Source organism: Drosophila elegans, unplaced genomic scaffold, assembly GCF_018152505.1.
Source record: "Drosophila elegans isolate 14027-0461.03 unplaced genomic scaffold, ASM1815250v1 contig_721, whole genome shotgun sequence".
Taxonomy (NCBI): domain Eukaryota; kingdom Metazoa; phylum Arthropoda; class Insecta; order Diptera; family Drosophilidae; genus Drosophila; species Drosophila elegans.
The window spans coordinates 224,417-368,595 of record NW_024546078.1 but is presented as its reverse complement, the minus strand read 5'-3'; the positions used below and the strand labels follow the sequence as shown (position 1 = coordinate 368,595).

The 144,179-nt window shown below is 40.4% G+C and overlaps 3 protein-coding genes across 7 annotated transcripts; 2 read left to right on the top strand and 1 right to left on the bottom strand.

Annotated features, from left to right (window-relative positions):
• Positions 1 to 32,443: 32,443 nt before the first annotated feature.
• On the top strand, positions 32,444 to 33,715 carry LOC108137853. The gene has a single exon (XM_017259785.2). It carries the CDS (start codon positions 32,589 to 32,591, stop codon positions 33,345 to 33,347), a length of 759 nt encoding a protein of 252 aa, XP_017115274.2. The 5' UTR covers positions 32,444 to 32,588; the 3' UTR covers positions 33,348 to 33,715.
• A 22,342-nt stretch (positions 33,716 to 56,057) lies between these two features.
• On the bottom strand, positions 56,058 to 57,396 carry LOC108141554 (odorant receptor 42b). Its single transcript, XM_017264993.2, has 3 exons — positions 56,630 to 57,396; positions 56,214 to 56,571; positions 56,058 to 56,149 (listed from the first exon to the last, which is right to left on the bottom strand). The coding sequence occupies exons 1-3, from the start codon at positions 57,394 to 57,396 to the stop codon at positions 56,075 to 56,077; spliced, it is 1,200 nt and encodes a 399-aa protein (XP_017120482.1). The 3' UTR covers positions 56,058 to 56,074.
• Positions 57,397 to 62,561: 5,165 nt separating this feature from the next.
• Positions 62,562 to 134,817, top strand: LOC108141555 (zwei Ig domain protein zig-8). Of its 5 annotated transcripts, none has more exons than XM_017264995.2 (10): positions 62,562 to 63,301; positions 98,472 to 98,510; positions 116,723 to 117,702; positions 124,464 to 124,588; positions 125,248 to 125,334; positions 127,166 to 127,333; positions 128,863 to 128,997; positions 129,063 to 129,276; positions 132,417 to 132,528; positions 132,594 to 134,817. In XM_017264995.2, exons 3-10 carry the CDS (start codon positions 117,585 to 117,587, stop codon positions 132,610 to 132,612), a joined length of 978 nt encoding a protein of 325 aa, XP_017120484.1. In that variant the 5' UTR covers positions 62,562 to 63,301; positions 98,472 to 98,510; positions 116,723 to 117,584; the 3' UTR covers positions 132,613 to 134,817. The 5 variants fall into 5 exon arrangements, with proteins under 5 accessions (XP_017120484.1, XP_017120486.1, XP_017120485.1 ...); XM_017264997.2 differs by having other exon boundaries at positions 125,245 to 125,319; XM_017264996.2 differs by having other exon boundaries at positions 125,245 to 125,325.
• Positions 134,818 to 144,179: the final 9,362 nt, after the last annotated feature.

Genomic DNA, 144,179 nt, shown 5'->3' with positions numbered 1-144,179 from the left:
TTTCTACTTGCCACATCATCCAGTAATTACCCAAAAATTAAGGGTAGTTTTTGACGGATCATTTAAGGATACTAACGGAAATTCCTTGAACGACGCGCTACACATTGGTCCCAGTATCCTGCGAAACTTATTCTCAATTTGTATCCGATTTAGAATGTTTAAATTCGTCTTCTCCGCAGATATCGTCAAAATGTACAGACAAATCTTGGTGGCTGCCAAGCATTGTAGCTACCAGCGAATGGTATGGAGAGATGATGACTGTTCGCCTATCAAACACTATGAGTTTTGAACTGTACACGGTAACACACGGCACGTCTAGCGCACCATTTTTGGCAGTAAGAGTTTTGGATCAGTTAGCTCACGACCATCAACACGAATTTCCCACTGCTGCGAAAGCCGTAAAGGAGGAGTTTTATGTGGACGAGCATACACAGAGGAAGAGCTCGTTCGCAATCAAAATGAGTTAATCAAACTTATGAAATGTGCAGGCATGAAGCTTGGAAAATGGGTCTCAAACTCGCCACGCATTTTTGAAGCAACGCTCACTTCTGAAGGAAAAGGATTCCATTCAACAGCGAAGGTTCTGGGCATCCATTGGGATCCAAAGCAAGATACGCTCTCATTCAAAGTTTGCCTTTCATTAAATTCGAAGAACTCTAAGCGACAAGTGCTGTCTGACGTGGCACGCATCTTTGACCCGCTGTGTGTCCTATCGCCAGTGGTGGTACAATTCAAAATTTTGTTTCAAAAATTGTGGCTTCTTGATCTCGGCTGGGATACGGAACTTCCTCCAAAAATCGCTGAATGGTGGAACAAATGCCGTAACGACTTGAATGTACTACAAGAGCTACGTATGCCAAGATTTATTGACAACAAGGAAAATCCCATCGAACTGCACGGATTTTCGGATGCTTCCATCAAGGCGTATTCGGCAGTTGTCTCCAGCAGATTAGTAAAGTAAAGTTGAGCTGCCAAAAGTTCTGTTCTTCTATTTCAGAAAACCATGGTAAAGAAGAGGTGAAGACCACCGCACTGACTACTCAGGAGGTCATCTTATTGTCACCGATCGAAGCACTGGCTCAACGGGTCTCATCCTGGACAAAACTGGTTCACATTGTAGCTTACTCCCTACGCTTCATCCAAAGAATCAAGTCCATTAAGTCAGGCACGCTGACAATTTGCAAGGGGCTCACCTTTGAGGAGATGCAGGCTGCTCGCATTCTTTGCCTTCAAGAGGCTCAGAAATGCTTCAAGATCGACTACAATCTACTGATGGAGAACAAGGCACTTCAGAGTCGCTCCCAGCTCATCAAGCTTTCACCGATCATTAGCAAGGATGGCCTTCTTCGAGTCGGTGGACGACTGGATAATTCACAATTACCAGCTGATGTCAAACACCCAATTTTTCATTATCCGCCAAAAATATTGGGTCTTTGGCGCACGCAACCTCATGTTTTCGCCAACGAAATCAAACATCACAACAATTCATGGCCGATTTACCGGGGATTCGCATTACAGAAGCACTTCCCTTCCAGCACTAAGGCTGCGATTACGCTGGACCATTTATTCTCAAGGAAAGAAGAGGGCGAAATCCACCGAAAACTAAGGGCTACATATGGCTGTTTGTCTGCCTCGTAACATCAGCCATTCACTTGGAACTGGCCACCGATCTCAGCACAGACACCTTCATAGCATGTCTTCGTCGTTTCATGTTCCTGCGTGGGAAATGTTCTCAAAATTTTAGCGACAACGGGACGAATTTTGTTTGTGCCAAGCGGGCTTTAAATGAAATGCAGCATCTTTTATCTTCACAGGAGCATCGTCATACAGTAGCGCAAACTTTGGCCACCGATGGCAGAAAATGGAATTTCATACCTCCACACTCTCCACACTGCGGCGGAAAATGGGAGTCAGCGGTACGTTCTGTGAAATTGCACCTTCGACGCGTCGTGGGAAAGACGATCTTGAGTTTTGAGCAAATGCAAACTCTAATCGCCCAGATAAGCGCGGTTGTGAACTCAAGGCCCTTGTGCTATACACCTGACACTGACATCACATACTTGTCGCCAGCCCACTTTCTTATTGGACGCCCATTTACAACTGTTCCAGAGGGTGATCTAACTCATTTGCCAATCAATCGCAATGACTATTGGCAACATTTGCAATCCATGTATCAAGGATTTTGGAAAATCTGGCACCTGGAATACTTAACATTGCTACAGCAACGTCACAAGTGGAACAGCAAGGAACGAAACATTTCAGTGGACAACGTCGTGCTTGTAAATGGCTCAAATCTTCCACCAGCAGCTTGGCAACTAGCCCGTGTGTTAGAAGCTCATCCTGGAACAAATGGGCTTATACGCGCCGTGAAACTATAGACATCCACCGGAGAGATGACTAGACCTATCACCAAGCTAGCAGTATTGCCTAATTCTGAAACCGTGTTTCAGGGCCTGCCCGGGAACGCTTTGCAGCCGTTATTTTAAATTCATATATTTGTATTTAACTTAAGTTTTTGTATTATTTAGTGTCGTATACCATTTTTGCTGCGCCACACTCTTGAGATTTTTTAGTGATAAGACTACAGCCAAACATGTCGGACACGCAGAAACCTTCTGGTTAAAATAAAAAAAATACAGTCCACTCAAACTCGGGAATTAAACGTTTTAATTCATCACCAAGGGGGAATACTTAGTTTAAAGTTTATTGGGTGAGTAACGGGTATCTAATAGTCCAGAATCTTCTATTCGATTCCACTCCATTCGTGAAATTCAAAAATGGTGATTATGACGTGGAAGGCAAGGATCGGCCGGGTCCCGTGAAAAAGTTTGAAGATGCAGCTTTGGAGACTCTGTTGGATGAAGATTCTTGTCAGACACAACAAGAATCCATCACAGGAGCTCTCTACCGGACCCAGCTGATGCGCATGAGCCGAGCGCTGAAGGAATAAAGGCAACAAAATATGGAAAGGCACGATAAAGTGATAATCCCACACGACAACGCCCGGCCTCATGTTTCCAAGGTCGTAAAAACTTACCTGGAAACACAGAAATGGGACACCCTACCCCACCCGCCCTACTCTCCAGACATCGCTCCTTCCGATTTTCACTTGTTTCGATCGATGACTCATGGTCTAGCTGAGCAGCACTTCCAGTCTTTCGAGGAGGTCAAAAATTGGCTGGATACATGGAATTCACATGCTGGCAGAAAGATGGGAGAAAGTTGTAGCCAGCGATGGAAAATATTTTGAATAATTAGTTTGTAGCTATTTTTACGCAATAAAGCCTCAAACTATGAAAAAAACGGCGGTTTTCTACTTGTACACCCAATAATAAAGTCATTTTAACTTCACTTAGTTTTCTTCAGAACTCGATCGCTGTTTCCTTTATTTTGTATTGGCACCTTTTTCTAGAGGTACTCAGAAAAAATTTTATTAAAAAAATTTATCAATTGTCAATAAATCAAAAAATACGTGATTAAAATCACTTACCTTTGAGCGAAACTCCGCCTTTGTGCCGATTCTTGGAATCGAGTCATGGATGTTCGCCGCAGACAAAACTAGAGCGCCCCAAAATTAACTCCGTTTCCTGTAAAATTATTGTAATTAAGTAAAATAATAAATTATTGAAAAGATTATACTTAACTTCGGTCATCAGTAGGTTCCAACCTTGATACAAATAAAACGAAATAAAAAGATAAGAATAAACACAAAAAAAAAGAAAATTCCTAGAAAATCAAGAAACAAAGATAACAAGAAAGGAAGCAAACTTCGGCAAGCCGAAGTTCATATACCCTTGCAGCTATTGCAAGAATTAAATATTTTTGAAAACATTAAAATTAAGATTTACTTGCGTATATGTTTAAAAACATTGAAGCTATGATGATTTGCAGCTCAATTATTAGATAGTTATTTTATATATTTATATTATTTCTATGGGAGCTATATAATATAGTCGTCCGATTTTGATGAAATTTAAACCGTAGTTCTGAAATATTTAACCTTTACTATATGTCGAAGAACTAATAAAAAAATTTAACAAAATACATAAGTTATAATTTTTTTTCATTTATTTTTTTCGATTGTTCCTATGGGAGTTATATGCTATGGTCGTCCGATCCGGCTCGTTCCGACTTATATACTACCAGCAATAGAAAGACAACTTTTGGGAAAGTTTCATGCAGATAGCTTTAAAACTGAGAGACTAGTTTGCGTAGAAACGGACGGACAGACGGACATGGCTAGATCGACTCTGCTAGTGATCCTGATCAAGAATATATATACTTTATAGGGTCGGAGATGTCTCCTTCATTGCGTTGCAAACTTCTGACTGAAATTATAATACCCTCTGCAAGGGTATACAAATGCAAAAACACACATGTGTTAGTTTTACAATATTATCAATAAAATAATAATTAACAAGAAAGAAAGCAAACTTCGGCAAGCCGAAGTTCATATACCCTTGCAGCTATTGCAAGAATTAAACATTTTTGAAAACATTAAAATTATAATTTACTTGCGTATATGTTTAAAAACATTGAAGCTATGATGATTTGCAGCTCAATTATTTGATAGGTCTTTTATATATTTTTATTGTTCCTATGGGAGCTATATGCTATAGTCGTCCGACTTTGATGAAACTTAAACCGTAAATTGGAAATATTTAACCATTACTAAATGTCGAAGAACTAAACAAAAAATTAAAAAACAGAAAAATTATAATTTTTTTTCATTAATTTCTCCGATTGTTCCTATTGAAGCTATATGATATAGTCGTCCGACTTTGATGAAATTTAAACCGTTAATCGAAAATATTTAACTATTACTAAATGTCGAAGAACTAAACAAAAAACTAAAAAACAGAAAAGTTATAATTTTTTTTCATTTATTTTTCCGATTGTTCCTATGGGAGCTATATGCTATAGTCGTCCGATTTTGATAAAATTTAAACCGTAAATCGGAAATATTTAACCATTACTAAATGTCGAAGAACTAAACAAAAAATTAAAAAACAGCAAAGTTATAATTTATTTTCATTTATTTTTCCGATTATTCCTATGGGAGCTATATGCTATAGTCGTCCGATTTTGATGAAATTTAAACCATAATTCTGAATTATTTAACCATTGCTATATGTCGAAGAACTAAACAAAAAATTAAAAAACAGCAAAGTTATAATTTTTTTCATTTATTTTTCCGATTGTTCCTATGGGAGCTATATGCTATAGTCGTCCGATCCGGCTCGTTCCGACTTATATACTACCAGCAATAGAAAGACAACTTTTGGGAAAGTTTCATGCAGATAGCTTTAAAACTGAGAGACTAGTTTGCATATAAACGGACGGACAGACGGACAGACGGACGGACAGACAACCATGGCTAGATCGACTCTACTAGTGATGCTGATCAAGAATAGGGTCGGAGATGTCTCCTTCACTGCGTTGCAAACTTCTGACTGAAATTATAATACCCTCTGCAAGGGTATAATTAACATTATAATAAAGAGTTATTCACCTTTCATCACAACCCTAATCCACTTTCACAGAAAAACACTTCTTTTATTTTAATTTATGTCCGCGTTGCTCAACGTTGCTTAAAGTGATATTCTTCGCGACAGCGCGGCGTGTAAGATTATTCACATGCTTTGCAAGCGAAAAAGAATGTAAGAAGCTATAAAGAAGCATTGTTTATGCATTCTCAAGAGTTTTTGTGAAATCGTCCCTTCGACTATAATGCATAAAAAAACCTTCTTTTGCAATGTAAACAAAAAGCTGAAACCCGAACGCTGCCGATCGTCCGATATTTTTGAGATCGTGTTTTTCACCGAAAACCTCGTTTACGAAAGAACCCAAAAATAAGTCTTGTTTCGGAATGTACAAAAAAATGGGAAACCAATTTAATCTATTTTTCTTAATGAACAGTAGCGGCGTAAATATATTCACTTTTTTTCTTTAAAAACAATATCTGAACGCATTATTATGCTGGTGGTAAATGACTTGTTAAACTTTTCCTTAAATTAATTCTGTAAAAATATTAATATTTAATTTTATAAATAATAATATTTAATATATTTTATATTATATTACAAAATTATTAATTTAAACAGATTTTTATATATTTTAATTTTGGGTAATAATATATACACGATTACATGGTTTTTTTTTACAAAGCTTGATTTTGTGTAGAATTATTATTTTCCATTTGCGTGCGCTTTACTTTCCGCCGTCACTGTAATCACAAGAAGTAACCGAACAAAACGGTACTCTTAAAAGCAAACGACAAGAACAAAGAAAAAAAAAGTAATTTATATATATTTCTTAAATTTAAATTTTGTGTTTTGTGAACTCGTTTCGCTTTTTTGTGTGCTCACTTTTTTCTCTCTATCCTTTCGATCGGCCTTGGGTGGACATACATCTACATCTTTATTTTTATACCCTTGCAGAGGGTATTATAATTTCCGACCCTATAAAGTATATATATGCTTGATCAGCATGACTAGCAGAGTCGATCTAGTCATGTCCGTCTGTCCGTCCGTCTGTCCGTTTTGTCCGTCCGTTTCTACGCAAACTTGTCTCTCAGTTTTAAAGCTATCTGCATGAAACTTTCCCAAAAGTTGTCTTTCTATTGCAGGTAGTAATATATATAAGTCGGAACGAGCCGGATCGGACGACTATAGCTCCCATAGGAACAATCGGAAAAATAAATAAAAAAAATTATAACTTTTCTGTTTTTCAATTTTTTTTTAGTTCTTCGACACATAGTATTAGGTAATTTTTTACGGTTTAAATTTCATCAAAATCGGACGACTATATCACATAGCTCTCAAAGAAATAATAAAAATATATAAAATAACTATCTAATAATTGAGCTGCAAATCATCATAGCTTCAATGTTTTTCAACATATACGCAAGTAAATCATAATTTTAATGTTTTCAAAAGTATTTAATTCTTGCAATAGCTGCAAGGGTATATGAACTTCGGCTTGCCGAAGTTTGCTTTCTTTCTTGTTCAGATTGCAATATTCAAAACTCTTTTGGAGGACAATTTGACAAGAAATTTTAATAAGGTATTATGTCCCAATTTAATAAAGAAGCTAAGCTACGGCGGTACTAGGGACAAGGAAGGTTTTGCGTCCTACATTCATTTAAATGTGACATTATTCGGTATGGGTTTTACAAACTTACAATCATATTTTAATAAAATTACATATTTCCTTCTTTTGCCCAATTTTTTAATATCTTAGTGCTTTACACTTTTTGAGTAAAAACAAAAATGTCATTTATTTATACAGTGACGAACTTAATTATTGGCACAGTTGGCATGTCTGACTTTAACATAGCTTTTCTCCTCTAAAAACTAAGATATAAATTTAAAACAAATTTTATTCATGTATATCGATAAATTGACAACAAAACCAAATTTACTTCATTCATATCACATTTCTGGTAATTATAAAAATTACAATTAATTAAAAAAAGACCTGATTTTTTTTAACAAAATTATTGGCACACTTAGGTAATAGTGAACTATTTTGTCGAAATTCCATCGATATGGCTACATTGTTCTTCAAAAGCCCCGTTAACTTAATTATCGGAATTGCGTGGCTATACATTTACAAGCTAAAAACCATGCAGTGCCTTATTCTTAAACAAAATTGATCAAATTTTATCAAAATGAGCGGCAAACAAAAGGAAACCACTGAATCTCAACGGAAAATTATTTAATATTTGCATAATCAAGGTAAATCATATGCTGAGATTGGGGAAATGATGGATAGAAGCCGTTTTACCATTCGAAGCATTGTCCAGCGTTTTAAAGGAGACTCATCGTTGGAGAGTGTTAAGCACACTGGTCGATCCAAAGCTTTGACTGACCGGGAACGGGCCAGGATCATCAGGAAGGTGAAGGTGAACCCAAAAATATCATCAACAAGGATTGCAGCTGAAGTTAAAATGAATTTGGAAAAGATATATACCCTATTACGGTTCGGAGGACACTGCACGAAGCTAGCTACAAAAACCGCGTTGCTAGAAGAAAAGCACTTATGTATTTCCAAAGTCAACCAGCAGAATTGTTTAGCCTTTGCAAAAGAACATTTAAGTAGGCCAACAGACTTTTGGAACAATGTCATCTTTTCCGATGAAAGTAAATTCAACATTTTTCAATCTGATGGCCGGCAAACCGTTTGGAGAAAGCCCAATACGGAACTCCGTAAAGAAAACCTTGCTATGTCTGTGAAAAATGGTGTTGGAGGCATCATTGTGTGAAGCCGCATGTCCGCCGCTGGTGTCGGCGAACTTGTATTTATAGAAGGAATCTTCAACACGACAATGACCCAAAGCGTACGGCTTATGCTGTCCGTATGTGTCGCATATCATGTAAAACATACTTTGCCGCATCCGCCCCAAACTCCAGATCTAAACCCTATCGAACATTTGTGGGAAGAATTAGATCGACGTGTTAAAAAACGAGCTATATCAAAAAAGGCCCAGTTGAAGGTGGCACTGGTGGAGGAGTGGCACAATATTGGTTCAGAAACTACCCAAAACGTAGTTTCTTCGATGCCCAGGCACTTGGAGGCAGTCATTAAGAATATGGGATTAGCCACAAAATACTAATTTTTATTTTAAAACGATTCTTTATGTTTATTTTTATCATTTTTTGTTAAGTGTGCCAATAATATTGTTCAAAGAATATCAGGTGTTTTTTCATAATTTTAGTTTTTATAATTACTATAAATGTTATATAAGAATGAAGTATAGTTGGTTTTGTTGTAAATTTATCGACTTATATGAATAAAATTTGTTTTGATTAAATATCTTAGTTTTTAGTGGAGAAAAGCTGTGTTAAAGTCAGACAAGTCAACTGTCAATAATTAAGTTTGTCACTGTACATAGTGTAATAAATGACAAGCATTATAATTTTGTATTTTTTTTATTTTCATAGTCACAAAGGAGGTACGGCTTCCGCTTCACCGACCACAACAAAGAGCTTCGACTGGCCTTCTCTAGGGATAAGAATAAAACTTATAAGGCTAAAAATATGGCCAAAAAGATGGGAGAGGAAGTAAACGACCCGGAGTAGAACAAATTTAAACGCAACTGTTTATAAAAAAAAAATTAAATTAATTACAAATAAAAGGGAAAGCCGAGCGTTTCCGAAGTTGAAACTACCTCCCAATGGAACGTATTAAGATTCGTTCTTAGATCGGTTCTAAAAGAAGGCTTGCTTCTTGTTCCGTCTCGAACAAAAAAGAAAGTGAGCTTTCAGGGATCTGGAATGCGTTTTTCGCATGCAAAGGAAGCGTAAAAGAACACATCCTGGAAGCGTGTTCTTTCCGACTGGGATATGTTCCTGTACAAATGAATATAAAAAAAAGCGTAAAGGCATAAATGATTATCTCTCCTCTTCGTCTGCGTTAACGAATTCAAAAGTTGATTTTGTTCAGCATTCGTAAATATTGCTGCAGTTTAACAATTACATATAAAAAAGAACACACGCATATTTTGTGAACGCACGTAAATACATGTTTATTATGTGTATACATGTGTCAACTTTTAACATTTACCGTATTCATAATAAATATGTTAATGTTTCAAATAAATTTAAAAGTTTAAATCAAATATGAAATAACCTTAGTTAAACTATGTTAATTAGATGCCACTTTTCATAGTAAAAACTACGATGTCAAACTTAATCTAAATCCCTCTTTGCACATTTTTATTTTCTTTTAAAGATTTAAACATTTTTCATATTTAAAACAAATGGCTTCATGTTTCGGATCAATTTCTAAAATGTTTAAATCAAATGTAAAACAACATTCATCATACTATACAAAAATGCAGATTATTAAAATAGTAAAAATAATGATGGAAAAACTTTATTTTAATATGAGGAATATCTTTTTAAATATTATGCTATTTGATTTAATTATGTTAATAATTGACTGAAGGCTTAAATATGTTTTCTATTGAAAACAATGATATTTATAATTGATTCGAATACGAAAATATTATGTTAAATCAATTATAAAAATGATTTCACTATGCGTTTTTTTTACCAGTGTTTTTTTTTTTTTTAAGTTGAAAACTTACCTTATTATAGGCAAAAAAATTAAAAAAAAACAACTATCACGTAATTTCATTAAAAATAAGAAAGGAGGCAAACTTCGGCAAGCCAAAGCTCATATACCCTTGCAGCCATTGCAAAAATCAAATATTCTTGAAAAAATTAAAGATTGACTGGCGTTTATTTATTAAAACATTGAAACTATGATGTTTTGCAGCTCAATTATTTGTGTTCCTATGGCGGCTATATGATATCGTTTTCCGATTTTAATAAAATTTAAAGCGTAATTCTGAATTGTAAAATTATTAAATAGTCAAAAAGAATTTCTTAAAAAAAAATTAAGAAACAAAAAAAGTTACTTTTCTTTGTTTTTTTGTTCCCATGGCAGCTTTATGTTATAGTCGTCCGATTTTAATGAAATCAAAACCGTAATTCCGATATATTTAACCATTAATTTATGTCGAAGAACTAAAAAAGAATTAAAAAAATACATAGTTATAATTTTGTTTCATTTATTTTTCCGATTGTTCCTATGGGAGCTATATGCTATAGTCGTCCGATCCGGCTCGTTCCGACTTATATACTAACAGCAATAGAAAGACAACTTTTGGGAAAGTTTCATGCAGATAGCTTTAAAACTGAGAGACTAGTTTGCGTAGAAACGGACGGACAGACGGACATGGCTTGATCGACTCTGCTAGTGATCCTGATCAAGAATATATATACTTTATAGGGTCGGAGATGTCTCCTTCATTGCGTTGCAAACTTCTGACTGAAATTATAATACCCTCTGCAAGGGTATACAAATGCAAAAACACACATGTGTTAGTTTTACAATATTATCAATAAAATAATAATTAATTAACATTATAATAAAGAGTTATTCACCTTTTCATCACAACCCTAATCCACTTTCACAGAAAAACACTTCTTTTATTTTAATTTATGTCCGCGTTGCTCAACGTTGCTTAAAGTGATATTCTTCGCGACAGCGCGGCGTGTAAGATTATTCACATGCTTTGCAAGCGAAAAAGAATGTAAGAAGCTATAAAGAAGCATTGTTTATGCATTCTCAAGAGTTTTTGTGAAATCGTCCCTTCGACTATAATGCATAAAAAAACCTTCTTTTGCAATGTAAACAAAAAGCTGAAACCCGAACGCTGCCGATCGTCCGATATTTTTGAGATCGTGTTTTTCACCGAAAACCTCGTTTACGAAACAACCCAAAAATAAGTCTTGTTTCGGAATGTACAAAAAAATGGGAAACCAATTTAATCTATTTTTCTTAATGAACAGTAGCGGCGTAAATATATTCACTTTTTTTCTTTAAAAACAATATCTGAACGCATTATTATGCTGGTGGTAAATGACTTGTTAAACTTTTCCTTAAATTAATTCTGTAAAAATATTAATATTTAATTTTATAAATAATAATATTTAATATATTTTATATTATATTACAAAATTATTAATTTGAATAGTTTTTTATATATTTTAATTTTAGGTAATAATATATAAACGATTACATGGTTTTTTTTTACAAAGCTTGATTTTGTGTAGAATTATTATTTTCCATTTGCGTGCGCTTTACTTTCCGCCGTCACTGTAATCACAAGAAGTAACCGAACAAAACGGTACTCTTAAAAGCAAACGACAAGAAAAAAAGTAATTTATATATATTTCTTAAATTTAAATTTTGTGTTTTGTGAACTCGTTTCGCTTTTTTGTGTGCTCACTTTTTTCTCTCTATCCTTTCGATCGGCCTTGGGTGGACATACATCTACATCTTTATTTTTATACCCTTGCAGAGGGTATTATAATTTCCGACCCTATAAAGTATATATATGCTTGATCAGCATGACTAGCAGAGTCGATCTAGCCATGTCCGTCTGTCCGTTTTGTCCGTCCGTTTCTACGCAAACTTGTCTCTCAGTTTAAAAGCTATCTGCATGAAACTTTCCCAAAAGTTGTCTTTCTATTGCAGGTAGTAACATATATAAGTCGGAACGAGCCGGATCGGACGACTATAGCTCCCATAGGAACAATCGGAAAAATAAATAAAAAAAATTATAACTTTTCTGTTTTTCAATTTTTTTTTAGTTCTTCGACACATAGTATTAGGTAATTTTTTACGGTTTAAATTTCATCAAAATCGGACGACTATATCACATAGCTCTCAAAGAAATAATAAAAATATATAAAATAACTATCTAATAATTGAGCTGCAAATCATCATAGCTTCAATGTTTTTCAACATATACGCAAGTAAATCATAATTTTAATGTTTTCAAAAGTATTTAATTCTTGCAATAGCTGCAAGGGTATATGAACTTCGGCTTGCCGAAGTTTGCTTTCTTTCTTGTTCAGATTGCAATATTCAAAACTCTTTTGGAGGACAATTTGACAAGAAATTTTTATAAGGTATTATGTCCCAATTTAATAAAGAAGCTTAGCTACGGCGGTACTAGGGACAAGGAAGGTTTTGCGACCTACATTCATTTAAATGTGACATTATTCGGTAAGGGTTTTACAAACTTACAATCATATTGTAATAAAAATACATAATTCCTTCTTTTGCCCAATTTTTTAATATCTTAGTGCTTTACACTTTTTGAGTAAAAACAAAAATGTCATTTATTTATACAGTGACGAACTTAATTATTGGCACAGTTGGCATGTCTGACTTTAACATAGCTTTTCTCCTCTAAAAACTAAGATATAAATTTAAAACAAATTTTATTCATGTATATCGATAAATTGACAACAAAACCAAATTTACTTCATTCATATCACATTTCTGGTAATTATAAAAATTACAATTAATTAAAAAAAGACCTGATTTTTTTAACAAAATTATTGGCACACTTAGGTAATAGTGAACTATTTTGTCGAAATTCCATCGATATGGCTACATTGTTCTTCAAAAGCCCCGTTAACTTAATTATCGGAATTGCGTGGCTATACATTTACAAGCTAAAAACCATGCAGTGCCTTATTCTTAAACAAAATTGATCAAATTTTATCAAAATGAGCGGCAAACAAAAGGAAACCACTGAATCTCAACGGAAAATTATTTAATATTTGCATAATCAAGGTAAATCATATGCTGAGATTGGGGAAATGATGGATAGAAGCCGTTTTACCATTCGAAGCATTGTCCAGCGTTTTAAAGGAGACTCATCGTTGGAGAGTGTTAAGCACACTGGTCGATCCAAAGCTTTGACTGACCGGGAACGGGCCAGGATCATCAGGAAGGTGAAGGTGAACCCAAAAATATCATCAACAAGGATTGCAGCTGAAGTTAAAATGAATTTGGAAAAGATATATACCCTATTACGGTTCGGAGGACACTGCACGAAGCTAGCTACAAAAACCGCGTTGCTAGAAGAAAAGCACTTATGTATTTCCAAAGTCAACCAGCAGAATTGTTTAGCCTTTGCAAAAGAACATTTAAGTAGGCCAACAGACTTTTGGAACAATGTCATCTTTTCCGATGAAAGTAAATTCAACATTTTTCAATCTGATGGCCGGCAAACCGTTTGGAGAAAGCCCAATACGGAACTCCGTAAAGAAAACCTTGCTATGTCTGTGAAAAATGGTGTTGGAGGCATCATTGTGTGAAGCCGCATGTCCGCCGCTGGTGTCGGCGAACTTGTATTTATAGAAGGAATCTTCAACACGACAATGACCCAAAGCGTACGGCTTATGCTGTCCGTATGTGTCGCATATCATGTAAAACATACTTTGCCGCATCCGCCCCAAACTCCAGATCTAAACCCTATCGAACATTTGTGGGAAGAATTAGATCGACGTGTTAAAAAACGAGATATATCAAAAAAGGCCCAGTTGAAGGTGGCACTGGTGGAGGAGTGGCACAATATTGGTTCAGAAACTACCCAAAACGTAGTTTCTTCGATGCCCAGGCACTTGGAGGCAGTCATTAAGAATATGGGATTAGCCACAAAATACTAATTTTTATTTTAAAACGATTCTTTATGTTTATTTTTATCATTTTTTGTTAAGTGTGCCAATAATATTGTTCAAAGAATATCAGGTGTTTTTTCATAATTTTAGTTTTTATAATTACTATAAATGTTATATAAGAATGAAGTATAGTTGGTTTTGTTGTAAATTTATCGACTTATATGAATAAAATTTGTTTTGATTAAATATCTTAGTTTTTAGTGGAGAAAAGCTGTGTTAAAGTCAGACAAGTCAACTGTCAATAATTAAGTTTGTCACTGTACATAGTGTAATAAATGACAAGCATTATAATTTTGTAATTTTTTTATTTTCATAGTCACAAAGGAGGTACGGCTTCCGCTTCACCGACCACAACAAAGAGCTTCGACTGGCCTTCTCTAGGGATAAGAATAAAACTTATAAGGCTAAAAATATGGCCAAAAAGATGGGAAAGGAAGTAAACGACCCGGAGTAGAACAAATTTAAACGCAACTGTTTATAAAAAAAAATTAAATTAATTACAAATAAAAGGGAAAGCCGAGCGTTTCCGAAGTTGAAACTACCTCCCAATGGAACGTATTAAGATTCGTTCTTAGATCGGTTCTAAAAGAAGGCTTGCTTCTTGTTCCGTATCGAACAAAAAAGAAAGTGAGCTTTCAGGGATCTGGAATGCGTTTTTCGCATGCAAAGGAAGCGTAAAAGAACACATCCTGGAAGCGTGTTCTTTCCGACTGGGATATGTTCCTGTACAAATGAATATAAAAAAAAGCGTAAAGGCATAAATGATTATCTCTCCTCTTCGTCTGCGTTAACGAATTCAAAAGTTGATTTTGTTCAGCATTCGTAAATATTGCTGCAGTTTAACAATTACATATAAAAAAGAACACACGCATATTTTGTGAACGCACGTAAATACATGTTTATTATGTGTATACATGTGTCAACTTTTAACATTTACCGTATTCATAATAAATATGTTAATGTTTCAAATAAATTTAAAAGTTTAAATCAAATATGAAATAACCTTAGTTAAACTATGTTAATTAGATGCCACTTTTCATAGTAAAAACTACGATGTCAAACTTAATCTAAATCCCTCTTTGCACATTTTTATTTTCTTTTAAAGATTTAAACATTTTTCATATTTAAAACAAATGGCTTCATGTTTCGGATCAATTTCTAAAATGTTTAAATCAAATGTAAAACAACATTCATCATACTATACAAAAATGCAGATTATTAAAATAGTAAAAATAATGATGGTAAACCGAGGAATATCTTTTTAAATATTATGCTATTTGATTTAATTATGTTAATAATTGACTGAAGGCTTAAATATGTTTTCTATTGAAAACAATGATATTTATAATTGATTCGAATACGAAAATATTATGTTAAATCAGTTATAAAAATGATTTCACTATGCGTTTTTTACCAGTGTTTTTTTTTTGAAAAAGTTGAAAACTTACCTTATTATAGGCAAAAAAATTAAAAAAAAAAACTATCACGTAATTTCTTTAAAAATAAGAAAGGAAGCAAACTTCGGCAAGCCAAAGCTCATATACCCTTGCAGCTATTGCAAAAATCAAATATTCTTGAAAAATTTAAAATTATGATTGACTGGCGTTTATTTATTAAAACATTGAAGCTATGATGTTTTGCAGCTCAATTATTTGTGTTCCTATGGCGGCTATATGATATCGTTTTCCGATTTTAATAAAATTTAAAGCGTAATTCTGAATTGTCAAATTATTAAATAGTCAAAAAGAATTTCTTAAAAAAAAATTAAGAAACAAAAAAAATTACTTTTCTTTGATTTTTTGTTCCCATGGCAGCTTTATGTTATAGTCGTCCGATTTTAATGAAATCAAAACCGTAATTGCGATATATTTAACCATTAATTTATGTCGAAGAACTAAAAAAGAATTAAAAAAAACAAGAAAGAAAGCAAACTTCGGCAAGCCGAAGTTCATATACCCTTGCAGCTATTGCATTGCAAATACTTTTGAAAACATTTAAATTATGATTTACTTGAGTATATGCTGAAAAACATTGAAACTATGATGATTTGCAGCTCAATTATTAGATAGTTATTTTATATATTTTTATTATTTCTATGGGAGCTATATGCTATAGACGTCCGATTTTGATAAAATTTAAACCATAATTCTGAAATAATTAAACATTGCTATATGTCGAAGAACTAAACAAAAAATTAAAAAACAGCAAAGTTATAATTTTTTTTCATTTATTTTTCCGATTGTTCCTATGGGAGCTATATGCTATAGTCGACCGATTTTGATGAAATTTAAACCGTAAATCGAAAATATTTAACCATTACTATATGTCGAAGAACTAAACAAAAAATTAAAAAACAGCAAAGTTATAATTTTTTTTCATTTATTTTTCCGATTGTTCCTATGGGAGCTATATGCTATAGTCGTCCGATTCGGCTCGTTCCGACTTATATACTACTTGCAATAGAAAGACAACTTTTGGGAAAGTTTCATGCAGATAGCTTTAAAACTGAGAGACTAGTTTGCATATAAACGGACGGACAGACGGACAGACGGACGGACAGACGGACATGGCTAGATCGACTCTACTAGTGATGCTGATCAAGAATATATATACTTTATAGGGTCGGAAACGTCTCCTTCACTGCGTTGCAAACTTCTGACTGAAATTATAATACCCTCTGCAAGGGTATAAACATAGTTATAATTTTGTTTCATTTATTTTTCCGATTGTTCCTATGGGAGCTATATGCTATAGTCGTCCGATTCGGCTCGTTCCGATCTATATACTACCTGCAATAGAAAAACTACTTTTGAGAAAGTTTCATGCAGATATCTTTATACCCTTGCAGAGGGTATTATAATTTCAGTCAGAAGTTTGCAACGCAGTGAAGGAGACATCTCCGACCCTATAAAGTATATATATTCTTGATCAGCATCACTAGTAGAGTCGATCTAGCCATGTCCGTCTGTCCGTCCGTCTGTCCGTCTGTCCGTCTGTCAGTCTGTCCGTCTGTCCGTCCGTTTATATGCAAACTAGTCTCTCAGTTTTAAAGCTAGCTGCATGAAACTTTCCCAAAAGTTGTCTTTCTATTGCAGGTAGTATATAAGTCGGAACGAGCCGGATCGGACGACTATAGCATATAGCTCCCATAGGAACAATCGGAAAATAAATGAAAAAAAATTATAACTTTGCTGTTTTTTAATTTTTTGTTTAGTCCTTCGACACTTAGTAATGGTTAAATATTTTCGATTAACGGTTTAAATTATATCAAAATCGGACGACTATAGCATATAGCTCCCATAGGAACAATCGGAAAAATAAATGAAAAAAATTATAACTTTTCTGTTTTTTAATTTTTTGTTCAGTTCTTCGACATATAGCAATGGTTAAATTTTTCAAAATTATGGTTTAGATTTTATCAAAATCGGACGTCTATATCATATAGCTCCCATAGAAATAATAAAAATATATAAATAATCTCCATTTAAACTAGTTCGGCCAAGCAAACGCATCTCCTCCTACTTTTTCCTTTACGTAAACATCTATTCAGATGCATCGCCCGCTTAAAGATCTCGTATTTTGGCTTGGTTTGGGTTTTATTTTCTCTTTGGTATGCCCCGATCGCACGTAGCAATAATTGAAACCACTTTAATAATAATATTTGAAACCAAAAACTTGTATAATATTGCGCTCCCGTTTGGAGTACCCAATATCAAGTGCACATTGATCGTATTGAGTCGGTACAAAAAAAATTTCTTCTTTTTGCCCGTTGTGGTTTGAATTGGGATCAGCAAGAGTAAGGTTGTATTCTTACTCAAGTAGATTACTATTGCACAATCATGTGGAAGGTGATATTGACTCCATAGAATTGGTAAGCCGCTTAACTTTTAATGTGCCTTTTGGACCAACCCGCAACTACCATATTCTTAACTTGCCAACATGTACCTTAAATTTTGGCCTGCATGAGCCTTTTCGTGTTCTTTGTAACAATTATAAAAATCTATATAATCAAATTTGCATTTCAACCACTATCCCTGCACCGTACTTAGTTTTAGTTTTAATACCCTTGCAGAGGGTATAATAAATTCAGTCTGAAGTTTGCAACGCAGTGAAGGAGACATCTCCGACCCTATAAAGTATATATATTCTTGATCAGCATCACTAGCAGAGTCGATCTAGCCATGTCCGTCTGTCCGTCCGTCCGTCCGTCTGTCCGTCTGTCCGTCTGTCCGTCTGTCCGTCCGTCCGTCTGTCCGTCAGTCTGTCCGTCCGTTTCTACGCAAACTAGTCTCTCAGTTTTAAAGCTATCTGCATGAAACTTTCCCAAAAGTTGTCTTTCTTTTTTATTGCAGGTAGTATATAAGTCGGAACGAGCCGGATCGGACGACTATAGCATATAGCTCCCATAGGAACAATCGGAAAAATAAATGAAAAAATTATAACTTTGCTTTCTTTTAAGTTTTTGTTTAGTTCTTCGACATTTAGTAATGGTTAAATATTTCAGAATTACGGTTTAAATTTCATCAAAATCGGACGACTATAGCATATAGCTCCCATAGGAACAATCGGAAAAATAAATGAAAAAAATTATAACTTTGATGTTTTTTAATTTTTTGTTTAGTCCTTCGACACTTAGTAATGGTTAAATATTTTCGATTAACGGTTTAAATTATATCAAAATCGGACGACTTTAGCATATAGCTCCCATAGGAACAATCGGAAAAATAAATGAAAAAAATTATAACTTTTCTGTTTTTTAATTTTTTGTTCAGTTCTTCGACATATAGCAATGGTTAAATTTTTTAAAATTATGGTTTAGATTTTATCAAAATCGGACGTCTATATCATATAGCTCCCAAAGAAATAATAAAAATATATAAAATAACTATCAAATAATTGAGCTGCTAATCATCATAGCTTCAATGTTTTTAAACATATACGCAGTAAATCATAATTTCAATGTTTTCAAAAATGTTAAATTCTTGCAATAGCTGCAAGGGTATATGAACTACGGCTTGCCGAAGTTTGCTTTCTTTCTTGTTAAAACTTAAAAACAAGTTTGCGTATAAACGGACAGACAGACGGACATGGCTAGATCTCCTCGTGATGCTGATCAAGAATATATATACTTTATTTGGTGGGAATAGTCTCCTTCTGAGTGAAATTATAGTACCCTCTGCAAGGGTATAAAAATAAGAGAAGTTACGTTTTATTTCATTTATTTTTATACCCTTGCAGAGGGTATTATAATTTCAGTCAGAAGTTTGCAACGCAGTGAAGGAGACATCTCCGACCCTATAAAGTATATATATTCTTGATCAGCATGACTAGGCGAGTCGATCTAGCCATGTCCGTCCGTCCGTCCGTCTGTCCGTCTGTCCGTCCGTTTATATGCAAACTAGTCTCTCAGTTTTAAAGCTATCTGCATGAAACTTTCCCAAAAGTTGTCTTTCTATTGCAGGTAGTATATAAGTCGGAACGAGCCGGATCGGACGACTATAGCATATAGCTCCCATAGGAACAATCGGAAAAATAAATGAAAAAAAATTATAACTTTGCTGTTTTTTAATTTTTTGTTTAGTTCTTCGACATATAGCAATGGTTAAATATTTCAGAATTATGGTTTAAATTTCATCAAAATATATAGCTCCCATAGGAACAATCGGAAAAATAATTGAAAAAAAATTATAACTTTGCTGTTTTTAAATTTTTTGTTTTGTTCTTCGACATAAAGCAATGGTTAAATATTTCAGAATTATGGTAAAAATTTCATCAAAATCGGACGACTATAGCATATAGCTCCCATAGGAACAATCGGAAAAATAAATGAAAAAAATTATAACTTTTCTGTTTTTTAATTTTTTGTTTAGTTCTTCGACATTTAGTAATGGTTAAATATTTTCGATTTACGGTTTAAATTTCATCAAAGTCGGACGACTATATCATATAGCTCCCATAGGAACAATCGGAGAAATAAATGAAAAAAAATTATAACTTTTCTGTTTTTTAATTTTTTGTTTAGTTCTTTGACATTTAGTAATGGTTAAATATTTCCAATTTACGGTTTAAGTTTCATCAAAGTCGGACGACTATATCATATAGCTCCCATAGGAACAATAAAAATATATAAAATAACTATCAAATAATTGAGCTGCAAATCATCATAGCTTCAATGTTTTTAAACTTATACGCAAGTAAATTATAATTTTAATGTTTTCAAAAATGTTTAATTCTTGCAATAGCTGCAAGGGTATATGAACTTCGGCTTGCCGAAGTTTGCTTTCTTTCTTGTTTTAATATTGTATTATTCCCATTATTCCCCTTGCTATAGTCGTCCGATTTTGATTATCATTAAACCTTAATTCCAAAATAATAAACCAGCACTAAATGTCTAAAAACTATAAAAACAAGAAAGGAAGCAAACTTCGGCAAACCGAAGTTTATACATCCTTGCAGCTATTGCAAAAATTAAATTATCTTAAAACAAGAAAGAAAGCAAACTTCGGCAAGCCGAAGTTCATATACCCTTGCAGCTATTGCATGAATTAAATACTTTTGAAAACATTTAAATTACTATTTACTTGAGTATATGCTGAAAAACATTGAAACTATGATGATTTGCAGCTCAATTATTAGATAGTTATTTTATATATTTTTATTATTTCTATGGGAGCTATATGCTATAGACGTCCGATTTTGATAAAATTTAAACCATAATTCTGAAATAATTAAACATTGCTATATGTCGAAGAACTAAACAAAAAATTAAAAAACAGAAAAGTTATAATTTTTTTTCAATTATTTTTCCGATTGTTCCTATGGGAGCTATATGCTATAGTCGTCCGATCCGGCTCGTTCCGACTTATATACTACCTGCAATAGAAAGACAACTTTTGGGAAAGTTTCATGCAGATAGCTTTAAAACTGAGAGACTAGTTTGCATATAAACGGACGGACAGACGGGCGGACAGACGGACGGACAGACGGACATGGCTAGATCGACTCTACTAGTGATGCTGATCAAGAATATATATACTTTATAGGGTCGGAAATGTCTCCTTCACTGCGTTGCAAACTTCTGACTGAAATTATAATACCCTCTGCAAGGGTATAAACATTAAAATTAGGATTTACTTGCGTATTTGTTTAAAAACATTGAAACTATGATGATATGCAGCTCAATTATTCGATAGTTCCTATGTCAGCTATATGATATCGTTTGTCGATTTTAATAAAATTCAAAGCGTAGTTTTAAACTGTCAAATTAATAATAAGACAAAAAGAATTTTAAAAAAATTTTCAAAATTGAAAAATTACATTTAAAAAAAATTTTTATTGTTTCCATGGGAGCTATATGATACTTTCGTCCGATTTTAATGAAATTTAAACCGTAATTCTGAAATATTTAGTCATTACTATATGTCGAAGAACTACAAAATTAAGAAACAGCAAAGTTATAATTTTTTTTTATTTATTTTTCCGATTGTTTCAATGGGAGCTATATGATATAGTAGTCCGATTTTGATTAAATTTAAACCGTAATATAAACTATATAATTATTACTATATGTCGAAGAACTAAAAAAAAAATTAAATAACAACAAAGTTATAATTTTGTTTTATTTATTTTTACGATTGTTCCAATGGGAGGTATATTCTATAGTCGTTCGATCCGGCTCGTTCCGACTAATTGAAAGACAACTTGTGAGGAGTTGAATAACTCCCCACAAGTTAAGAAGCAAGCAGAGTAAGCGCATGCAAGCAGTGGCCTACCAGTTACCAGTTACGCGGCGAATTCGCCCGTAGTAACGGTAGTGCGGCGAGAGAGTGTGGTGCACTGAGCACCTGACAAGGACAAGGAGAGTCCGAGAGGGACATCAATAGAAGAGAGCGGCGAAGGGCCGTGGGCAGAAGGAAGTAACGGGACGGCACCGGACTTTGGACCCTGATATTGGTGCCGTGCGCAGAGGGCGAAAGGTCGAACGGTAAAACCGTGGGCTTTGGACCAGGAGGTAAGGAGACGCCGATAACTAGTGGTAAATGGAGGCCTATATAAACCGGCCGAGCGCCGGAAGCTGGATCAGTCGATTGCTACCAAGTCAACAAGTAACAGTCATCAAGTGAACCAGTGAAACAACGTGAAGGAGCAAGTAAAGCGGAGTCATCAAGGAAACAAGATCGCTACGTCGAGACGTTCGGGACTTAGAGCTAAAGTCTCCGAATTGAGATACAGGTAGCTGAGGTCCTTACGGCTAAGTCCAGGCGTTTTGTCACAACTTCACCCACCTGGCGTGTCCGACAAAGTGAACAAATAGAGTCCTTCGACGAAGAACCGTGGACTCAGAAGGAAAGTTGTCTAGAACTAGCTGCCTGCCTACAAGGACTGCATTGGGGAACTCCGGCGTACGCCTGATCGTCCGGCAGGAACTGTACAAGGTCCTGGGTGCGACTAGCCCGGAAGGACGCGCGTTGGTTCAGCTGGTGTCTCGAAAGGCGTATGCGTTGAGAGCACAGCGGTCCACGCTAGAGTCCAAGAACGGCAGCTTACCGAGTCGCCAACAAGGAGCGGAGCGGACGACGAACAACGAGCGTCGTGCGAGCAGCATATACTTCGAATTCTTAAGCCTGCGGCAGAGAGGGTAGGGTGGAAGCGTTCGTCTAGAACCTGGCATTTGACACAGGGACTGCGTTGGCGGCTTCCGGCGTACGCCTGAACCGACAGGTAGAAACTGAGCCGACGTCCGGTGCGACCGGCCGGGACAGAGCAAGGGACAGGAGGCTGCGGCTGCGAAAGTCGTACGCCTTGAGAGGACAGTGCCTGTTCTCCCTAGTCTGGGAACGGTGACGCATCCCTAATCCCTGTAACCCCGCCGAGCCAAGGGCAGCAGAAGACATCGCAAGCGAAACCGGCGAGGGAGACACCACTTCGCAGCCAGTACGATTGTTTTTTTCCAATTTCCCCACCTGGGTCTACCCGCCCATAGGTGGAGCCAGCAATGTATCTGCTTTCTGAATCTCACGCGATGCATGCTTGCCAGGATCGTAGCGGGACTCCAATTTCCTATTTGTAAATCGACAAGAGTGAGAGGAAGAAAGCTGGAAGAGACAAAAATAATTCAGTTAGTAAGGCAAATATGGTCTGATTGGGGTGAGGGCTTAGGGGGTATCTCAGAGTTTAGATTAAGATGCATTTGCCTATCAAATATCCGCTCTGAAGCAATTTGAGTTGGAGGAACAAAGTTGAGACAGCAACTTAAAATTGGTAACGTTTTTACGATTCAAAGTATAGTCCATCGCTAGCCACTACTTTTCTCCAACTTTCTGGCAAATCACGGATTCCGCGTCGAAAGAAGTCTAGGCATAATTCTAATTCTTTGACTTTGACTTCATCAAACTCAGCCTTTTTCTTCATATTGTAGTGATGAAGTAAAACTCGCCGCAAAAACACATTTTTTGAAGCAATAGCTGTCATTTTTGGAGCACATACAAACAATGTTGCTTAATTTTCCTCGACAGGTACTGAAAAAAGCCTATAGGCTTACTATAGTAATGACACTCCAAAATTCCAGTGTTACCAGATCAAATACCGGCCTACTAAACAAGTAGCGTCTGGAATCGAAACCTTACACCTAATATAACTTTAGTCAAATTATATTAAACACTTAGCAAATAAGTTGCTTTAGTTCCTTCAGTACATTTCGTCCTATGTATATATCAGTCATATCAATAAAATATAGGAAAGTAATTAAAACTCTTTTTATACCCTTGAAGAGAGTATTCCAATTTCAGCCAGAAGTTTGCAACTCAGTGAATTATATATATTCGTGATCAGCATCACCAGGAGAGTTGATCTAGCCATGTCCGTCCGTTTGTCCGTCCGTCTGTACGTCCGTTCCTACGCGAACTAGTCTCTCAGTTTTAAAACTATTTGCATGAAGCTTTTCCAAGTTATTTTTCTATTGCAGGTAGTATATAAGTCGGAACGAGCCGGATCGGACGACTATATAATATAGCCCATAGGAACAATCGAAAAAATAAACAAAAAATAATTATAACTTTGCTGTTTTTTAATTTTTTTGTTAGTTCTTCGAGAGATAGTAATGGTTAAATATTTCAGAATTACGGTTTAAATTTCATCAAAATCGGACGACTATAGCATATAGCTCCCATAGGAACAATCGGAAAAATAATTGAAAAAAAATTATAACTTTGCTGTTTTTAAATTTTTTGTTTTGTTCTTCGACATAAAGCAATGGGTCAATATTTCAGAATTATGGTAAAAATTTCATCAAAATCGGACGACTATAGCATATAGCTCCCATAGGAACAATCGGAAAAATAAATGAAAAAAATTATAACTTTGCTGTTTTTTAATTTTTTGTTTAGTTCTTCGACATTTAGTAATGGTTAAATATTTTCGATTTACGGTTTAAATTTCATTAAAGTCGGACGACTATATCATATAGCTCCTATAGGAACAATCGGAAAAATAAATGAAAAAAAATTATAACTTTTCTGTTTTTTAATTTTTTGTTTAGTTCTTATAGCAATGGTAAAATTTTCAGAATTATGGTTTAAATTTTATCAAAATCGGACGTCTATATCATATAGCTCCCATAGAAATAATAAAATTATATAAAATAACTATCAAACAAGAAAGAAAGCAAACTTCGGCAAGCCGAAGTTCATATACCCTTGCAGCTATTGCATGAATTAAATACTTTTGAAAACATTTAAATTATGATTTACTTGAGTATATGCTGAAAAACAATGAAACTATGATGATTTGCAGCTCAATTATTAGATAGTTATTTTATATATTTTTATTATTTCTATGGGAGCTATATGCTATAGACGTCCGATTTTGATAAAATTTAAACCATAATTCTGAAATAATTAAACATTGCTATATGACGAAGAACTAAACAAAAAATTAAAAAACAGAAAAGTTATAATTTTTTTTCATTTATTTTTCCGATTGTTCCTATGGGAGCTATATGCTATAGTCGTCTGATTTTGATGAAATTTAAAACATAATTCTGAAATATTTAACCATTACTATATCTCGAAGAACTAAACAAAAAATTAAAAAACAGCAAAGTTATAATTTTTTTTCATTTATTTTTCCGATTGTTCCTATGGGAGCTATATGCTATAGCCGACCGATTTTGATGAAATTTAATCCGTAAATCAGAAATATTTAACCATTAATATATGTCGAAGAACTAAACAAAAAATTAAAAAACATCAAAGTTATAATTTTTTTTCATTTATTTTTCCGATTGTTCCTATGGGAGCTATATGCTATAGTCGTCCGATCCGGCTCGTTCCGACTTATATACTACCTGCAATAGAAAGACAACTTTTGGGAAAGTTTCATGCAGATAGCTTTAAAACTGAGAGACTAGTTTGCATATAAACGGACGGACAGACGGACAGACGGTCGGACAGACGGACGGACAGACGGACATGGCTAGATCGACTCTACTAGTGATGCTGATCAAGAATATATATACTTTATAGGGTCGGAAACGTCTCCTTCACTGCGTTGCAAACTTCTGACTGAAATTATAATACCCTCTGCAAGGGTATAATAATTGAGCTGCAAATCATCATAGCTTTAATGTTTTTAAACATATACGAAAGTAAATCATAATTTTAATGTTTTCAAATGTTTAATTCTTGCAATAGCTGCAAGGGTATATGAACTTCGGCTTGCCGAAGTTTGCTTTCTTTCTTGTTTTCCGATTGTTCCTATGGGAGCTTTATGATATAGTCGCCCGATTTTGATAAAATCTAAACCATAATTCTGAAAATTTTAACATTGCTATATGTCGAATAACTAAACAAAAAATTAAAAAACAGAAAAGTTATAATTTTTTTTTCATTTATTTTTCCGATTGTTCCTATAGGAGCTATATGATATAGTCGTCCGACTTTGATGAATATATATACTTTATAGGGTCGGAGATGTCTCCTTCACTGCGTTGCAAACTTCTGACTGAAATTATAATACCCTCTGCAAGGGTATAAAAACAGCACTTCTGGCCCACTTTAAGACCAGCGACCACTCACCAAATTTTGACACAGCAACCATTTTGGAACAAGAACAACATTACTGAAAACGATGTACCATAGAAATGCTACATATTATAAACACTCGCACAAACATAAGACCTTACTACTTGAAAGTTGCTTTTATATTTAAAGACATCTGCTACAACATATTAGTTTTAATAATAATAATAATAAAAAAATGTTTCTTAAAAAATTGTAGTTACTGATTTAATCATAAAGAATTAAAAGTTAGCAGCAAGAGAAAATAAGCATACGCACTGTTGGTATATCTTAAAGAGTATTTAGCTTTTAATTATTATTGTTTACAACTCTTAAGCATAAATTAATTTCCTGTGATTGAACTTGTTTGAAACTTTGTACTCTATCAACATTATTGTACACATTACTTCTAAGCAACATGTATCTCACACTGTGCTATTCTTCAGCTTAACTGAACTTAGCACGATCAATCAAAAATTACTTGAAACCAGACCAGCAACTGTAGTACACGCGTTATTGGTTTCACCCTAGATTCGCTAGGGAACGTACAAAGAGGTTAATAAATTTTTAAGAAAAATTTTATTATTCCAATGAAATGTAAACCAGCAAATAATTATTGCTATTAACTCCAGTCTTACATCGGTTATAATTTAGACAGACTACCCCAATGAAATGAAATGAAATAGATTATTACAACAAATTAGCGTTATCCGTAACTCTTTAATAGGCAATTAGATCTTGTATTTGTTTTGGATCCGTCTGAGGTTGTTGTAACTTGAACTGACTCTCTAGTTGTCCCAGAGGACCGATACCATCCCACAATGTAATTGACAATTTCCCTGCCATGATACATATTCCCATTCAGTTTGTGAAACTAAAACGAAATGCTTCCGTAAATGCGACTTTAATAAGCTAAACTATTGCAAGGATATGGAAAGTGCTACTGAAATATTCTATAACGTTTTAAACACGTTTTTTAATGAATGCGTTCCTGACATTCTTTTTCCAAGACATATCAGACCTCCGTGGTTTACACAACAGTTTCAAAGACTAAAAGATCTAAAAACAAACACAATAAGTACAAAACGACAGACAAGCCATCTTACTTATCGAAATATTTGGTTGAGCGATCGGTTTTTAATGTTCTTAACAATCAATGCTATTATATGTTTTTGAATCGGTGTAAAACGGAATTTTCAAATAATCCGAAGCAATTTCATACATAGCTTTGTAAATGTCAAGCGAAAAAGCTCCGAGGCGCCTACTGACTCTGAAATTGCTGAATTATTTGCCACGTTCCCCCAAACTATCTATAGTGCGGATTGTTGTCTAAATTCAGTTTACCCTTACAATTTAAACAGGTCAAATTGTACTTCTTCTCCAGTAAAAACAGAAAGTTCTCTTCTAAGGGATTTGGATACCAAAACGCCAATATACTCTCCGGGACCTGATGAGCTTCCTGGGTGTGTGCCAAAATTAAATTTCGTGACCCAAAATTAAAAATTCGACTGTCACATAAAATATACTGTTAAAAAGGTGTGTTCTTGGATTTATTAAGCGCTGGTCAATAGAATTTGACGATCCTTATACAACTAAATTATTATTTACTTCCCTTGTCCTAATTTAGAATATTGCGCTCCCGTTTGTAGTCCCCAATATCAAGGTTAAAAAAAGGTTATTTTCGCCCTTCGTGGTTTGAATTGGGATCAAAGAGGTTGCCTTCTTACTCTAGTAGATTACTATTGCTTAATTTATCTACTCTTGTAAATCGTAGAATCATGGACGGACAGACGAAAATGGCTAGATCGACTCTCCTAGTGATGCTGGTTAAGAATCTATATACTTTATAGGGTCGGAAACGTCTCCTTCACTGCAAGGGTATAAAAACATAAAAAAAAAAAATTTTATATTTTGTAATTTTTTATACCCTTGCAGAGGGTATTATAATTTCAGTCAGAAGTTTGCAACGCAGTGAAGGAGACGTTTCCGACCCTATAAAGTATATATATTCTTGATCAGCATCACTAGTAGAGTCGATCTAGCCATGTCCGTCTGTCCGTCCGTCTGTCCGTCTGTCCGTCCGTCTGTCCGTCTGTCCGTCCGTTTATATGCAAACTAGTCTCTCAGTTTTAAAGCTATCTGCATGAAACTTTCCCAAAAGTTGTCTTTCTATTGCAGGTAGTATATAAGTCGGAACGAGCCGGATCGGACGACTATAGCATATAGCTCCCATAGGAACAATCGGAAAAATAAATGAAAAAAAATTATAACTTTGCTGTTTTTTAATTTTTTGTTTAGTTCTTCGACATATAGTAATGGTTAAATATTTCCGATTTACGGTTTAAATTTCATCAAAATCGGTCGACTATAGCATATAGCTCCCATAGGAACAATCGGAAAAATAAATGAAAAAAAATTATAACTTTGCTGTTTTTTAATTTTTTGTTTCGTTCTTCGAGATATAGTAATGGTTAAATATTTCAGAATTATGTTTTAAATTTCATCAAAATCGAACGACTATAGCATATAGCTCCCATAGAAATAATAAAAATATATAAAATAACTATCTAATAATTGAGCTGCAAATCATCATAGTTTCAATGTTTTTCAGCATATACTCAAGTAAATCATAATTTAAATGTTTTCAAAAGTATTTAATTCATGCAATAGCTGCAAGGGTATATGAACTTCGGCTTGCCGAAGTTTGCTTTCTTTCTTGTTTTAAATTCTTTTTGACAAGGGTATATGAACCTCGGATTGCCGAAGTTTGCTTTCTTTCTTGTTATGCACAATATTGACTCAATCGAATTGGTAAGCCGTATAACTTGTAATGTGCCTTTTAGACAAACCCGCAACTACCAGCCTCTTAACTTGCCAAGATGAACCTAAAATTTTTACCTGCATTAACCCTGTCGTGTTCTTTGTAATAATTATAATAATATAGTTATTCTTATCTAATTATAATCCGTTCCGGTCTCAGATTCAGCTGCTTTTAAACGTATAAACCAGAACCGCCAACTCCTCTAAAAATCTCCTGCCTACATTCGGTCATCCTACACCTAAACGTTTGTCCCGGACGACAGCAAGTCCTCATTTGACTCAGCATATCTCCATAGTTTTATGTTGTCAGCGCTTGTTGAAGTATAAATTCCATTCGTCAAAATCCGTAGAATTTTTTTACGTCAAAGCGATCGCAACGCTTAGTCTTGATCGATTTGTAATGTACAAAAAACTTCGATTGTTTCGTAGCGAGAAGGCATTTCCGACCCTATAAAGAATTAATATTATTGATCAATATCACTAGGAGAGTCGATCTAGTCATGTCTGTCTGTTTCTACGCAAACTAGTCTCTCAGTCTTAAAGATAGCCATAGTTACAGAAAACGTTGTATTTTTATTGCAGGTAGTACGTAAGTCGGATCGGACGACTATAGCATATAGCTCCCATTGGATAAATCGGGAATATATACACATATATATATTTTTGCTGTTTTTTATAATTTTTTTCCAGATATAGTATTGATTTCTTGCTTTAGAATTGCAATTTATATTTAAAATTAAATAAAATGTAATTTCTGTAATTTAATATAAATTTTTTTTAAACATTGTAATGATATAAAATTTTGAGAAATACTCTTTTAATTTGAATAAAAATCGGAAAAGGATTTCATATAGCTGTTATTCTTATACATCGCGGTAAAAAATATATATAATCACTTTTGAGAAATGGGCTTTTTTGCCAAAAATTGTGATCATTGGCCCTAGTGTGCAGTGGACTGCAGCTTACGTTAAGTGGGCTTGCTAGCAAGAAGAGCGGAACTAACTTGCTCTAAATCAGCAATATTAGCGAGTGCTGATTAGTGATTGTGTACCGAATTTTTCTCCACGGCAAGCGCGAATTAATACAAAATTTTTTCAGCAAATTAAATCAAATTGGCTCTACTGGGTTTTCCGTCGAAAAGCCAAAACCCCCAATGGACGTCGGTGCGTAAACAGTGCTAAGTCACTGGAGTGAAATTGTATGCCACAAGATAATGTACGCCAAAGCAAAATTTTTTTTTCAACAGCTGAGCGCTTAGGAGAGTGACAACGTCGTGAGTCTTCAACTTCAAAGCGATTCATGACATAAATACGTCAAGGAAGTGGAGAATTTCAGATTCCCACAAGGCTCGTCTTACCGAGGCTATATTGTGGAGAATTTCAGATACCCTCAAGGCTCGTTTTGTATATATATATATTTATATGTTTTAGTCGAGTATATATATATGTATATGTTTTAGTCGATTTTTAAGGCATAATAGGAAATATAATCCACTTCTTTTCAAATGGATACAAAAAAATCCTGCTAGCTAATAATTTTCATTTAAATATTATCGGATTTGATATATATCATTGTTATATGATATATTCGTCAATGGCAACATAGAATAGGCGAAACTTCCGCTTACAGAAATAGCGATGTTTATCAGCTGTCAATTTCGGTCCTTGCGTGCATAAGTACATGAGCAATCAGCACACGGTTGACGCAAGCCGTTTCACAAATATTTGATTTCATGGGTCTGTTTTTATTGCGGTTTTGTTCCCGTCTCCCAATAGAAGCCCCACCGCAACAGGTGCGAATTTCGTTTTCGAGGAAGCAAACTCATTTGCACTTGAGGCCATGGTAACCAGTCTGACTGGCAAAAGCAGCCTGAGATGACAATGGCGCCAGCTAGCCAAATGTTGATACCTACACCCAAAACAAATCTCTAAGCTTTAATTTAACAAGAAAAATTAAACTTTGGCAAACCGATGTGTATATACCCTTTTCGCTAAAATTAAATATTGTACGTATTTCTTTTAAAACATCGAAGCTATGATGATTTTAAGCTCAATTTTTCGATCGTTCTTACTGCAAATATATGATATGGTTTTCCGATTTAAATAAAATTAAAAGTGTCATTTTGATTTATTTGGTTCAATAATAAAATTAATCATATCCAAAAACAAGAAAGGAAGCTAGCTTCGGCAAGCCGAAGTTCATATACCCTTGCAGCTATTGCAAAAACTAAATATTCTTGAAAACATTAAAATTATGATTAACTTAAGTATATGTTTAAGAACATTGATTTACTATAGTCATCCGATCTGGCTCGTACCGACTTATATACTACCTTGGGGATATATAAAAATGTTTAATATAGTATAATATAGTTCCAATTAATTTCGGTGTATATGTGTGAGTATTTTAATTAAAATTTAAAACATGGTTTTCAAAAAAAAAAATGTTTTTAAGAACGGGGGCCAACCTAAATTTTGACACGAGCTTCCTAAATATATTTTTTAGAAATTATTTGAGATTTGAGAAACGGTTTTTTTTTTTCAAAAAATTTTATATTCCTTATTCCTTTGTTTAATTAAATTTTTTTCGAGTTTTTAAGTGTGTACCAACCTTTTTACAGCCGTTTAACAGCCCAACATTTTCTAAAAGCTGTGTTTATCGAGCTGTTGCAGACAATGTTAAAGATTTATCTGTTGTTTGTATAAAATAAAATTAAACTTAAAAAGACAACTGCCAAAAACTTAAAAAAATCTTAAAAAAATAATGTCCCAAGGAAAATTTTTTCAGTGGGATACACGTAATCCAGAAGTCGTACTCTGCCAGAAATTTGTCTTTAGGCTTGGGGGTATTTTTTTTCATTTTGTAAGATATTGTACTTAATATTTAAATACAGTTAAAAGATACCATAATATATAATATCAATTTAAAAGTTTTTGATAATAAGTTTTGGAAAATTCGTTTTTTTATTGGCTTTCTAACTGTATATTGAAGGACGGACATAAGAAGAACAGACGGACGCACAGACGGACGTAAAAAAAACGACCTATCTTGTAAGACTTAATGCAAGGTACTCATATTTACGAAAAACAATGAAAATAAAATTTGTAACCCAGGTTCGAACACTGAAGCGATCCAAAGCCAAATTTTAATGAGTTTACAGTTCTGATTATAAGCAAAGCAAAACGTCTCCTTAAGAGGTTAAATGTTTTGACTATCGGTTAAGCATTCGACTAAATAAATACACTTTTTAAAATTTTGTTTTTCGTCCCGCTTTAACGCTTTTGTAATCCAATTTCGGAGTGGTTCATAGCCCTGATTATGTTTTAAATCTTAAGCCAAAGTTCAATATACCCTTCAATGACCCTATGAATATGACAAGAGTAATGGAAAGCTGTCACTCAAAATTGCGTTTGATGATACTCTTATTAGATAATTTTCACCTTTTAATAGGGTCACATTGACATATAAATACGGGCATATTGTAATGATTTGTTTTTCGGTGTACCTACCAGAGCCAGGTCACGCCGAAATCAACAGCAGGGCCGGGAGGGAAACTTCAGAGCGACAGAAGCCTTAACCCACTTCACTTCAAAGCAAATAAACAGGGATTCGAATTTTCCGCTGTTCGCCGCTTTTGTCCACTGGAGCCTACGTCTGCGAGATGGCTTATCCGTGCCGCTGGTGTCGCGTGTCGCACGACTGCGTGCTGCAGATTAACGTGGTGCTGGTCGTGGTGGGGATGATCTTTCTGATGGACGTATTCAGTCACCTCTATCTGAAGTCGATCATGTTTCCCGGTCTGCGCCTCTACCCGGTGGCCTTGCGCCCCTGGCTCTTCTGGGTGCGCGGCCTGACGTTGGTGGTCTACGTTCTGAACGCGATCCTCGGAATCCGCATGGCCCGGCGGCCGAGCATCTTTAAGTTTGCGGGATATATGCTGGTTGGCAGCGTAGTATTGCTGTATACATCCAGCATCGCGGTGACGCGCTTCATGTACCGCCGCAGGTTTGAGTTTTTCGTCCAGATGCTAGTCCTCCAGATGTGGATAAGGGACAGCCTTGGCAAGGTCGAGGACGAGTTTGGATGCTGCGGAAAGACCAGCGTGGTCGACTATCAAACAGCCTCGTCGAACCGCACATGGGCCAGTGGCTCCTGCTGCGGGAAGCGGAGCTGTCCTGGGTGCATTTCGAAGCTCACCGAATACCTGTGGACTGTCGAGATGGACGTGGCGCGGGACAACATCATCGTGTCCTTGTTTTTGTTCGTTGGGCTGATCGTCGTGGTGGCGCACTTCAAGGATTTGCACTTCCTCGAGGACCCCTACGACTCCGACGACTCTGAGGAGGCTTCAGATCAGCGCGACGACGACCCGAGCACGAAGAAAACAGACCCATCCGCATCTGGCCGTGACAGCGACTAGAGGCTAATTGAATTACCCCTATTCGCTCTGGTCTATTGAACTTGAATTCAAAAGTGATAGCCAACGCCCATGGCCGGCCCAGTCGTCAGCCAGCTTTTTGCGGCTCGTTATGTTCAAATTCACACATCAAACACCGCCTTTGTTAATGCCGCATTTAAAAACCCGCGAAACAAATGCGAAAAAACATTTTAATACTAATCGATTAAGGTTTTAGGATTTATTAAGTTTCATTTATCGCCTGTCGCATCGCGGCAGAGGCCATGATTTATGTAAAAGTTTAACAAACCTCGGACGGCTTCAAGCATTTGAATATAAATTTAAAAGTTTTCAAGCGTTTAATAAAAATTGGAGTTGGGGCCAGCAACAGCGACTAGCCTGGAAGAATCCTTTATGATAAAATCAAATCTTTATGGACAGCAATTTTCTTTAAGGCAAGCATCATTCGCTTTATGTATGGGTCTTGGCGAATGCAACGGGGAAATAGTAAGTGGAAAATGCCTTCAGTCGGGAGGGAAGAAACGGTATGGAAAAGAGCACGGCGATGCTTCCGTTGCGGGTTGTCTGGAGGAAGCGCCGCCGAAAAATAAACAGTCCAAAAGGATGCGAAAAGTAACGGAAGTGCGCGAAATTTTTGCACATTTTTACGTTTTCTGCACTGCCTGGTGGGTGGATGCGTGGCTTGATGTTAAAATGCTGAATGGTAGGGCGAATTGATAACTGGAGGTTAGAGTGCATTTGTAGCTTTATGATATTTTAATGATGTCGACGTTTATGACATGGCTAAACAATTTCGAAATAGTTTGACAGTTAGCCTTTTGAAAACGAGAGTGCGGTTTCGCTCTTGGAAAGGCGGAAGAGGTCAAAAGACAGTCAGCCAACTATTAGTTAGTGCTTTATCCGTTCGAAACTGTCAAAAATTAAGCCCAAACAATGAACGCTCTTTAATATAAATATTTTCGCAACACCTAAAGGTGCACATTATATGTACATTCAAATTTTAAATTAAGTATAGACTAACGTAAAGTAAAACATTTGCGTTGAGACCTGTGCAAATAAAAATAAGGGCGTATCAAATTTTAATCAAGCCTTAAAGCCACGATACACACTTAACTGGGTCACCCCAATTTGTTTATTTTAGAATTATGTAGAAACAGCTTGAATTGCTTACATATGCAGATAAATACAAAATAAAACAAATTCGACTTTTTGATCCCATTACGGGGGTTAAATCTTGCAACCTGGATTATAGCCATACAGATTTTATATTTCTTTAGCCGTTTGTAAAGGTGACATGGTCACCGTTTCGTTAATTTCCAATAAATAGCACCAAGTAAACGCCACCTATATGAAAATAAAATATTGGATCAAAGGTAACAGTACGTATGAGTGATAAACTTTAACGACAATGCGCAGACCCTAAATCGTTTTTTATCAACTTTTTCGTTTTTGCACGCGAACATTTTATCTTATGAAAATAATGGAAATCGTATGACGGTCATTGTGACATATATGCACAGCGAAAAATGTTTGATGAGGACTGGGAAACAAATTTCTTTTTATACCCTAGCAGAGGGTATTATAATTTCAGTCAGAAGTTTGCAACGCAGTGAAGGAGACATCTCCGACCCTATAATGTGTATATATTCTTGATCAGCATCACTAGGAGAGTCGATCTAGCCATTTCCGTCTGTCCGTCTGTCTGTCCGTCCGTTTCTACGCAAACTAGTCGTTCAGTTTTAAAGCTATCTGCATGAAACTTTTCCAGTTGTCTTTCTATTGCAGGTAGTATATAAGTCGGAACGAGCCCGATCGTACGACTGTAGCATAAGCTCCCATAGGAACAATCGGAAAAATAAATGAAAAAAAATTATAACTTTTCTGTCCGATTTTGCTGAAATTTATACCGTAATTCTGAAATAATTAACCATTACTATATGTCGAAGAACTAATAAAAACAAGAAAGAAAGCAAACTTCGGCAAGCCGAAGTTCATATACCCTTGCAGCTATTGCAAGAATTAAATACTTTTGAAAACATTGAAATTATGATTTAATTGCGTATATGTTGAAAAACATTGAAGCTATGATGATTTGCAGTTCAAATGTTAGATAGTTAATATACCCTTGCAGAGGGTTTTATAATTTCCGTCAGAAGTTTGCAACGCAGTGAAGGAGACATCTCCGACCCTATAAAGTATATATATTCTTGATCACCATCACTAGGCGAGTCGATCTAGCCATGTCCGTCCGTCTGTCCGTCCGTTTATATGCAAACTAGTCTCTCAGTTTTACAGCTATCTGCATGAAACTTTCCCAAAAGTTGTCCTTCTATTGCAGGTAGTATATAAGTCGGAACGAGCCGGGTCGGACGACTATAACATAAGCTCCTATAGGAACAATCGAAAAAATAAATAAAAACAAGAAAGAAAGCAAACTTCGGCAAGCCGAAGTTCATATACCCTTGCAGCTATCGCAAGAATTAAATATTTTTGAAAACATTAAAATTATGATTTACTTGCGAATATGTTTAAAAACTTTGAAGCTATGACGACTTGCAGCTTAATTATTTGATTGTTCTTTTATATATTTTTATTATTTGTATGGGAGCTATATGATATAGTCGTCCGATTTTGATGAAATTTAAACCATAATTCTGAAATATTTAACCATTGCTATATGTCGAAGAACTAAACAAAAAATTAAAAAACAGCAAAGTTATAATTTTTTCAAAATTATTTTTCCGATTGTTCCTATGGGAGCTATATGCTATAGTCGTCCCATTCGGCTCGTTCCGAATTATATACTACCTGCAATAGAAAGACAACTTTTGGGAAAGTTTCATGCAGATAGCTTTAAAACTGAGAGACTAGTTTGCATATAAACGGACGGACAGACGGACAGACGGACGGACGGACGGACATGGCTAGATCGACTCGCCTAGTCATGCTGATCAAGAATATATATACTTTATAGGGTCGGAGATGTCTCCTTCACTGCGTTGCAAACTTCTGACTGAAATTATAATACTCTCTGCAAGGGTATAAAAATTTAAAGCGTGGCTCTGCTACAAAAAATATTTATTTAAATTTAACAAGAGTTGTAAAATATCAATTTACTGCAAGTCACGCTGCTACAGTCCATGTATGTACATACATATGTGTTTTTTGTTTCCTTTGATTCTTATTCTTTAACGTCTTGCAAATGCTCGCATACTTTCTCGTATGTATGTATGTATGCCTGTTACTATACTAAAAACCACGCGGCAAACAAAATGAAACCACTGAATCTCAACGGAAAATAATTTTATATTTTCATAATCAAGGCAAATCATATGCTGAGAGTGGGGAAACGATGGATAGAAGCCGTTTTATCATTCGAAGCATTGTCCAGCGTTTTAAAGGAGACTCATCGTTGGAGAGTGTTAAGCACACTGGTCGATCCAAAGCTTTGACTGACCGGGAAAGGGACAGGATCATAAGGAAGGTGAAGGTGAACCCAAATATCTCCTCAACATAGATTGCAGCTGAAGTTAAAAATGAATTTGGAAAAGATATTCACCCTATTACGGTTCGGAGGACACTGCACGAAGCTAACTACAAACGCCGCGTTTCAAGAAGAAAAATACTTATTTTCAAAGTCAACCAGCAGAAGCATTTAGCCTTTGCAAAATAACATTTGAGTAGCCAACAAGTAAGTAAAGTAATCCAACTTGATATCAAGCCAGCAGAACCCAGGGTTTGTTTTGAAAAAAATTTTAAAACACGAGCGGCAAATTTTATTCTTTCACGAATAATTTACGGATAATTAACTGCAAATTCCTGCAAAAGAAATTTTTCAAAAAGTTAAGGTGTGATTTTGGATAACTTTTAAAAAAATTGAGCGGCAAATTTTATTCTTTCACGAATAATTTACGGATAATTAACGGCAAATAATGGTAAAAAAAAGGTTTGATTTTGAAAGTTGTACCGCTAACTTTATGCACATGTAAATTCAACATTTTTCAATCTGATGGCCGCCAAACTGTTTGTAGAAAGCCCAATATGGAACTCCATAAAGAGAACCTTCCATTGTCTGTACAATATGGTGGTGGAGGCGTCATGGTGTGGGGCTGCATGTTCGCCACTGGTGTCGGCGAACTTGAATTTGTTGAAGGAATCATGAACAAGAAGTATTATTTAGATATCCTTAACAGAAATCTAAAAGAAAGTGCCGAAAAGTTGAACTGACCAGCCACATTCACTTTTCAACACGACAGTGACGGCTTATGATGTCCGTAAGTGGCTCCCACATCATATAAAACATACTTTGCCGCATCCGCCCCAATCTTCAGATCTAAACCCTATCGAACATTTGTGGGAAGAATTGGATCGAAGGCTAAATAAGCGAGCTAAATCCACAAAGGCCCAGCTGAAGGTGGTACTGGTGGAGGAGTGGCACAATATTGGTTAAGAAACTACCCAAAACTAAGTTTCTTTGATGCCCAGGCGCTTGGAGGCAGTCATTAAGCATATGGGCTTAGCCACAAAATATTAATTGTTATTTTTAAACGATTTTTTATGTTTATTTTTATCATTTTTGGTTAAGTGTGGCAATAATTTTGTTCAAAGAACAAAATTTATAATTTTAATTTTTATAATTACTAGAAATGTGATACAAGAATTAAGTAAAGTTTGTTTTGTTGTAAGTTTATCGATATATGAATAAAATTAGTTTTGATTAAATATCTTAGTTTTTAGTCTGCTATTTTTTATTCTTTTAATTCTTCGACATGGTTCAATATTTCAATTACGGTTTGAATTTCATTTCAAAATCGGACGACTATAACATAAAACTCCCATGGAAACTATAAAAATTAAAAAAAACAAGAAAGAAACAAACTTCGGCAAGCCGAAGTTCATATACCCTTGCAGCTATTGCATGAATTAAATACTTTTGAAAACATTTAAATTATGATTTACTTGAGTATATGCTGAAAAACATTGAAACTATGATGATTTGCAGCTCAATTATTAGATAGTTATTTTATATATTTTTATTATTTCTATGGGAGCTATATGCTATAGACGTCCGATTTTGATAAAATTTAAAACATAATTCTGAAATAATTAAACATTGCTATATGTCGAAGAACGAAACAAAAAATTAAAAAACAGCAAAGTTATAATTTTTTTTCATTTATTTTTCCGATTGTTCCTATGGGAGCTATATGCTATAGTCGACCGATTTTGATGAAATTTAAATCGTAAATCGGAAATATTTAACCATTACTATATGTCGAAGAACTAAACAAAAAATTAAAAAACAGCAAAGTTATAATTTTTTTTCATTTATTTTTCCGATTGTTCCTATGGGAGCTATATGCTATAGTCTTCCGATCCGGCTCGTTCCGACTTATATACTACCTGCAATAGAAAGACAACTTTTGGGAAAGTTTCATGCAGATAGCTTTAAAACTGAGAGACTAGTTTGCATATAAACGGACGGACAGACGGACAGACGGACGGACAGACGGACGGACAGACGGACGGACAGACGGACATGGCTAGATCGACTCTACTAGTGATGCTGATCAAGAATATATATACTTTATAGGGTCGGAAACGTCTCCTTCACTGCGTTGCAAACTTCTGACTGAAATTATAATACCCTCTGCAAGGGTATAAAAAAAATTATTTTAAATGTAACTTTTTTATTTTGTAATTTTTTTTAGAAATTCTTTTTGACTAATTAATAATTTGACAGTTCAGAATTACGCTTTCAATTTTAATAAAATTGGAAAACAATATCATATAGCTGCCATAGGAAATATCAAATAATTGAGCTGCAAATCATCATAGCTTCAATGTAAACATACACGCAAGTCAATCATAAATTTAATGTTTTCAAGAATATTTAATTTTTGCAATAGCTGGGTATGTAAACTTCGACTTGCCGAAGTTTGCTTCCTTTCTTGTTTGTTAACATTTACATTTTTATTTATTGAATCTTCTCCTTATTGTTAGTCATAAGTGTATTAAATCTTAAATTCAAAAGCTACAGTCAAGATGACTGACGCAATATTAATGGTCTCTAATAGCTATTGCTGAGCTGGAAGGTCATTGCGTTGTAGGCGGGTTTGGTTGAGAACCAATGTGGATGAAAGGTTCGCATGGTGTGATAGGTCGAATTTTGTTTGGATATTGTTTTACGGGTAGAATACTCGGGTCTCAGCGCTGGATAATGTCGATGTTGCTACTGCTCGCGCAGGCTGGGTTAAGTGTAAAGTTGTAAATTTTATAGTCCAGGCAAATGGGAGAACGGTGGAGGCCGAGATACGTTACATCGTCGGCATGTGAGAGACGCGTAATGTTCAAGCATAGTAGAGGACACGTTTGTCTGTTGAGTGGGAACGTTATATGTTTGCACTTTTCCTCATTTATTTTTATACGCCAGTCTAACAAACACTATTTTTCGAATAGTTTTGAGAGGCAAGAACGTAAACTAATTGGTGTGTACGATGGAACGGTAGTGCAATCGAATTAGTTGCAAAGTTTGGTTGGAATACTTTACAAAGATGTAAGGCAAATGTACAGGCTCTGTCTTTTTCGATGCTGGGACAACTGCCCTCAGACTTTCTTATAGGAGCCACTGTATCGGACGGGGCGCTTAGGTTTAAGTGAGCTTTCCACAAGGGATGCTTTGTACTGGTGGACGATAATTTTTCAATGTACCGGCGTTTTGCTTTTTCTTCTTCATGCTAAGAGCCCTGGTAAGATTGCAGTTGCCAAGTTGTAACTTTTTCGATGTAGCTTTTTGTGGAAACCTTTGGTGAAAATGTTGTTTGATGCGGTCTCTTATTAAGATGCCGGTTCCACCGTGGGCTTTGCCATCTGGATGATCGGTTTAAAAGTTATATTTGCTTGTAAGGTGCGCTTCTGATACCACAGGGATATTCGTAGGCAAGACATGGTTTATTTGGACTGCTGAGATGCAAGCAATAAATTCTGGTTTTGCATAGTGGTTTTCATTAATAACATAAAGTTCATCATACTTTGTTGCAAAGGGATCATCTTAGTTTCGATTTTGCTCTGTGGCTGTCCCAAGGCCTGCTGGACGTTTAGTTAGCTTAGTGCCTCGAATTATTCGGTGGTACGGTTCTGTGTTTGTTTGAAGTTTAGTTTCACTTATAATTCCTTTGGTAAGGGACATATCATGAAAGTTAACTTTCCCGACCAGCTCAACTATTTTGTTAACTAGGGCATTCGAATTCTTTACCCAAATAAATATTGGCTTTGATTCCGTTTTCCGATTGGTTTGTTTCAGACTCGGTAGTGCCTCGGTTTCTTTTAGGTTTATTGACCTCCATTTTTTCCTAAATATAGAAATTTTCGCCCTTAACTGAAATCGACCTAAAATAAAAAAAAAATTGTATATATTTTAGTACAATTGGGACTTGTTTATAGTTAATATTTTCTTAACAATGGGAAGGCTTACCCCGAAAAAGTAACTAAATAAGGACTTTCTTTTTTCTCAGCCTAACCCTAAAATTCCTTTCCCATAAAAAAAATTTTTACTTAAATCTAGAAATAGTTTTCTTAACCCTAAAAAATAGAAAAATTCCACGCTCTACAAGTTCGTAGCCTAGGCGTTAACGCAAGTTTAAAACCTACTGCCGTCAGAAATTATTTGTATTTTTTTTTACATTGCTATTTTTTGCTTTTAAAGCTTAATTTTGGACAGTAAAAATATTTGACTTAAAGTTTACTTTTGCACAGTATCATCATTATCAGGGCTTGAAACCTTTTAGAAAGCATTTTTTGACGTTAAACTCTTCTATGAAAGCTACGAACAATATTGAATTAGACAATTTCTTTTTGGGTGTATGGGCATTTCCAGGAAAAAATAACCAAGTCCCAAAAACTAAAAGATGAGAAAAATGCAATTTGTTAAAACAAATATTAAAGAAACACTCAAATTTTGATAAGCGATTACATCATTTTACATTATATTTTTTACTGTTCCACTATACTTACTGTTTGTCTGAGCAACATTTTATTAAATTTTCGTTTAATTGTTTTGGCTTCCGTAAATTTGTTTTGGATCAAACAAAATATCATGTTTCCAAGTTTTAGCCAAAGGTTTTCAGATAAAAACGTAAACAACTTAATTAATAATGTATTTATTGCCCATTTTCAACTTTACATTCGTTTTACTACCACAATAGTTAGGCCTTAGTTAAGGGTAATTTAAAAATGTAAAATGTTGTTAAAAAAGTATAAATGTTTTTTTTCTATTTTTAAAGTCTGTCGCGTACAAAATCAGTACTTATTTTAAATATAAATAGCCAATTTTAGGCTTAATATTGGGTTCATACAAAAAATCGAGGGGTTTAATTTTCATTATTATTTAAGTCATTTCTCTGATATTCACTGTATATTTTTCCGTCGAACTAAAAGCTTTTCTTGTTGTTCTTGTATTAAATCTTTCAAAATGAAAATTAACTTAGAAAGAAACCTCGAAAATTTAAAACGATTAAGAGCTAAGTTATCGTTAAGATTTAATCTGGTCAAAAAATATAAAGCCAAAGTTCGAGAACGAAAAAATATAATCAGACTGTTAACTTAAAAAAGTGGCAAAATATATCTCATCAAATGTATTTATGAAAGACTTAGTGCCTAGTTTATTGATGACAATATGTCGGAGAATTAAAGTCATCCCCTTGTAAGTCGTCATTGCTGGTTACTTGATCGTTTGGTTGTTGATTGCCTGAACTTAATTCTGGCAAATGCAGCGAGTATTGGATGCCTTTGTTGCTCATAATTCTCTCTTAAGGATCAAGCACATATCTCACGCCACGATACAAACCAGAAGAATAAAAAGAGAGACCAGACCTAGCAACGCATACGAAGCCCCACTCGGCCTCAGCTCGCAAACTGAGTCCCCATTCTACCAAAACTAGTATCTAGTATATCTAGTATACGCACAACCCATGGTCATACCTGTCGAGATGCTGCATTACATACTCTCCGAAAAATATTAAGTTGTCAAAAAAGTCTTGCGGTATTTTCGCTAGTTGGCGCTGAAAGCGCGTAGTTCTTGTTTTACTATACTATACCTTTTTGGAAAGCTCATTTCACGCGTTAACACGTGTTTAATTTATTGTCTTTTCTTTTAAGTCGTTCGTGAGTTATAGCGTCGCAATCATGGAGCAAAATAAAGAGAAAAAACGGCATATTCTGCAGTACTACTACGATAAAGGCAAAAATGCTTCTCAAGCCGCCAATAAAATTTGTGCAGTTTATGGAACCGATACAGTTTCCATTTCCACCGCACAACGATGGTTTCAAAGTTTTCGTTCTGGTGTAGAGGTGGTCGAAGATGCGCCACGCTCCGGAAGGCCTTTCGTCGAAAAGTGCGATAAAATCGTTAAATTGGCCGAAAAAGACCGGCATAGTAGCAGCCGTTGCATCGGTCAAGAGCAAGATTTGAAGAAGCTTGGAGTCACTAAGAAGCTCGATGTATTGGTGCCACACGAATTGACGCAAAAAACATCTTTGACCGTATCGACGCATACGAATCGCTTCTAAATCGCAGCAAAATCGACCCGTTTTTGAAGCGTATGGTAACTGGCGATGAAAAGTGGGTAACTTACGATAACGTAAGGCGTAAACGGTCGTGGTCGAAAAGCGGTGAAGCGGCCCAGACGGTGGCCAAGCCTGGATTGACGGCCAGGTAGGTTCTTCTGTGTGTTTGGTAATCCCACCCAGGGAATAATCCCCTATGGCCAAACGCTCAATTCGGACCTATACTGCCAACAATTGCACCTCTTGAAGGCAGCACTCATGCAGAAGAGGCCATCTTTGATCAACAGAGGCCGAATTGTCTTCCATCAGGACAACGCCAGGCCACACACATCTTTAGTGACGCGCCAGAAGCTCCGGGAACTCGGATGGGAGGTTCTTTTGCATTCACCGTATAGTCCGGATCTCGCCACCAAGTGATTACCACCTGTTTCTGTCCATGGCAAACGCGCTTGGTAGTCTGAATCTGGCAGCAAGAGAGTCCTGTGTAAATTGGCTCTCCGAGTTTTTTGCCAATAGGGAAGCGAGTTTCTATGATAGGGGCATTATGAAGTTGGCATCTCGTTGATAACGCGTCATAGAACAAAACGGCGCATATTTGACTTGAATCGTATTATTGTAACCAATTTTATAAACAATTGAAAATTCAATAAAACAAAAACGGAAGCAAACTTCGACAAGCCGAAGTTCATATACCCTTGCAGCTATTGCAAAAACTAAATATTTTTTAAAACATTAAAATTATGATTTACTTGCGTATATGTTTAAAAACATTGAAGCTATGATGATTTGCAGTTTAATTAATCGATAATTCCTATGGCAGCTATATAATATCATTTTCCGATTTTAATAAAATTAAAAGCGTTATTCTAGACTATCAAATTATTACAAAGTCTTAGAATTAAAAAAATAAAAATTACAAATTAGAAAAGTTTCATTTTTAAACAATATATTTTATATATTATTGTTTCTATGGGAGCTCTATGATATAGTCGTCCGCTTTTGATGAAATTTAAACCGTAATTCTGAAATATTGAATCATTACTATATGTCGAAGAACTAAAAATAAATTATAAAACAGCAAAGTTATAATTTTTTGTATTTATTTTTCCGATTGTTCCTATGGGAGCTATATGCTATAGTTGTCCGATCCTGCTCGTTCCGACTTATATACTACCTGCAATAGACAGACAACTTTTGGGAAAGTTTCATGCAGATAGCTTTAAAACTGAGAGACTAGTTTGCGTATAAACGGACGCACAGACGGACATGGCTAGATCGACTCTCCTAGTGATACTGATCAAGAATATATATACTTTATAGGGTCGGAAATGTCTTCTTGACTGCGTTGCACACTTCTGACTGCAATTATAATACCCTCTGCAAGGGTATAAATACCGCAAGACTTTTTTGACAACCTAATATATATAGTTGTTTAAAACAAGTGTAGTAGGTTACACAATATGCGGCGGATCTCTTTCTTAGCTTCGTACAACTGAGTTGGCCTTGAGATAATGGCGTCTTGATGCTCAAGTGAAGATTGCTGACTCCTTGTACTCCACTGGATCTTCGATTGACCCCCGACGTACCGACTATTATACATGAACTTGATACCTCGACGACTTGAACTCCGACTTGACAACTTGAACTCCGACTTAATCACTTAAACTCATTGACACGATTTTACGACTTGCTCTCGTTTCTGCTACTCACGCTTCTCCGTTTTTTTATCTCTCTCGTTGCTTTCTTATTCTCCGTATGGACTGGCAAAACTTCCGCAGCATCCAACAGCTGTCCTAGCCCGAGACAACTATCGATAACCTGAACAGTACGTTACATACATATATATATGCATCTGTAAGGGTTGCGGTCTCAACATGCATTGCGGCGACTTTGTCTGGGCCCCGAATCATTTGCTGCTGCACCTTCTTGACCTGGAGACCGAAAACAACCGCTAAGGAAATGCCAAATATGCGTCGTAGGTATTCTTAGAAGCAAAGAAAGAGACGAAGAAATATGTACTTTTGTGAAAAGACAGAAAAAAAGGACGCTTCGAATTATTCGATTCCATTGGCGCATTAAAACGCAATTAGCCTAATGCGCATTTATTTACACAGGGAAACCAAGGCTAAATGCCGCATTTAAAATAAAAGTGATACAAAATCATTCTGCTTGAACATTTTTAGAAAAAATACCGGAAAATACCGATGTTTAACAATATTTTGTTCGTGCCACCACTACTACAGCTGTTTTCTATATGCAATGTATGCGCAATTTTTGATGTCTTTTGAGTATAAAATCTATATTGTATTTTGTATTTTGCGTTATTAACAATGTTTACTTTAATTATTATAAGGGTAAACCGGCAAAGGAGTTAGAAAAAATGTTTAAATGTTTAAAATGTTTACAACATTATTAATCGGTCAGAAAAGGAAAATCGGCTTCATCTGAACAATTCTGGAGGCAGACCAAAAAAGCTCACCAGATGTGATCAGTCAAAAATTTTGAAAAAGATTGGCGAAAATCCGTAAACTACACTCAGGCAGTTGGCATTCGAGTAAAGAAATGATTGCAATGTAACAGTGAGCCACGAGACTGTAAGAAAAGCACTCAATACTCACAGGTGATCATCACACGTAACGAGAAAGAAGCCAATGCTCTTTGCGCTAAACATCGAATGGCGGCTCAACTTTTCTATTGCCAATGCTAACCAGGCGGCGGAGTACTGGAATGACGTTATCTTTTGTGATGAAACTAAGATAATGTTATATTATCATGATGGGCCAAGCAGAGTTTGTAGAAAGCCGAAAACAGCCTTTAAACAAAAGAATATAATACCAACAGTGAAGTTTGGCAAACTATCTGTAATGGTTTGAGGATGTATTTCATCTAAAGGTGTTGGAGAGCTTCGAATTTTTGATGACATAATGACCAAAGAGTTTTATTGGGACACTTTAAAAAAAAATGAACTTACAAACAGCGTGAAGGCGTTTGAGTTCATGAACTCTCAAAACCGAATTCAATACAAACTGTATCAGGACAACGTCCCCAAACATAAATCATTTCTTTGCAAGTCCTGACTGCTGTATAACTGCAGCAAAGTGATTGACACTCCAGCTCAGAGTTCTGACCTTAACCCCATCGAAAATTAATTGTTAAAGAAGAAGGTGACTAAACGGGGACCAACCAATAAAAAAGCTTTAATACAAGCAATCCAAGGAGAATGGAAGAAATTACCTGAGTACTATGACCTAAATGTCCTTATACAATCCAATTCTCGTCGCCTAAATGCAGCATTAGATGGCCAAGGACACCACACGAAATATTATAACATACATTGTAAATTGTTTAAGTTTTTGTTACGAATTTAACCAATGTTTGCCTTTTGCAAAGAATTATTATTATTTGACAACTGAAATTTTGCTATTTTTTTGTTTTTAATATTTTTTTCTGTGGTTGATGCTGAAATATATATAGTTAAGAGTCACCCTTATAATATTATAAATGAAAAACTAAAATAATTCATATTTTTGTTAATAAATATTGAAATATCTTGAAAATTTGTATTATTGACTTTATTCATTTTGCAAAGAATTAGTTGACAAATTGTACATATATGTATTCATATATTTAATCAGTGCACTGGTCTTCGTTTTTTAATAAAAAGCGATCGTGTAATAGAAAATTGGCTCCATCCAACTTTCCTTTGTACTTTGAAATTAAAGTTCTTAAAGACACTCTTATGCGGTTCATTGCTTCTTGAGATGAGCTATTTGGATCAAAATGTAACTTTTTAAAATATACTCAAAGAGTGGTTCGATATCATTTTTCGAATCATTCATTTTTTGCAAAATTTCTACTTTTGTGAAGGTCTCCATGCTTACAACAGTAATAAACGCTCTTTTCGGATTTAAAAAGTTCGATTTCACCACACCGTCACCAGTTGGTTTGCTTGCAGAAAGCATTCAGCACGCTGCAGCGCATGTAAATTCCTGCACAAATGTGTATACGCAAGCTTGCAAAATATGTGCAAGCGCGCTAGGTTTTTATAACCTTGCAGAGGGTATTATAATTTCAGTCAGAAGTTTGCAACGCAGTGAAGGAGACATCTCCGACCCTATAAAGTATATATATTCATCAAAGTCGGACGACTATATCATATAGCTCCTATAGGAACAATCGGAAAAATAAATGAAACAAAATTATAACTTTTCTGTTTTTATACCCTTGCAGAGGGTATTATAATTTCAGTCAGAAGTTTGCAACGCAGTGAAGGAGACATCTCCGACCCTATAAAGTATATATATTCTTGATCAGCATCACTAGGCGAGTCGATCTAGCCATGTCCGTCTGTCCGTCTGTCCGTCCGTCTGTCCGTCTGTCCGTCTGTCCGTCTGTCCGTCCGTTTATATGCAAACTAGTCTCTCAGTTTTAAAGCTATCTGCATGAAACTTTCCCAAAAGTTGTCTTTCTATTGCAGGTAGTATATAAGTCGGAACGAGCCGGATCGGACGACTATAGCATATAGCTCCCATAGGAACAATCGGAAAAATAAAGGAAAAAAATTATAACTTTGCTGTTTTTTAATTTTTTGTTTAGTTCTTCGACATTTAGTAATGGTTAAATATTTCCGATTTACGGTTTAAATTTCATCAAAATCGGACGACTATAGCATATAGCTCCCATAGGAACAATCGGAAAAATAAATGAAAAAAATTATAACTTTTCTGTTTTTTAATGTTTTGTTAAGTTCTTCGACATTTAGTAATGGTTAAATATTTTCGATTTACGGTTTAAATTTCATCAAAGTCGGACGACTATATCATATAGCTCCCATAGGAACAATCGGAGAAATAAATGAAAAAAAATTATAACTTTTCTGTTTTTTAATTTTTTGTTTAGTTCTTCGACATATGGCAATGTTTAATTATTTCAGAATTATGGTTTAAATTTTATCAAAATCGGACGTCTATATCATATAGCTCCCATAGAACTAATAAAAATATATAAAATAACTATCTAATAATTGAGCTGCAAATCATCATAGCTTCACTGTTTTTCAGTATATACTGAAGTAAATCATAATTTAAATGTTTTCAAAAGTATTTAATTCATGCAATAGATGCAAGGGTATATGAACTTCGGCTTGCCGAAGTTTGCTTTCTTTCTTGTTTAATTTTTTGTTTAGTTCTTGTAGCAATGGTAAAATTTTCAGAATTATGGTTTAAATTTCGTCAAAATCGGACGACTATATCATATAGCCCCCAAAGAAATAATAAAAGTATATAAAATAAATATCTAATAATTGAGCTGCAAATCATCATAGCTTCAATGTTTTTGAACATATACGCCAGTAAATCATAATTTTAATATTTTCAAAAATGTTTTATTTTTGCAATAGCTGCAAGGGTATATGAACTTTGCTTTCTTTCTTGTGTATTTATTTCTTTCTTAAAACAAAAAACGCGCAAAAAGGCGTAACTTTTTCAAAAACAGCACATTTCAAGGAATAATTCCGAGTAATTCACATTTTGATATCTAGGGGAACGAAGGGGAACGCCTATTTGGAAGTGTCGCAAACATTGAAAATCGTATAACTTTGTATTGAAAATAATAATAAAAATATTTTTTCGACTTTTTTGAAGGAAAAAAACTATTATTTTTTGGATTTCCGTAACAATATTTGTTGTAAAAAAATAATAAATAGTTTTGTATCACATAGAAATAAAAATTTATTTGTATTTAAGGCAAGGTACATTTATCTGAGTTTCAAGCAATATTTTCTATATAAATTCCTTGTAAAAATTGTAATTTGTAACCAAATGCTTTGAAACTTTGACAAATTCTAGTTCAATATATCCGTTTTTAATACAGCTAACTACTTTTTTGAAATTCCGAAATCGGTTTTTTGCCATTTTTTGGATTTTCTGGCCCACTGTGCAGTGTATGGACGTATGGTGTATTGGACAATAAGCCAAATAAAACTATTGGCATTCTTCATTTGCAAGCAGGGCTGACGATTCCGCTTATTTCCCGTCAAACCTGTTTGTTTTTAAAGCTTAGCTGTGGGAAAAATTGGTTAATTGCGGTAATTCTAGATTTTTCAAAAAATTGCCTGAGGAATACAAGCAAAATGGCACGAAAAATCCAAAATCAAAAACATAAATACATAAGTATATATATGTACATACATACAAATGCAAACGCAGTGACACCATTAACGGCCAGCTTGGGATTCAACCGATGCACAGCATGTTTTAATTCTGAACTAATATTATGTGTAAAGACCACGATCTCCCACTGAATGAAAACACTTTATATCAACTGATAATTATATTCTTTATTGACCGTCCGCTCTGGTCGGTGACTCTGGAACTAATAATAAAGGCGTTGCCAACGGATTGGCCAAGTACCAGCCAAACCTACTGTGGAGATAGGGAGAGAACATTACTCTTCTCCTTAGCGTCGCTCTCTGCTGATACAGGTCGCCACACCCCTTCCTTTTTCTTTAGACGGAGTCTCAGGTCCTCGTTTGGTATATGCTGCTTACTAGACATCGAATCCTCCTGTCCCGTTAAAGCATAGAATTTCGAGACATCCTGTGGGCTTAAAGTCTCTGGTGTTGGCTGTAAAGATATCGAAGTTGAAGGAAAGGAGTCGGCGTCGACGTCCACCGGATTTTTCGACATAGACGATTTAGTCTCTACTATCTTTTTTAAATGACCAACGTTTCTGGTGTACGTCTTACCACCCCCGAGTATCTGGACAACATTTCCTTCTCGCTTAGTAACCTCATAAGTGGTCGTATCAAATGTAGGTGTCAATTTGTGTGGGAATACTACGTTCTTTAAAAGTACTTTGTCGCCAATTCGAATATCCAAGTTTCCCGCGCTCCTGGATTTGTCTGCATACTGTTTCCCTTTTTCTTTTTCCAGCAGATCCCTGTCTTTTTCCTCTGAGTCTGCCATCACGCCAACAAGATCCTGGATGCTAGGAATTTTATCCCTTATCACCCTGTTGAACATTAGTTCCGTCGGTGGAGCGCCTGTGGTACCGTGTGGAGTAACATTGTACATCAATACGAATTTCTGGATTTCTTTTTTGTAGCTGTCGTTATTCGCGTGAGCTATCTTCAAACGTTTCACAAGAGATCGGTTCATGTTCTCTACTTCGCCGTTCGCCTGGGGCCAGTAGGGAGGTGTAGGCATTAACCTAATTCCGTTTGTGTGGCAAAAACTTTTGAACTCAGCGCTTACAAATTGCCTACCATTATCAGTCGTTAGCGTCTCTGGAAATCCTAGCCGTGAAAATATCTCCTCCATCTCATCAATAATTATTTTGGATGATATAGATCTGATTATTTTGAATTCTATATACCTTGAGTAATAATCTATGAGGACTAATATATTCTCACTGTTAGGTAATGGTCCCAAAAGATCAGTCGCTAGACATTTCCAGGGTCCATCCGGAAACGGGTGTCGTTGCATCGGAGCAGGCCTTGATGGCATTGACACTATAAGACAATCTCGGCACGCCTTAACGCATTGTTCAGCATCTTTGTCCAAACATGGCCACCAAACCTTTGAACGCAATCTTCGTTTCATGGCACTTATTCCGGGATGCCCTTCGTGAGCAAGGTTAAGGATTACACCTCGTAGTTTTCGTGGAATTACTAACCGGGTGCCTCGAAGTAGGATATCACCGACTATAGACAGTTCCAACCGAAACGGGTAATACGGGCTTGACAAATTCGCTTTCCATGAGTCTTGATTAAGACACGTCATTGCATCCACCATCTCCTCATCTAAGACACTCATTTTGCTGACTTCAGATATGGAGATGGATTTAGGTATGGATGTTGATAGTACGCGAAAAATATGCTCCTCTCCAGTCCAGTCGTAAGGTTCTGCATCAGTATGTTGGCACAGTCTTGACAGCGAGTCAGCAATATTTTCTTTTCCCGTTTTATAAATAACATGAAAACGGTAAGATTGTAGTCTCAGCAACCACCTTTCAATTCTAGCCGGGGGTCGCGATGTTGGTTTAAAGATCGTCTCTAACGGCTTGTGATCAGTTATTAAGTCAAATTTTAAACCAGCCAAATAAAAATAAAATTTTTCCACACCCCACACTAACGCCAGGCTTTCCTTTTCGGTTTGCGAATATCTCTTTTCTACCGGTGAAAGACTCTTGCTGGCAAATGATATTATTCGTGGGCTATTAGATTTGTCAAACTGTACTAAAACAGCACCAAGAGCCACCGGACTAGCATCCGCAATTAAACAGGTTTTGTCTTTAGGGTTAAAGTATGAGAGTTTTGGTACTGCCGCAATTTTTTCTTTTAATATTTTAAATGCTTCATCCTGCTCTTTACCCCAAGCAAATGGTTCATGACTCTTTAGTAATTTCCTTAATGGCTCAGTACTGTCTGCCAAGTCAACCACAAATTTAGCCACGTATGTAGCTAGACCAAGGAAACTGCGTATTTCTTCTTTATTTTTGGGAGCTCTGAACTCAGTAATAACCTTAACTTTTTCTGGGTCAACTTCGATCCCTTGATCGGACAAAATGTGGCCTAAAAATTTTAATTTCTGAGCTCTTAGTGTACATTTCCTTTCGTTCAGCAGGACATTATTATTTTCCAAAATTGTCCTTACCATTTTTAGAGCTGCGTCATGTTCTTCCATATTGCTCCCAAAGACTATTATGTCGTCAATGTAGTTTAAGGCATTTTGACAAGGAGATAAGAGTTTTTCCATCAACCTTTGGAATATTTCAGGTGCCGAGTTCACCCCAAACATTAAGCGTTTGTATCGAAATAAGCCACGGTGCGTTATAAATGTTGTAATTCCTCTGCTGGATTCGGCCAATTCCAATTGATAATAGGCGTTTTTTAGGTCGAGCCTTGAAAAATGTTTGGCACCTCTTAGTTTAGTCATAAAATTATCAAAAGTTGGCAATGGGTAGTTTTCTCTCTGAATAGCTTTATTTGCACGCCGCATATCTATGCATAAACGAATATCACCATCATCTTTAAATGCAATAACCAAAGGTGATATCCAGGCGCTTGGGCCAGATACGGGTTCAATAATGTCCATGCTTAATGCTTCTTCGAGTTTTTTATCAATTTTTTCTTCCAACGCTGTCGGTACACGCCTAATGGGTTGTTGGATGGGAGTAATGGATTCGTCAATCGAAAGTTTGACTGAAACGTCACGCCATTTGGGAAACGGTTCAACTTTTTCAACTCTATGTACGCTTAGTCCCAGTCTTAAGACGTTGAGTTTTATAGCTGTGTCACGTCCTAATAAAGATTGTTTACTATTTTCAATAACGTAAAAAGTAGCAATCAGTTCAGAATCGTTCCGTACCGAAATCGGTGCTTCGAAAATTTGTAATACCTTGAGAAGACGGTCTGAGGCATAAGCTCTAAATTGGTTTACTGATTCTGTGCGAGCGTTAAATATGACTGCTTTTCCCTCGCGCAATTGTTGCCAATCCGAATGACTGATTAGGTTATACTTTGAGCCCGAATCAATAATCATAGCGACCGTGTGACCACTTATCTTACACCGAATCTCTTCCTCGCCGGATTGCTCAGTTGCTACTCTAAACAGGTTGGTAGACTTTGAATCGCCATACTCATTTTGAGTTTCATTACTTATTGATTGTATCCTAGTATTTCCCTGACGTCGCCGTTTTCGATCCGGTTCTTCCATACCGAAGTTTGATTTTCGTACCCTCGTACGGCATTTCTTATAAAAATGCCCAAGTCTATCGCATTTCCTGCACCTCATGTTCCTAGCGGGGCATTCCGCGCTGTTTTCCCGATGCCCTCTTCTACCACATCTTCCGCACTCCATACCCGTGTCGTGCTGTATAATTTTGTTAATGCTGCTTGCGGTAGTTGGTGCGGCCATAGACTGCGTTTGTTTGTTTACTTGCTCATCTATGCAACATGTTTTTACGACCTCCTCCAAAGTTTGCTCATTTTCAAGCAATTTCTTCTTTAAGTCTAATGGGGCCCAGACATCAATAATTTTGTCGATTAAACAGATTTCTTCGATTTGTCTCTTAGTCTCCCCAAATGAACACTTAGCGATTTGTTGGCGTAATCTAAGTAAAAACTCCGTAAAACCTTCTCCTTCCACCGGTGTCATCGATCGAAACAGGTGCCTTTCGAACGCGGAATTTCGCAGCGGTGAAAAATACTCATTTAGTTTGCTTACCAAAGGAGTAAACACGTCATTTTTAGCCTTGTCGTCGTATGGTATCAAGGCGCCGGGAATGCTATACACAACCGCCTGAAGCTGAGGTCCACCCAAGTGAAGGAGTTTATTCCTCTTTTTATATACATTTGTGATCTCCTCCGTGTCCACATATATAGTAAATGCGCGCAGCCACATTTCCCACTCCGTACGCCATAGTGCCTTGTCCATCGCCTGGCATAGAAAAGGTTTCAGCTCCGTCATAATTATTCCTGAAATTAAAACATAAATCCCAGAATAATCCTCCAACATCGGGCTTTTCTGTATTCTCATTCTTTGCTCTTATTCCATTAGGAACAGATAACTTAAGGCTTTTACTTCTTTCCTTGATCTCATTCCATTTGGAATAGGCGCTTTTTTTTTTAAAAGCTCATTCCATTTGGAATTTCTTGTTCTCATTCCATTTGGAATAGACTCTTTTATTTTTTTTTTTGGATCTCATTCCATTTGGAATAGACTCTCTCCTCTCTTTTTTTTTCATTTCTTTAATCCTTCCATTTGGCAAGGATTTTTCCACTCTGGCAATGCTGTGTGCCTGTGTCTTCTTCTTCTTCTTTTTTTTTCTACTTACATTTCTTTTGCACACTTCACGTTTGCTGATTTAATCGATTCGATTATCTTTTTCTTGCAAAAGGGTTAGCACAAACTTAATCTCCGGTTTTATCCTCGTCGCCAGTGTAAAGACCACGATCTCCCACTGAATGAAAACACTTTATATCAACTGATAATTATATTCTTTATTGACCGTCCGCTCTGGTCGGTGACTCTGGAACTAATAATAAAGGCGTTGCCAACGGATTGGCCAAGTACCAGCCAAACCTACTGTGGAGATAGGGAGAGAACATTACTCTTCTCCTTAGCGTCGCTCTCTGCTGATACAGGTCGCCACATTATGTATTTACGTATCATTTATTTACTTATCAACATAAATACTACTTACAATACAATATTGGGAACATGTGGGTAAATCCCCACTCCTCCATAACAGCTTTGAATTGGTTTTCTTTGTCATTAATTTTCACTTCACATTACTTCACGAACTGTAACGCAATAGAAGGCTTCTAGAAATGCCAAATGTGACCACAGCTGCGTTACCATGGCCACTCTCCCTCAACGCACGACTTATTTGTCAAGAAAAATTAATCAGAAGCGAGTACCGAAGCCACTTTTTATCAACACAAGCTTATTAGCCAACCACTTAATAGTTCCATGATCAAAAGGCAAAATCATACCATCGATATTATTAATTTCGCTACCAGGTTCTGCGTTTGAACATGTTTCTTGACTTCATAAAACTGTAAGCAGCATTCAACTAAACGAAGTTTTTGATGGTTCATACGTTCCTACTGGAACAATTGGAAATAATCCTATAATTTATCTGAGAGTCATCAAAGCTTCGATGTTTTTAATCATTTACGAATTTAATTCGAAACTTAGAGTATTCAATTTTTGTATATATGTACATTCAATATATAGATTTTAATTTGGAATTACGATTTTACGAAAGGGGCAAGCGCCCCGGGCGCCAAATCTAAGAGGCGCTAAATCGAGTCCGACTAGCAATATATGTATGTACAAGTATGTTTCGAGAATTCATATTTTCCCGCGGCGCTGCGCATGTAATGCTCCCTATAGAATACAAGTGTAAGTGTTTTATGATGTGATCAAAAGGAAAAGGGACGCTCGAAACGTCATAATAAACTTTCTTGTTCAGAGAATGAGAGAGAGAGAGAGAGCGAGCAGTATACGTGTTAGGTTATGAGCGCGTTTGTTTACATACTGCTCCTCTTATGGGCAGATTTCCTCCCTTCTATTGACAGAATACAGAAAATGTTCCAAACCAAAGGGATCACCATCTACGAAGCGACAGAATTACTTGAGACATTGTCAGACCACATAAAAGCGTGGAGAGTTAGGCTTTGCGACACAGTCATATTGAAAGCTAAAAAACTGTGTGAAGAAATGGGCGTAACGATTTCGAAGAGGAGAATCAAGAAACGTAAGATGCCAGGTGAACTTGCTGCTGACGCTGCTGACTCTACCATTGTCCGTGGCTTCGTGTGAGCGATCATTCAGTAAACTGAAATTGATAAAATCTTATCTCCGCACAACCATGAATCAAGACAGGCTGTCAAATTTGGCTATACTATCTATCGAAAATGAAGTAGCAGCATCACTCGACTACAATGATATTATTGCTGAATTTGCGGCAATCAAGGCCAGAAAAGTTATATTCTAAGAGTAATATTTTTTTATCTTGCAAAAACACAAATAATAATGTTTTTTCCGTTGTAACTGACAAAAGAATCGATATGAAATACAATTCTTCAAACATTTAAGCTTTTAATAATTAATAACCTATTTACACTTAAAATACTCCTAATGTTATTCGTACAGCAAATAGGGAGGGCGCGGATTTTTTCGCTTTGCCCCGGAAAAGCCGCAACGTCCGATCATTTTTAAATTTAAAGGATCCATGTATTTTAGGGTCCTAATTACGATTTAATAGGTTAAAGCTTGCAACCAAGACCGATTTCTTGGGAAATAACGGTAAAAATCGTTTTTTTTTGTTTTTATACCCTTGCAGAGGGTATTATAATTTCAGTCAGAAGTTTGCAACGCAGTGAAGGAGACATCTCCGCCATGTCCGTCTGTCCGTCTGTCGTGTGAACTTGGAAAGCATTCACCGTGATGATTATCTATATTTCATGCACCCTTAAACAGGCCAATTATAATTTAAATTTAAAAAGAAATCAAAAGAATATAATAAATAGAGGTAGTGTGCAAACAAAAAATCACCTCTCTTGGGGCTAAGACAGTACCGAAAATATGCAATTCAAGGTGAAAATATTGAAATTCACTTTATTGTATACTATACTTATTGTACTTGTTAACATCAGCTCAGTCCGTCTTAAATTTGTCGGCTATATTCATTTGCTTGGTAATTGTTATCACGGAGAAGGCAAACTTGGCCACCTAAAGGTGTTTTAGAAAATGGGAATTAGTGACGGGAGTACGAAATACTTTTGCAGGCACTTACACTTATGTTGCTGCTCATAGATATCGGAAAGATGCCGCCAGCAATAAATACGATGGGCTGCTGCACATTTTGAAGGAAATACAGGAGCGTTGTCTTGTAGCGGCGACTGGCACCCACCCAGTTGGACTGGAAGAGGGCGTGGGTCAGGGAGTCGCAGTCCTCCATGATGAGGTTGCAGGTGTAGCAGAAGGGAAAAGTCTGAAGCAGAATGGTTATAACGAACATGAAGGACGCGATGCCCGTCCAGAGGTCCGAGAAGAAGAACACGTTGATCAGCGTGAGGCCGAGTACCAGGCCGCACAGCAGGAACTGTGTGAAGATGGTCCCAGAAATGACAGGTTTGATGATCGCGCAGTATCTGCCTGGCAAAGGGAACGTTAGTCTCTTCAACTCTAAGCGCTTTGAAGCTTTTTCACCTCAGAATCAGTTTGTGGTCCATGACGCATTTGACCAGCTCCTCGTAGCTATTCGCCTCGCTCAGGGTCTCGTCGGACCGAAGGCGTCGGATGCGCTCCCGCAGCATGTCCATGTGTGCGCGAAGAATGAGCGTGTAGATCAACGGATACGTGTCCGAAAGCTGATCCTGCAGCACAGCGCCCGACATCACCACGTACTCCAGGGTGGAGGCCACCCAAAGCTTGAGAGGGCCGTCATGCCAGTCGATAAACGGGTTGTACAGCTGCCAGGGCGGCCGGCCACTGAGCACCGAACTGAGGTAGGTGGAGCCGGCATAGCCGCAATAGACGATGGTGAATATGAGGAAGGCGTGGTTGCTGCGCGCCACCACGCGGTGGATCTTCTCGCGCTCCTCCATGCTGGTGCAGCGAAGGTCCAGCTGGTCGAGCAGACTTTTGGCCTTGATCAGGCGCCAGAGCATCGAGTAGGTGATGGCCACCTTCACCGATGAGCCGTAGGCATTGAAGCACACCTGCAGCGAGGTGAGGAACTCGCCCGGGGAGAAGGACTTGATCTGCGTCATGTAGCTGCCGAGGAAGCCCAGCGGCAGGTACGTGGTCGACCACACAAAGGTCATCAGCGTCCAGAAGAGGTACAGGTAGCGCAGCACGCCCTCCTTGGGGGGCAACCATCCTATGAACTTCATGGCCCGGTAAAGGTAGATGCAGCCATCGCGGGACCGAACCCTCTCAGTGAGCGGGGCCGGACGTATCAGCTTGAAGACCATCTTGGGGCCAGTGTGCTGCGGGTTTCTGGGGCCTGGCTTTTATAGGCTTGTGGCTATCAGAACTTGTGACATTTTTGTAGATGAAGTTTTCAATGAATTCGAAAAGTTTTTATTAAGTTTAAGCCACTTTCCGTTCTTTAATTATTCACTTGAGAATTTCTCTGCTGCGCTACGTTATGTTTAATTAACCAGTCAAAGCACTTTACTCGAGCGCTCAAAGCGGACGGAAAACTCGACAATGTTTTCCCGAATTTCGATACGATTTTGAGTTCAAAACTGCATCAGTCGGGCGGTACTTGTTTCCACATGTTGGCTTTCCGGTCTGCATAAATTATGAAAAGGCTGGCGAAAATCGCAGACGGCTCCATAATGGCAATTAAGACGTTCCTCATACGCATCGTGAGCCGCGCTGTTTCAACTTCAACGAGGGGCAAGTGCTTGTTTGCGAATGCGTCAAGGCTGGTGGAAAGCACACAGCCCGAGGTTGTATCCGAGAAACTTTTAAAGGCCGTATCTGCGCTCTGGTGGAATGCAAAATGGCCGCTAATCGCCATTATAACTACATTTATTAAATTCCCCCTGCTAGTCTGTGAGCGTGTGGGCCAGTGAGTGCTGAAAGCTTTGCATAATCATCCTTAAAACGTAAGCCCGCTCCGACGCCACATATTGTGTTGTGTATCGCCTGGGTGACATCTCCGTGCAGCTTTAATGAAAAATATGTTCCCCGAGTGTTATTAATATTGCTCAGGATGTCTGGCAGTTGACACATGTTTTGTTGTCGCTGTCGCTTTTGTTGAACGTACCTTCAGTGTCTGCTTCAACTTCAGTTTCAGCTTCAGCTTCAGCTTCGGCCACAGCTACAGCTACAGCTACAGCAGCACACATCCTCGCCCTGCTCCGTGTAAGTTGACAATTTTTTCATTACTGCAACATTTCAATAGCAGGGGCATCCACATCCACATCAACGGGCTACGAAGAAGTCTGCCGAGCAGCTGTTGCTACTTTCCTGACTGAGTGTGTGTGCTGTGTCCAAGGAGCACAGGCAAGGGCAAGGATAATCTTTTGTTTGCCTTGCAGGGCTCGCACACTTGATTACGTTTGCTCCACGGGTCCGTCATTGTCGCCTGCTCCCCAGTCATTTGTATTTTGGCCCCACTGTTTGGCAAGCTTCCCCCTGTCAAGGTGAGACTGTACATCGCACGCCTGGCAGGACCGACCCATCGCAGCTTTTGAATAGAATTTATGCGCTGCACTAACCGACGGGTGGACCACAAGCACACGCCCTTCAGAGCAGATTCTCCTCAAATCGCCAAACTGCTGTCCGTGGCAGAAATTTATGTTGGCTGCGGCCAAGTCAATTATCCCATTAATTGCTGCGCCACGCGGAGCCAAAAGGTGATACACGAGTTGGGGACAACGGGGCCAGTATTTGGGCTGGGAGTAATCGTCTAATTGAAGGCGGCGTGTGTCTTTTGGATCGCTTTAAAGCAAGTGAAGTACACTTCATACTACGCCATCATTTATTATCGCTTGACGTATTTATTTTAATTAACGGAAATTAATGCCGCCCTGCGCAGCAGTGCGAACATGTTTGCAGTGGCTTACACACATTTTCGGGACGTTCCACACGAGCTGTGGAGGTGAGCTCCCACGCCCACTTCTCCCCGCCCACACGCACTCACATGAGTGCATACGGCGCAGCTTTTTGAGAAGGATGTCAGTTTTCTCGGTGGCAAACACACCGAACACACAGCTTTTAGTACGCTGAGGACGATAACTGAGTGTCAATCTGATTTGATATGTTGCAAATAAATGGAGCCTACGCTGAGTCCTCGAGATTATTAAACATCCTAGAGCCACACATGTTGACAGTCGACAGTTAAGATACAGGCAAAACAACGTTTTCAATTCTTTAAATTACAGTCTTTTCTGCTTGCGAAGGTATTAGCTGAGCACATATTCTTTTATAAACAGTGTATAAAACCACAACCATTATTGTGTGCTTATTATTATTTTATTCTGGTCCACTGCCCTGAAAATGCATTTTGATGAGTTGCCTTTGCTGTGCCGCCAAGCCGGTTATGGCAAATGAAATTATGATAAAAAAAATTCCCCAACCGGGAACAACAGCAGCAAAATGCGACCCTTGAGCACACAGACATCAAAATGAGCACGCACACGGCCACACATGTAGACGAGTCCAGACCAGGGTCGTAAATGCCATTATTATTTTGTAAACATTGCGACGGAGTGAGCGCCCGAAATTGTTAACTTACAAGGTCGTGAAAATACATAAAAAATGGGAAACATCGCGGATAAAAAAACAATGGCTGCATCTAACACAGACAAGCGCAAACGCACACGCACACAGCAAGACAAATAAACAAGCTAGACATTCTGTTGCAGCAACATACAAACTTTTAATTAATTTCTGTCTGTGTGACCCGTGAGTATACGGGCACATACGTCTAACTGATTGCTATGATATTGCTAGTTAGTGTGTTGGTGTTTTGTTTGCTTGTGTAAGTGTGGAAGTGTGGGTGGGGGTGGGGTTCCGTTTCGACACACACAAACAAAGAAGAACAACACGAACATTGAGTGTCGCTTTGGTGTCAAAAATGGCTTGACCCAAATGTAATCAGGTAATTTGTTTTGCACTGTCAATATTTACACGGCTGCCTCGCATATTTGAACTTAATAATGATTTGCTGAGTTATTGTCCTCGCATAGACACACAGGGCACACAGGAACGGAAGCGGACCCAAAGCTCCGGAGGGGTAGGCATTGATTTCCCTGGAAAGCGGCCTGGCTTACTCTTTAAATATTGCATGCTCAGTCAGCCTAGACATTAACTTGGCCCAGACACGAGCCCCACTCGTGCCGCCTGTCAGGCAAGCAGTCAGCCAACCTCGGCTGCCTGACTGCCTGACTGCCTGACTGTCTGACAGACAGCAAGTGAAAGTAGTGCAAAAGAGCAACAACCGAAATTGATTTAATAGCCCTACATTACGGGGGTTAAATGCACATATGCAGCCCCATGTTCCACGTTCCCCTATGTGTATGGGGTATTTCAACCATCTCGCACTGTATACCAAGTTCCGAGTGATTTCATTGCTCAACAGTTTATACAGACCGGTCCTGTCAATGAGCTGCAGTTGCTCGGCTTGGATAATTGAAAGTTTCTAGTTGAATCGAATTAATTACGTAATGTTTACGTCAATCAAGGAATGAGCTTACCACCCATATATGAGTCTAACTCGAGCGAATATCGCTCAAAGATACTATTAATAACTGCTTGAGGTTTTCGATTGGGTGAAAACTATTTGAGATCCAAGTAGTTTTCCTTCTCCTGTTAAATGGCTATTCGGCATTAAATCACATCTAATTTTACATGAGTGAATTTTTTATGTACCCAAAAAAACAGATATTTTGCTAATATTCATCAACATGGTGCAGCCTCAGGTCATTTTCGATTCAGTTACGACTGCTTACTCAATTGATGTAAGGCCTATTCTTGCTGTAGGCCCAACAGTTTGTTTCCTCTCCCGTATCAACACTTTTTTGTTTTTATTTGTTCTCTTTGCTGCCAGCACACGGTAGGTAACATTTTTCATTCGAGTTGAAAATAAAAAGAAACTACGTTTGGGGACAACAAAACATTACACTGATAGTGTCGACAGGACAGGCGAACAGAGTGCAGAGGACAGTGGACAGTGGACTGTGGACAGTGGGTGGCGTAGACACGAAATCATATCGAGCACGGCTGACGACAAAAGTTGAACGGGGTCAAAGTGAATGAATCGAGCATATTGACCATTGACTAAATGGCTGGCCAGCATGCGAGCCAGCAAAAAACTCGGAGCCAGATGTCAGCTGTGGCTGTTATATTTTCAGCACAGTGCCAACAATTCATTTCGGAACATTTAAATCCCCGAAGGCATTATGCAGCGCCAATATCTCCTGGCGACGCTGCCTCTTAATTAAGGATACTTGAAGGCCAACGCCCGCCTATCGATGCCAGTTTATACAATTTGCGATCCTACTCAATTGCCAATTCTTTCGCAATCGCCACAGCTTCCTTTTTATGGCCAGGACGAGCGTCCGGCTATCTGGCGCTCTTCCGCTCCTCCGCTCTTCCGCCCTCCCCGCGCCAAAGCGCTCATGCAAAAGCAATTTCCTGGACTTTTTACCCGACCGCTAACACAGGCGCACACACACGCGCCCTGACCCACTCACAGATTAAGACGGCGACCCCACTCGGAACGCATTGGTCGACTCACGGATGCTCCAGCACTCGAAACCCAATGCGAATGCGATTATGCCCCCTGCCACACCAGCACACCCGCACACTCGCACACCCGCACACCCGCACACCCGCACACTGGCACACCCACATCCAGCATAGCAGCGAACAAATTGCGCGCTGCAAGTAAGAAATCATTGAGGTTGGTCGGCACACTAATGGAAAACGACAAGCGGCATGTGGGCAGCCGATTTGGCGACCATCGCCCCAGCGCCACACCGCTCCACCATATCGTAGCCCTTATCCGGCATTCTGGTGGCCAGCGATGGCTGTCCTTGTAGTTGTCAGTTGGTCGGGGGACTCACTCCATGTTCTCGCTTGGTCACCGCAAAAGTTTAGTTGCAAGTTGCGGTCCTCCTTGCGGCAGTCAGTCGGTAGCTCATCTGACTGCCAGTTGCATTAGGATATCAATTTGAGGACACTGATTCGCTAGAGGCCCTCGGTCCCCCTCAGGTGCAGCCTCATCGGAGGCCCGGCTATTGCGGTCTTTCGGCGGCCAAGCGCTCCGGCACGTGACATTGGCAATGCGAGTTCAGTTCGCAAATGTGACACAGTTTGGGCATCTTGGCCACAAGGAGTCCGGAGTCCCTTCGAGGGGACCTAAGAGAGTTGCCTCGGAGGGACTCTCTTAAGCCACTGAGCCCGTATCCTGGAAGCGATGGAAGGCTGTCCCGGCTGTCGTGGCTGTCGCGGCTGTCGGGTGAGGTCGGATCGTGTCGCTAACCTGAAAGCTGGCGGCTGGCGGGAGCTTTCGCTCAGACGAGCCAGGCGCATGTGCGGACGCTCCCTTCCAGCGCGAGCCGTTCCCGAAGTCGCACTGGGTCCTGGTCGGCGCGGGTCGTCCTGGCAGTCCACTTCGTTTGCTCGTCGAAAGCTGTGCACGCTGCGGAAGCGACGGCATCGCTCGAAGCCATTGGCAACAACAACACAGCGAACACTGGCAGACCATTCGAACAACAACTACAAGGCCGCACCGAGTGAGGGGCTGAGGTTGCAGTTGAAGTTGAGGCTGAGGCTGAAGCTGAAGCTGAAGCTACGACTTTCCGTCGGCAAAAGTGTGTTTGGAATTATCGAGAATTATCGCGCGTAGAAAGTTCAGCTTGTGTGTTCCGTGGTGCTGGCGCGGTGTTATCCCTGCAAACGCACTTGCGCTCGTGATATCGCTGTGTGGCGGGCGGAAGACGATCCAAGTCATCAGCCCCCGCTCCGCAACTAAAAGTCAGCGGTGACAAAAAGTGAAAGCGGAAACGGAAACGGAAACAGAAACGGCAGAACCAGAGAGCCGAGAAACAGGCAGCGGCAGTGACAAGTGTGAAATGTGCGGCTGCATTGTCGTTTTGTTTTTACTCTGGCCCAAATCGCATTGCATCCGAGCAGTGCCGGTGTGTGAGTGGTGCAAACGTATGTCCGTCGGTGGCTCTGGTGCCAGTGGAGCCTCTTACCGATAAGCCCAGTTGCTGTCACCGCCGAGCGAAAGTCGCGAGTGCCGGCAGCTAGATAAATGCACAGGACACAGGACACAGGCCATCGGAGTCCTCCTCAGCATTCATTCCGGACTCAACTGCGTCCGAAAAGCCATCCACAGTTGGCCGTTTCTGGCATGTGAGTATGACACGTTGCCTCACTTTAACCTGCTCCGTGTTGCCTCTGTACCGAGCTAACTTATTTATGCGGGATTTGGAAGTTTGGGCTTTGGTTTATGGCCTGCGGCAAGCACAGGCTTGGCTGATGTCAAACACACAACACACAACACGAACGTCGCATGAAAACACATCATTTACGGCAGGTCAATGGAATCCTCATCCCCGCGGGGAGGAGGCTGACTTAATGGGTTGGTTATCAATCGGTGAAGGTATAAGAAGTTTTATCGTAGGTTGCAATAAAGTGTTGGAGGAAGCTAAACTGAGTTTCAGATGTTGGAAGCGGTTCAGTAAACTTGTAATCTTGATATAAAATATCATTGTTCAAATTGCAGGTACCACATCTTGTTTATTTGCAAACAAACTGTTTTCTGACCAGCAAAATTTATTTTGAGGACACATTTTGCTGTTAAATGGCTGGATAAAGCGTATCTCGAAGTAAGAGCATCGACCCTTGGGAACCATTACTACAAAACGAGTCATAACCAAGACATTGCTTTCCTCTGAGTCGTATACATTCGCTTAAAATTACTGTCAAAATGTAACCATAAATTATATTCACTTTGAGATGTATGTTATCTTATCTAGACCGCCAAGTAGAATAGTGATTTCTTATAATTAAAATGATGTTGGGTCAATCAAAGCCTCAACAATTGTTTTTTGGCAACGTGTCGTAAACAAACTCGACGCGATAATGGCACAGCCAGCCCAGACCTCAAGAGTAAGCCCGACCTAAGACTGCTCGCCAGCATTTATACATACACACAGTGGCGCATGCAAATGGGGGATCGGGGGCCCGACGGCTTTCTAGTGAAATGACAAAATGAAAGCACATGAAAATTGCTTAGAAAAGCCAAATATTTGTAAACGAATCCCTTGGAGACGGGTGCTAATGGCGAAAGTCGCTGTCGTGTATATGTGACGGAGCCCCCGGCTCTGGGATGCGTGTGTGTTTGGGTGGTGGCCGTGTGATTAAGCTTGCAAGGACGTCGGGGAAACGGCCACGCAGAAAGCAATTAAATGTATTTCCGCTTCGATGTCAAATTTAATGCGAGTTTGATATTTGAAAGCGCGCACGCACACTCACACGTGCAAGGAGCAAAGGTCGTCCATGTGGCAGGAAGTGGGACGCGGCGGTCACATGCCAATACTGGACTGTCATCGGACCAGTGGGGCGGCAGGACGGGAACAGGAGCGTTTCGACTCCTCGGGGCCTGACATGCAGGATGCCAAGGCCCGACGGTATCTGTGCGGCGCTGTGTTGGTGGGCCACGCCCCTCCTATAGCCCTGCCTTACCGTTAGAACTATCAGGTAGGGGCCTGTTTTACGACTTCTGTTTTGACACTTGGTGTGCGGCTAATGAGCGATGCAGACCCAGGCGTATGCGTAATGGGTGTTTATCTTACGCCCCGTGGCCGCCCGACTTGTTTGGTCCTTGAGTGGAGTCGAAATGTAAGCTTTCCTGGGCATTGCCATGGCACAGCAAATATTTAAATTGTAGCTCTACCAAAAAACAACACATGGAAGAACTCGCCTTACTCGACATTTTGTTGTTCCGTCTCGACTTGATTTGATTTAATTGTGTGCATTTGCAAATCCTCGCAAGTGTGTGTGCCATTTCAGGCTAGCTTTTTGCTCTGCTCTGAGCCACGTCCGGATCATAGTTATTTATACAAAATACTCACAAGCATAATAGCGAAGCCAAATAAAAAACAAGAAGAAAAGCAAACTTGGGCAAGCCGAAGTTTATATACCCTTGAAGCTATTGCAAAAATTAAAAATCTAAATTTAGAATTATATGAGTACCCATTGAAAACCATTTATTTTCACTTAAATTGTTCGATCGTTCCTATGACAGCTATATGATGTCGTTTTCCGACTTTAATAAGAATTAATAGCATAAATCTAAATTATCCAAAAATATAACAAAAATAATTGAAAATTAAAGAAGTTATAGCGTTTGTTATAGTTATATTTTGCGTATAAACGGACGGACGGACATGGCTAGATTGACTCTCCTAGTGATGCTGATCAAGAATGTAGGGTCGGAAATGTCTCCTTTAATGCTTTGCAAACTTCTGACTCAAATTCTAGTACCCTCTGCAAGGGTATAACAAACAATATTTAAATAACGGATTACAAGGCAGAGGCGACGAGCAAGTCGGAAAAAGAAGGCGCTGCTCTGGCTGCTGCCACAGCAAAAACTTAAATGGGACAAAGCCCCGTTGGACGTCGTGTAAGTTTCCCATTTAGTTATGAGCCACGCTACTTGGCCGGCTGCCTACCCGAGTCACTGGATCAGTGCGTAGACTGGCTGGCAGCCTGCTACGGCTTCCCCGTCTCTGCTTCATTTGACTTGATTGTGTCTCCGGCGAAAGGCTTTGTTTTTATTCTGGTTTAAAACTCATTTTTATTCATTAGACTCCGTTCATTGCTCGATGATGTCATGTTAACCAAGCCGCGAACGCACGTACACGCCAGTTGAGGGCCCCACACCAGATGTTCCCTTAGAATATTGCATTTGGCAGAGGCATCAGCATAATCCGGAATTTTGAAAGTGCGCCATTTTGTGGTCTTTATTCAATCTCGGCACAAGCGTTCGCCCCTTTGCCGATGCAGGGCTAAGCATAATTTAAGGCCCTGCTGCCCATTCGAATGTCCTTCAGGGCCCCGGAAAGGATGCAGTCCAATCAGGACTCTGCCAACTTTTAATTTCCATTTATTTTTGTGACTTTTACTCCGGCCTGGCTAGCTTATCTTTTTGGCATTGTGTGCAGCCCGCATTGTGCGACCCTTTGCAGATAAATATCGGCTGGCATCTTTTAGTGCTTTCCGTTTGATTGGAACTTGCAGTCCGAGTTTTTGGCCCAATCTGTCGGGCCACAAATGCAAAAGTTTGCAAATGGGATGTGAATTGTTAAAGATACTATTGTAGGACCCAACTGGACCAGGCTTCAAGAATGTGAAGTCAATCAAAAAGCGGCTTATCCGTCAAAATGGCTGGGCGGGTTTTATGACTGGAAACTGAGTTAAGCCCCAACATAAACATTAACAATGGGCTGCAAGATGTCGAGCAGCCAATTCAAATTACATCGCCTGCCAGGAGCTTTGCAAATTAAGCCCTTAATGAGGACTTTGCATAATCAAGCCAAAGACGAAGGTGGGCCACGCGATTTGATGACTGGAAAATTACACGAGCTGCTTGGCTGGAAACCAATCCTGATTGATGGCCCAAGTTCCGTCTGTTCACAGGTGCTGTCCAGGTATCATTCGCGTATTTTTCGGATGAGTTCTGAATTATTCAGGAAATTGGCTAATTATCGAAAGAGCTTGGGTTTCGTGTCCCCTGTCCTGTGCTTTGTGCTTTTGTGTCATGTGTGCCGTTCGAACTACAAACATTATATTAGCACTAAATGAATTATTAATAACAGTGTCAGCCGCCTGCTAATGAGATGTTGTGTGGACTACCGAGTTCTGGGTGTGGGTGTAATTTACGCACCGAGCGGTAGGGGCCACTCAATTGGACACTTAAATTTTGGCAATGTTTGCTTAGGCCTAAGCAGAAAATGATTAGTTGAAATGCGCAAATATCTCTAACGTTTTTATTAGTCGAGCAGCAAGTAATTGCCCACAATTAGGCTTTAACAGAACGACCGTAGAGAGGCGCTATTCGACTGTCCTGGGTCCTAAGCACACACACAACAGCGCAACACACTGTGTGTTGAGAGTGAATCAGGGCTCCCACTAGGATTCAGGCACTGTGGATTCCCTCGGGGATTAAGCTGAGCGTGGATACGTTTCGGTTGCTCGTTAACTAAGAATTACCCTGTGTGCTCAGTGTGTTGAGAAAAGTTCCTTTGTCTTCTCTGAAAACCTTTGTTTTCTGTTTTCTGCTTTCGCTTTACTTTGTGTTTTTATTGAAGCCATTTTGTCAGGGCAGCAAACAACATACTGACACTAAAATGTTGTTGTCGTGAAGAGAATCCTACATTTTTCTTTGGCTCTCCCCCAACATATTGCTTTCTATTTATTTATATATTTGCGTACTCTATTTTTCCTTCATCGACAATTATTTCCTTCACTGCCTGCACGCATTATTTCCTTCACAGGCATAAATAGATGCACAAAAATGTAAGGTACTTTTGTTTTTTATAAAGATAGGATTTTTTCATCGTTTTTTTATACCCTTGCAGAGGGTATTATAATTTCAGTCAAAAGTTTGCAACGCTGTGAAGGAGACATTTCCGACCCTACAAAGTATATATATTCTTGATCAGCATCACTAGCCATGTCCGTCTGTCCGTTCGCGGTTAGTTTTTCTACTATTAATGGTTAAATATTCCAGAATTGTGGTTTCAATTTCATCAAAATCGGACGACTGTATCATATAGCTTCCATGGGAACAATCAGAGGGTAATATAATTTTGGTCATAAGTTTTCGACCCCATAAAGTATATATATTCTTGATCAGGATCAAGCTCCCAAAGGAACAATCGGATATAACTTGCAAGAATTAAAGATATTTCGCGCGGTGTTAAGGCTTTTGACATACATCATTCCAAGTCGTATTTTTTTATGCATTCCTTGATCAGGGTAAAAGCGCGTGCCGATCGGACGCCTATATCCTATAGCTCCCGTAAAAACAATTGGGTGAAATCGCTTAAAATTGTATACTTTTCAGGATATTTCGCGCAGTATATAAGCTAATTCGGCAACCTCTGCAATGGTATTAAAACTTCAGCTTGCCGAGGTTAGCTCCTGTTAAACATATGCGCAAATAAATCAAAATCAAGAGTATATAAGCATCGGCTTGCCGAAGTTTGCTTCCAATCTTGTTTATTTTTTTTTAAATTCTTTCAGATATAGTAATGATTAAACATTTCAGAATTACGGTTTAAGTTTCATCAAAATCGTTCGACTATATCATTTAGCTCCAATAGAAACAATCGGAATATCAAAAAAAAAAAATTTAGACCTCTATTTTCGAATTATTTTTACAAATTCTTATGGACATAATAACAATTTGATTGTTCAGATTTCCGCTTTTTTTCTTTAAATGGGAAAACGATATCATATAGCTGTTATAGGAACGATTGAATAATTCAGCTAAATATCATCACAGCTTCAATATTTTCAAACATATGCTCATATAAATAGAAATTTTAATATTTATACCCTTGCAGAGGGTATTATAATTTCAGTCAGAAGTTTGCAACGCAGTGAAGGAGACATCTCCGACCCTATAAAGTATATATATTCTTGATCAGCATCACTAGGCGAGTCGATCTAGCCATGTCCGTCTGTCCGTCTGTCCGTCCGTTTATATGCAAACTAGTCTCTCAGTTTTAAAGCTATCTGCATGAAACTTTCCCAAAAGTTGTCTTTCTATTGCAGGTAGTATATAAGTCGGAACGAGCCGGATCGGACGACTATAGCATATAGCTCCCATAGGAACAATCGGAAAAATAAATGAAAAAAATTATAACTTTGCTGTTTTTTAATTTTTTGTTTAGTTCTTCGACATTTAGTAATGGTTACATATTTCCGATTTACGGTTTAAATTTCATCAAAGTCGGACGACTATATCATATAGCTCCCATAGGAACAATCGGAAAAATAAATGAAAAAAAATTATAACTTTTCTGTTTTTTAATTTTTTGTTTAGTTCTTCGACATATAGCAATGGTTAAATATTTCAGAATTATGGTTTAAATTTTATCAAAATCGGACGTCTATATCATATAGCTCCCTTAGAAATAATAAAAATATATAAAATAACTATCAAATAATTGGGCTGCAAATCATCATAGCTTCAATGTTTTTAAACATATACGAAAGTAAATCATAATTTTAATGTTTTCAAAAATGTTTAATTCTTGCAATAGCTGCAAGGGTATATGAACTTCGGCTTGCCGAAGTTTGCTTTCTTTCTTGTTTTAAATAATGATTATAAGGAAATCTTCAATTATATGTATTCCCTTAGAAGGTAGTGTAACAATGGTAACCTGTCCACCTCTGTCAACTTGTGGTATTTTAAGAAAGTGCGCTAAGGCTAACTAACCAATGGTTGAAGGTGTGGACGATATAGGTTATCACTAGGTTAGTTACGCTATGTTAAACAAAGACAAACAAGAATATACGTATTAAATACTCTAATAATGTTTTTACTATACTATAATTTTAACCATATTAAGTTTCAGAATACTGAAATTGTTACAAAACAATAAAAAACTAAATGAATATTGGTGAGGATATGAAGTTTTTGTTGGTCGTTTGCTGTAGTTAGATGAGATTTTTTAATGCCGGGTAGAGCTCAACACGACTACAGGCAAATGTTGCTCAAAATTGTTAGGGCGTTGTAATTGCATTTTTAATTTAAAACAAGAAAATACCATTTACTCAGCTAACCACTTACAAATGCCAAAAGAAAACTAACGTGATTTAGGTAGCGACGTCTGCCAGAGTCAGCACTGAAAGTTAAATGTGAGCAGCACAGCGGCCGAGCAGCGGCAGAGCATCGGCAAAGGATTTACTAGCCCTATAAATTCTAAAATATTAGTTCGATTTTAAAATTAGTAGAATCTGCATGCCAAATTTCAAATCTCTAGCTTTTATAGTTTCCGTGATTTCGACATTCATAAAGACGGACAGACAGACAGACTGACAGACAGACGGACAGACAGACGAACATGGCTAGATCGACTTGCTTATTGATCCTGATCAAGTATATATAGGCTGGAAACGCTTCCTTCTACCAGTTACATACTTTTCAACGAATACAATATACCCTTTTACTCACCGAGTAAGTGGGAAAAGAAGTTAAAATTTCTTATCATATTTATACCCTTGCAGAGGGTATTATAATTTCAGTCAGGAGTTTGCAACGCAGTGAAGGAGACGTTTCCGACCCTATAAAGTATATATATTCTTGATCAGCATCACTAGTAGAGTCGATCTAGCCATGTCCGTCCGTTTATATGCAAACTAGTCTCTCAGTTTTAAAGCTATCTGCATGAAACTTTCCCAAAAGTTGTCTTTCTATTGCAGGTAGTATATAAGTCGGAACGAGCCGGATCGGACGACTATAGCATATAGCTCCCATAGGAACAATCGGAAAAATAAATGAAAAAAAATTATAACTTTTCTGTTTTCTAATTTTTTGTTTAGTTCTTCGACATATAGCAATGTTTAATTATTTCAGAATTATGGTTTAAATTTTATCAAAATCTGACGTCTATATCATATAGCTCCCATAGAAATAATAAAAATATATAAAACAAGAAAGAAAGCAAACTTCGGCAAGCCGAAGTTCATATACCCTTGCAGCTATTGCAAGAATTAAACATTTTTGAAAACATTAAAATTATAATTTACTTGCGTATAAGTTTAAAAACATTGAAGCTATGATGATTTGCAGCTCAATTATTTGATAGTTATTTTATATATTTTTATTGTTCCTATGGGAGCTATATGCTATAGTCGTCCGATTTTGATGAAATTTTTACCTTAATTCTGAAATATTTAACCATTGCTTTATGTCGAAGAACAAAACAAAAAATTAAGAAACAGCAAAGTTATAATTTTTTTTCAATTATTTTTCCGATTGTTCCTATGGGAGCTATATGCTATAGTCGTCCAATTTTGATGAAATTTAAACCATAATTCTGAAATATTTAACCATTGCTATATGTCGAAGAACTAAACAAAAAATTAAAAAACAGCAAAGTTATAATTTTTTTTCATTTATTTTTCCGATTGTTCCTATGGGAGCTATATGCTATAGTCGTCCGATCCGGCTCGTTCCGACTTATATACTACCTGCAATAGAAAGACAACTTTTGGGAAAGTTTCATGCAGATAGCTTTAAAACTGAGAGACTAGTTTGCATATAAACGGACGGACAGACGGACAGACTGACAGACGGACAGACGGACAGACGGACGGACAGACGGACATGGCTAGATCGACTCTACTAGCGATGCTGATCAAGAATATATATACTTTATAGGGTCGGAGATGTCTCCTTCACTGCGTTGCAAACTTCTGACTGAAATTATAATACCCTCTGCAAGGGTATAATAACTATCTAATAATTGAGCTGCAAATCATCATAGTTTCAATATTTTTCAGCATATACTCAAGTAAATCATAATTTAAATGCTTTCAAAAGTATTTAATTCATGCAATAACTGCAAGGGTATATGATCTTCGGCTTGCCGAAGTTTGCTTTCTTTCTTGTTTTTTCTAATATTCCGGTTAATCCTTTAATCACTGTGGACGGCCGATGGGCACCGGAATGCGTGCGCAAGGAGACTACTACTTGTATAATTAATGATTACTATAAGTCAGATTGTTACAGGTTTGCTTAGAAAAATTCGTTGTCCTCAAACATTTACGCATATACTCTTTTAAAGATTTCGTGTTTAATATTATAAAATCTAAAAATAAATAGGAAGTGAGTCGTAAAAACGACATAATTTTTATCTTTTTCAACATAAACGCAAGGTGTAGGTGCTTGGTTTCAAAAACATATTTACACTTAAATAATAATATTTAGATAGAAGCCCTGAAACGGCCCGAAAATGGATCCCTTTATCGATTTAATTTATTGTTTTTAAGCATATACGAAAAACAAATCGATACAGAAATTTACATTTTTTGTGATAGTTGCAAGGGTACATAAATGTAGGCATGCCGAAGTAAGCTTTCTGTCTTAGTATGTTAGTATATGTTAGCTGGTTCCACCACTGTTTTGAATATCCTTTGTCTTGTGCTTACGCGTTACAACTCGTTAGAGGGTTCAAGGTCCTCGTGGCGCGCAAAGATCAAGTTGCCTTCTCGGCACTGGCACAAAAAAGCATGTAAGTGCCAACAATAATAAAAACAATGGACGGGCGAAATGAGCACACGACATCAAGATTTAAAAATGTTTCCCAGCGCCAGTACAAAAGGGTCTGCAAAGGGTGAGGCTAGCCGTAAAAAAGATGCTCAAATGAAATGTGTCCCTGGTTGTGTGTGTAACTAGGAGACGGACGAAGCACTTGGCGCGGATCTCCGCACCAGGCCCACAATGAGGAGCCGTAGGCGAAGCGGGAGCTGTCCCCCAGTCGCGCTCATTCAACAATTTAGCGGCGAAAGTACTCTCAAGTGAAATTGCGGAAATAAACAGTTTGCACGCCTGCACTGACTTTAAGACGACTTGCTGCGAGTGGAGAGATCTTGGACGGGGTGGAGGTCATGTTCCAGGGAGCGGAGCCCTTCAGTGTTATGTGATAAGCCTCCGATGCTCCAGAGCGGGTGCGTACGAAAGTTCCGCTGCGCGTCCATCAAATGTGGGCGTCGTGTCAAAATGCTTTCCTCGCTTTCCTTTGCTGGCGAACGTTATGTGGGCTCATTACCATAAAAGCATTGCCTTCTACGCTCACATGTTCGCCTGTGTGGCCAAGCGCTGTGCTGCCAGCACCCAACTTAGGCCGACAGAGCAGATCAGCCGAAAAAAATAAAAAAATATGGAAACAATAAATAAAAAGGGAAAAATATTTGACTATAATTTCTTATGATTTTGGTACAACTTTTTGTGGTTATGTTTCAAATTTTTAACTATAGCTATTTTAATAACTAATTTCAAAAGCTAATGGCCTACTATTCGGAATAAGCCGTCCTCATTTTGCCGTTTAATTACGGCTTTGGCATTGTATGCGTAGAAATTTTCGTAACACAAATTGTTCGAGTATGTATATCAGGTTAACAAAATAACTTTATTAATGCCAATTTTAAGCCCTTTCAAGCCCAAAACGCTTCCGGCATAGAGCGTTTAAAAAAGGACAGATCTATCCGGAAAAAGGATAAGCCAACAGCACTGGCTAAGAGTCTAAGTGAGCTTGCTCGAGTGTGTATGCGAGCCAAGCCGTCAATGGTAAAAGACAACTTATAGATGTGTTCAATTTTAGTAATAGCACTTCGGGGCCTGCGTGAGTTGGTCGGACAGAAAGACACAGCGCAGTCCAAAAGTTTTAAGCTGCTGCCTGGTGGATTTTAAAGTGGGCTGTCAGCCAAGAGGTGGAGTAGTCAGCCAGCCTGCCTGTCGATTATATCGCCGGGTCCGACGAGGAGCTGCCTCGGCAGACGCTCCAAGGACTTGAGAAATATTGCATATGGCTGGCCGCAGGGGACTGTGCCATTAAGCCAGCACCACAGAAAGAAATACAGAGTCAATACATGCTGAGTGCCCGAAGGGGCTGCCAGGATGGCTGAAAAACTGGCTGGGTGGCTGGATGGCTGGATGGCTGGGTGGCTGCGTGGATCCATCAACATCAACGCATGGGAGGCGGCAAACTCCGTGTGCAGCAACACCGAGTGCGGAGGAATTTCTCATGCAGCATCGAGCAACTTTCAACAATCGACCCGGGAAAGTATGCCATAGAAGTTCGCAAATATGGCGACTGCCGGCTGAAAGATGTTATGGGGCGAATGTGAGGCATGCCGAGGCTTTCGGCGTAAATACGCTGCCGCATAATCCGCAGACGGACCAGGAGGGATTGCGTTGCCTGCCGCTCAAACAAAGAACTGCCGCTCTAGCCAGAAAATTCAATTTGTATGCGACGCAATCTTAAGTTTGTGCGCCAGTAGAATGTCACCGATTCAGAACCCAGGGTCCCTCATTGTTTGCCGCTCGTATCGCTGCAATCGCCCTTTATGTGCCTCGTTTGTCCGGGCAGTCGGTCCATATCGGCTTACTATGGGCATTGGGATGCGGCTTGCCGCGCCGTTATCCCTTTATGCTGCGCTTTATCATATAGGGCGATTGGCCATTCAGCGCCACGCTTTATGAACTGGAACAGGTTATATGTGCACCCGAAAAGTGGACCGATCCGAATGGCATGCTCCCACTCCCAGCACCCAGCATCCAGCATCCAGCACCGCAATTATGTTTTGTGGCTTGCGGAGTGCGGACCGGAAATTAATTTTGTGCTTTATTGCAACTAATTCGATTATGAGTCGAACTCGCATTCCCCGTCCCAACCTCGAACACTCAAACACCGGATCCCCGCTGACCGCCAACCACCCGCTGCGCCTAACATCTTCACAAACAGAACCGATGTGCTGGCAGTGTTGATTTGCATGAATGTTTATGCATAATTTATGGGGCTGCAATTGCTGGCTGTGTTCGCAAACATGCGCAGAACCACGAGCGATTATTTGTTTTTAAATATTGCGCACAAATTTAATTTATTGCTCTATTATTTGTTTGCGCATCAAAAGCCTTGATGGCACTCACTTTCGGTTCGCCATGGTGAATACATTTTAGCGGTGCGGCGAATAAAACGCCAGTTGAAGTTGATATCTATTAGAATTAAGAGTGACGTCACGTGTATCTAATTTGTTAAATTGGTGGTGGATACTGGAGCAGGCAGCTGGCGCTGGTCTTTAAAGAAATAAATTAATTTCGCATTCAGGGTCGCCGATCAAATGGAGCGAAAACGGCAAACGAGAATAAAACCGGGCTGGAAGCGCACTTGTAACGATTCCGCTGGCTCTGTCACACCAACTTACACATCGGGCTGTACATATTTCTGGGTATTTTTCCTCTTCCTTTATTATCTTTATCGATTTTCGGCTGATGACTTTATCAACAAGCGGCGCTTGTCTTTTTGGGCTGTCTTTGGTCACTTGTTGGGCGAACACACAAAGCCCCCTTCGCCCCTCTTAGCGACGCCCATGGTGAGTGATGTGGAGGGCCTGCAGCGCACATTCTCGGCGCTGCGCGTATAATGGTCAAGCTTTGGGGGCGTTATGGCATTCGCACGCTTCATTTGACATAAAGACCAAAAATAACCGCCTCCAGCCCCAGCTCCATGGCCCTGTTGGTGGCTGTGGACCGGGCTGCTTGGACGTAAATTAAGTATACGCCCCGTGTTTGTTTTGTATTTAATAAAACCCGGACCCGGCCACAGCTCCAAATGTTAAATGGTGAAAGTTTAAAGCACAATTAAACCCACCCAAAGCTAGATTTGTTCTGCCCAAAGCACTGTTTGCTCGGTTAATGTTTGCGCGCCCAGCTTTTTGCTCTTTTTCGCCACCCGAAGGTGGATGTAACGCGTCCGCCGAAACGCTGCAGCTTATTTGACTGCAGCCCGCCATCATCTCCAGCACCTACTTAATTTGCAGTGTAAATAGAGTGGCGGGGGATTGATTGGTAAATAGACTGGCGATGGCCATTAACATGAGCAGGAAAAGCGCTATCCCGATGGCATTTCCCATTGATTTTCAATTAGCATAAACAGACAATAATTGCAGCAATGTGAAAGAATCATTATCAATATGAAACGGCATAATTATGTTGGCTATCGCTTTCGCCGGGCCTTTCTCGTTGACACGGACCGACACACACACTGCTCTCGAAACGTGAAAAATTTATTAAATTTGCCCGTCAGTTGCTCATTTCAAATTGCTTTACGTGCCGTGGAAAGCAATAGCTCTCAGCAAATTAAATTGACTGCTCTACGAGATGACAAGGAGTGGAGTGGAGTGGAGTGGAGTTGAGTGGAATGGCGGCCTGTTTCAGATTATTATCGGATGAAGATCCGTAAATTTAATTAATATTTGAAATATTCTGTGCCACATTTGCTAATTGCAATGACATGGCATTTTCGCCTCGGTAAGACAACCCTTGTCCTGCTCAAAGGACATCCGCAAAGCTAAGTGATTTATCACTTTTTCTGGTAAGTGGCTGTCGAGGATAGTGGGCAAAGGTAATTCAGATAATTGAGAAAACACAATTCCACCCGCAGAGAAACACCGGCTCCTCAAAATGTCAATGAAGCCACATAAAATGAAATGAAATACAGCAATCTAACACACAAAAGGAACCTGGAAAATGAAAAGATTTTCCATATTTTCTTCTCCTCCACTTTGTATGGCGCCAGTCATGTGCAAAATTTATGTGTCGCCGGAGCGGGAAAGCGAGCGCATGGGTTAGCTGCTTGTGCGGAGGAAAATCCAAAGATTAAATTAAATTGTACACGTCCCAGTGTAAAACTAAACAGTCTGAGCCTGCGACAGAAGCCCTGGCCCAGCAGCTGCTGGTCTCGTTCACCATAAGGATGTGTGGCAGTGTCCCTGCAAATCCCAACAGCTTGGCCAGGAGCGCTGGCCAGGCCAGCCGGCTGTGGCGCAATAAATCACAACATTTTCAGATGCTTACACAAATGCCTTTTTGATCCTTAATTTTCTGATCAAATACGTGACATTAAATATGGCCGGGCGGGGCTTTGGAGATGCCAAGTAACAAATCGCAGAGATGCTGAAAATTGAATGCCAGCAGTGCGGGTACCCGGGTATCTGGCACTGAGCTACTGACATTTTTCCCAGCAGCCCCGAAATCAAGCGACTGCGGGATTTTTCAATCCCAGCAGCTCCAAGTCCCACTGTTGGACTCAATAAGTATCTTTGTGCTTCGTATTGAATTGCACCAGCAATCGTCGCAAAAGCAACAGCAACAGCAGCAGCATCAGCAACAGCGCGGCAGCTGGCATTGTTAAACTTGCTTTTATGACTGTCTGTAAGTGATAGTCGCCTTGCCAATGTCAAACCCTTAACCCAGCTACACCCACTAGCACCCCCACAGGGTGGGCCTACCATGTTGCTGGTGGATCTGTGTGTGTGCTTTACGCTTGCTTACTTTTCAATTTATTACGCAACATTAAAAGCTGCTTTACAGATACAAATGCACGAGATCCAGATACGTACGATTGTGTTCCCGGCCACATGTGTCCGGGTGAACAGTGGTGGAGAGGAGAGGAGGGGTGCATCGAAGGGGAAATCGCATTGTATTGCCATTTGACAAAATGTCAATTGCAGTGACAATGTATTAAAAGTAACATTTGTACCCAGCCCCAGAACAAATGCAATGGCGCGATTTGCCAGCTGCCGAGCAGAGGTACAAACAAGCGTATCAAATGGTTCCTGAGAGCAGTCGGGGTTGATATTATGCAGCAGAAATGCAATTGCTGACGATGGGCTTTGCATGAAATCGGGTTTTACTTCTCAAGCCATTTGGATACGCAAAATTACAAATATCAGGCGTGGTTATCTATGCATCGTGCTCCGAAAACAACAGTTGCTCTTCAAGGAACAGGATCAGCAAATATGTATGCATGTAAAAGGCAGAACACGGAAGGTAAAGGATAATTTTATTTCTGAAACCCCTTTCGTACTTATTGCAAGCACTCAATGCTGGCAAAGTATAACTAATTAAACTACAATCAAATAGCCGTGCCCTTATATGTACATATATGCAAACATTGTGCGAGTGAAAATGCTGTATTTATGCAGACATAATTTGAAATCCAAAACAAGTGCTTTTAGGCCATGAGCAGCAATAAATTAAACAAGTACATATGCTGCAGATTGGCCCTGGCCTAGAATGTAATTTCTTGCCTTACTGTACGATGCATAATTAACCTTTATAACGTGAAACTGCTACCTAGTAGGGCTGGGAAAACATTGCAGTATCGATAGTTTTTCTTTGCGATGGTGGCTATCGATATTATCGATAGTAATTACCGATAATTCCAAGACATAAACCCCTAGGCTATACATTTTAAACAATTCTGTTCTTATTATAAGCGCATTTTCTTTATTTTAGAAGTAAATAATAGAAAAATATTTATACTGTATAAAAAAGTAGATTTCTATATCTGTAAAAATTTATCTAAGCTTCAAGACATTTTTCTTAATTTTAGAAGAGGCTAGTATATTTAATTTTACCTATAAATTAGAAAGAGTCAGCTTAGAAATTTTCACCTTAAATTTATGAAAATTTATAAAATCAAGCTTAGAAAATCGGTTCTAAAAATTCTTTTTAAGAAATATATTTTTGATATCGATTGTGACCACTATCGATATTAACAAAGGTATCAAACTTTATTCTTTTTGACGCTAACTATACTAACAACGTTCTATGGCCGCTATATGTTATCGTATTCTGAACTTATCAAAAAGCGTTATTCTGAACTATTAAGCCATCATTATTTAAAAAAAAATAAATTCTAAATTAGAAAAATAAAAATTTGTTTTTCATTTTATTTTTTTTATATTCCGGTTGATCCCATGTAACAAGCCTTTACTATGTGTCGAATAACTAAAAAAAAAGTTAATGAAGAATAAAAGCAACCTTCGGCAAGCCGAAGTTTTATACCCTTGCAGCTATTGCAAAAAATTAAATATTCTTTAAAATTCTTTAATTATTCGATCGTTTGTATGGCACCTATATAATTTCGTTTTCTGGTGATTTTGAACTCTTAAACCAATACTATGTCTAAAGAAATATAAACAAATTTTATATTAGAGAAATTAACTTCTTTTTGTGAGATATTTCTTGTAGTCTTCCAATTGTTTCCATAGGAGCTACATGCTATAGTTTTCGTATTTTTATCAAATTAAAGCCGTATTTCTTTAATTACCATAACCATAACTCAAAAATTAAAAAATAAAATTTTAAAACCAAAACTCTAATTTTTTAAAATTATTTTCCCGATTTTTTCCATGGGAGCTATATGTTATAGTCGTCCAATCCGACTTGTTTCGAATAATATACTTAATGTTTTTCTTATTTTTATCCGATATTTCTATACGAGCTATATGATATAGTCGCCCGACCCGCTCGTTCCGACTCATGCCTGCAATGGGACAGCTTTTGGAAAAAATGTGAGACTAGTTTGCGTAGAAACGGACAGGGAATATATGAACATTGAATATAAATGTCTCCTTAACTTAGTTGCAAACTTTTGACTGAAATTGTGGTATAACTATTTCTCTAGAGCGGTAGTATTGATGGTGAGCCCAAACCATCGATGTATGCTGAATTCTTCGACCATTGACAGAATCGATTGTTTCACCAGCCATCAAAATGCTTTTAACTCCCACAATTGTGTCCGTATGCATTAATTACTATGTATGTCTTGTTGCATCCCAATCACAATTATTGAGCTTGTCGAGCATACAGCTCTCACTCTCGGAAAAATTGTTAAAAACACTGGTGTAACCTCGGCAGTGGCAACCAGAAGCAGGGGAAAGTACCAGCAGGTACCAGCCTGCTCTGCCGCTTGCCGCTTGCCACTTGCCGCAAACATTTCACAACGTTCCCAACTTTGCCGCGGCACAACTTTTGCCATGTTAAGCCCACAGCTGCCACAGTCAGCCAGCCACACAACCCCTTTCGGCCCTCCCCTTGAACCTTTGGCGCAGGCAAATATGCAAATACACACAAAATTATAATTATAATAACATTTTGTAAATGCCTGCCCACCGACTCAGCGCCCCCACCTGAAACTGTCAACGGCAGGCATCTCAGCTCTTTCCCGCAACGCAAATGGCAACCGACGAGGTGAGTCCCTCCATCCCCATCTCCATTCCCATCCCCATCCCCATCCCGCATCAAATCAACACCTAGCCCTAGCCCCTTCCACGGGGTTTTGGGAGGGAAACCTTTTTGAAGCTGCCAAATTTTCACTTTGAATGGCAAGACACAACCGCGGGACACTCGACGACGCCTTGTCTCCATTCAGCACAACAAGTTTTATGGGGAGAGAACAAAGGACGAAAAAGAAACGTCAGTCGCGAAAAGCAATTAAATAAAATTCCGATTTGCAGGCAATTCGACTTAATTAGCCATCTGGCGGGAGTTGTCAAACGGCGATTAATAAGTTTGCGCTTAATTACGTGACCAAGAGCCATCGTTCTTACTCCAGCCTGGCTAAAACCAATCAACGGGCAAAATTAGAAATGTCTCGCAATCCCCGATCAGCCGCCATTAACTTCCGCTGCCTTTCTGTGTGGCGGACGTTTTTGAATGAATTGCGTTTAGCGTTTGCCGATTGAAGGATGACAGTTACCATTAGTGATTACCCCGCCCACTTTCCAGCCCCACGGCATCACAATAATTTGTCTATTCAAACTTTTTTACAGCAACGTCGCTTCGCGTTCGCGTTCGCATTTGCCTTTTTATTTGCATGTCATTTATTTTGTTAATGTTCGTAAATAAACAACCACATCGCGGCAGGCAGGGAAGCCGGAGTTCTTACTCGGCAGCATTTAAGCGGCGACAAGTCAGAAGCTTCGCCAGAAGCAACGTCATCAATTTCAATTTCACTCCACTCCATTGGGCGGCGGACGCGACCAAAGCCCCATATTTCGCGAGGTGGGCTCTCGAAATATGGCAACAATTTATAAGTGATTCATCAATGTTTATTGGCTTCATCGATGCGCACACTGCCGTGGCCAAGAATTATGGCTGACGATTTTGGAAGGCCGTTGCCAAAGCAACAGAATGCGGCAGTTGGAGGTTGTGTCTTCATTAGCAGCCAGCAGCCAGCAGCCAGCATCCAGGATCGGATCTTTGTCGGCAAGGTTCGGTGTTTTCCAAATCGTTCGAACCGCGAAGGCAGTCCTTCCAACCTCTATTCCTGTGCAGAGCACTCAACCGAACGGCTCACAATGGACGGAGGCTCCTGCAGCAGAGCAACCACAAACTGAGACGCAGATGGAACCCGACGCGCAAGTGAGACTGCAACATCAATTGCTTTGGCTGCCTGTCTCGAGCAAGTAAAAGTTTCGGGCGCCAAATGCAAATACAAAACTTAAATGAAAGGCACGCTCACATAGCCGAGTACGTAAACTTTGGATTATCAAGTGCCGCCCCACTGGGTAGCGTGTGGTGGCCTGTGTGTGTTCCAAGTGAATTCCCTGCACAATATTAAGTGCAAATTGTTTTGGCGCAATTTTCGGGATGTCTCCAGCCCGCTGGCAGGGTCCTTTATGTACTTTATGCACGCCACAGCGAGGACACGGGACCCGAGCCCAAGGAGCGACAACTGTTTCTGCTAAAGCGCTTTTCTATTAAAATTTTCATTAAATTGAAAGCAATTAGAGTGGGGCAGAGAGTGTGCCACAGGGCTCCGAGCTGTTAAGCTGCTTGGGCTTTGACTATTGTCAAAACGCTGGGCGGCAGCTGCAACTTGAGGCACATGAACGAGGCCAAGTCGAGCAGGCTTGTGGCTTTCGCTGGCCAGAGCTCTTAATTTTCACTAGGCGCCAACTGCGTTGATAACAACAGCGGCTCCCGTGACAGCGAGATGCGAGATTCCAGACCACTGAAATTAATTTGCCGCCTGCCTGCAGCCCTAGATAAACTCGTACCTTGGCCGCTCCAGCTGCGCTTTGCTCGACGCCATTCCCCGGTTTATTGCGTCCGCAATTTCGTCAATTGCGTTAAGCACTTCCGGCTAAGAGATCACTGAGCTAGAAATTGATAGCGCCGACCACGGCACAATAACTTTTGATGACCGACGTTTTGTGGCCGGCGCACCGAACATCGGCCCTTTCAAAACCGCAAAAAAGCAGAAAACCAAGAGTCAACGGCAGCAAAATGGATAACAAACTGTTGACAGCTGCGCTGCTTATTAAGCATTTTGTGGGCCTGCCCAGTACACAAGTGGACCGAGGGTAGCAACGACTCGGACCACGGAGGTGAACACGGTCGAGGCTCGTGCCGGAAATCACTGACAGGGTATTACAACAACTGGTTAGGCCAGCTCGCATTTTGTTCGGCTTCGACTGCCGGCGAAACCTAAAAAATCGAACAATAAAGATTTATTTATGGATTTCGATTTCGTTTTCGATTTCGAATTGGATGGCATTTTTTGTACTATCACGCAGGGTACTCAGTGGTCATAAAACATTTAAATGGACTTGGATTTAATGCAGTCATATCCGGCTTGTTGGTTGAGTGTGTGTCTTAGGAGCGGCCCTCACTCAAAATCGGATTTTAATTCTTAATGGCGCCTCCAATATGTACACGTCACATCCGTGACTGTCGCTCTGGATTCTGGCATGTCCAGCTGGAGAACCGGAGCGCCTGATTTTCGGGCCTGGGCTGTTTGACTGGCCGAGTTTGACAGCTGAAATATTGGAAAGGTTCCCCGGCAAGAGGAGCGGGGGAACGCAAGCGGGCACCTGAAACTCGGTAGAAATATTGCCAGCCCGAAATTAAATTCCAGTCCTGATCCACCTCTCCTCGCGCCCCATGCAAAGTCCACAATTTTCAATAAAAACAGCCGCAGGCTCAAATAAGAAAACCCCGAAGCGCACACTTCCCCACTCCCGATCCATCGACCTTCTATACATGGGACTCTCGCGACATTTTGTGATTTGAAATTTTCTGGCTTGGCGTTTTTGCTTGGGTGGAAATTATATCTGTGCCATTGGTTCCGCCTCATGCCGTGTGTGGGGCTCAACGGGTTCGAGCTCGGGCACGGCCAGCCGCAGGTATTTCCCTGCATACGCGTGCGGCCTTAAAGGCGCTTCCTGAAGGTGGGTGGAATTTTTAGGTGATTGGCCCACTTTGCAGCGTCTTGGCAGACCAAGGGAACTGCTCTGGCTCTGCCGCACATTCCTTTGATCAATTGGTGGGCTGGGGAGAAGCGACGTAGCTATGTGCGTGCTCTGGGACTCCGGGTCCGCCCCTTTCCTGCCAGTACTTCACGGGCATGTCAACACTGCTGACATTTCGGCAACGCACGCACGTTTCCTGCCTTCCAGGAACGGTGATCCGTTGCGTTGCGTTGCGTTCCGTTCCTTTCCGCTTTGCGAGCTTTTTTACGATGCTTAATTTTTGTCGCCACACAGGCTGAAACCCATTTGCATATTTGACAGGACATTAATAAATAATAAATCGTGCGCTTGACGGTGGAATTAAAAGTTTCGTTTTGCGGAGAGCTTTCCTGACTGTTTCCCATTATTATTTGAACTATTCCGGCGTGTCGGTGGCAGTTCCGCTTGGCAGCCGTCAAAGTGGACGGCCTCTATTTTATATTGGTGCTCAGTGGGGGCTGGGGGGGGAGGAGACCCAGGCAAAACCCGGGTAAATAACTTAAAGCAGGTGCTGCTGACTCCATTTCCATTTCCACTTCTGCGGGCAGCACTGGTTGTCATGGCGGCTGTGGGCTCTGTCCGCTTGCTAATGGCCTTCCACCGCCGCCCACCTTTCCGGTGACTGACATCGCTTGTTGCAGACCCACTTAATTTATCAACCACTCGCATGTGTCTTGCGGTTGGCAGTGACAGGGCCGAGCAACTAGCAGCTGTGACTTTGGAGGCTCTAATTGAATCTGCCTGCGCGCAGCCAGCGGGCTAAGCTGCTCCAAAGAGCCCGTAAATTAGACTGCAAGTGCGACGGCCGACCTTGTCTTCATTCCTCAACATGGGCGGCTTCAATTATGTGCCATGCTGAGCAGCAGCCGATGCGGCGTTTAAACGTGAGTGACGAAGGCCCGTGCCGCACGACGTGCAGCAATAAATTAAGGCGCCGCGGATTTCAGCACCACCTACGGAAACGGCCCGCTTCTCCGCTGAGAGCAGGAAGATACACTCGATAAATAATTTTATTCATAACTTCGCTTGCGCTACCGTTGTCGAAGACTTGCGAGCATTGTCATTTTTGACTGCTGCGCTCGAGTGCGGCATTACAAATGTTGTGCCACCTGCCGATTGCCGCAGACACAGGAGCTGGCCCACATTAGCATAGGCATGTACATGGGTATGTAGGTAGGGAGCCATAATGAACACCGATAAAAGGAAAAGGTGAAATAAAGGTTTCGCAGAGTGAGACTGTTTGGCCCGAAAAAAAAGATTTCTCTCCCAGGGTATAAAAAGTTGTTGCAAATAAGTGCTATGAGGACTATAGCCTCAAGACGACAGCAAAACAGCTACGTGCCGACGTGGAGTGCTCAGATGCTTCGATGTTCACTGGCAACTTTCTTTCCCGTTGGAAATGATTAAGGCCATAACATTGCATTAGCACGGTTTTTTGGCCATAACAACTATTATGCACAAGATGGAGAACTAAACGCAGGGCAACAACAGTCGTGGCGCAACTGCAGTCGCTGCAACAATGGTGCAAAGCGAAAGTTCAAAATGTCGACAAACGAACAAACAAAATTTCATTTACAGCGCCTCGTAAATTGCATGCATTTGTATGTACGTACGAACTGCACACGAACATGCATAAGTATGGCCACCGGAAAGGGAGTGTGTGTGTGTGGCTGTGTGTGTGCAGCGCAAATGTTGGCGCAGTGTTCGAGGATGTGTGTGTATGTGTGTCAATGCCGTCGACGTCGAGTGAGCGTGAAACAAATGCGAGCTATAAAATCTCAACAAAGCGCAATGCCAAAGGGCGCCAGCGGATCGCAGGGGGTGGGTGCTTATTTGTGCTTGCAGCATAAGCGGAGCCCAACACCACCCTGACAACCACCCTGACAACCACCCACAACCACCCAGAAGCACCCACAGCCACCCACACCCTCACCCTCAACGATGTCGTTAAGCTGTGCAAACGATTTCGCGATGCAGGCAGAGAATTCTTTCCTGGCAGCAACAACATCAGGGGCAAAGAAAAGGCACTAAAAGGGTAAATCCGAAATCGGTAGGTGCACACGGCGTTAGCACTTAAATGAAGCATCCGAATCGGGAAAGGTGTTAAATAAGTGTAGCCGTTTCGTTTCTAGTCTGTTAAGCACGAAAGTCTAAGCTGAGTAGTGCACAAAAGTTTGTCTTGGCGACAATTCCAAACTCTTCCAATTTCTCAAGAAGCATAATTTTCGCTCCAAAATCGATTGACTATATCTAAGTCTAAGTCGCGTACATAAGTTTCCTGTGTTTCTTGCAACAACATCCATTCCCCAATCGATACAACCGGGGAGCATCCAGTTCCTAGTTGAGCTTGTGGCCGGCGTCAAATGTGTTATTTTCTTTTCGCTTATCTCACTGAAGTCTGTCAGACGTCAGCTCACTGTTAAGTACTGAACATGGCTGTGGGAAATGTCCCCGATCCGAATTAAGCAAAACTAAACGAAACCCAGATGGAACTGGTGGTGCCGGGCTTTCCTGACCGCCTGTAGTGCTGACAGTAATGGAAGGCGATTTGGCTTCCTTGGTTTTTGGCGAAACTTTCCGTGGCAACGCAGTTGTTTTCCTGTTACCCGGGATCTTGGCATCGGCATCAGCAAAGGAACACACGTCCATGGCAGGAGCCGTGTAATCACTTGTCATGTTGCCCCGTCCTTCAGCCAGTTTCAGCGTTTTTTATCACTGCGGTCGGCTGTATGCATAGTGACGAGCCGGCTTTGATGATCCAATCTAATGTATGATGTGCCAATCAAATGGCATCTTTTTACCAAACTTGTGAATACCCTTACAAAATATCTGGTGCAGTCGATGTGGTAGAATGTCACCGTTTTTGTAACCCTGGTGGCATTCAGACTTCGAAGAAGCGTCATTCCTTACAACTATACTAGATACTCCCTTAGTCATTGAAGAAGGATTTTTAATTTTAGTCAGCTTGATTTAAGGTAGTTGTTGAGACATGCGGATTAACTTTAATGTTAAAAAACATAACTACTTATTAAGCTGTCATAAGGTCAAACCAAAAATGTATGGGAGCATCGACACAACTTCATTGTTTAAAAAAACGGTTCAGCGACCCGAATGAGAAAATGTTGGAATATTCAATATTTGTTTGTCAATTGAATATTTATTTTTCGTTGCAAAGCTTGATGTCAGAAATTGCTATTATCACTACTTTGTTACCTCGCTAAGACTTGTAAACACTCGGCTGCTATTCGCACATAAGAGCAGGATGGGAGGAGGGTCGGTAGAGTGCTGGGCCCGCAAAATTTGCTTAGAGGTCGAAAATATTTTGAAACGCAAGTGGCTCCATTTATTGGACAGATAAATCCCTCGACGCTGGCCTGACATGTTGTCGCTCAAAATGTGAAATTTATATGAAAAGTTCTTCTCCCTCCACTCGGTCTGTGCGGTGGCCCTGTGAGATCAAAGTAGCGAAGTAAATTAACGTGAAATGTTGGCAACGATAAAACACGGCCGATAAGCGGGCCAACATGGGCGCTTCGTGGCAACTTTCATGGTTCTTATCGTAACTTGTGGGTAACTGTGAGTCCCCACCCCCCACTTCCCATGTACACCCCCGGATGTCCCCCCAGCACCCTCATGTTATTGTGGGCCTAGAATGGCGTGTCCTTGGCGGGTACGAATGCAAATATGTCAGCCCAAAGTCCGCCACCACGTTCCCTATCGCCGTGCAATTGAATTATTGCATGCCGCTGCTAATTCCGCGTGTTGGCCCGTCCTGTAATTAGCCGGGTGCACATTAATTGAAGTGCCCGCGACTGTCACGGGCAGTCTGACAAAACACTGGCAAAGCCAGCGAGCTCGGCAATTTCCAGCGTGTATTCAAAGCCATTCCGCAACCCGTGCAAGTATGCTCGGCAATTGGCCTTAACTTGTTATTCCGTGCATGGCGCGGAATGCATTATTAATTTGCTAGTAGAGGATAAACAGGCGTATACTTAGCAGTGTTTTGCTCCCAATTTTGCAGCAGCGGCAATTAGCTAACCAAATATGTTACAGAAAGACTAGTTGACTTTCCTAATCTAGTAAACAAAGGTTATTTCTAAAACTGTAAGTTAATGACAATAATAAATTATTTTCTCAGAGCAATTTAAATTTTCAGAAATATGGGTCTATTGAGCTTTCTTTAAGCCTTGGGTTATCTACTTTTGCTATGTACCAGTCATACACTGAGTTGAAAATGTGTACAAAAATAGAACCTAACTTTTGAGTACAAAATGTTCTTAATGTCCTGTAATCAAGTTGAATTGTTTCTTGAAATGTGGTTAGTTCAAAAATGTTCTCAAAATAAGAACGCCAACTTTAAAACAAGAAAATTCCGTTCTTAAAATGGTTGGCCTAGGGGGTAAGTGTCTTGGAACATCAAACATTGGGTAAGCAAATACGATCCCGGGTTCAAATCCCAGGGCAAGGTGATTAATTTATTATCTTTTACTTATTTTGTTTATTTGGCTCACGTTCTGCTTTTATTTAAATTTTTATCAAGTTGAACCTCAAAAGTATAGCTTATAAAAGCTTTTGTTGCAAACATAGTTTTTGAATTCTTATACGGGTTTAGTACATAGCGAAATGTGATACCAGTATGGCGCAACCGACTTGGTGTGAAAAAAAAGTTTTTTTTTCTATTTCTTTTACTTAGTTTATCATATTTCCGTGTAATTCTAATTTCATATGGTATCAAAGAGACAAAAAGGCAAGGGACAAAAAAAAAGTATATTGTTTTTGTATATGATTACAAACAAGAAAGAAAGCAAACTTCGGCAAGCCGAAGTTCATATACCCTTGCAGCTATTGCAAGAATTAAACATTTTTGAAAACATTAAAATTATAATTTACTTGCGTATAAGTTTAAAAACATTGAAGCTATGATGATTTGCAGCTCAATTATTTGATAGTTATTTTATATTTTTTTATTGTTCCTATGGGAGCTATATGATATAGTCGTCCGACTTTGATGAAACTTAAACCGTAAATTGGAAATATTTAACCATTACTAAATGTCGAAGAACTAAACAAAAAATTAAAAAACAGAAAAGTTATATTTTTTTTTCATTTATTTCTCCGATTGTTCCTATGGGAGCTATATGATATAGTCGTCCGACTTTGATGAAATTTAAACCGTAAATCGAAAATATTTAACCATTGCTTTATGTCGAAGGGCTAAACAAAAAAGTAAAAAACAGAAAAGTTATAATTATTTTTCATTTATTTTTCCGATTGTTCCTATGGGAGCTATATGCTATAGTCGTCCGATCCGGTCGTTCCGACTTATATACTACCTGCAATAGAAAGACAACTTTTGGGAAAGTTTCATGCAGATAGCTTTAAAACTGAGAGACTAGTTTGCATATAAACGGACGGACAGACGGACAGACGGACGGACAGACGGACAGACGGACATGGCTAGATCGGCTCTACTAGTGATGCTGATCAAGAATATATATACTTTATAGGGTCGGAAACGTCTCCTTCACTGCGTTGCAAACTTCTGACTGAAATTATAGGGTATAAAGGGTATAAAAATACCAATTCAATACCAACATGTTCTCAAACCAAACCTCTTTAATTACTAATTCATAACTAATATGTTCTTAAAATAAGAATATTAGTGATTACACGGTTTTTGGGAACGAATGTTCTTGGTTCTCTCTCTGTGTACCATTTTCCTGAGTTTCAATAAAATACATTTTGCGCTAAGCCAATTTTTTGATATACTTGTCGCTAATATTCATCAAACCGTTCTCAAAGATTAGCATATGGACATTGAACTGACTTCTGAGTGTATTATAGACATATGGACTGATAGCCAGCAGTTAATTTCCCTGTCGACCAACGACTACTGATTGGAGTATTGATTTGCGAGTACAAGAGCAGAAGTGGAAGACTCGAAAAGTGTACTTTTCGTTGGTATAATTTTTCTCGGCTGCACGTCCGGCCACTCGATAGCATTGAAATTTTGGACAGGACCGAAAGCTGTGCATAATAAGCGCAAATATTTGCACATAATCATCCTTTTCCTTTGGCCGGCGTCCTCGTACTTGTGCATAATTTTGGTTGCTTTCTGCAGCAGCACATGAAAATGTTTAAATATTTATGAAATTATGCTAAAGTTTCAACAAGTCATAAATCTCTGTTGATGTTTGACTTTTTATGCAAAATGTATTTCATTTGCATAAAAATGGCTGACAAAATATTTTCCAAGCCGAAAAACACAGGCGGCGGCCGTAGGGTGGCCCGGCTCAAACAGAGCCAGCTGAACAAAGACCCACGAAATTCGAACAGTAAACAGCCACCCATACCCACAGCCTGCCAGGTACACCTGTCCAGACCCCAGACCCCAGCCCACCCAAGGCCGTTGTCCTGCTGCCCAAGTCTCTTCCCCGAGCTTCTTCGGCGCCGTCATAAACATGAAAACTTGCCCAAAAACTCTACCCCGTAATCAATCACGCTCCATTTATTGACACGCACAAAGGACAGGCTATTTGGCAGTCGGGCCTTGATCGGGACTTGGGTTACCCGGCTGGCCAAAGTTTTGCATGCCGCAAATCTGACCCAGGGAGCTCATTTGCGGGCCAAGAACGCACCTGGGCTGATTTATGGTGGCCAGAGTGCGGGCATCGACACTCATTCGTCATGGGGCTCGGTCGCGAGCAGCTCAGCACTCAGCACTCAGCGCTCAGTAAATGAGGCATTAAGCACGGATCTGTCAGACAATTTTTGAGAAAGAAATCCCCGGTTCAATAATTGCAAACGGACGCTCGGAGATGGGATTAAGGGAAGATACATTTAATTTACACTTCGTAAACGGGCGATTGATTGGCATGCCATCCGAGTCTGAAGCAGCAGCGCTGTGCAACAAACTACAGCGCTCGCATGGTATCCGAGATGATGAATGGCTGCAGGGGCGGAAAGCCCAGCTGCAAGGCCTCAGCTTGTAGGAGCCATCTGCCAATTGGCAAGGGGCAACTGGTTACTGGTAACTGGTAACTGGCAACTGGCAACTGGCCAAATTCCACGCCGGAGGCCAGGGCAAGCCGGACTAGAGCCTGATGAAAGCAAAATTACAAAGCCGCACTTAAACTTGGCATAAAATAAAAGCTGCTGTCACACTGCCAGCTGTCACTGGCCGACAAAGGCAAAGACAGAACAGAAACAAAGCCTCACACAGATGCACACACGTTGTAATAGAGGCAAGCCTGGTTCTGCGCAATTAATGGCACATGGAACTGGAATGCAGTTGCAGGGGCAGCTCATTGAATCAAAGGGTTGCGGGCTACGGGGTATTTCCCGCCCCAGAATCGCAATTATGCGACGTCCTTGAGTTCCGCCCCCTGATAATGCGGCAACAATAGTGGGCACGGCCAGCCCTTCATCTCCATCAACCGCAGTCGGCTTTTGGTAGCTCCGCCGCCTATCGATGCCATTACGAGTTGCTGTTTAAGCGGATTACGCAACGTGCGAAACGTGTGCGAATCCGGATTCGCCCAAGTCGAGCCTGCTGGGCTAGTTGGCCTGCGTGACAGCTGACAGTTTGACGCGGGCCCGCAGCCCGGGAATTCGATTAATTTTTGATGAATCAATGTCAACTACTGCTGAAATCTGCGAGCTGTCAGCGCGGCTGCAGCGCTGCAAAGCCACTCCGGCGGATGGCCATTCACTCCAAGGGCGGGGCAGAGTTTGGCTCAGTTTACCCTTCCAGGAGACACGTAATTTCACACACGCACACCCATTCGCACACCCATTCGCACACCCACTCGCATATCGCATATCGGTAGCTGGGAGCTGTGGAGTGGGGGCGAAACGGGTCCGTGAAATATGACACAACACGGGCGGAGCCTGATACAGGCTCTACGTGCCCTTTCTGGCAGAAGGAGCCGCCCCTTCTGCGCCTCAGCTTCCCTCCGGTTCCGGGGCAGAAATTGGCATATCAACTCATATTTTGCCTCGCATCAAATGGAAATGTTTTGCCGCCCCGAGAAAGTGGCGAAAAGTATGTTCGATATTTTTCAATCAAATTTCCGTAAATGTCACGTAACGCAGCGCCGTACATACTTATTAATAATGCTCGCAAGCCCCAAAGCAGCCGCGAAATGGGAGCCCTAAAGGACGAGTCCTGACTCCACATCCACATCCACATCAACGTCCACATCCTCCTGCTCCTGCTCCTGTTCTTGTGCCTGTGTGTATACTATACGCGTGTAGTGGAGCTCTGTGTGCGCATTTAAGTTCATTCTTCAGTCATCGTCCGCGTCTGTTGCCACATTTATGCCCATTAAGCAACTTTGCGCCGAGAATTTTTCACATCTTTGGCTGGTTCGCAGCTCCTGCTTAATTTTTGATGAACCCGAAATTGCCGATGACAGTGAACTGTGCGAACTTCCAGCAAAGGATAAGGGCATTGCGAGAAGGCAGCAGTCATGTCAGTCAAAAATACTTGGACATATTTCGAGAGTTGTTTATGCGCAGGAGCTAAATATTTAACAGCGTCGAGCAATTTCATTAATAAATATTTTACCCTGCCGTGAATAATGTATTCCAAGGCCGTTTGCGGGGGTGGCTGGGCAGGAGCGGAAGACTTGGGCCCTCTTCCGCCGCCACTGAGGCACGAGATTAAAGTATATTTTTTTTTATCGAAACTGGGCAAATGCTGATAAATTAGTCCTGCTCAGCATTATTATGCATGGCTCGAGAATCGAGCAACGCACTTCGAGTGCCCGGCCATCTACCACTCCAGGGTAAATAAATTCTGTGTACGCCGAGCGGCATGAGGAAACGAAACCAGGTTGTCGACTCGTGGCACGTCAGCACCTTTCCGCCTATTTATAGTAGTAGGCGTGGCCGGGTCCTTTGTTATGCGCCGCTTATGCGTGTACGGCTCGTAAATAACAACGCCGAAGACACATGCCACTTTATGTCAATTATTTTGACAGCTAACAAGAGCAAATATGCAGCAGGTCGACGTTATTATAACACACATGGGCCATGCCGTCAAATAAAACTAAGAGACCATCCCCATTGCCATGACCAAGGCAGGTGAGCAAAAAACACTTTGGCTCTGCCCCCAACGCCCCACGCCCCACGCACTACGCCCTACGCATTTGCGCAGGGTATTCCCAGATAGACATATTTGCAGGACACGAATGCGGCAAAATTTGCAATGTGCTTGTTCACAGAGATCTTTTGCTGATTACTACATTCGAATGACAACCTATGAGTGTCCATTTAATAAGAGTGGTTCATGAATACTAACACCAGTGTCAAATGGGCGAAACGTGTTTATAAAATTGAAATTTGATACTATATATGATACATTGTACTATGGTCCAAAAGTCAACATTTTTGGCATAAATGATTTTTATACCCTTGCAGAGGGTAATATAATTTCAGTTAGAAGTTTTCAACGCAGTGAAGGAGACATCTCCGACCCTATAAAGTATATATATTCTTGATCAGCATCACTAGGAGAGTCGATCTAGCCATGTCCGTCTGTCCGTCCGTTCCTACGCAAACTAGTCTCTAAGTTTTAAAGTTAACTGCATGCTGATGCTGATCAAGAATATATGTACTTTATAGGGTCGGAGATGTCTCCTTCACTGCGTTGCTTCTGACTGAAATTGTAATACCTCTGCAAGGGTATAAAAATGTAAATTTTCTGTTTTGTAATTTTTTTTTTTAAATTTTATTTTGATTTTTAAATAATTTGACAGCTTAGAATAACGCTTTTAATTTTATTAAAATCGGAAAACGATTTCATGTAGCTGTTTGCTTTTATTCTTGTGTTTTATTTATTTCTGTGTAACTAGATAGTATACAAAAATTTAGTTACATTTTCTTCGGAATACCCTTGATTATTTGTGCGCTTTTAAAGTCAGCTGTTAGAGTGTTATTGGGATTCAGTGAGGGAACAAGTGAACAACTTGCGAATCCAACATCAGGTTGCAAATGTGTAATTCTTGGGTAACTTAATTTCGACATTTGACAGCAGTTTTTAACTCAAACAAAATGAATATATAGTGATTCTCTTCCCAACTCTCGCGCGGATGGCTCGGTTTTTGTCAGGCAAAATGCATATTGGAAATATCAAAAATATCAGTTGGTCACTACAATAGGAGTCAATTTGATGTTCTTCTTATAAGAGATTTTTTACCACTAAATAGGGTAATATTATAAAAATTTTTTTGGGTCTACCTACTTTATTTAAATGTTTATTCAATCAATTTTAACAAAGCCGATATATCTTATTGTTTTTAAATATATCCTCTCGATGCAGGGCACAATTTTTAGGAGTGTCGAACTAGCAATGTCCGCCTGTTCGTCCGTCCGTCCGTCTACTGTTAAAATTTGATCAAAATCGGACGACTATATGATATAGATCCAATGGAAACATTCGGAATATTAAAAAAATAATAGAAACAAAAATTGAAACTTCTCTAGCTATTAATTTTTTTTAAATTCTTTTGGGTAATTCTGAAATATGCTTTTAATTTTATTCAAATTGGAGAACAATAGCTGCAATGGGAACGATCGAACAGTTAAGCCGAAAATTAGCATAGCTTCAATGTTTTAATCTTATACGCATATAATTCGGAATTAAGATGTTTTAACTGTTTTTTAAACTTTAGCCATAGCTGAAAGGACTTTGAAGTTTGATTCCTTTCTTGTTTAAAATAAACAGTGGGGTATCACAAATGTTAAGCCCCCCCATAGTTCCGCCAATTATTATTGCCCATTTAGCCTTGCACGCTCGTGAACAAAGTGTTTTAAATGATGCATATGTGGGACAAGAATTAATTGAACAACATATCACAGCCTGCGTTTTGTTCGTTTGTATGCTCACGAGCATGAAACGTTGCAAGGCGATGCCCAAGCGAAAACAAGTAAGCCGCATCATTTGTAAGGATTTAAGGTCGAGCTCGGCACGAATTAATGATAACCCTTGGCTTGAAGGACCCAACTACAGTTTTTCGCTTTCGGCTCTCCGAAGCCACTCACGTGCGCACTTACATGCACCCAGATTGAGCGGCAAAGGCTCCCAGTCGTAACGAAGTTACGTCACGGCCCGAGCCTACGTCCATTCCCGCTGTCGATTGTGGTGGAAGGTCATATCAAAAGGCGATTTAATGAAATTACGGTCAGAATTAATCACTGTCAGGGCTAATTGAGTATGAAAACAAGCGGAGCACGGCGGCGGCCGCCACATAAGGACGTCGCTGACTTCTTCTCCCTCGAATCAGTGTCCTTGTCGGCGTCAGCATTCGTTAGGCGCAGGCGGTTCGACAAAAATGCAACCTGACATCTTAAAAGGGTTCGACTGCCGTTCCCCCAACTCCCGTTCCTTAACTGCGGATCACGTGAGGCTGCTCCACAATAATGTGTATTACTTTGGACGACCGTCCTGGCGCCGACTGTTGCGCGCTTCCACCAGCTCGGCACACCCATTCGCCTTCCTCTGCACCGGATGGGGGTTACTGGCGCACATCGTTTGTCAATCGCAAGTTGTGAGCTGACAGGCACAAATGGCTCTGGAAGTCGATTTTATTTGCCGGCGATTGTGGCAAATGAAGTGAAACCGTTTTCGTGATTTTTTTTTTTGTTTGGCCAGCGGCATGAGCTGGGTGCACAGTGCCGGCCAAGGAGCTGCCCAGGCTGACCGCCGAGCACTGGCCCCCTGTTTTTAATGCCTAATGTAATCAGGGCTGATGGCAGTGGCCGAAAATAAACACTTGCCTCATGCAAAACGAAGTTCTGTGCGACGTGCAATGTCGACAGCTTTCAGCTGTCAGTCGGGGCCGCCATTAACTTATTGAATCTAAGCCAATTTGGCAGCAAAGCACTTAGTAGACCACACAGCACCAAAATTGCCGTGAGCATCCAGTGTCCAGTGTCCGATTTCCACAGTCCGATGTCCGTGTGTCGGTCCAGCTGCCACGTCAAGTGGCGAACCAATTTAATGTGCCAGCCGTCCGCCCCAACTAAACCAAGCCGCTGGCCGCTGGCCACCTGTCAACTGCAAGTAGATAAATATCCGGGCTAATGGGGCCGGGCCCCAAGGAAAGGCGGATCCGCACCAAGAGATGGCTGAGATTGGGTAGAGGCGGCCGGCAGCTGCTCGGCTGGTCCGAAAACACAAGCAATCGGACGGGTCAACCGCCCGTCCGCGGCAGTTCGCCGTTCGCCGTGCGCCACTCTCGCCGTTAACTGAATTGAAAATCTCAAAAATTGGTCATTCCGGCACAATGCGCAGTGCAGCAGAGCAGCTCCGAGCATCCAGCATCCAGCATTCGGCATTCGGCATTCAGTAGGAGCAGCGATAATTGCCGGCGGAGTGCATGGAAGGAAGCGCTAAAACAACAAGCTGGCAAATTCGATTCCACCGCTTTAAAGGCCCGACGCTGAAAGGCTTTTTGCGGAGAGCCACGTCGGGTACGTAAAGTACGGCAAAGTAAAGCAGAGTGGCCTGGAGTGCGCCCGGAAAAAAACTGGCATTTCTCTTTGCTCGGCACGGGGTTTTTCCGGCTGTCTGCCTGTTTATGTAAACAGAAAGCTTGAAGCGCAACTCAAAGACGTGGCCGCACTCCGGTTCGAGCAGCTTCCCAGGAGCCCCAGCAAGCACATACATTAATTGATTTAAAGCTTGGAACACTGGCCAACATCGGGCATTGTTTGAATTCCCAAAAATAAACAGCAGATAGTCGGATAGTGGAAATCGAGCCATGTGCCGCAATGCAGCCGAGTGTGCATAATGCCATTACGGCCAAATTTCAAAGGGACCCTCACGCTAGCTTGGCGCACCCACATGGAGCCGGGATGGAAATCAGGTTTATAAATAGACCGATCCGGGTCGGTGTCGGTCTCGGGCTCGGTCTCGGTCTCTGTCTCGGGCTTCATTTGCCTCACATTTCACATTTCAATAAGCCAGCCAAGAGAGCCGTGAGCTCATAACTCAGTAGGGGTACGGACTGGAATTTATATCGCAGTTCGGTGGCACTCATTTTTAAATCTACCCGAATTGGTGCAAATTTATGAGGGCGGGAATAATGAAAGCATAAACTTGTCAGTCACACATAGGCACATAAATCGCAGAGGGTCTGCTCCTTGGCTTAGTCCGGTGTTCATTCTGGGCGGGAAATCGGAGCTCGTAAAGTTCAATAACCTTGGGGGGATTAGGGAGCGCTGCCCGAGCAGGAAGTGCACTTATTTATGGCCCCCAGCATATCTGCTGTCCTCTTGCGGGCCACATAAATAAAAATAAAATAATCACTGGCATAAAAAGCGGCTCGTTCACAATTCAAATGAAATTGCCCGTGCGCTGGGCCACTTCCAGTGGTCAAGGATATGCTGCTCCTTTTTAAATAACACTCTACTCCAAGGTGTGCTCATGCATGAAAATGGCCATGGATACGGGCGCACTCTGGCCACAGGGAGGGGGAGGGGCAGGGGGAGGGTGCTAGCCGGAATTGGGGACATTAAGGACCCAGCCGTTTGACCACTCAAAGTTTCGGCAAGGACACACGAGCTGCCTCACAGTGTGCCTCATTTTGAATAAATTAAATTTGTCTGCAGCTGGCTATAATAAGCGGTCATTCCATGCCCAGATTGAGGATGCCGGGCGGATGAATGGCCGTACATGGGTTCTCGGATGCATGACAGACATGCTTCAATAATTTCATTAGGATCAGCTGGCAAGGGGCGAGGAGCGAGGGGCGAGGGGCGGGCCCGCGGCTAATTAGGCGTTTTAAATGTCAGTCGAGGCGGCTTAAAAGGGATAACACACAATGTTTTCAAAGCATTGCCAAAGGCGTCCGGGTCTCCAGTTTCGAGCACAATATGGCCAAAACAAAGCTCAATATGCTCATAATCAGATGAAGCCGCCAAGCCGCCCATTAATTATGCATGTGTGTGGGTGGGCTGGACGGCGCTGGGCGGTGCTGGGCGGTGCTGGGCGGTGCTGGGCGGTGCTGAGCTGGCGGCATATGGACATCCTAAGCCCGGCAAAGAGCTGTAGCTCAAAGTAGCCGTCACTTAATGAGCTTAATTAAATAAACAAATGGCAGCGCGCATTTGCCCGTGGCCGCATTAAAAGTGTATGCAACACGAAGCGCGAGAAAAGCGGAGCGGTCGAGGGACAGGCCATAGGTACCAGCGATATACTTAGTACTGGTACCGCAACCCCAGAGTGTCCCTGTTAGCCAGGCAAACCGCCAGCTACGCCTGCATAAGGAAAAGCGCGCGCGAGAGCATATTAATGGATTTTAATTTGTCAGTGCGTTCGCCCGTCCCGACTCCCTCGCTAATCGAATATTTAATTAGTTTGATGCCATCCCAAATCGGCTCGGAGATTAGCATACGACGGGGAGCTTTGAGCCCATGTCCCCGCTCGGGAAAGCAGAAGGCAGCCAATCGCAAAGCCGCAGCCCATCGCAAAGTCAAAGGCATTTGCCAGATTTCTGATCGGCCGAACAAAGGAGCTGAATTGAACTGAACTGGACGAGGGAAAAGGTTGGAGGGGCTGCGACCCCCGGTATGACCTCAAATACAAGATTGGGAACAAGAACTAAATATCTTAAGTGCTTTTATGTGCCGTGGTCCCGTGGGTCGCTCGCAGGAATGACGGCTATGATGGGTCGGGCTGGTGGCCCCAGGACCCTTCGTCCTTTCACTTGGCTCCTTCTTGCTTTGGTTTGCTTTGCCTTGCTTTGCTTTGCTTTATTACACTCAAATCATTTTCAAGAGTCAACTTCACAGGCCCGCCCAAAAAGGGGTTGCAAACAATTCACGAAATTTATTTTCATTAATTTTAATTCGCTGGAAAACTTTTCTGCCCCAGCCGCCAACGGAGATGGGCAGAGGGGGCCGGAGTCAAATAATTACTTTTTCGGATTGGACCAGCGTGTCCTTTTTTAATTATTTGCCCAAAGCCTTGTTGCCTTAGGTTCCCCAGTCCCGTCCTGCGTAGGTCTGCCGAAGCGAGCATAATGAATTTATTTTATTTTCCCCAGAACGGTTCCAAAACGAATTGAAACCGCCTCGCGGGAATGCCTCCGATATGCGAGCAAGCGAGTTGTGCCTGTTGATACGCAGATTAGAGGATTTCCGTGGTCCGATGAGGCGGCATCGGTTCCCATGGACTTTGTGCCCCGATGACGATGACAACGATGACGACGCTGTCGAAGTCGCGTCCGTCCGTTCGGCTTAGGCCTAAGGCATTGATTGCACTTAAGCCCGACAAAAGGCTGCGATTCCCATTCTGGATCAGCTCCGGACTCGGAGTCCCAATCGCAATCGCAATCGCAGTCCCATCCCGATGGCCCTAAAGTCAACAGCACGCAAATTGCTGACGCCGAGGCTGACAGGCCTGACTCAGCAGGCGGCAATCAGCGGAGCTGGAATGTGTGACTGAGGGCATCATGGCCATGGATGGATGTGTGGGTATCCGTCTCTGGGCCTTCGGGTGGCGTGGGTTTGAGTTGCAGCTCAGCTGGCAGACACAACAGGCGATGAAATCATGAAGCTATTAGCTCGCTTTTGGCGGCCGAGGCTGCACTTTGAACCGAATAGTCCTTGAACAACGCTCAAGTTGGCCTGAGCTCATCGCCCACTCACTCGTGTACCCACTCACTGACTTTGTTGTTTGGTTTCTTTGCAGGTGGTGACAGACAGACAGACGGGCCGCATTGATTGGCTGGTAAGTAAATCGATGGCTCCATCGATTTGTGGCCGAGAATAACTGTTGGCCGCACTACGCGTACTCCACCCAAATCCATATCGTGCACAGGGAAATTAATTGCGATGCTTTTGGCTAATGAACTAGTTGAACACAACCCGATAACGTCGGCTGAGGTCACAGGTCACAGGTCAGAGCGGAAAAACAGCACCAGAACGGTAACGGCAACGGCAACGGCCAAAAGGACAATTTGCAAAGTGACGTCAAAACAATTACGTGCAGAAATACGCTTGATAATAAAATGAAGTGACCTGGCTCGAGCTCGAGCTCGAAAGACTGGGACGTGTTCAAGTGTTGACTTTTATAAATTGTGCACTCCTTGAGCCCGGCCAGGTGGGAATGTGTTGGCGTGAGCCCAACTTGGTCAGCAATTAATTACGCCAGCAGGATGAACCGGCGGGCGCCACTCGTCCAGATAGGGAGCGTCCGCTCGTTCGCTCCCCTAACAGTTTAAAGGGCTTTAAAGCGCATTCGGCTGGCCCAATCGACTTCCACCGAAGACAGAGCCCCTCCGGCACCCTGCCCTGACCCACTTCGCCGCTGGTAGGCGGCTGATTTATATTTGCCTGCCACGCCCGACTGACTACGAATGACATTTAAGCGCAGAGAAGTGTCCGCTTTAGTTTATCTCGCTGGCTGAGCGTTAAAATAATTCCGGGCTTTTCCAGACTTTTCCTGACTTTCCTGCTGAGTCCCCAATTCAGTTGTGTTATTGCTGGCAATGCTGGCAATGCGGTTTTGCAGCCCTTGCCGCAATTAATGCCAACAGATTAATTATACGCATGGCTGCACACTCGGCGCTGGCTCGCGATCCTTCTGGTGCCGCAAAGCTCTGTTTTTGTTTTAAAATTTGTTAAAAAAAAAACAACAAAAGCGGCAGGCACGAGACCCGAAGAGCGGGCATAAAAAAGGATCTGGCGCCTAATGAGTGGACATTAGCCGATGTTCTGGACAGCCCAGGAACCCTAATTCGCTCGGAATCGGTTTGCAGGCGGGGGCTTGCGCATAATCAAGCTGTCAAATACTTGGCTCCCTTGTTGTTCGGCAACTTTAAGCATATTTTAAGCGACTGCAATTTGGTATTGATAGGTTCTGGGCAGCAGATGTGGCCGTCACAACTTTGTCCACCCAGCGGGGGAGCTGAGGGGATCTGCGATAAATCTTGTGGCGCTGGCGTGGTTGGCATTAATGCCTGGCATCCCATGTGCAAAGATGTCAGCTTCTGCCAGCGGCGAGCAAAGCAGGCGCCAACTACTTCGAGGGGCTTCAATCAGGAACAGAGCCACTCCAAGAGAACTGAGTTGAGCCCCTATGGAAGGCTTTTGGGCGTGACCCGGGATCCAGAGCCACAAGACTTTTTCTTGGAGCCGACTTTTGCGATGATTTATTTGCATTTCCCGTGAGGCCGGCGGGGTATGATTTATGTGCCCTCCGACTATTTATTAAAACAAAAAAAGGCCCTCCTGTCATTTTCGTGTCATTAGAGACTGCAGACCGCATTAATTGCATATTAAAACCTCTTCGGGAAACATTTAGCAGAGATAGTGCTAACTGCGCACATTCCAATGGCTTCCTGCCATTTAAAGGATCCTGTTGGTGTTAATGCCAGAACGACAGCCATTCTCGCCTTCCTAAACACATTAGGCATTAACAAGAAAATCGCAATGTCCCACTAATCGACTAAACGATACCCACTACTTACTAAGGTTGTTAAAACATCGATAGTGTGCCCCGAGAAAAGAACGAAATATCAATAAAACGAATCTAAATTTTTAATTTATTCTATTTGATTCTGATTTACAAAGCCAATTGAAACGAATTCATATTTACATCAACTTTCAAAATGGAATTTTCATTTAATGCTTCGCCGTTTTGTAACTTCTAAGCCAACCTTAATCATTCTTAAACTTCCTGGAAATGAAGTGGGACCTAAAAGTATAAAGTTCCAGCAATTTCCCAGAAATATACTTATTAATACTTAATTTAGCTTTTAATACTATTCAAATCGATAAACGATACCATATAGATGCTCGAATAATTGAGCTAAAAATCATCATAGATTCAATGTTTTTTAATATACACGCATTTCCTTTCTTGTTTTTAAAAATAATACTTGATTAAGTTAGATGTTCCAAATATCTTATAAACTTTTTTAACTTGAGCAGATGGGTTTCTTCCCTATTTGCTTGTTAACTTTTAGCTTTATTTTAACATACTCGAATATTTGGAACGTTCTTTTTTTAAGTTTATTATTGGCAGTTATAACTAAGTTACTTGTAACAAGATAAGTACGTATTAAAATATATATGCAACAATAAGTTCAATCCACAAATGTGCGTCAAACCGTTTCAACTGTAGAAATGGTTGAATTTACCAGGAAATTGGTTTCTGGGTAGGGCCGTAAATACTCTGTGATTACAGGCAGCCGGGAACTTGGAGTATTAAATATTACAAAAGAGAATTTGCAAATCTCGTATAGAAACCTCACGGCAGAGACTGAAATCTGCTCCGCACTTTTGTGAGACCGCAAACACACGTGGGTGAGCCGGAAATCATTAGCAACAAAAGGTCATAAACAAACAGGGCCAAGACAAAGTCGGAGCCTTAACAAGCCCTTAGCGATTTTGCGAGTCCCTCGCTCCGTAGAATAACCGCAGGGAAAGCCGAAACGCCAGGCCCATGTGCCTGTGACCTTGAGGGGAGGCGTGGCTGAGGGGTGAGGGGCGGAGGGGGCCATATGAAATATTCAATTGCATATGTATGCCAGACGCGTTGATAATAGGGATTGAGTTCGCCCGCCAGCTGCCAACTGGATTCGGCGCTGTAAATAAGACACCTTCCCACGGGCTGCGATTTTCAAAACAACCAGCAGGTAATTAACATTTTTATGTACTTTTTAGTAAGGGGCGGGCCACTGGGAGCTGGGTGGCCACAATTAAACTTGATTTATGAGCAAGATAATAAATTTAACAATGTAGGTCCCAGAGTGCAAGAAGCATTCGACCAGGACGCGACCCTTTATGCTGTACTTAATTTATTGCGATTTCGATTTCGCCGCTTGAAATCACTGGTTTTAATAAACCAATTTTTACTGTTACTGTGTTAAATGCGCGAAGGCCGGACTTGACTTTTACTTAAGTTTTGGTCTGGCATAAAGCGACTTTTTCGTTGCGAACGGCCATTATATTTGAGGCAGTTCAAGTGAATGAAATACTTCATTGGGTTTTGAACCTGTCAGGGGTCTGCGCTTGGTCGGTGGTAATGATTTTACCGCGTTTTTCGAGGCTTCATACTAGCGTTGCTACATATTTAATTTTACAATTTATGATGACAAAATTTCGATGTCGTTTTGACTGTTTTTTACCGTCTGCAAGACCGATTCCGCCAACAGCCAGAATCCGTTCATCTCGGGGGATTCATGCTGTGCACGCCAATACATATTTAATGACAACTTTTTCCAGAACGTTTATTATGTATTGATTGACTACGGCTGTGCGGAAACCCATTAATGTTTAAACACTTCAAAATGTGCCTTATTGGCGTGTGCATGTATGATTTATGGGCCCAGCGAGCGGACGTCAATCACGACACACTGCGACCGCCCACTCCCCCTCCCACTCCCACTCCCACTAGCTCCTGCCGCGAAATAAAGCAATCAGAAGCACCGCAAAGGCAGTCGTTGCCACGGCTCTGGAGCGACAGCTCGAGTAGTGGGAACTCCAATCAAACTTTTCCAATAAAGTCTTTAGCCTAAAGACAGTGGATAAATCAAGCAATCAGGCAGCGAAAAGGGCTGCCCTCTTCCGGAGTGAGTGTGTGTGAGTGCGCACTGTACGGACAGCCTCCGACATAATTTATGGCGTGCTTTAAACCCGCTGCCCGGAACGAGTCTCTGGCGCATTGGAACGATAATATGCGGCCGAGCGAGTGAATCGAAAATCAGGCCTGGGCCTGGGCCGAGAAGTTTTCGGCCAAAGTGCGAAATTTAACTTTGTCGATTACACCGTGGAGACCACGCTGCGTATACGCAATAATGGGCAAAACTCAAAACGAAACGAAACGAAACCAAACGAAAACAGACAATCTACACCCAGGAAGCTAACGAGGTAGCTTTGATCGGAGCCTCGCTTACGTGCATAGTTTGATGCTCAGCCGAATGGTAGGGCTCTAAAGCGAACTTGTTGTTAATAAAAAGGGCAGCCAAGCAAATGAAAAATACTTTCCCAGTCCCACATCCGCACACCGACATGTGTGGGAACGCGGGGTGGGCCCGAGTGTGGGCGCCCTGTTGGGCAAATTGACTTAATCTAAAATAAAAGTTTAGTGTTGAGCCGAACGCACACACAAAGGCCAGCGCAGGCAAACAGATGGTATTTTTTACAGCCACAGAGCGGTGGGGATGGGCGAGCTAGTTAGGATCCACAGCGATACGAGGGGTGGCAGCATGTTAATTTCCCAGGAAACGCACGATAAAGTTGAATTCTTTTCGAAAACTATTTGACTTTGGGCAAAGGGTAGACTTCGCCCTGGAGCACGACGCGCCCCTGCCGCCTTGAATGCCACAAAAACAGCCAAACAGTCGTTTCATAGATCACATTTTGTGTGGCTTACGTTTAAGTTTGCGTTTACCTAGCACACGCCGAAGGTCTGGGCCGAATCCGAATTAAATCAAATAAAAGGGAAAAGTTTTAATAAGGAAATAAATTTTACGAAAATGCTGAAAAGGCAGCACGATTTACGATGCACAAAAGATAAATTTTACAAATGCTTACTCAAACACATACACATAAACAAACACATACACATACTCAGTCTCATTCACATGCACATGCCAAATGCCAAATGCGCGTTGGCAGGGAAACAATCTCACACTGCCGAGCAAATGGCAAGGCCACTGCAAATAAAATGGCAATTCATTTATTACCCCGCCAGTATTTATGGGAAGCAAATATCCAAAGCATACATATTCGGCACACATCTGCATAATGTAGGGCAATTACACTTAAAAGATCATAAAAACTGGCGGAGATAATACCGAAAAGGCATTTCCATTTCAACGTGCCTCTAAACAAGACTTCACCCTCAAAAGTCTGCCCAAATCCTGCTGAAAGACAAACCAAATCGAGTAGTGATGATTTCGGCATGGCATGGCTCGGGTGTGCTTCGTTTTGATAGCTGGACGTCACTTTTTAGAGTCAGAAATATTTCACGATTTCCACTGCCACATCCTGCGTTATCTGCTATTATTTACGACAAGTTCAAGGGAATTAAATGGAGAAGTACTCTCAATCTCACTCTCACTCTCACTTTCATTTGCATTTGCATTTGAATAATTATACGCTTCTGCGCCCGGTTTGTTTTCATTTTGCTTAAGACTCGCAATGGCGTCTGGTAATTAATTAAAATATTCAATGCCCAGAGAAATAGGGACCGTGCTCGAAGCTGTGGTTGTCGTTGACCCGAGCTTTATCTAGATTCGGGCCCCGGAGCTGACTCCAGCCCTCAAGGACTGCCGCCGGGAGGGGGAGTGCCTCCTCGCCTCTGGAATCCATCTCCCATTAGCCTGACTTGACTTGATTCGGGAGTTTGGCCGGCTTCCACTGTCGCCCGCCGCTTGTCAGCCCTATAATTAAGGGCAAAGTTAATTTTTTGCTCTGAGGACGTAGTGTGACTTGACTTTATCCCAGTCCAAGGCTCGTTACCCTCGCGCCAGTTCCCTGTTCGCTGTTCGCTCTTCGCTGGCGTGCAAGCCGGAAAACTCATTATTTTTTAAATGAAACTCTTTCTTTGTGCTGTCCCCAGTTCAGCGCTCCGCCTCCCTTTAGTGCTGTGCTCGTCTCCACTCAGACTCAGATCCCAGTCGCAATTAACTGAAGAGAATAATGTTGCGGCAGTGACGAGCAGAAACATAATAATTCTGCCCTGTTTTTGGCTGCCCTCCCGCAATTCCCCCTCGCGACTAAGCCCAACTCAACTTGGCCATGTTGCATTTGTAATCACTTTGTGGATGAACGCGAGCAGGGGTTCACAGCTGCCTGCAGCTGAAGGCGGTTTATCAGCCTGCCAATTACATGTACACAACTCCGCTTGCGCGGAGCGTGCGATTATTGCCAATAATTTTAAATTTCCAGAGCACGAGAGTGCCCGCCATTGCGGGCGGGAATCGAGCACCGATTCCGACATGTGTTGGGGTTCGAAAGGATGCAGGTGAGGGTAATCGGAATCCTTGTGTGCTGGCACGAGCTGTGGAACGATGCGAGGCAAGGACAAGGAACTAGAACATGCCAAGCACAAGTTTAATGAACCCCACAACTCCCCTATGCTCATAAATGCTTGCATGTTCGTAGGAATTGCTTAGCTGGGATTTGCTTAATTTCCCCCTGCCTCGTGCCCACATGTGTGCTCCTCCCCGCACCGCTCCCCTAACCGCTGGATGGCTGCCTTTTCCATTCCGAACTTATGGCCACCAGGGGAATTGCGTTGCACGCGTCGTATACGCAATATTTCCGCCCTTCTGGCTATGGCTCGAACATTTCGCTCACACACAGAGCCGAGCTCCTTGGCAGCCAATCAATAATATGTAAATATTTTGCACTTCTTTCGCATTGTTTTCGCTTAGCTTTGAAGTTGTGCATAAACACTTGAGCCGAAAATTTAATGACATCTCCAGCGAGAGGCAGCATCTGACGGCAAGTGGGTGTGGCTATCGCAAAATCAGACCAAACCCTGTGTGCCAGCTGTGTTTGACGTGCACCCCCATTCGACTTTGACGTCCTTTGTTTGCCGAGCGACCTGGAGAGTCCTGGGCCATTTGGCAGCACGGCCGGCACTGCGAGTGGGATGGCACACGCCCCCCGCCCCTGCACACAGCCAATTTGCCTGCATTCCGGCTGATGCAGATCAGCTGCGTGCAAGGGCAAGCGACGACATCGGACTTCTTTGGCAAGACCCTTGCCCTGGACACGCAGAGAAGTGCTCAGGAAATGCCTGTCATAAAATTCTCAATTTTGTGTCGCTTGGGGAACAGTTGGCCGCTGGCCTGCCAAATCCGAGGGCTGGCTTTTAGTTCAATAGTCATGACTGTCCAACTAATGCGCCAAATCCTCTGAGGTCAGCCCAAAAGCTGGCCAAGCTGAGATTTCGATTCGATTTCCATTACTCGAGGCATGTTGGTAGGCGCTCGAGACCCCAGTTTTCCATTGCTTGCAGTTTATATTGGTCGCCCCTGATTTGGCCTACATATTTTGTGCCAATTCCGGTCCCCCTCCGACCGGATTTCGCAATACGTTCACAAACAAACCATTGTGTATAAAAATCCGTTGGGTGTTTTGCGGTTGTTGGCGTACTCGGCGAAGTCGCCCCACGAAAAATATTGACGCCGGAGCGGCTTTAGCGCCCCGAGCCGTACAAAACCCAAAACCAAACACGTTTGGCCCCATGTTTTACTGCACTTTTTGTTTGGAGTTTTATGTGGCCATCTATGGACGGCTTTGGTTGTCTATGCCTGGCAGCAGCCCCGCCACAATGGGTCTTATTTTTTGTTCGTTGCTTAGCTGTAAAAATCATTTTATGAGTTTGCATAAAATTTTGTGGTTTTCACGCCCATGTTTATTGTGCCCCGCTGCAGCATATGCTGCCATTGTCGGGACGTTGTCGTCTATTGATTTTATTTCCAGCTACATCTCAGCTGTGCCAACATCAGGCTATACCATTCGATTTGCGAATGGAACGCCTCCGCTCGACTTGGCTGAAGCCGTCCTTCGTCCAGTGCACTGTGGTCCCAACAACCGATATCTTAACATTAAATCTAGAAGTGATCAGTGAGTCCTGCAGTTTGGTGAAGTCGATAGTTAGATTACCCCACATAGGTGACACTAGACAACTGTTTGTGATGAGTCAAAAATGGGATGAATACATTAAAAATGCTGTTATCTTTATTTAGATCTTACTTCAACAGACTTACTTTAAAAAGGAAGACGACAGAGAGGTAGTTTTACGTCTAAAGACTCTAGCACTTTGGTTTGGCAAAAATAAAGTGACATGTATCCTTAATTCAATTGAAACTTTTAAATTTAACATACCTTTCTTGTGTAATTTTGTACAGAAGCAAGGAAAACCAGGAAGTTTAAAGTTGTTCTAAAGTTTTCACTCTTTTCTGTGAACAGGAAGCTGATCGGATCAATGAACTTTGCAGCTGTCGTAAAAATTCAACTAAGAGTCGTCGATTATTTTTAGTCGAATAATATACTTTGAGAATAAAAAGTAGGATATTGTGATGAACAATCAGTCGTTGGGACCATAGTGCAGTGGTCGCGCATTTTGAGTGGGAATGCACTCCTCTAAAAATTAATTAAACTCTGGCTTTCCTTCCAGCTGACGACATTTATTAGCCACACCATTTGACGGGCCGCATTTATTGATTGGCACGAGCAACTAAGTGTCCGGGCCGATAACACGGCTCATTAAATAATTTGACCCCGCGTTGAAGGCCATCAAATTTAATTTGCGAGAAGGCAGGTCGAAAAAGTCCGAGCCGGGCTAAGTCGGTCGAACCATTTCTCGATCGGGTGGTCTAGCCAATTTCCCGTCCTCTCTAATGGCACTCATTTTAATAAGCATGCATTAGGTCGACCCGAAACTTTTGTGTGCTTCAAATACCCGTTCAGCCAGCAGGAGACCCTGGGTGAACCGAAGCAGGCTTAGACCGCAAACGGATTCGGCCAATTGTGCTCAGGCCATCGGTCCTGTCAGGCAACGGCTATAAAGTGCCACTTAAATCCCTGCCAGAAGAATCCAGCGCGCCAAGAAAACAATTAATATTGCGTATGCAACAAAGACCGTTTGTTTTAGTGGCACCGGAGCGAAGGATCCGTGGCCACGCAACACCCAACACCCAAACAGCCATCAAATTCAAATCCACATGCGTGGCCTGGTTGGGAGCGGAGTAGGTGCGGTGGGGTGCTGGGTGGCCTGCAGGTAAAATAAATTATTATTTATTACGGTCATTAGAGCTTAATGGCGGCAATGATGTCCACCGCGCAATGGCCCGGGACGGGCTCTAGGGCAACGGACAACGGACAACGGGCAACGGCAGAGCCGCGGACTTCCGTCGCTTAATCGAAAGCGAAGGAGAAACATTTGCGGCCGGACAACCTTTGTGTCGGCCGGGTCCTGGTCCACACCCTGGGATGGACATGGACCCTTTTTAATGGCAACCGGTTCGCATTATGAGGCCCGCGTGCTGTCCTTGAAAACAGTCCGCCGGCGCAAACAGACCGCAGCCGAAATAAAGACAGAATGAAAGAAAGAAGTCCGGGCTGGAAAGCATTTATCGTAAATTCAAGCCGTTATTATCTGGCCTCGAGGTGTCGGCGGGAGGAAATATTTATGCACTGCCAAAGTTTCAGCCCGGCCATCATAAATGTCGGAGAGCCGTTAGTTGGCACAAAGGCATCGAGACCGGGCCTCCCTTTGCCACGCCCACCCGCCCACATCCACATCCCCGCATAAAGGCATATTAATGGTGCTTGGGCTGACACATTGTAAATTCAAATGCATTTCTCACGCTCCTTCTACTTCTGGCGGGGAGCGGGGCCGAAAAACGTAGCCCCAGGCTTTTACCGCAAAGTGAGAACAATCAATCAAACGGCATACGTGTACACACCCTTACATATATGTACATATACCCATATACACCAGATCTTAGTCAGTTATGCATGCGGCAGGGCTTGCGGGAGAAATTAATTTCATGCACTTATAAAATATTGTAAGGCGACAATTTGCATAAAACAAGGACCAAGATTACGGGAGCGGAGGATCCTGTGCGAAATGGAAACGAGGCTTAGAGTTCCAGCCCTAGATGATGGACTATGGGTCACCAAACTAGATAACCCTTAACTTTAGGCTTTGTGGTTTATAAGGCGAGGCTGGCCGGCTAGAATGTAAAACAGACACTGCAGCTATTTGATGGACAAGGATGTGGTAGCCAAGAATAACAACTTTAGTTTAAGCACACACAAAGTGGACCAAAACAGTCTACCTAAAGATATTTTTCAAATGAAATATATGAAACACTTCTCAGGAGTATGTGGGCTCTATGATGGTTCCTACCTACAAAATGATAGCGCCACAGACTTTTTAGGAACAACAACAACAACAACACAAAAACAAGAAAGAAAGCAAACTTCGGCAAGTCGAAGTTCATATACCCTTGCAGCTATTTCAAGAATTAAATCATTTTGAAAACATTAAAATTATGATTTACTTGCGTATATGTTGAAAAACATTGAAGCAATGATGATTTGCAGCTCAATTATTAGATAGTTTTTTTTATATATTTTTATTATTTCTATGGGAGCTATGAGATATAGTCGTCCGATTTTGATGAAATTTAAACCGTAATTCTGAAATATTTAACCATTACTATATGTCGAAGAAATAAAAAAAAAATTAAAAAACAGCAAGGTTATATTATTTTTTTATTTTTTTTTTCGATTGTTCCTATGGGAGCTGTATGCTATAGTTGTCCGATCCGGATCGTTCCGACTTATATACTACCTGCAATAGAAAGACAACTTTTGGGAAAGTTTCACGCAGATAGCTTTAAAACTGAGAGACTAGTTTGCGTAGAAACGGACAGACAGACGGACGGACAGACGGACAGACGGACATGGCTAGATCGACTCGCCTAGTGATGCTGATCAAGAATATATATACTTTATAGGGTCGGAGATGTCTCCTTCACTGCGTTGCAAACTTCTGACTGAAATTATAATACCCTCTGCAAGGGTATAAAGGTAGTTGAATAGTGCCTTGTAATGCATGCTTAGTTTCAAACTCTTATGGTTTTCTAGATGTGGATATAATTAGTTACAGACATACATAACTATTGAATTCGTTTTCGGGTTCAAAACAATAAAGGGGATGTCATAAGTGTTTACACAAACGAAAAAAAATATGCTTATAAATTGTGGAAATACTTTTGATTACCTCTGTATGTTTTCCGTGTCACTCACCTTCGCACAAAGACAATACAGTCTTCCACAAATCGAACATCCATCTGCTAGCATTCAAATTTTTAGAAACAATGACTTTGAGATAGCCGAAAAATGTTAACTTTCGAATTAACTAATTTATTTGTTTATCAATTGATTATGCTAAGAAAAAACTTAGCTTCATAAATATAATATATTAATAAATATAAGTCCCCGTCTTGAACCATGTCTGCTTGTAATTAGAATATGACGTCAAAGTCTGATTTTGATACAATTTTTCCAGTCTTAAAGTGTCAATAAAAAATATATCTTCAATGGAATCAATTTGAATTTCTTTTGGAACCTATAGTCATCTGTGTGTTGCAATTTCGGATCAAACAGTACTTATAAGCAAACATTTTTTTTTAAATCTAAATTTCTTTGCAATTTAAAAAAAGTCATCGCACCCTTCATCATGTCCTGAAATGAAAGTTCATTTATTTATACAAGTCAAAATATTAATTTATTTTAGAAAATGTATTCCTCACGAATATCTTACTTTGTTGAGTGGTGTACTCTATTACACTCATAGAAAAAAATTCCAAAAATTTAGAAATCTTGCCCTTGATTCGGCCAGCCTATGACAAAATGACAAAAATTTCTTGATCCTAGATAAAATTGTAGTTAAAGATGGAAATTCTTTTCTAAATGTTAACTTAAAAACAAAAAAAAAAAAATTATAACTTTGCTGTTTGTGTTATTGTATAATTTTTATAAATTAGTCATGTATTATTTTGGAATTACGGTTTAAGTTTGAAAAACATCGAACGACTATATCATATAGCTCCCATGGCAGCAATCGGAACATTAGAAAAAAAACAAGATAGAACGCTATAGTCGAGTCTCCCGACTATTAGATACCCGTTACTCAGCTAAAAACAAAATATTCCCCCACAAAAAAGTCGGAGCCTAGGTGCCGCCATCTGTCGGGGTGCATAGCCAAAACTAGAAGCTAGGATCGTGCAGGGGCTCGATTTTCAAAAGTTTGGTGCCTAGCGATAGATATGACCAAAACAGATACACTAAGTGTAACGGCTAAGGTCTAACATGTATCAAAGTGAGGTGACAGACGTGTTAAGTGGAAATGTACTTTCCCCTACAATGGTATAATTTTCTAACAACCAGAAAGCATGCAGATCGGGTCAAGAAGCCTTCAACACTGCACCCGTCGCGGTTCGGGGCGTGGTAGTTGCAGTTTAATCTTTTCTTCAAGTCCTGTCAGCAGAAAACTCCACGGCTCCACCGAGGCGCCTTTTCTTTGTGCGATCTGTGTGAATTTATGCTCCACGTGTGTGCGTCGAGTTTATAATTTCTGACACAAAATTACATGCACTTTTCGCCATGTACCGTGGCGTTCATGTAATTGCTCTTGTAGTTCTGTGTGCGTTCGCTCGCTCGTACAAGTTTTCTTTGCCGCTGCTGCTTTGATAAATGCGCATAATTTCAGTAGTTTTTCCTGAAGTAGCGAGGGAAACTTCTACTTGCGGCACTCCCCCAGGACCGCGTGTATGAGTCTGTGTGTAATAGTCTCGCTGCTGCGCTTTATTGTTCACAGCGCAGCGTTAAACATTATGCCGGCTGGCTGGCTTGGCTGGCTTGGATGGTTCAGATGGTTCAGGTGGGCCAGTCGAGTTGTCTTGGCGCGAATTATGAAGACGATTACACGACTTTATAGGTGGCGTGTAGTTGCCACAGTGGGCGGTTGGTGGTGGTGGGCGTGTCTGCGGGGTGTCTGCACATATTTATGAGCAGCGATGCGCTGCGACATCGCCCGACGCTGACTTAATGAAATACCTGGCAAGATTTATGTGCCAGTTGACTGGCACAGGGGACACACGTGGAGGGCCAGAAAGGGAAATGAATTTTGCTAGAAAATAGTGCAGTCACGTTTTATTAGTTATCCTGCGGCAAGGGCTGCTTTAAAATTCATCAAATTCAATGCCGGCCGGAAGGCACGGGACCAGAATGCATCCGTTTCGGGACAGTAGCTCAACCTAAAAGAGGTGTGACTCCCAAAGAACCGATAGCTTCGATGGCGAAAAACTCGTTTCACCTCCTTCCAACCGCTCGGCTAATGTCACAGAGGTTTTTTCCTTTTGGGATGCCCTGAATATCTAGTTTCAGTTTCGGCCCCCCATCGCTCACCTGAAGCCAGCCGACCGTTATCGTGCGTTTTCCTGTAAATAATTCAGCTGCAAAATTCATAAAGCTGCGCCAGTCCCACTGCAGGGCGCTCCGCTCCACCCTTGTTTTGTGTTTTTCTTTAATTGTTTAGAAAATAAATCACCGAACGTAGAAATAAGTTGACAACACCACATGAAATAAAAACGAACGACCCAGCCACGTAAATAGACCAGTGGAAGATAGGGTTGGTGCGAGCGAGCGTCGGGCGGAAACGGAACTAACAAAGCACAAAACGAAACAAAAATGTCCACCAAAAAAGCGAAACTCAGCTACGAGCGTGGGAAGGCGGGAAGCGTGAAGAGGCAAAGGAAAGCTGAAAAATGAAAAGAAAAATACCCACCAAGCGAACGGAAAAGCAAAATTGCCAAACTAAAACTTTGCTGCAGTCACGACACAGTCACAAAAAAAAACCGGCAAATGCCGAGCGAACAAGTTAGGGTCTCAAGCTGGGGGGTGGGAATGGGGATGGGGATGGTGAGAGGGAGGAGGGGTCGGTGGCACAAATGTAGTGACACACACATCCAAACAATACCTAGGCGATGGCTGGGAAACTTTCGTCCTTTTGGCCTGTAACAACCGTGGCAAAGCACAAAACAATTTACGAAAATTTGTACAATTTCTAAACTTAAATAAACACCGAGAATAGTTTTATTTTTGTTACCCCTGCCACGATTTCTGTGCCGCCTCCAACCCGAAGGCCAGTCAGCACTCGCAGCCCCAGCGAACGGGGTCTTAAATATTTGGTGGCATACTTACGAGCGTCTCGTAGAATGCACCCGCTAAATGGGCTGTCGACAACTTAGTCGCCGCTCCGGCAGTTTTAATTAAAGCCAAATGAGCAGGCGAAAGGGAGGCCAGTCCGCAGGAGGAGGCCAGTCAAGCTCAGCGAACTGTCCTCGCAGTCACGCAATGGCTCGGAATAATTCAAATGTTGCCAATGCACTTTGCAGCGGTAAATTAACAAGCGCCAAACTTTAAGTTATGGCGTCGCAGCGGATGCAGCTTGGGTGGAGCGGTACAGTGGGCACATCGGGCTTAAATTGAAAAAGTTTCGTAGCTAGCAAGTTTCCTTCGCTTTTAAATGTTGGCAACTAGTTCTGGGAAAGGATTTGCTGCTCCCCTCGGGCAAGCTAACAAGTTGGCCATATACACTGGCACCCGCTGCGTGGGTGAGTTCTGACTCAGCCTGCCACTTCCTCGCATGAAAGCGGCACTCCGAGGATTGTCTTGATATCAGACCTTATTTCACTCAGCAAACAACTATGATATACAGAAAGCTACACCTACAACCATATATCTTTGAAACTCTTCGAAATTATGGTAGCAAGAGCTGTTTGTTTTTTAAAAAGGAGCTTTAAAAGTACTAACAACATTCGAGGGCCTCAACAAGTCATCCTATCCATTGAAATGCCCATATCTAATAATATATTTTGATTTATTGCCAATCAAATAACACCAAATCAAAATATTTTAAATTTCAGTGTGCTTTATTATTCATAAAGTCTTAAAATTGCAGCACGAAGGACTTGTCTTAATCAGAGAACTTTAAAAATGCATTGACTTAATGCTGATTTTTAACGCAGGCCGGATAATCGGTCAATTATTGAGAGTGCGAGGGACGACGGAGATGACTGTATATAAAAATAGCGCAAATTAAGGGCATTCAAGTGCAACGCAGCGGAAACGGAAACGTGCGCAAAACAATTACCCGTCCGCGAGAGATGCAAAATGGCCACGCATGCACACGCACCCTCCCCAGAACCGGTTGATTCGAGTGCATGGCATTACAGAGTCACTACCCGGTGGGCTCTTCAAGGGGGAGTTTATATAATGCTCATTTTTATGCAGGCACTCAAGTGCAATCAAAATGCGTAACGCGTAATTTCCATTTGAATTTGTGGGCTTGAGGGGGAGGGGCGCGTGCTGGAAGCCGAGCGCTCGCCCACCAACAATTCAGCCACAGAATGGACATTGTTATGGCTTGCTGCCATAAATGCTTATGGCATTTGTATTGCAGTCCGACATAAATAGCTTTGCCATGCCCTCCGACGCAGTACGACGTTTTCCTAGTAGGCGGTTACAATTGCAATCTAGTGGCCATGGCCAGAGCTAGCCGTAATAATTATCTAATTTCCCCGCTTGCCGCGCTAATCGCGTTAATTACGAATGCTAATTAAAAAGCCAACCAATGCGGGTGGCCGCCATTTAATGGATCTAAAGCCAAATTTTCAAACAGTAGTTGGCGGTTGAAACTTTTGAGGGCACACAAACCCTTCTCCTCACCTGGACAGAAACCAAAACGGCAGCAGTGTGTCCGCCCTGAAAAAGTTCACTCTAATAAGCTATATCCCTTGCAGTCATACTTGACAAATGTCGTGTGAAAATTGACGTGAAATATGAAGGCAGACTTTTTTGGCTTGGACTGCTGACCCCAGCTAAAATTTGTATGCCCCTTGCAGAGGGTATGATAACTCCAGTCAAAAGTTGAAGGGATTAGCTGATCTGGCCGTATATGTCCGACTGTCCGTTCGTTTCTATGCAAACTAATTTCTCAGTTACCCCCCGCCGTCTAAATGAAACTTTACCCAAAATTCTCCATCCTATTGCAGGTAGTATGTAAGTCAGAATAAACTTCAGCAAGTTGAATTTAAATACCCTTGAAAGTATAAGAACTATTTTATTTTTCTTAAAGTCTTGGTGTGCACCTACGGAGAGTTTTATCACTGGCGTCCATTCCTACATAGCTGGAAGGGAGTGCTAGCTTCGGCCTGCCAAAGTTTGCTTTCTTGCTGTTTCGGTGTGTGTATTGTTATTGACGATGTAAAGTCAACTTTTCAATACAAAACAACAAGACAAATGTGTTAATGCAAATTTTTAACTTTTTGCCCCAAGTTCGATTTCAGTTATCGGCCAAACCCAATAAACACTGATACTACTTGCAGTTTCCGTCAACAATAAACACGCTCCTTGCAATGCAAAGTTATGCTGGCTGACGAACGGCAGCAATAACAATATGGCAATAACGCAGTGCATTATGCAACAAACCCAAACTGGGCCCCTTAGTCAGTCCAGTCGAGTTACAGTCACAGTCACAGTCACATAAAACACCCGAGCTTCGGTTGGGGCCCAAGACCAAGTTAGATGACAGGCTAAACAAAAGCTGCAAAATGAAGTATGAGGTCAGCAGCCAAGAAAAACAAAACAAGGCAAAACACAAAGGGAAGCACATGATTGTCGCTTGAAACTTGAGCCCCAGCAACTAACCTCATGACATCAGCTTTTTGGGCTCGCAACTTATTACAATTTCCATATAACCTAGAGAAAGAAAGCCCCATAAGCAGAATGGCGTTTTGGGAGTGGTGTGAGTGCGAGGTGCAGTCCACACAAATGCACAAATGCGCATATGCAGTGCGCGAGAGGAAAGAAGGGAAGGCACAGGGGGGGCGAAAGAAACAGAAACAGAAACAGAAACATAAAGAGAAAGAGAAAGAAATGGGGGAAGAGGAGGGTCAGCAGCAGAAGCAGAGGCAGAGGCAGAGCAGGGGCAGAGCGCCGAAGGAGGCGAAGGCAAATGCCATGTCCTTCAGCGCTTGCCCTCGCAATGGCAAACGCAAAGGAAAGGCAAAGCCAAAGGCAAAGGCAAAGGCAAGGCAGGGAAAACTGCTGTGGGGTCTTTAAGTTTTATGGCACCATTGTGTCAAGATAATAATACGTACGTCGCTGTGAGTGTACGTGACTGCATTTAAGTGCATAGTTGTGTAGAACAGCACTCTCGCTCGGAGGACACAGATACATAAACAAGCATTCCTCCGGCATGACATTTGCTCTCCGAATTACTCTAAACTGCTGCATTTGCTGCGATGCGATATGCGATATGCGACTATGGGACTATGCGACTATGCGACTATACGAGTGCAAAGGAAGCAAAGTGGCAGCAAATAACTAGTGGCAGTACCAGCCACCACCGAGCCCGCCCGGCATTATCAATTTAAATGAATTGTACACGAGTGTGCCATAAATTCGGGCTGAATGACATTTGCTAATGTTTGTCCATGAGGGCAGCGGCGTTAATTAAATACCATGGCGTACTTGCGGGCTGCAGCGCAAATCAGAAATTCAGTATTGCCGAGCTCAGAAAGGAAAGCCACATAGTTCTGTAATTAAAATGAGCGAACGCTTTGGCAATTCTGCGGCCGAATTTCAATTTTAATTTATGTGCACAACGCTTCGCGAAATTCGGATTCATTAGCGCTGTTTGCGCAGCGAGTTGAATAAACTCTGTCCGTGAAACCGCACAATCGAAGAGCTGAATGAGAGCTGCCTCTGGGTCAGCATTAATATCCATCGGCATAAACATAAAAAACTTATAAAATGTAGGGAAAAATAAAAAACAGACTTAGAGCAGAGATCCGCGCAGATAAAAATTATGACGAGCACAAAACTTTGCCCAAGTTTTCAGTGCTCTTCGCTTTTTATGCGTCTCAGCATAAAAATTTAAATAACCTCAGACTCACTCACGCGTGCTAGCAAATAAATACAAATTTATGGAAAACCCTGGACTGAGTCCTGCTGCGCGTCGTCCTGTCCGGCCAATTGTTGGCCATTCGGGCGGTGGCCGCGACAGCCATTTTGCATAATCTCGGACCCTCTTGCCCTCTTGCCCCCCCGCTCTCCTGCCCTCTTGACCTCCACCGACTCCCTGCAGTCGCTGACCTATAAATAATGTGCCAAATTTGCTTGAACAATAAATAAATTTCATTCTATATGCAAATGAACAGAAATTCCCGACGCTCGTGCGGTCGGAGGGAGCAGTCGGAAGTAAGTGGAGTCCAAATCCAGAAAAAAGGCATTGGCACTGCAACTTTAATTGAGCCAGGCAATTAGTTGCCCATACTTATTAAAAATAGTTTGCTATTTGTCCAGCTATCTCATATTCTCATATTCTCTTTCTTTCAGCTCACATCGCAAGAGCCAGGAAGCGGAAAGACCCTCCGAGGACACTACACTACACTAAAAACGATCCATCATCTCGGCATTACGCTCCGGCATTGTTCCTCGCAGAAGGAGGAGAAGGCAGAGCGGGCAGAGCAGGCAGAGCAGGCATCGCAGCCACTACAGCAAATTGAATGTAATTTCATAAAAAGGCGAGTGTTAATTTTTTGCCAGCCACACAATACAAGATAGATACCGACGTGGCTTAATGTGCTAACACGCAGTGACATGAAAAATGATGAAGAGCATGCAACTTTCGCCCGCACCCAGCCGCTAGAGCAGGAGTCCCAGAGAAAGGAGCGCGCGACAAGCTGCAAATTTGAGACGCTTGCGAGGAGCAGTGGAGCATTGTAGCTCGCAGGACAACAGCAACGCATTGACAAGCGACGGTAAAAGGAAACGGCAAAAAAGGCAAAAAAGGCAAAAGAGGGAAAAAAGACAAAAAAGGAAAAAAAGGCGAGAGAGGCAAAAAAGGCAAAAAAGGCAGCGCTGCACATCGGACCAGCATCATTTATCAGCGGCGCATCGCACCCACAGCAACGCCCGCCCGAGGAGGCATATGTGTGCCGGAGATGCCGGCATTGTGTGGCTGCCGCAGCTGAAAGGATTCTGCGCGTTCATTCAAAAAACCATTAACCCTAATAAGCAGCCACAAAAGCCAGTCAGACAATACGCGCCGCCCGCCCATCGATGTGCCAGTCGTCCGCCCCTTCCTCGACCCAGGACACCGGCTGTGGACAGTAGGCCGTAGCCGAAGGAAGGAGGAGGAGGAGGAGGAGGAGGAGGAGCTGCATCAGGAAGAAACAGGCCCCGGGAGCGAGACAGGATGCCAATGGTGCCGCCACGGCTGCTGCTGCGTCTGCGGCGGCCCCTGCACTTGATGGAACTGCGCGTCCTGCTGCTCTGCCTGCCGACGCTGCTGCTGGCCACCACCCTCGAGCCAGGTGCGTTCCAATCCAATCCAATCCCATACCCATACCCTTCCCTCCCGACATTACTACCATTCCCCCCCTTCGGAATTTAATTGGGGATGCTTCTTCGGGATCGGGCACTGGGCTGGGGGGACTTAGTGGAGTGCTAAGTAAATTAAAGCGAAATTTATGCGAACTGCCCAGCCTCGAAGTATGCGGCAGTTTATTTTAATATTTACACGAAGCCAACAAATCGTTTCGAACCGTGGCCACGGGTTCCAGCCCACTGTCCTTGCCCCACAATTAAAGCCCCTTAACGCCGTCCGAAAGCCAGCGAAAGTTTGCCAATTTACGGATTTATTGTGCTAGGAATTTTATTATCATCTCCGCCGCGTTTAATTTCGCTGGAAGTGTTCTAGGCATGCACCTGCGGCAGAAACTTTCGCTGGAAATATTTTCGGGAAAGCTATCCAGCGCTTAATACTACAGGCGGGATATTTAAATGTTTGCAATTCATTTCGCAAATGGAACGCAACCGAGCTGCAAGGGAGGGGGTTCTAAGCAATTATCTGAATGCAGCCAAGTAATTTAAAGCTTTCGGAAATTGCTGGGCAAACAATTATGGATGCTTTGTCCGGAGCGCATCGCGTTTTGACCTTCCGCGAATTTACCTCAAAAAGGGCGGCGATTCGCGGCTGCGAGCCGCACCCAAAGAACTCACTTCGGGGCCGCCCAGAACGAGACCGAAACCGAGCCCCTCCCGCTGGCAGTGTGTGTACATCACGTATACGCATCGTTAGAGCGGCTAAGTTATGGCCAACACGTAACATTCACAAATAATAAGGATAATGAAAAATACACAGGGGAGAGATTAGCGCCAAGGGCGCCCCACCTTTTTGATGGGCGCGACGTAGTTGCTGCCCTTGCGGCTTTGGTTTTGACCCGGGGCGCCACGAAAAGTCAAAGTCGCCGTGCTCCCTTTGTTGCGCGAGCGTTCCCTTTGTGTTTAGTGTTATTTCTCGCCGACCCGCCGGCAAACGCGTTACGCATAAATTACCCGGCCGGCCGCGCCATCCACGACGACACCTTATCAAATCGCGCGGCCCGCTCATTATGCAGCCTCCTGAGAAAAGTGCCACGCCAACAACGAACTGAGATCGTGTGACAGTGCAAAAATTGAAAATTTATGGCGACGACTTGTGGCTTGGAAATCGCTGTCCGACAAAACTTTTTAAATTTACTTTTAAAGTGAAATCTGAGAGGTCCTTGCGAAACTGAGTGACTAGCGTGGAGCAGGTGAGCTCAGCAGTTGGAGTGACGAAGCGCTTTTACGCTTCTACGAAGCCCCCAACTCTTGCATTAATTTCAGACCCTACACTTTGGCAAATCGGATGTATCGAAATGAACGTAAAAGTTGTTTCCCGTCGATGACTGCTTCTCCCAAGGCAGACACAAAGTATCATCCGTTTAAAACTCGATCCTTTTCAGCCAGGGGTAAAAGGGGATGGCAGAGACACGTTTTTTCGGCTTCTTTGGCAGCACAGAACGTAGCCAAAACACCGTTTGGAAAGCGAATGGAGAGCGGGGCAAAGTCGGCTTAGCAACATGTCGCTCTGTCTGTGGGGCTGTGTCACTGTCACTCAAGGGCTCAAGGTCGTCCTCCCACACGCACGGCATCGGGAACGAGCCACCTTGATTTTCCCCACACTCGATGGCAGGCTTGAAGTGCAAATGAGTTTCAAACTGGGTGGTGGCAGGGTGGTAGTATTGCGTTGCCGTCAGCTTTTTCGCAAATTTGCTTAGCGTTTTCGAAATTAAGCTCGTGAGCTCGCCGTATGAACGGCGCAAGGTAATGCCAGGGCGAGATCTTTCACCCGCGGGCTGAGACCGGGCTATGGGTTACGGCAGCCAGGCCACGGGGAGCCAGGGAGCTTAAAAACAGCTAAGCACTCCAGTCGGGCGGGCAAAGACCGTCGACTTAAGCAGATTTAGGGATTAACACTCGCACACTAGCACGCCCAGTGCAAACATATTGGTGGGGAATTAAAATATTACGTATACGCTGCGGAGAACGGGGACCGCTGACTGCTGACAGCGAACGAGACAGATAAATAATAATTTGAAACATGGCAAGTGTGCACAACTACAGCACCAGCTACAGCTACAGATACAGCTACAAGAAAACAACGACGACAACAAGGACAATAAGCAATGTGTCGTGACTGTGGGCCATACAACTTAAGCGGTCGGAGGGCGTGGGGCGAGAGATTGACAAGAAATATTTATTATTAATAATAAACATGCGAGAATGCCAGCCGCACTTGCTGACTTCATTATTTATCGCTTTTTAGCAGTTGTGTTGCGGGGGCAGGGCAAGGGAAATGGAATGAAAAATGCGGCGAACGAAACGAAAACTTATGTATTGCCAGTTTTTGCTACTTTTGTTGCGGCATCCGGTTAGCCCAGAAATGGATTTCCAAAGCGACGGCGAAGGCGTGGAGGCCTATAGCCGGGGACCTTTTCTATCGCTTCTTGCGAAAGTTTTATTACAGTTGCCTACTTTCAGGCATAATATAATTCACACGCCTAAGCCGCAGGCAGCTGACATGCGCACGTACCGCCTAGTCGGGAGTCGAACAGGATGCGTTGGAATACGCGGGGCTAGCCATTTTATTAGCAGTGCGTGTTTTTTCACTATTATCGCGTTCGGCCTTCGCCCCGCGTCCCACCCACTTGACCTTAGTTCCCGAGCAGTTCGTTGGCTTTGTATCTCGGGCCGAGCATTTAAATTCCTCTTAACATGCCCAATATATTTCCCCTTGTGTGAGCGTGTGTGTGTGTGAATGCTCCTGTCATGCATACAAATGCAGAGATAAAGAATGTGTGTGTGTTCAAACAATTTATGCTTGTCCCTATACCACCAGGCCCGACCTGACCCGTCATAAAGCCGCCTTGAGACGACTTGACTCAAGTGGACTCGCCTTTGTCTGCCCTTGATGTTTTACCCCCTCAGTCGAAGGGAAATAGCGTATATTGTTTTCGAGAATGAGTGAATAGAAGGCAAACGAAAATGTTTTCGAACCTGTGCAGTATACGAGTACATAAATGTATCATTAGTATATATTTAGACCTGTTCACACAGACATAGGGACCCATTACAACAACTGCCGCGATTCATTTATAATTGTGAGAAGGACTTGGATTTGGATTTGGGTTTTGAACAACATTAATTTAAATTTGTCCGTCTGTGCTTCTATCAATATTGGAACACATCTCTGGTAATAAAAGGCTAAGCCAATTACAACAGTAAAAACAAGAAAGGAACCAAACATCGGCAAGCCGAATTTCATATACTCTTGCAACCCTTGCACTGAAATTGTAATACCCTCTGCAAGGGTATAAACTTTTTTAATATACATTTTTATAGCCTTGCAGTGGGTATTATAATTTCAGTCAGAACGCAGTGAAGGAGACTTTTCCGGCCCTATAAAGTACGTTTATTCTTGATCAGTCCGTCTGTCCGTTTATCCTTCTGTACGTCTGTCAGTCTGTCGTTCCGACTTATTTAGTACCTGCAATTGAAAGACAAATTTTGGGAAAAGTTCATGCAGATAGTTTTAAAACTGAGACCAAGTTTGCGTAGAAACGGATGGACGGACAGACGAAAAGATTTTAGAATTCGGGCTTTAATTTAATTTAAATCGGACAACGATGTCATATGACATAGCTGTCATAGTAACGACCGAATAAATGAGTAGAAAATTGGGTTAAATGGGTAAAAGTCAGCTGACATATACTTCTCCAAGCTATTCCTTTCCTTTTGAACACGATTTATCGAGAAACCAAGATACTAGTTTGCGTAGAAACAGACGGAAATGTGGAATATGGAATATATATACTGTTAAGCGTCGGAAATGAATCAAAAGTTTATTTTTTTTTCGGATTTGATCCGTTCCGACTTTATACTATTTGCAACAGAAAAAAGGATTTTTGGAAGACTTACATCCAACAGTTGAAAAAAAAACCGATAGAGAGTTGCTAATTAAGAACATTTTTACCTTATTGGGTCGGAAATGTCTGCTTGACTGCGTTGCATTCTATGTACAGGAACTATAGTTCCCTCTGCAACTTTGGTAAGGTCGAATGATATGCATAAAAGATGCCCGTATAATTGAAAGCGAAAATATTTGAAATCAATGCAGCGTCTCTTTGACGTCACTGCGGACTTTGGCCACATAAATAACATGGCAGCGCAGAAAGGACAATCCGAACACACATACGGACGCACCCGAACCACACACACGCACAACAGCGCTCTCACAGATAACACACATCTGCGGCATTGCATACGCACGCCTAAAGTATGAACTATAAAAATTTACGAGGCAATAAAGCTGTGAGCTCGCTTCGCTGTGTTTTATAGCCCACTGCTGGAGGTGGGCTATGTGGAACCGGGCTTTCCTGCAGCCAACGACACTGCGCGTTTTGTATTTTGTATCCGTCTTCGATTTTTCGCAACAAATCGCACGCCGCCAAGGCTGAGAGCACCCCTCATGAAGTTTTTGCATTACGCTTTCTGATTGATTGGATAAATTTCGTTTAGAGCACACTCACAACCAAGCACAACCAACCAAACACTTGAGCTCTCAGCGAGTTCATAATAGTCCATCTACCTTGCAGATGGCCATGTTCCACCGTCTTAGGCACGCAGCATGATGAGCGTAAAAGCAAAGCGCACTTTGGCGTAATTTTCATTTTGGGAGCCAGACGGTCAGAGGCACTTGCACTTCGCGACCGCGTTGCCCGGCAGCAAAGTTTCCTAATTAGAGAAAAACCAGACGGGAAACCCTAGTTGCACTGATTAAATTTAAAATTTTCCGAAGAAGCCCCAGCTATTTCCTAATAGTATCAGAGTCGGCATATTAATTGCCACTCTGCCGGTCTTACGCAATAAAAGCATACAGATTTTAGTGGCAGAAGCTTTTAGCAAATATTATTTGCTAAGTTTGCCAGTAAGGGCATCTCAGAAAATTAAGCTTACCTGCGGAGTAGACAAACTTTTCCGCTTTTTGTCGATTATGAACGGGAAGCGCTTATTAGCCAGTAAACAACGACTTGTTAACAAAATGCTTGAAAACATTAAAATTATGATTTACTTGCGTATTTGTTTAAAAACATTGAAGCTATGATTTGCAGCTCAATTATTTGATAGTTCCTATGAAAGCTATACGATATCGTTTTCCGATTTTAATAAAATTAAAAGCGTAACTCTATATGTCAATTTATTAATAAGTCGAAAAGAATTTAAAAAAAAAAATTACGAAATAAAAAAGTTACATATAAAAATTTTTATTTAATATTTTTATTGTTTTTATGGGAGTTATATGCTATAGTCGTCCTATCTCGACTTATGTACCACCTGGAATTGAAAGACAACTTTTGGCAAAGTTGCATGCAGATAGCTTTAAAACTGAGAGACTAGTTTTCGTAGAAACGGACGGACGGACAGACGGACAGACGGACAGACGGACATGGCTAGATCGACTTTCCTAGCGACGCTGATCAAGAATATATGCACTTTATAGGGTCGGAAACGTCTCCTTCACTGCGTTGCAAACTTCTTACTAAAATTATAATACCCCCTGCAAGGGATAGAATCAATAGAAAAAGAATCAAAAATAATTTATAATTTTTCTGTTTTTCCATATTTATGAATTTCTAATCGCAATATAACCGTTTTCTAAAATTTTTAGTTTTCGGTCGTTACTCATAGAGTATTGTATTTGTTAAAAAGTTTGTACAAAGAAGAAGGAAATCGGCACCTATAAAGTTTATATATATTTTTGATCAGACTCAATAGCCAAGTCGATTTAGCCATGTCTAGTTATTCTTACGGAGCACAAGTTTCTTTCAAAACGTGACCACGCCCATTTCAACGCCCACAAAACGCGAAAGTTTTTAAAATTGGGCTGTTTGAATATTTTTCAATCATACCTATTGGTAGACACCAAAATTTTCAAAATCGATCTATTATTATGAAAAAAATTTGGAAATTTTTAACTTGACATCACTGCATACTTGAAAAACGCAGCTTGTGCACATACTATGAAATGCTCGCACTAAATTTGAGCGAGTAATTTGCACAGCGAAACTTGTTAATGTGTGTGTGGGGATAGCGGTTTTATACTGTTTGTGTCATGCTGTGTGACGGGGAACGGGGTGGCGAAGCTCGCTTTTTGCTTAAAGTGTTGACAATGCAGTATGTTAGGTGCCGCACCCTCAAACCAAAGTTTTTTCTGGAAGTGCTTTTATTTTAAAATTGACAAGCTATGTAAGATGTATCTAATAGTCGGGACACTCTTTTCTAGCGTTTCTTCTTGTTTTTGAAATAGCTACATAAGTAAATAAACTTTGCATTGCCGAAGATTGCTTCCTTCCTTGTTATATTTATCGTAGTCTACTTCCGGACACCTTTAGTCCGACTCGTTGCTAGGTGAACTACAGTCCTCAGGTTCGGGCTTTAAAGGGCTGTGGCTATATAGAACGTTGTGCATGGGAATGTGGGTGTTTTGACTTGGGATGGAATTGGATTGCTCAAGTTCTGAGGCCAATCGCATTCATTTGCCAGCTGCACCACCCCAGACACTTCTGCTGATTGCATTCGAATTGCATCAATCGGATTTGGGGAAAGACGATGGGAACGAAACCAAACCTTAACACAATTTGCGACTGCACTTTTCACTCCGCCATTTGACTTGTCTAACGCTCGTGGTTGCTCTTTCCTTTGATTGCAGATCAAAAGTCAATACTCACAGATAACGACTGGAAGAAGCTATGGATGCGCGGCGGTATAAGTGCCGATTCAAAATTGGATAACAGCCTGGACTCCAGCGACAGTCCAATGTTCGAAGACAGTGAGGTAAGTCCCATTGACAGATTCCCCTCTTCGTCGGAACGACCGGATGCAATGAACTGTTATCTGAACTCAAATTCAAATTGAATCGACTGCAAATACAAGGCTACGTGTCCCCAGTCCTGATCCACAGCTAAAACAATAGCCAGTTTTGTCAGCAAAACAGTTTGCTCTAACCCATCAAAATGTTAATGCCGCTGCCAAAAAAAATGCAGCTGGAGGCCGAATCAATCGGTCCCGTGCTCGCCGGCATAACACTAATTACCAGCACGGCGAGGACTGGCCCGATTTGGATCTGGACTCCAGTGCCGGGACTAATTAATCTTTAGTGCTTATTTATAATTCATTCGCGCTGGCTTCGAATCTAATTATCCAAATAGCAAGCACGCCACAAGCGCCAGACACCGGACTTGCGCCCGACCTCTGCTTATCGTCCCTATCCTGCCGGATAGCTTTGACTCTGATGTATTATACGGTCTGGATCATGGACCCTGCAACCTGGGCTGGCGCTGTTTTGCTGACTAATTGTGCGACTTGGGCGCGTTTCGCCTTTGAAACCTCCCCCTTCGACTTCGTAAAAAATGAACTTTTAACTTTTTGTCTTGTGTTTTTTCTCTCTCCCTCCCATCTGCTCTTTTCTCCGATTCTCCCTGTCTTAAAAGCTGATGGCGCACAACACTACCGTCCAGCTGGGTGGCACCGCCTTTCTGGTCTGCAAGGTCTCCGGCGTGGACAGAGTGGGTGTAAATTGGGTTTGTTTTTGTCTCTCTAATTGTACCTCGTCGAACCACGTTGTCGTCGACGGCGACGTCATTCCTGTGTTAAATTCTGTTCAATGTGCACGCCCTGCCCCTCAGCCCGCCCAAAACACAATGAACTGTCCTGTCCTGCATTGAACACCGAACACCACACACCAAACATCCCAAAGCCGAAACCCGTAACCCGAAATCCCTGCACTCCTCCCACGCATGCCTTGCATGGAAAAGCGCTTTGTTTAGTGGCTGCCAAATTGAATTCCATTCGAGCCCAGTGCATGGAGATGGGCAGGATCTGCTGCGAGCACAGATGCTGCTGCAATCCTATATGCACATTGTGTTTGCGTTTTTTGCACCATTTTCCCATTTCACAATTTTCCCATTTGCGTTTTCATTTCATTTTCCTGTCTAATTATATGGCATTTTCATTTGCCTTTTTGTTTCCCAGAAAGCGGCACGCAAAAGTCTAATTTGTTAAGCAGTCAAGCACGAACAACAGCCGAACAAGAGCTTAATTTGTAGTTGAAAGCCAACGTTTGGCAAAATGACAATTTCAGTACACATTGTTTGACATTCGGTTTTGCCAGCAAGCAACTTAGTACCTCACGCAATGGATTGGACTGTGCATAAATGGGACTAGCCCGAAATATCAATTAATTGAGGCACGATTGCCACAACTAGTTAAGATAGTCTTAGATTATTAAATATCCACACATTCTACAAAAACGTTTAAGTCAGTTAAATCACAATTTGATTGGTACTATATGTATCCATATATGCTTCCTTCGTTATTCTTGTCTTAGTATTAATTTGCTATTATAAACAGTAGTAGTAATAGACATTTGTATACCATAAACGTATTAAATATTTATTATATTTAATTTCAAACTCAAATGCGCTAGGAGGGGAGATACATATAGATCATTGAATTCGAATGGTTTTTTGTGAAGTTTATGAAATAAATAATATAATACACCTTATAAATTGATTTTTAACACAACATTTTGAATGGAATAGTTGTAGGAAAATTTTAGGATTGTATATAGTAAGACAAATATTTTTAAATAATATAATAATAATATTTATATTTCTGTATTAGTTCATTTTTTTTGTATCTAAAATAACCTTTAATGTATCTGAATACAAAACTAAATATAACAAAATAAAAATCAAAAGATATTGATATGATTAAAATATATTTAGTGGCTTATCATTTATCAAGCTTTTTTAATGTGTGCGTAATTTGTCGATATACTTGCCAACATTCTTAAATAATCATTATTGTAGGCAGTATTTATTAAAAAAAATATAGAGGCTCTTTTTACTCCATATATATATTCCCCCTTGAGCACAAAAACTCAGGATTAAAACACATAAGTTAGTAATTTTTTGGTTCTTTTCATTCCATTTGATTATAGCTAAACGTTTTACTTTACTTTCTCGTTGTAAGTTTTAATATATTTTCTGGTTCACCCCAACGGAACGTGTGTACTCTACTTACGAGAGTGCACCTGCTGGGGACATTAAAAATAGTTTATCCACTTGTAAACCAATGTCGTAACTTAATCCCCCGAGCATCCCGCCATCACGCACCCTGCGAAATGTCAACGCGGCTCGGACATCAACGGTGCGGTGATGGTGGCAGCGGTGGGACTTTTGAGCATTTTTTAATTATTTTTCGAGAAATATTCGCATGTTTCACTAATTGCATGAGCGGCTCTGTTTGTGAGGCCTTCTGCTGCGCTAATAATTATCTGTGTGTATAGTACTCGATTACCAATTTGCCCGCTCGTTAATAACGCGGTCGGGTATCGCATTTCGTCAACAGAATCAAATATCTTGGATCCGCCGCCGGGACTGGCACATCCTGTCGTCGGGGGCCCAGCTCTACACCAACGACGAGCGCTTCGCGATACTGCACACGCCCGGCTCCAACATGTGGACGCTGCAGATAAAGTTTGTGCAGCGCCGGGATCACGGCATGTACGAGTGCCAGGTAAGTGGGACACTGGGTAGCAGTGGGAGTCGGAGTGGGAGTGGGAGTGGGAGTGGAAGTGGGAGTGGGCGTGCGATTGGGCGGTAGCCGGAGGCGGAAGGCGGGGCCCGGAATGATGACTCCATATTTTATGCATGCGGCGCAGTTGAAATAAACTAAAGTGCATTTGCATATGCTCTCGTTTCGCATCCCTGCGCCGTGTGTGAACGCTGCATTGAGGTTTTCGGGCTTTCGGGCTTTTGCTTTTGCTTTTGCTTTTCGCTGATTTCACGTCACGTCGATTTGTTCGCCTGTACATGATTTAATTGTAAAATGCAAATGAAGCTGTGTATGCAAGGGTTCGATTTAAGGCAGCTGCCCCCGGCCTTCTGGTCAGCTGTCGTTGGCAGGGAGCTTCGAAAGGGAGTGCCAGTCCGAATCCGAATCCGAATCCGAATCCGAATCCGAATTGGGATCCGATTGGAAGTGGGAGTGGGCCGGTGACATTGACAAGTCCGACTGTGCGGCCAGCCGAAATCGTGTGACTGTCAGCCAGCAGGCTGCGAAGGATCTGGCCAGAACACGGGACAGGACAAACTGAACCCGGACCATGGGCTCCGGCTCTACGAAGTAACAGTAATGCACAAGTAAGCCCGAAAGTCATGCGAATGCAAATATGGAAAGGTCGTGTTCCCGGCCCGGGGAGAAAGAAAACAGCTTAGAAGGGATGGGATTCAGGGAAGGGAAGACAGCCAACCGAAGAGCAACAAAGTTGGACACTGCTGAAATGGACACTTGACAGTAACTCTGTTTGTGCAGCAGCACAAGTGCCACTCGGTCTGCTCTGAGTAGACGGATGGGGATAGCTGGCGGCGCAGCGGGGGAGCGGAGTGCAATTTCAGAAACGTAGCTTCAATTTCCAAATTGTTTGCATGCAATTTCAATATGAGAAGCCGCATGCCAGAACAAACCAGTCACTCACCGAGTCAGGCTCAGAGTCAGTGGGTCGTGCAATGTCCCCTCCAGAATCCCGTCTTCGGACTGCGGAGGACGAACTACGGACCACGAACTACGGACTACGGACTACGGACTACGGACCCAAGTGCGGACTATGAAGCTGAGCACCAAACGAGAGCTGCATGCAAATATGCCGAAATGATTATTTTCCTACTCCACTGCGGCAGCGGATGCGGAGAAACTGCAGCAGCAATCGCTGCCTGCCGGATATTTTGGGAAGAGCTCCGAGCTGGGACGTGTAGGAAACGCTCCTTTTATATAGAATCCGTTCGTTTTTGTTTCATTTTTGCGTGCCAAATTGAAATTGTTTGATTTGCATTTCAATGAGTGCAACATTTCTTGCACTCGCAACGATTTTTCGAAACTGGCTGTTAGGGGAGTGATTCCTGCTCGCAGTTTACTGAAGCATTAGGACTCGAGTTGATTACGAATACCAATCGCACTCAATTGCCACACCTGCTCTTTCCACTCCCCGGCTTCCATTTCTGCGCTTTTCCGGGCTCAATCTCACAAAAACCAACACCAACACACAGGTCTCGACGCCGACTGGCATCATTTCCCACTTTGTGAATCTTCAAGTGGTTGTGCCGGAGGCATTCATACTGGGCTCCGGCGAGCTGCATGTCGACATGGGCTCAACAATCAATTTGGTTTGCATTATTGAGAAGGTAAGTTGAGCGGCGAGCCGTAAGGTCCGCATTCCCACTGATCCCCCCTCACCTCTTCGGCACAGAGTCCGACACCACCGCAGTACGTGTACTGGCAGAAGAACGACCGCCTGATCAACTACGTCGACTCCCGGCGGGACATAACCATTGAGACGACCCCGGGACCCCGCACGCAGAGCCGTCTGATCATCCGGGAGCCGCAGATCACAGACTCCGGTAACTACACCTGCTCGGCCAGCAACACGGAACCGGCGAGCATCTACGTCTTCGTCTCGAAAGGTGGGTGGCGCAGCTCATTATTTGCAGTATTTTTGTACGTTGCGGCCTATAAGTTACCTGGGCGTTAGTAGTGAGTTTTGATGTGACAGTTTGAGATAGCCATACACTATTTGCCCAGTCGCTTTTATATTTTTTCCTTTAAATAAACCAAGCACTGAGGATCAAACCAACTATTTCCACCTATACACAGATAGAGTTCTGGAGTTCTCAAACGGAAATAAAATGGTCAAAAATATGAAATCAACATGTACTCCCTGTAAACTTAAGTTTAATTTCTTTCTTTCTAATGCTCAAAAATATGAAATAAACATGTTCTCCCTGTAAACTTAAATTTAATTTCTTCTAAACATTGTTTAGTCAAATTAAAAGCAAAGAAAATAAGAACAAAATTGTAGTTGATAATCACAAAAAAGTTTGATTTTACTGAAACTATTAAAATCGAAACTAAAGCATTCAGAGGGCAACACAGTCCAAGGAAACTACAATTCCTTTGATTGAAGATACATTTTTGTTATTGGTTCTTAAAAACAAAGGCAAATATAACAAGAAAGAAAGCAAACTTCGGCAAGCCGAAGTTCATATACCCTTGCAGCTATTGCATGAATTAAATACTTTTGAAAACATTTAAATTATGATTTACTTCAGTATATACTGAAAAACAGTGAAGCTGTGATGATTTGCAGCTCAATTATTAGATAGTTATTTTATATATTTTTATTAGTTCTATGGGAGCTATATGATATAGACGTCCGATTTTGATAAAATTTAAACCATAATTCTGAAATAATTAAACATTGCCATATGTCGAAGAACTAAACAAAAAATTAAAAAACAGAAAAGTTATAATTTTTTTTCATTTATTTCTCCGATTGTTCCTATGGGAGCTATATGATATAGTCGTCCGACTTTGATGAAATTTAAACCGTAAATCGAAAATATTTAACCATTACTAAATGTCGAAGAACTAAACAAAACATTAAAAAACAGAAAAGTTATAATTTTTTTTCATTTATTTTTCCGATTGTTCCTATGGGAGCTATATGCTATAGTCGTCCGATTTTGATGAAATTTAAACCGTAAATCGGAAATATTTAACTATTACTAAATGTCGAAGAACTAAACAAAAAATTAAAAAACAGCAAAGTTATAATTTTTTTTCCTTTATTTTTCCGATTGTTCCTATGGGAGCTATATGCTATAGTCGTCCGATCCGGCTCGTTCCGACTTATATACTACCTGCAATAGAAAGACAGCTTTTGGGAAAGTTTCATGCAGATAGCTTTAAAACTGAGAGACTAGTTTGCATATAAACGGACGGACAGACGGACAGACGGACAGACGGACGGACAGACGGACAGACGGACATGGCTAGATCGACTCGCCTAGTGATGCTGATCAAGAATATATATACTTTATAGGGTCGGAGATGTCTCCTTCACTGCGTTGCAAACTTCTGACTGAAATTATAATAGCCTCTGCAAGGGTATAAAAACTTAAAAAACCTCATATTCCCAAGCCGTGGACAATAGTTTAAACTGGGTAGTATTGACATGGTATTGACAGTGTGCTTTTTAGCGGAATTTGTAGACGATGAAATACAGGTTTGTTTGGGACTTTTACTAAGGAGATCTTAATTATCATAGAAAGTAGAAATGGTTCTTGAAAATTTTAAAATTGAACAACTTTGTGTTTGTGTGTAATCATTTGTAATCAAAATTTATTAAAGTCAATAAATAATCATTTAATTGTGTTTTTTTTTTGTAAGCACGTATTTAATTATTATTTAAGCATTGATCTATGATAATTTGCAACTTAATTATTCGATAGTTCCTATGACAGCTATTTGATATCGTTTTCCGGTTTTAATAGAATTAAAAGCGTAATTCTGAACTGTCTAATTAATTAAAAATAAAAAAAACTTTTTTTTAATTACAAAATAGAAAAGATACAAACAAATTTTGTTATTTAATATTTTTATTGTTTCTATGGGAGCTATATGATAAAGTTGTCCGATTTTTATGAAATTTAAACCGTAATTCTGAAATATTTAACTATTACTATATGTATAATAAACGAATCATTTTATACCCTATGTTAAGTTTAACCCAAAATTCTGAAATATTTAACCATTACTATAAGTCGAAGAACTAAACAAAAAATTAAAAAAAAAAAAACTTTTTATTTTTTTTTATTTATTTTTTGATTGTTCCTATGGGAGTCGTCCGATCCGGCTCGCACCGACTTATGTACTACCTGCAATAGAAAGACTAGTTTCATGCAATCACCTGCACTAATTTCCAAGTGAACCGTTCATATTTAATACGGAACTTTTCTTGTTTCGAATTAAACTTCAACAGGCGTTCTTTTGCGTTACTATTTACATATTAAAATACCAGTTTAATATGCTTTTATTTAGTTTGGCTGGTTTTTATTATTTTATTAAAATCGGAAAACGATATCATATAGCTGCCATAGGAATAATTGAGCTGCAAATCATCATAGGTTCAATCGTTTTAAGCATATACTTGATGAAGTATGCTTCCTTTCTTGTTTCTTTTGGTTTTCATAAGTTATTATGGAAATCGTTGATTATTTGACAAGTACTATCTCAGATTACCCAGCTGTTGAATATTCTCTGCGTCATCAAAATTTTTTAGAATTTAGTAGAAACAGACAGAAAGTTTTGTGCGCGGACATATTTAGTTTGTTTTAATTAAGTGAAGTCATTAATAGAAAATCTTAGCGCGAATTCTTTAGAGCTAGAAATACCCCAGTGGCCCGAAACATATACGTTAGCTAGGATGTGTCTTAACAGGAAGGGGGTAAAAACTGTTGTTTCTCTGAGAAAAAGACTTGGCACCTTACTGCTTCGCCAAACTCAGTTTCTTGTGATTTTAGCATTTAAATAGACATCGCGCTCTTTTTAATAATAACGATAAGACGAGTAAATGGAAGTATGCAAATGGCGTGCAGCCTGCAGCTTATTAACATGAAAATGGGAAATGCGGGTTGGCTGGGGCGAGAAGGGGAATGGAAATGCAGAGCACGGTTGTTGGTGCGCATAATTGCATTCGCCTGTCTGTCACTAAACAAATTCTGGCTCTAATTCAAATTCAAATTTATCCCTCTGACACCTGCAGGCGACAATATGGCGGCAATCTCGCGACGCAAGACCTCCTCCGCCGATCGCCTGACGCACATATTTAGGTCGATGCTGGCGCCCTGTCTCCTGCTGAACACGGTTGTTGTGAGGTAAGTTGTGGCTAATATCTAATCTCCAGCGACAAGCCAGTCCTAAATCCCGTCCTCTCCATCAGACGCATCTTCCTGACCTAAGCGGACCTTTGGCTAGCCATGGCGAGCGGAAGAACGACGACAAAGAAATCCTATTTAAGCTATTTCAGTGTTAGACCTAAACCGACACAGAGTTAATAACTGAATAACCCCGAGTCTAGGATAATTGCTAAGCTAAGCTCAGTGAAAGCTGCGCACTCAAGTGTAAAAATCAAGTTAATCCAATCGCAATCGCTGTGCATACACGGACGTGTGTACTTGTACGTATGCCAGGCATTTACCCGTACATCCAGACAAGTCTAGATAAGTACCAGTTTAGTTTGTAACTCACTTCCCATTGAATGTGTATGTACGATATGTTAAAGGATTTTAAAATATGTGAATTGCGTTATTCATAAACGTTCGGTTTAGGTACATTCGCCAAACTTCTCGGTTGCCGCCACCACTGTTATGTATATATGTAGTGCAATTTTCCTTGCTCGGTGAGCTGAAAGCAGCAACTTATTCGAAATGCCTTTGCTCGACCCAGTTCAATGCTTTCCAACCCAAAAAACTGTTCACTGTAAACGGAATTTGCATAAGTAGCCAATTTGAGTCCATTAAAATGAGGAATATTTATGAACAAAAAAACACACATTAAAACGCTATTATAACTGTTACTAATTGCTAATTGAAAACTAAAAACATAAAAACATAAAAAGAGCTGCGGGCACGTCCAGCCCTGAAGGCAGCACCAACAACACGAGTAAAATTAACGTTAACGAGAATAAGAACCGGAACATCAACCCACATTAATTAATTATGTTATTAAGTTTGTAAATACATTTTATTGCAAATGGCATAGCACGCACACACAAGGACACACACGGCTAGCAAAAAAATTAATTTAAATTGTGTAAATAAAAAGGAAATCATACAGCTCCAGCACCGTCAACCACAAGGCATACAACTGACTGAAAATGTGCTATACACTGGCCATGGCCCGCAGACTGGAAGGGTCTGAGGACGGAGAAGAGGTCTGCGAGTATGCGAATGCTTTATGGGCTTTCAAACTGTCAAAACCCAGCTGTAATTAATTGCAAAAACACACAAGGGAGGTTGAGGCGAGGGCGGTCGATGCAGAAACCTAGCCATAGAGTCAAATATAGGATAATCTAAATTCATCAATCAGCCAAATCAGAAAACTGAAATATTATTACTTTACAAACAGATATCTAGAATGGATAGCTTATTGAAATCTTCAAAAAGTACACGCATCTTGGGCTCCAAAACCTCCCATCTCTGACTTGGCATGGGCAGGGAATGTTTTTTAGAAATATTCTCACGTTTGTTTCCTGCCTGTGCCAACCAGTTGAAACACCTCAATCATGAAAGAAACATCTACGTAATGAATTATGTACAACTTCTCGACTGTTTATTAAACTTAGGCTGACTCCACTAATAGCTGCAGCCTGCACTTACCATAGAATAAAATATAGGGGTTCCGCTCCAATTCGAGTTGATGTGTTGTCAGACTTAAGCCAGCAATAAATAATCATTCGTTCATTGACGGTACGTAACTTGCAAAACAAAACTGTTAGGAGATACCATTTGAAGTTTGAATAGATTCATTAGTGTGAAACCACGAAAATCGAAAACTTAGCGTAATCATTATTACTGACTAACTAAAACTATTGATAATACCGAAAATACTAAGATGAATCCAAAGCCTCCTTGATGTGTCTGCATGTGTTTGCTTATGCCCAATGTCCCATTTAAAAGTTATTTGATTCTATTGAAAAAAAACTGAATTAAAGAAACATTTGGTTAGTTTTCACTGTTAAGCATTTCCACTGTATATATTTTGTACGAACATACGTATATAGAATGGCTGATAATAGCCCTTCGTTATTTAATGAGAATCACATATGGAAACAAAGGAAATATGATAGGTAGTTGTACTCTTTGTGTGGAAACAGGCAGAGCAAAAATAAACGAACAACTAATATAGAATGATTCAAATGTTTTCAATGTAAATGCTCGAGCAAATAAGTGTAAAATTCCAATTTGACGAATATGAATTTAATAATAGTACAGATATTAATAAATCCAAAACAGAACTACATTGTGCTTACACGCACAGATACAAAGAGTGGAATCGACAGAAATACCAAAGCAGCAATGCATGGCTAACCATACGAATGCATTCAAATAAATCAAGTGATTATCATGGAAAAATAAATGTAATTTAAATAATAACCAAGCAAACCAGTTCTCATTTGTCTTTTTGTCGGTAAGGGCTTGACTAAGGAATTTAGGTAAGTTGTCCAAAAGGGGGCTTTGACTTTGCAATAACCAATCAATCAGCACACTTCTCCGCAAATCCAAGTCGAAGGCCGTTGCAAAGGCGGCTCGTCAACACGCCATAATTGGACTCCATTGTTGGTACAACGCACACAATCGGCTGCCTATTTGCTGAAGTCGCCAGCTTTTTCGGAACGGCGCGCCAATTATTTTTCGACGTTTTCCTTAAGACCGGCAGTTTACTTTCTGTCAACATTTTATTCAGAGCCTCGTCGCCGTTCACTTCGCAGCGAACATGTTGCACTTGTGCCCACCCGTCGACGCTCGCGCCCTCCTCGAAATTCTCGCTGAAAGTTTGCCGAGTGTGTTTGTGAAATCAAATGCATTGAACGCTGCCGCCAGAACCGAGGAGCAAACTTTTGTGGCCACCAAAGTTTCTGGCAAATCAAATGAACCCCGGGTAAATTTGCCATGCACAAGTGCCAGTGCGGGCCAGGGCCAATGGGTGGAGGCCCAAAAGTAAAACATTGAACTGCAAAAGTAATGGAGAATTTCAACAAGAAGTTATAGTGTACACACACCAGTACAGTACTGCCATGCCACTTCAAGCGGGCTGAACCAGAGCCAGAACCAGAACCTCTTCGGCGCATTTCTCCAGTGAGGCAGCCAAATGGGCGAAATTGGCTGTTGACAGCTCTGAGTTGAGTGTGTCGAAAGACTTCGACGTTCAGGAGATTGAAAACTTTGCCATTTTTATTTTCGATTTGCCGTTTTGATTAAAAAGTTTTGCACGAAACTCCAAGTCTCGGGCCCTCTCAAAATTGCTGCCTAATTTCAGAGTCAGCCTGCCCCCCCGAACGATTTGAAAATGTTTGAATTCACCCAACGCACATGTGCTCACGAGTACGTTTACCGAGTGGCACATGCAGCCCAGGCCACACGGTGACAGCTGTAAATTCAGGGATTTTTGGCCCCATGTTTGCTTAAAAGCTCAGGACGTAACATCAATTTATGGTGAAGTTTTAAAAATTTTAAATAATCGAATTTTCCAATGCATTAACCTTAATGGCATGACCATGACACGATGGACCCCCACCTAACCGACCGCCGACCCACTTTGCAGTTTTTCCTCATTGCAGAATGAATTTGCTGTTATCGACAACTTTAACAACATCAATACTCCAACCTTTTCGTTTGATACTAATAAAGTATTTTTGTTTCACTATTCACGGTATGTTTTTCGTTTAAGCTTACCACTAAGAAACGATACTATGGTTACATTAATTCTAAGCTATTGAGCATGAAAAAATGTCTCAGAGACATGTCCGTCTGTCCGTCCGTTTCTACGCAAACTAGTCTCTCAGTTTTAAAGCTAACTGCATAAAACTTTCCCAAAAGCTGTCTTTCTATTGCAGGTAGTATATAAGTCGGAACGAGCCGGATCGGACGACTATAGCATATAGCTCCCATAGGAACAATCGGAAAAATAAATGAAAAAAAATTATAACTTTTTCTGTTTTTTAATTTTTTGTTTAGTTCTTCGACATTTAGTAATGGTTAAATATTTCTGAATTACGGTTTAAATTTCATCAAAATCGGACGACTATAGCATATAGCTCCCATAGGAACAATCGGAAAAAAAAATACAAAAAAATTATAACTTTGTTGTTTTTCAAGTTTTTTTTAGTTCTTCGAGATATAGTAATGGTTAAATATTTCAGAATTATGGTTTAAATTTCATCAAAATCGGACGACTATAGCATATAGCTCCCATAGGAACAATCATATAGCTGCCATAGGAACTATCGAATAATTAAGCTGCAAATCATCATAGCTTCAATGTTTTTAAACATACACGCAAGTAAATCATAATTTAAACGTTTTAAATAGTATTTAGTTTTTGAAATAGCTGCAAGGGTATATAAACTTCGGCTTGCCGAAGTTTGCTTCCTGTCTTGTTTGATTTAGTAATGGTTAAATATTTCAGAATTACGGTTTAAATTTTATCAAAATCGGACGACTATAGCATATAGCTCCCATAGGAACAATAAAAATATAATATTAAAATTTTTTTTTTAATTTAATTATTTTATTTAGTAATTTTTTTTATAATTTGACAGTTCAAAATTACGCATTTAATTTTATTAAAATCGGAAAACGATATCATGTAGCTGTCATGGGAACTATCAAAGAATTGAGCTGCAAATCATCACAGCTTCAAGTAAATCATAATTTTAATGTTTTCAAGAATATTTAATATATCAACTTCGGCTTGCTGAAGTTTTTTTCCTTTCTTGTTATCAATGTGGAAGGAAGTACACGTAGTTAAGACTTGCAGTGGGAGACAACTAACACATTAACTAGTCAGTAGGGTTGGTAAAACATCGATAGAGTCCAAAACAGGAGCCTGTTTACATTTTTTGGCTTCAGCAATGTCCTTTTTGTTGATATTATTTCTGCTGCCATGCTGAACATACGTTCAGATTCTGTCGACGTAGCAGGAATCAGCTCAAAGAAACTTGGTCGACTAAAATCGAATTTGAAAAGCGGAATTGTTTGCCCAGTTTTTGCCAACTTTTGCCCACCAATTAGTTTTTTTTTGCCCACCTCCAGTTTTAAAAATATGGAAAACCTAAAAGTTGACTTTTAAAAATTTGTTTTTTAATCACAATTTAAAAAAAAAACGTTTGGCCACCTCTTAAAAATACTTTTTCCGTTTGCCCACTCCTAAAAATTGTTTTAAAAAAAAAAACAACTTTTAATGCTTGCTCACCTGTTAAAATTTAAGAATTTAAACAAAAAAATCGTTTGCCCACCTCTTAAAAATATAAGTTTTTAACAAAAAACGTTTTTGTTAAAAAAAAGAAGATATTAAATTTAAAGAGGTTTGCAAGCATGGAAATTCTTTATTCTTTCGAAAAAAAAAAACTATTTTTATGACGTTGGCCATTGATTTTTTATTGGGTTAAAAATGATGAAAACTTAAAAGTTCCATATTTTCTAAAGTTCTTACTTTTTCAAAGTTCTAAAAGGTGGAAAACTATTATTTTCTATAAAAAAATTGTAATAATCAACTTTTAGGTTTTCGAAAATTTTTGTACTTTCCCTATTTTCAAAGCTGGAGGTGGACAAAAAAAACTAATTGGTGGGCAAAAATGGGCACGAAATGGGCAAACGATTCAGCTTTTCAAATTTCAAAAATTAGATTTTAGTCGACCCAACTTCTTTCAGCTGCAGGAATCGACATGTAACGCCTCTCCATTGTCTACAGGCCAACAGTGTCTTCTGTTTAGATAAGTTTATCAAATAGGTTAATAAGAATTTAACTAACCTCCCAAAACTCGAAAGGATCTTCCACTTTATGGCTATGATCCAGGTAATGCCTAAGAAATTTATAATATTTCGCCTTTTTGTTGATAGATCTGGAGTCATTTTTATACCCTTGCAGAGGATATTATAATTTTAGTCAAAAGTTTGCAACGCAGTGAAGGAGACATCTCCGACCCTATAAAGTGTATATATTCTTGATCAGCATCACTAAGCGAGTCGATTTAGCCATGTCCGTCTGTCCGTCCGTCTGTACGTCCGTTTCTACGCAAACTAGTCTCTCAGTTTTAAAGCTATCTGAATAAAACTTTCCCAAAAGTTGTCTTCCTATTGCAGGTAGTATATAAGTTGGAACGAGCCAGATCGGACGACTATAGCATATAGCTCCCATAGGAGCAACCGAAAAAATAAATTTAAAAAAATTATAACTTTGCTGTTTTTTAATTTTTTTTTTAAGTTCTTCGACATATAATATAGTTAAATATTTTAGAATTACGGTTTAAATTTGATCAAAATCTGACGACTATATCATATAGCTCCCATAGAAATATTGTAATAGAAATGTATAAAATAACTATCTAATAATTGAGCTGCAAATCATCATAGCTTCAATGTTTTTAAACATATACGCAAATAAATATTAATTTTAATGTTTTCAAAAATATTTAATTCTTGCAATAGCTGCAAGGGTGTATGAACTTCGACTTGCCGAAGTTTGCTTTCTTTCTTGTTAGTTCTTAAAAACTTTAAAAGCGGATCGGTGGGATGGTCTTTTTTTCGGGTCGAATTGGTGGTGTTGGTAGCTGTACGGGATCTGAACATTTTAAAGTCGCAAGCTTGGTTTTGACTAAGCTAACTGCACTCTGAGCATAAGAACTTGAGCGAAACCCATCCATTTTAAACCTCGGGTTCAAGATACACCTCGGGTATCATAAGAAGGCTGCTGTTTCATCTGGTTGGCAACTCCTGAATCAGATTAAAGGGCTTATGTGAGCTCTGCGCTGCTTTAAGCTTTGAAAATGCATTTGTGTTGTTTTTAAAGAACTGCACATTGGAATTTAGGAAGGGCTCTTTCATCTATTTTTAGAGCACTGCACAAGCAAATTAAGAGAATGCGGAAAACATGGGAAATGTTTCTTATTTAAATATTTGCATGCAAGCACAACGTTTGCTGCGTTATCCGTTACAATGATGGAAACCTTATCGAAAAGATTTTATTCGTCTAAAATGAACCGTTTCGGCAATGTTTAAGGCGCTATGGTTAAATTTGTTTTCCAATTTTGAAGTAGATAAAAACCGCCGATAGTTACGATGACATAGTAGTCGTTAGCTCTTGAAGACCAACCATCTGTTGTTATCGCAATGTCTAAAATGTTTTTTAGTTTTATTACCTATTCTTCGTATAACTCAGCAATTCAAAACGTTGTTTAATTTGCTTCTGGACGGTACGCTGTATCTTGGGTCAAAAACGTTCAAGAGATCACAAAAGCCCCGATTTTCTACAACGCAAAATGGTTACACGTCCAGAGCAACCATTCAAGCCTATGCCTTGTTAATTTCCAGTTTACGTTTAGACGATCTGTCATATGGTAATGTTCCAGTCAAAAGCGTTGATGTTTTTGCCGCGGGCTTGGTGGCAAGATCGTCGGTTTTAAGATAGCGTTTGGGGTAATCAAACAAATTGGACGTATTTTCGCTGGTCTTATAAATTTTTCCGCACTTGTTGCATTTCGCAGAGGTTTGGTTGTTGTTAAAAAAGCCCATACCTCTGACGCCCCTTTCTTTGTTCTCGGTTCAGCTTCCATCGTCTCTCTACCTGACCGTCATCTTAATTTAAGACACCAAATAAAAAACATTTTCACCATTCTTACCATTGTTGCGCCTTAAAAATTTGTCCATGTCTTCTCCTAAACCACTGCCAACACCAACTGACGATGACTAACAGCCTGATTCCATTGGCGCATTAAAACGCATTTAGCTTAATGCGCATTTATTTACACCGGGAATCCCATAAGGCTAAATGCCGCATTTAAAATAAATGCGATCATTAAATGCGATTAAAAACAATTCGCCACGAACGTTTGTAGAAAAAATACCGGAAAATACCGATATTTAACGATATTTTGTTCGTGCCACCACTACAACAGCTGTTTTCTATATGCATAGTTGGCGCAATTTTTGATGTCTTTTAAAATAAAATATATTTTGTATAAAAATGACTGAAACCTAGAGCGCACGCTGCAAATTTTGCTCGTAGTACCACAATGCATTACTGCTTGATCTCTGGTATAAAATAACTCCCACATAACATGGCCTTTTTAGAAACTGTGGTGGTCTCCATTGCAAATGCCTCGGTCGCATTATGGATGTCCTGCTGAGCATTAAAGAGTTTAGTAAACTCACTCATGTTCATTAATTTTAATTAATTTCTTTTGGATTTGCCAAAATTCAAAAGTAAACAAACACAGATCAGCTGTTCGTGCCACTCACATGTCGGAGTAGCATTAGCTAAACGCCAATGGAATTAGGCAAATTTAAAAAGTCCACTAATGCGGCAATGGAATTAGGCTATTAACCTCCTCGCACTGTTTAAAAAGCAGTGTGACCTGATATTTAAAAATACTAACTCACAGAAATATACCGCAATATACTAAGTATTAAAATAAACCATAAATAACAAGAAAAACATTTATTTTTCTAGAGCGATACTATAGATGGTGGGCCCAAATCATCGATGTTTGCTATGTTTTTCGACTATCGACAAAACCATCGATTGTTTTACCAACCCTACTAGTCAGCATACAGTGGCAGTCAAAATATTAGTGGTGCTACCGACCCTCATCTTTAAAAGTTTGTTATTCTTATTGCTCTTCTCCAGTCATGCAATGCACACCGGGACAACGCACCCGAGCTTGACCAAAAGTCTGTATTTTTTTTGAGAAAATACATAAAACTAATTTATGTCAAAATTGTAAAGAATTTCCATGGATGGATTTTTTTGCCATATAATTTAAACTGCAATTTCATGCAATATTGAATAAAAAGTCAACAAGAAGGAAAGTAAACTTCGGCAAGCCGAAGTTCATATACCCTTGCAGCTATTGCAAAAATTAAATATTCTTGAAAACATTAAAATCATTATTTACTTGCGTTTATGTTTAAAATCATTGCAGCTATGAAGATTTGCAGCTCAATTATTTGAGTTCCTATGGCAGCTATATGATATAGTTTTGCGATTTTAATAAAATTAAAAGCGTAATTCTTAACTTTCAAATTATTAATAAATCAAAAAGAATTAAAAAAAAAATTACAAAATAAAACAAGAAAGAAAGCAAACTTCGGCAAGCCGAAGTTCATATACCCTTGCAGCTATTGCAAGAATTAAACATTTTTGAAAACATTAAAATTTTGATTTACTTGCGTATATGTTTAAAAACATTGAAGCTATGATGATTTGCAGCTCAATTATTTGATAGTTATTTATATATTTTTATTATTTCTATGGGAGCCATATATCATACGTCCGATTTTGATAAAATTTAAACCATAATTCTGAAACACTTAACCATTGCTATATGTCGAAGAACTAAACAAAAAATTAAAAAACAGAAAAGTTATAGTTTTTTTCATTTATTTTTCCGATTGTTCCTATGGGAGCTATATGCTATAGTCGTCCGATTCGGCTCATTCCGACTTATATACTACATGCAATAGAAAGACAACTTTTGGGAAAGTTTCATGCAGATAGCTTTAAAACTGAGAGACTAGTCTGCGTAGAAACGGACGGACAGACGGACAGACTGACAGACGGACAGACGGACGGACAGACGGACATGGCTAGATCAATAGTGATGCTGATCAAGAATATATATACTTTATAGGGTCGGAGATGTCTCCTTCACTGCGTTTCAAACTTCTGACTGAAATTATAATACCCTCGGCAAGGGTATAATTATTAAAGTCGCTCTAAAATATGGTATAGTCATCAGATCCAGTCGTTCCGACTTATATACAATCTGCAATAAAAAGACCACGTTTTTTACCGGATTAGCGGATTTTTTAATTCATTAGGATAAAGAAATGACTTGGAAAAAGTAAAACCACATCAATCACAGTTCAAAGGGCGAAAGTGCATACAATAAACTTGCAAATAACTTGCAATAACTGTAATCAACACACTTGCCAATCCCACGTGGCAAGTGCAAACAAATGAAACAGCCAACAGAACGCAAAACAATCATTCAAATTGCGCATACGCTCCGTGGTCACAAGGTGCAACCTGGTGAGCATTTACTCTTCTATTGCGCACAAGCATTAAGCTGTCATGTTTTCCGCTGATGTTAGAAATTATTGTGCTTTTCTGTAAATCTGTGCTACCCAAGCATACTATTCGCGCCGCATTTTCGTGCCAGTTGTAATTGATTGGAAAGCACTGGTACTAAGCTCGGTTCAATTCAGCTCAGCTCCGTTCAGCTCAACCAGAACCCGCCAGCGAATTTGCCCTTGGCCTGCCTTGTGCATTTCTGTCGACATTTTTATCTGTATCTGCCTCTTTCACTTCGACTAGCAGTGAATCCATAGCTGCCCCGCCCCGTGCTCAATTGTTTAAAAGCTTTTGCAATATTGTTGGCCACAATGTGGCAAAAGTTTTGCAAGCAGAAAAATGCGCGTATCTCGTGTTTAGCACTTCATATTTATTACCTGTCAAGTGCACTCAAATCACTTACAGTCGTTGTTGGGTCATCGGGCAGGTCATCGGTAGAGGAGCTTGGGTGGGAAGGCAGTAGGGGTTGTGGGGATGCGAGCCGCACTCTAGCGAGGGCAGCAGTTGGTCAGCAAAAGTTTAGCCCTTCAGTGTTTTGATAAGCATAATTGATGATGCAACCGTGCAGAGCATTGAGGAAATAAAAAGTGGTAACAGCAGCAGAACCGACGTTGAGAGCAGGAACATAGGATAGCAGCAGGATAAGAGCGAGGGCGAGAGACGTTCTTCTCCAGGAAGTCAAGCCAAAAACCATTTACAACGCTGACCATCCCAATAGGGGAAGAAATATTTTTTCACATATTTTACAACACATTTGTGTATTGAGTGCAAGTACTGTAAAAAGTTATCATCAATGGCTGCTGGGCACTGCGAGGAGTGCATCAGCACGTCCATCCTGTATTTCACCTAGACACAAACGCTCTTACCCCACAGCACCCCACTTAGGCGCTCTAAGAGTGGAAGTATTAATTTAATTGTATGTATCTGGCATTCATCAAATTCATTCGAATGTGAGCCGCTTTTGAACAAAATAATAATGCTTTGGCACTTTATTATTGGGCTTAACAGGCTATTCTGGCCTAGGAGCCTGAATTTTACGCATTTTTTCAAGTAAGATAAAAATAAGTTAAAATTATTTTATTATTCATTTTTATACCCTTGCAAAGAGTATTATAATTTCAGTTCTTGATCAGGATCACTAGGAGAGTTGATCTAGCCATGTCCGTCTGCCCGACTGTCCGTCCGTTTCTACGCAAACTAGTCTCTCAGTTTTAAAGCTAACCGCATGAAACTTTCCCAACTTTTCTTTCTATTGCAGGTAGTACATAAGTCGAAACAAGCCGGATCGAACGACTATAGCATATAGCTCCCGTAGGAACAATCAGAAAAATAATTTTAAAAAAATTATAATTTGCTGTTTTTAATTTTTTTTTAGTTTTCTCGACATATAGTAATGGTTCCGTACATCGGAAATATATAACCATTACAAAATGTCGAAGAACTAAACAAAAAATTAAAAAACAGCAAAGTTATAATTTTTTTCATTTATTTTTCCGATTGTTCCTATGGGAGCTATATGCTATAGTCGTCCGATCCGGCTCGTTCCGACTTATATACTACCTGCAATAGAAAGACAGCTTTTGGGAAAGTTTCATGCAGATAGCTTTAAAACTGAGAGACTAGTTTGCATATAAACGGACGGACAGACGGACAGACGGACATGGCTAGATCGACT

Excerpts from the sequence above, each read along its gene's own strand:
- LOC108137853 (XM_017259785.2), top strand. The coding sequence starts at position 32,589 with ATGGCTTATCCGTGCCGCTGGTGTCGCGTGTCGCACGACTGCGTGCTG.
- LOC108141554 (XM_017264993.2), bottom strand. The coding sequence starts at position 57,396 with ATGGTCTTCAAGCTGATACGTCCGGCCCCGCTCACTGAGAGGGTTCGG. Across the intron at positions 56,572-56,629 it reads GACCACAAACTGATTCTGAG|ATACTGCGCGATCATCAAAC; the intron begins GTGAAAAAGCTT and ends TTTGCCAGGCAG. Across the intron at positions 56,150-56,213 it reads CTATGAGCAGCAACATAAGT|GTGGCCAAGTTTGCCTTCTC; the intron begins GTAAGTGCCTGC and ends AAACACCTTTAG.
- LOC108141555 (XM_017264994.2), top strand. The coding sequence starts at position 117,585 with ATGCCAATGGTGCCGCCACGGCTGCTGCTGCGTCTGCGGCGGCCCCTG. Across the intron at positions 124,589-125,244 it reads CAATGTTCGAAGACAGTGAG|CTGATGGCGCACAACACTAC; the intron begins GTAAGTCCCATT and ends CTGTCTTAAAAG. Across the intron at positions 127,334-128,862 it reads ACGGCATGTACGAGTGCCAG|GTCTCGACGCCGACTGGCAT; the intron begins GTAAGTGGGACA and ends ACCAACACACAG.